The sequence below is a fragment of the Vidua chalybeata genome, chromosome 10, assembly GCF_026979565.1.
Source record: "Vidua chalybeata isolate OUT-0048 chromosome 10, bVidCha1 merged haplotype, whole genome shotgun sequence".
NCBI classification, from domain to species: Eukaryota; Metazoa; Chordata; class Aves; order Passeriformes; family Viduidae; genus Vidua; species Vidua chalybeata.
This window is the reverse complement of record NC_071539.1, coordinates 11,157,310-11,270,360: the sequence shown is the minus strand read 5'-3', so window position 1 is coordinate 11,270,360 and position 113,051 is coordinate 11,157,310. Positions and strand designations below refer to the sequence as shown.

Genomic DNA, 113,051 nt, shown 5'->3' with positions numbered 1-113,051 from the left:
AGTGCTGACAGTCTTCAATAGTCTCAGCCTGGCTGCTCTTTTCCCACTTGTGTTGCTAAACTGAACTGCAGAGTTTCTTTTCACCACTTGTTTGTAATGGCTTGGTTAACACCCGGATCTTTTCCTCATGGTCTTTTACCATGACATATTTTCAAAGACCAATTGGTTCTCTGAGCCTTGGATTTGAGGACAATATGTTGTATAGTCTTGCTTTACAAAAAAAGCACATACATAAATCCATATTCCCTTTGGGTTCCCTCTTAATTATTTAAACTGTTCAGTAGACAAAGATGGGGATTGTCTAAACATATAGTTGTATTTGTTTATAGAGTCTGCTTTACTCAGTAACTATTTTAGAATACTATTAGGATGTTGAAACCCAATCAGATTAGGCCTGTCTTTTGTATATGTTTATACAGACATCAGTCTTCAACTGAAATTTTTACCCACTAGTGCCACTGCTTTTCTGGATAAGTAATTGTAGCCAAGCTCCATAAAATAAATTCTTGTTGTAAGAGAAGCCTGCAGCAGTTCCTTCATGAGTACTTCCAGGAAAGGTACCCAGATTTGTTTGAAAGCAACTCCACCTTCCAAGTGGATGATTGATGCCATTATTACTTGTTAAAGCATTCAAATCACATCTTGGCCATCATTATAATATGCTTTTTCACATAGCAAAAGCTGGGTTGCTTTGAATAAAAAATTTAGACCTTGAATCACTTGCAGTAGAAAAAGGGAACAGATTATATCACTTGAATGCTCCTTTTATAAGCTGTACAGCCTGTGAGGCCTGGAAGGCAATAAACAGTGATAAGGAACATATCTGAAGAGAGCAAGTAGCAGTGAGAGACCCAGCCAAGAGTTATGGTTTTTCTTATTCTCTGAGCAAATGTAATACTTTTTTCTTGTCCAACTCTGCCAACTAGCTGAGCTAGTTTATGGATCATTCACAGTGAAAACATAATTAGCAACAATTAATAAAGGAGAAATGGCTTGCATAACAGCCTACACAGGAGATCTTGCCAGGAGACCACTTATGAAACACCACTTATTAACACCATAATTATGACTATCTGCTGCTTGCATTGTATTTGCAGGTTTAAGCTCCACTGCATAAATTGTACAAAATAATGTTGTAGGACCAGACTCCAAGCACCTAATAAGTAGATCTAAAAGTTTTGGATCTGTCACACTAGCAACATTTTGCACCATTGGGTGCTACTACACATGCTGTGTGAAGAACATATGGAAACAAATTGCTGTGCCCTACAGCTGTGCCTGCAGTGGGTGCTGGCAAAATTGCAACAAAAACCAGTTGAGATGGTTGAGATTAATTCAGTGAAACAGCTGCAGCTTTGAGGCAATCCAGGAGGCTTCTCTGAATTTATGCAAATAAACAACATTTACAGGACAGAAAGGAATCACAACAATTTAGGGTTTCCACCATGTCTTGGCAGCTGCCTGACTCATATCTGCCATTTGTGGTTGCAGAACATTTTACACTGAGGTTGTCAAGCAGACAATTCATGGACTGTGTAGAGTCCCTGGATGCACACAGGTGGCCAGCATTAAGTGCCCATATGCTCCACAATTTCAGCTTTCAGACAGTAATAGACTTTCAAGCAAAAAATAAAGATTAGGCAGGTCGGCCAGAGGGAAAAATAAAACAGAAGTCAGAGGAAGATGAAGCAGAAGAAAATGGGGAAAGGAAGAGAGAGATAAAGCAGCAGTTCATGAAAAATGCTTTGTGAGGGAGCTTTGTGAGCTCCCTCACAAAGCAGCTCTGTCAAATGTGACAGATTGAGCTATTAGTCTGTTTGGTGCTGAATTAAAGACTGGCATCACCTGGGATGGCTGTGCAAGCCCTGCCTGAAGGAGCACACTGAAGAGTGCTTGACCCCCACATGTTGCTAGTTACCAAAGCCAGCAGGACACCCTGAACCCCAGGATTCATCCCTCTCCCTGGAGGACAACAGCCCTCAGCCTTGTTCTCTGATTTCAGACCACTTTAACCAGCTTGTCCTGAGCACTCAGACACGACAGTTTGGATTCCAGTCGAGCAGCATAAAGTGCATGGTCTGTTGCAGCTGAGGCAAGGGAGATGCTGGCAATGCAGCCCCCATTGTTTGCACAGCAAGGGCTCCGGTTTTGTTTCAAAACACAATAGGTTGATTTGAACAAATTTTCCCCCTTGAAATAACTCATTTAAATCACATGACAAAATAGATTTTGAAACAAAAACTAGTTTTTCAAACCCCACAGCTCTTTCAAGAACTAGGAACTTGGACAACGTGTCCCCTGCACTCAGCACAGGTGAGGCCACGCCTTGAGGCCTGTGTCCAGTTCTGGGCCCTTCAATTCAGGAAGGACATTGAGGGGCTGGAGCGAGTCCAGAGAAGAGCAACAGAGCTAGTGAAGGGTCTGGAGCTATGAGGAGTGGCTGTGGGGTGTTTAGCATGGAGAAAAGGAGGCTCAGAGGGGACTTTCTCTCTCTCTACAACTCCCTGAAAGGAGGGTGCAGCCAGGTGGAGGTCAGGCTCTTCTAACAGGCAACCAATGGCAGGACGAGAGGAAACAGTCTCAGGCTGCACCAGGGGAAGTTCAGGTTGGACATTAGGAGGAATTTCTTCACAAAAATGGTGATTAAACATTGGGATGGGCTGCCCAGAAAGGTGGTGGAGTCACCATCCCTGGAGATGTTTAAGGAAAGACTGGATGTGGCACTCAGTGCCATGGTCCAGTTGACATGATGGTGTTTGATCAAAGGTTGGACTTGATGATCTCAGAGATCATTTCAACCTAATGGATTATGTAAATTCAAGTATTTTCAACAAGCAGGACAGTTAAACATTTCCCAAGGTATTCACAGAAGCAATCCTAGTTATTTATTCCCAAGAGTAACCATGTCTATCTGCTAACATACCTCACCCACCTTTGCACACTGCCAGTGACAACAGCATCCCCTTTAGAGCAGGGTCTATTATTGGTAAATCCTGAATTCCAGCCCTCTCTGGTATGTGAGCTTATGAAAAGCAAAACAAAAGCAGCCGGAGCTTGGATATTACTCTAGTAAGTATTTACATTTGAGCAGCACCTGGAATCATGACCAAAACCACACAAAGGTAGGTGCTCCTTATGCACTGAAAAGATAACCCTTGACAAAAAGAGTTTACAAACTTGGCATACTATGGGGTCTTGGTAATGCCTATTCATCTACTACTGACATCTGCAAGGGTCACAGACCTGACACTCTCTGTGCCAAGGCTGGCTTCTGTGAGTGCAGGGTCCTGTCAAGGGCCAAATTCCTGCACCACACCCAGCTAAGGAGTGTGCAGAGGAGGCAGTGGCTGAAAACTGGCTGCTGCAACTCCTCCTCTCCAAAGCAAGATCTGCATGGGCTGCAGGAGCAGTATATTCCTTAATGCCCTTTTGTCAGAATAGAAAGGAAACCCTCAAAGTAAAGGCATATCTCTGATGCACTTACCCACATTGAAAGCTACCTGGACAATTCCATGGCTAAATCAATTTATTTAGAAAATTCAGCTACTGCACTGAAATCTGCATTCAAGGTGCCCAGCTCATTTGCAAGGACTGATGGGCAGCACTGGGCCCCACCAGCCAGGAGCCCATCCACAATACCCAAGCAAGGCAGGCTCAGCTGAGAATTCAGATTGCTGGAGAATCCATGGTGATGAAGTAGATTTGAAGTCAGACCACAGGTCAAGCTCAGGTGGATCCACAGCAGCAAGGCACATCCAGAGCCAGGGCAGAAGTCACTGTGTGCAGCAGAGTCTGGATCAGTGGGATTCATGGCCAGGAAAGTGCATGGCCAAAATGTAGACCACCCCAATCCTGCAGCATAGCTCAAACCAGAGCTCAGTGGCTCAGTCTGAGCCTAAATAGGATCCCTGGGTTGATGAGCAAGGGCTGTGGGTGGAGGTGAGGCTGATCAGGACAATGAATCGGTGCAGTCAGGGCCCCAGCACGTGTGTAGAAGCAGCAGCTTATGGGCTGTGATGGCACTTTTGTCAGCAGTGCCACTGGCCACTAGAAGACAAGTGATGGAATTTCTCTGGGATCCTGGGGGGTTTCTGCAGCCTGCTACTTCCTTAGTGCCCATCCATTTTAATCTATCCTAGAAAGAGGCTTCTGCAGTTGTGGCTTGAGCCATAAACAGTTGCCTCTCTAAGACAATGGAAAGCTCAAAGTAATTAATAGAAAGCTCTTTTCCTGTTATTGGAGTGGACTTTGAATCATCATGCAACAGCATATCAGCACCTATTGTGCTGGGAGCCACAGAGGCAGTGTGTGCTGAAGAAATCATTCCCACTACTCATTTGGCTGCTGAATTAGAGGTTTATTTTTGCCACTGCTCCCTCTTCAGAGTTGCCATTTCATTAGTTACACCCGTGTTGTGCATTAGCCCCATCACCAGCACTGCCCCAGCTGTATCTCAGTTGATGACATATGGGAAAACAGCTCTCAGTAATTCTTTTTCCAAATAATTTGTCCAAAATGGTATATATTGTTCTAACTGACTGCAACTGGAATTTGTTTGTACTTTTATATTCAAAATGAGATTAGAGGTAAATATTCTGACTTGCTGAGGAAGTGCCAAATGGAGATACACTGGGTATAAAGGCCTGTCTACACAACAGTTAGATATTCAGGTAAAGGCAAGACAAGTTTGGTTTGAAACAAAAAGCGCTCTTAATTCTTGAAATTAAAAGAAATGTTGCAACCTAAGGGAAGAATCTTCATGACAGAGCACTGCCAGGCCAGAATAAAGGAAAACTGACTGAATAAGACAAGAAGAAATATTCACCAACACTCTCAGCTTTTGGGGATCTGCTCTGCAGGTCTGCTTGCAGGTGTTGTAGGAGCTGTACCAGCTCAGTGCATAAAGAGACAGCAATGGCACCTTGCTGCTGTGCTGGCTCAGATATCAGTGTGTGTGTGTGCATAACAATTCAGATTTCCATTATATTCTGATTGTACTCCCTTCTCCTCTGGTGAAACACCCCCAAAAAACCTTGAGAGTGGAAAATAGAGGAAGAAATGCCCAACAAAGGAACCAAAGGCGTTTCACCTCAAAGATGCAGGGCAAATTATGGCCCTAGCTTGCCAAAGAATTCTATTGTTCAGTTTTAATTTTAATAAAAGAATCACTGTGTATTTTTATTCTGTTATTTCTTGTTTCCTCTTGATAGAAGTTTCTCTGCATTTTCAGCATACTAACATCAGTAACTTTTAAATGCTATAAAGTGTGGAATGATGACTTTCACTTCACCTCCTTTTTCACCAGCCAAAATGTCCAAGTTAGAACCCTGTTGTATTTAATGCAATATAATTAATGAATACAATCCAACAGCTCTAAAAATTATAAGAGATTAAATACATGAAACTAAAAGAAATTAATACCTGAAGAAATGGCTGATAGGAGAAGTCAAAGAGACGGTGATGTTCAGTGTATTTCTCTTGGTAGATATGAGTGTGGTGTCCAGCAGCCTGAGGGCTGGCAGCTGAACTGCTGGGAGCATTGGCTCTCAGGAAGATGGATCCTATTCAATTGTTTTCCTTTTGCTTGTTGTTTTGTCTGTATTAATCTTTCCAGGACTTCTTCATTTTGTTTTATGTATAGAGAGCTCTTAGCAGAGTGGACTGAGTTTCTAAGAGAGATTCCAGTCTGCTCTCTAACCACAGCACCCACTCACACCAGAAGTCTCCACTCGTGTCCATTAGCAAGAGAAAATGTGAGTGAGATCTGCCGTGGAGAGCCCAGGTCAGGGAAGGAAAGCAATACCAGAAGCATTTGGAGAATGAGGACATGGAAAATAGTCATGAACAATTTCCAGAAATGTCCCAGGAGATCATTGCCTTATTCAATGCCTCTCATTTCTGCCAGACTACTTTTGTCTTGGCTCTGAATGTGTCCATCTCAGTATGTGCAGCTAACTTGGTAATTTTTAACTCATGGCACTAATTGAATTGTTATTGAATGTGATTAATTAAAACTGGAACAAGCCTCTAACAAAGAACTTATCAGATCCCTCCACTGACTCACTGCTTCCCAATGGCTTTGAAACTTGCAAATTGGACATGCTCCTACAATCTTTGGCAGGTCCCAGATATCCTACCTCCACTGGAACCTGCTGCCTCATGGACATGATGCCTGTGTGAGCAGCCTGGCCCCCCTCCTCCCAAAAATGAGCCTCGGGGTGGGGGGGCAGCTTTTTTGCTTGCACATTTTCATCTCCAAGAGCATTAAGGCTGGCTCAGCAGACCTCTGCTCAGAGCTGCAGCATTCCAGCCACAGTAACTGAGCTGGAATAATGCACACTCCATAGCAGGACAACAGGAGGGTCCTTCAGCCTGTCTGGGCTCCTAGACTTCAATAGGAATTTAGATCTTTAGTACAGATTAGGGTTAAATATCCTTGTGGCACAAACAGGGTGGCAGAAGGCTTAATATTATGTGCAAATATCTTAGAATGACTTAGGATACCTCTGGAGATATGTGTGTGTGTGTGTGTCCAGGAAGAGACAGATGCACATTTATCTCAAGTGCAAGACTTTTCATGTATCTTATATTCTTGACCACAATGATGTCAAATAACACTGATTTCCCAGCCTGATTGTTCCTGTGATGGAAAATTTAGTTTTAATTAGATTAGACCTTGGCTTTTTTTATTTATTTGGCCATATTTTCTCCTATTTCCCATGGGAGAAAGCAAGGAATATTTCACTTTAGAAGTCCCTGGGCAGGAAAGCTGCTGTTCTTGTGTTAACTGGAAATCCTTTGTAACAGGTGTCAGAGAAAGGAGCACTTTGCTTCCAGGAGCTGCATCTTTCCAACCATGGACCCAGGATACAGGCTCTGCCTGGACAGATCAAGATGATGCTTTTGATGTTGTTCCTGTGCCTTCTACTGGGCATGTTTTGTACAGGAGAGGAGCATGAAGACAGCCAGAAGAGAGGTTTTAACTGAGCTACTTGTCAACTAAAATATCATTTCCATCTAAATGGAAAAGAAGTGTATAAAAGCCAAAAATAGAATGATTTTCTAAACCACTGAAGAACTTTTACATTCAACATTTAATTTATTTACAAATTGTCTTTCAAAATTAAATAATAATTGGGTTTTTTACTTCTTTCAAGGGAAGCCACATTTGTTTTTAGTCTGGAATTCAAAATATGCTGAAATACTGACTTGTCCTGGAATATTTAGTTCTGCTGTGGGACAGCTTCAGACCAAAATCAGTCAAAAACTGAATAAGTTTTTGACTGTTTGATGATGAAGGTCAAGCAATCTGTGAGAAATTATCATTCCCTGGAAATGATTTCAAGCATTGAGGTACCTCTTCTGCACGCATAAAATTGAGCTTCTTTTAGGTGGTTACATGAACTTGAGACTTCAAATAAGCTTAGGAAAAGTCTTCCAGCTTCTCTGAATGTAGATGAAAGAATTCGAGTCCTGGCTCAAGCAACTCCAAATTTATTAAGCTAACCCCAAAATATGCCCATGGAATTGCTAACTCATGGAGAATTATGGCAAATAAAATGGAAGTTAAAAAAAAAAAAAAAAAAAGGAAAACAAAACAAAACACAAAAGCATGAGAAAGCTTTTCTGTTGTTCTGTTCAGTGCCCAAGCAAGACACAAAATCCTGATGCGCTTCACCCCTGGCCCAGCCATGAACTGCTGGGTGGGTGGCAAATGGAAGCTTTGGACACCAGACCCAATTGCCCACCCTGTTCTCCTTGGCTGAGTACGTGCTGCTTAGGAATCCACAGGGAAAAGAGATGCAGCCTAGCATCAGCTCAGCTCAATTATTATTTTAAAACATGAGGTATAGCACACTTAGACAATTGGACTGAAAAACAAACAGAAGTATGTTGATAGCTATTTACACTAGATTTAGAGTTCCCTTTTCTATGATGTCTCAACTTACAAAAAATACACACATTTAATTCTAATTTTCCAAGGCCTTCGTATATTCATCGTGGCAACGTGCTTTGGCACCTGAGTCCAAAGGAAAAGAAATGAGGACAGAACAAATATATGCTAAGAAAGTTCAGTCCTGCCCACTTACTTGAGCTAATCGTCTCATCTGTACATGCTCAGCAAACAAAAGGTGATCCAAATCAGTTGTCCTCCCTGGTTTGCCTGGGGAACGTAGAGCAGGTAGACCTTATCACCTGGGGGGTGAGTTCATCATTGTTTCACCTGCCAGCTCACCAGAAGTCCTGTTTTAGAAGTTTTGGGGTTATGTGTGCATCCAAGGAAAAAAAAACAAAAAAAAAAACAAAAAAAAACAAAAATGTGAGATTTACTATCAAATTGTCAGGTTTGGAATTAAAAACCCTCTCATTCTTTCACCAGTGGTGACTTCAGTGAGTGTTATGGAACAACTTGTAACTCAAAGTGGCAGCAGTATTTGAGCAGCCTTCAGTTTTCCCTCTGGGCCCTGGGTCCCCATCTGTACACATTTTTCCAACGTTTTTCTGGCTCACAGAAGTTTAGAGACAATAAAGAGGCTTGGCTTATACATCTTAAAGGGCAGGTCTTGGACTGATGATAAGGGCAGGCAGTGAACTTTTGCTTTGGATTTTTCATCACTTCACCAGCTGCAAGCTGCCACCCCCTCTCTATCTCCTTCAAAGGTAACTAATGTAAAATCTCCCTTTCGGAGCCAGAGAAGGGATTTTCCCTGTGATATTGGACTTAAGGGAGATGGAATAGTTGTTCCCACTCATTCCCCATATAACTCTCCTGTATGGCCAGTAAAAAGTTGAATGGGAAATGGCAGTTAATTGTGGATTACAGGAAATTAAATGTCAATACAGCACCATTGACAACAGCAGTGCCTAACATGGCTGAATTGATTGTCATAACAGGAACAACCTCATCCAATTTTAGCCATCACTGATATTAAAGATGTGTTCTTTATGGCCCCACTTCAGGGAAATGACTGAGAATATTTTGCTTTTATCTGAAAGCAAAACAATTGGGAAGTTAACAGTGTCCCAGACTTCTCCATTATTCTGCTCTAGTGGCTTTATGCCAGGACAAGATGAGATATTTTCACTGCTGCTCCACTGTGGATGGAGCACTCTTCAAATCAGCTCCTGGCATCCCTGTCAGCAGCACAGATGTGCCACAGGAGCTCAGCACCCTGCCCTGGGCTGGAGACAGATGCTGAGGCAACCAGTCCTCACTGTCATCTCCACATGGGCATTGCCACCCTAACAAGGTGAGCCTACCCCTCTCTGGATGTGTGCCTCACAGGTTTTGGGGGTGTTTAATTTGCAACTCACTGTCAAGAGCTCCAACTGTCTTCTAACATCACAAGATGCAACTTCTGCCCAGCATGGCCAAGACATGTCCTTAGATTCAATGTGTTTTGAGCAGGTATTGGAGGAACATTTGCTTACTACCAACTACGTAAATTCCTTTTTTCCTTTCCACCCAACAAATATTTCTCCAAGCCAAACACAAAGAGTTATACTGTACACAGTCTTTGAAATGTACACTTAATTTTCAAGGAGCTGGCTTCAAGGAGGGCAGCATACTTGTAGGTATTTTGAAGTAGCAAAAGAAAAGAAAAAAGATAATGCAACAGCAGAGAACTGAAGCGTGACTTTTCTGATGTTTGGGGTTTTGTTTCTGTGCCAACAAAGATTCAATAGTGGAGGATTTGTCTGCAAAGTCATTCCTTGCCCTCCTTCCTTTTGTTTCCATTTCACCTCCTCCCCCTCAGCTCTAGTAATTCTTTACTCTCATGATAGTTCACAAGATACCTCATTTGCAAAATAAAGTATGACCAGCACCTGTTAGGTAAAGGAAATCATGGCCAGCAAGGTGCTGTAACCTCTTGACAGGATAAAAATAGACCAGCGAGGTGCTCAGGTGGGAAATCACCCAGGCTGCAGGAGCTGGTGGGTGTTGCAAGATGTATTTCTCCTTTCAGTCAATTATAAACCACTGTGTTTGCAGAAGTGATACATAAGCTGCAAACACAGAGGCTGTGACTATTCATATTCACTGAGTCGCTTATTTTTGCTAAGTTCAAATATGCCCTTAAATCCCAAAGCCCTACGTTGAGTTTCAAAGTCTGTGTTTGTAAGAATTTTCCACATGCAGATCTCCTGTCTGTAAGGACAGTTGGCTGATTAATTCTCTCTGTATCAGTTTTCTTTCCATGAAATCTGTGTGCACAAAGGCCTGGTAAAACAGTGGCCAAGAAGAGGACAAGGCTTTTCTACCAAGATGGTCTGGAAAAGGATAGATCCCAAAAGACAGACATTTACTAAAGGGCAACTGCCGTTACATGCATTGCCCTCTGCAGATTACACCAGAGAGGATGTAACACATTAAAAAATCCCCATAAATTAGTGTCTTGAGTGCTGATGACACAGCATTTCAGTGTATGAGGCCTCACAGAGATAAAAATTAAATAGAACAAAGTAAATTCAATAGGTTATAATTTTGTCAGAGTTGTTAATCCTTTACATTTCAATTGTTCATAATTTCCTTAACAGTCCTGCAAAAAGAATGTTTAAAGTCTTGGATTATAGAAGAAGTAACACATCTTATTAGAGAACAAACTTTCAGCCAAAGGGGTGTTTGGCAAAAGAGCAGGACTGCTGATGTTTTACATAATCCTTTCTTTTTCCAATTACAAAATATTTATAATAAAAAACGTATTGCAGTTTTAGACATCAAATCTGGTCCTGATTTACAGCATCATCATGAACCTCCTCCTAAATATTTATGGTAACTGCATTGCTTATGGGTAAGAAAATTGCAGGTAAAGTGATTGTCTCTTATTAGTTAAATGTGGGTAGCAGCAGGTGAGGGTGTTAGCACCTGTGTGCAAGTGTCTGTGAGAGACAGAAACATAAAAATCTTGCTTTCAGTAGTTTTATGGAAAGCCCCATGGAACAAACAAATAAACCTTTCCCAATCTGCCACTGCAAGCTCAGAGATCTTGTCAATAGTTGAACAAAATTGTCCAGCAGCTCACTTCTGGGGGGTGGTTAATCCTTGGGAATAGTGAAGTGGCAGAGGTAGCCTCTGCTTTTTGCCCTCCACAACCTCTGGCTCAGCTTGGAGCAGGACACCTTGCTTGACAATCACTGCCCATCCACCTGCCTGCACAGCAGCTTTGTGAGGATCAGGTGTGTGTCAGACTGCCTCACTTGCTTTCCATTCCTTCCCTCTGAAAAGAATCAATCTCAGTTGAGTTGATTTCATTTCTGTGTCACCAAAAAAAAAAAAAAAAAAAAAAAAAACAAAAACCAAAACCAAAAAAACACCCAAAGTGTGCAGTCAGGTAAGAGAGTGGGGTGCACAGACATCCCCACTCCCACCAGTGGTGCAGCCTCCCCCATGCTGCACCCTCTGCCCCTGCAACACTGCAGTTACTGCACCTTAGGAGGCTGTGATGAATGAGGGATTTAATTAAAGTCGTCTGAAGGGGCAGCAGAGAGGAATGTTGTGGGAGGTGATGGGATATGGGCATTTGCACCTGTGTGATGATCAGTGGGTTGTTGTCCCCAAGGCTGAAGAACAAACCATCATCAGTGCTGGGATACTGGTACTGTGGGTGGGCAGGATGGATACCTTGATGATAAATAGGTTTCTAGACATGTGGAAAATGTTTTGGCATGGAATTTTGTACAGTTCAGAGCTCCTCTTGAAGTCCCATAGAACATAGAGGTCCATCAGAAGAATCACAGATTTGCTCCCTTTCCAATGAGGGATTCCCAGCCCCAACAATTTACTATATTGTAGAAATAAGAATTTTATCTATATGGAAATTAAAAAAAAACCACTGATAATTAACAATTCCCATCTGTGACAACAGAAAAAGTTGCATTTCACAGAGCTTGCAGGCAGACAGGTAGCACACAACACAGCTGGACTCAATTTTGTACATTTACTTTATGGTTATACTGGAAGTGCTTAGACATGAAGCCTTCAAATTCACTGAGGATCACCTGTGGATTTTCTAAGACTACATTTGCATTAGCAAATAGGATTAACTAAGAAGAGCAGGGCCAAGGACCAGGAAGATTTTTGCTGAGGATTTGACATCCACAGTAAATGCATTTCATGGTTTTATTGATTGAGGCTTTGCTGTTTCAATTTTTGCCTCTTTTTTAATTCTAGCCATTCACAGTCTGGTTCCCAGTGGTGCCTGGAATGGATTAGGGAACCACATATTCCAGACAAGTTTCTTTCAAAGGGACAGTAATTCAAACATCCTTAAGATGGCACCACAATGCAAACCAAACTAATTTTACAGGGAGCTCCTGATCTGAACTGAAACCCGAATGCAGACACATACTCAGGGCTTCACAGCAGTCTAATCTCAATTGATATGTGGGAAGGAAAACATAGTTAGTAGTCCTCAAGTATTTCTATTCTCTGGGATTGCACTAGATGAGGCATTGTGGTTACTAAAGTTATTAATTTATGTGTTTTTTCAACACTCTGGTGACATATAAAGCTAATGTTTAAAACTTCCCATCTTGAAGGGAGTGGGGAAAAAAATAGGGGAGGGCGAGAGGACTGAGAAAATAAATAAATAAATAAACAAGAAATTAAGCATGAGATAAGATCAACACTAGTATTCATTTGTCCTAAGTGTGTAAGATAAATTAAAGAATAGAGATCTCTATCTGGGCAAAATGTGCATCCAGTACCCTCCTTCCCCTCCACTGAAGTAGGAAATAAGTAGTTTATGATCAGCTGCGACAATCTCTACTGAATGGCTTTGAGGCAATAAATCACAGAAGCTGGTTTGTCCACATTTCTTTCTTTTCTTCAGACTGTTTGGCTAAATCTCCCACGGAGAAAGTTACACCATGCAGGGGATTCAGCAAAATGCATGAAAAATGTACTCATGTCACCTACAAATTCCTCAGTTCTGGCCGAAGTCCAGTTGTGGCTTTAATACAAGACAATGCCTTACTGCTCTCCTTCCCTGAATCCTACAAGGGCAGCTGTTTAAACATTTATCATTAAATGTTTCAAAGAAGAGAGCTCACTGTAGCACAATGATGCCATTTGAGCTTTCACGTTTGTTTCCGGGACCTACGGAACACGTGCAGGTTTGGGTGGGGTCATCCCATAGCCCCACAGTTGGCTTATTTTGCTCACATTCATGCTAAATTCCTCACTAATGATTTTTTCTGTATGTTCTGATTCTTCACAAATTTGGTTTAGCAAATCCAAAGCTGTGGCAAAGACCCAGCATGTTGGGAAAAGGCTTCCTTACAGCTGCATCAAGGAGGAATTGAGCCAGAGGAAAGCTGGCTTGCTTTCTCCCACTGCTTCCAACTGCTCTTCATGTCTGTTCTCTGCAATTCAATTCTCAGATTCATTTGTTCCTGTCTAGGGATGGTGTGGATGCAATAGTCTGTGGGAGAAGGAGGAGGACAGAGAAACTTCCTGAAATAGAAATGTATAGAGCTGCTCAAGACAGACAAACTCCTTCTGGCTCTGACTCTTCCTAGACAGCAAATAGTTGCATTTGGGAGATTCATATGTCCTTGCCAAGCTCCTACATGTTTTTACATGCATCCACTAGTTGATACAGCACATTGGAAGAGCTGGATCTTTGGACCAAGCTGGTGTGGCCACCCCTGTGCTCACAGGAGACCGCTTACATGAGGTACCTCACAGGGGCATTCTCCTGTGGACAAACAGATTCCTAAAGGGACAGAGGTCAGCCCATTCCACAGCAGGATACCAAGAGTCACTGTTTGAATGACCTTCCAACTGGAACTAGTTGTGAATCAATGATCTAAAACCATAAAACTCTGATTGCCACTTTCAGAGGTCCTGTGGGGCTGTGGATCTCCTCTGTGTTCTGAAGAAAGTGTTAAATGCCAGTGTGGACTTCATGGCACCTGTTTGAAGGCTCCCAGGCTGCCTGTGCTCTTGTGGTGCAGCATGGCCAGCCAGCCTGCACCAAGCACCAATCCGAGCTTCTGTTTGCCTTGCAACAGCCCAATTTCTTCAGCCTGGGTGGCTGAAATGAGGCAGCTAATGCTATACTTAATGACCTATTTAATGGCCCATTTTCCAGAAGTGATGAGAACTTACAATTATCTCTGTGCTCAGTGTGAGCTGTAGCTGCTTTGCAAACAAAAAGTCCAGACTAGGCATTCAGCTACCCCACTTTAAACAGGCAAAAGTAAAAAAAATACCTCGAGTCTTAGGTCCTTGTCCTCCCTGCAGTAATGTCAAACATCAATACACCAAAATAAAAGACATCCTCGCACTGACTTTCACAGGACTCTCAGTGTGACCTGCGAGAATTGGTCTTTCCCACAAGCACAGTAGGTCCAGCCAGTGGCTCAGCAGCTTCTGCACACTCTGGCCCCCTCTGCATCACATGTGCTGCTCACCACTAGTTCACCAGTCTCTGCTGAGAGGACCACTTGGAGCTGGGTGCCCATGGGAGCAAATCTGGGATCCTGTTGACTGGAAAGTCCTTTGGATTGTCATAGACCTCCCTGATCATTACATCCTCTCTGCCCATTTCAGGGTAATAGAAGATCTCAGCTAAATGGCTCAGTGTAGGACACGTCCACAACTCAAAAAGCAATTATCATTTCCCAACAGCCAGGCCTGAGCACAGGCTTTGTTGATTTTGGCTCAGAATTGGGAACACTGACTCACCTGAGGTGCTGAACTTGCCATCACATCTATGGACTGAAAAGCCTTTCCTGTACAGCAAAAAAAACAGGCTGACACTCTGCAAAGGGAAACCCTGCCACTCATATGGAATCCCTTGTCAGCTCAGGGCTGGCTTTTTCCACGTGGGGCTCAATCCACCTCTGTATCACCAGGTGCCATCAGCAAAACTGTCCCTGCCATGTAGGCTGGCCCACAGCAACCACCACTCTCCACATGAGAAGGATTTAGTAATTGGCAGAGCATAGTGTGAAGGAGGCTGTGACTACAGACATGGATTTCAATTTCAGTACTCAAAAACTTCCAGCTAAATTGGTTGAAAAATGGGGATTCAGGTTAGTGAGAACAGTGGAAGGTGTTTTTAAGTGTTTCACTCAAATTTGGAACACTTTGGATTGAAGTATGTTCCAGGCAGCAAGTCTTGAAGCCCAACATTTATTTTTGAAACACCAAAACATATCTGATTTTATTTCAGAAGGCTTAATATTCACCAAGATACTGAGAATAAAGAAGTTCAGCAGCACAAGTCTCATGTTTAAAGAGTCAGGGCTTCTTGCTGCATAAACCCTCTCCAAAGGCCTTTCAGTGCACACCAACATGAAAACACTTTTGGAATATGCTTTTGGAATAATGTCAACAGATTTTACTCCTACACATGAGATACTTCAGGCTTCATTGGCATCTCTTGTTATCCTGGCTTAGCTGGGTTTTCACATGTTGAGGCTGCAGACATGTTTTTTCAAAAGAAAACTGTTTTATTGCCCTGGAGTTGTCATCTCTATGTTTTGCTCTCCCAGGGTCTTCCTATCCTCTTTCAGTCAAATTTTCTCCAGTTTGCTTCACTTCCATGGGTGGTTTCTGATCTGCCATGCAAGATGAATGACCTAATCAATGTCCAAACCACTGCATACATTAGGAACTTTCATGCCAGAAGAGAAAAATAATAGGTGAGAACATGGCACAGCTACTTTAATTCACAATGGGCTTGCTGAGGATGAAAAGGTGGCTGCAGCTTTCTGCTTCTGATATCAGCCTGGGAGGACATGGTGTGAAGCAATCAGGCAGCATGTTCAAGAGAGACCAAAGGAGGTGTTTTTTTCACACAAAGCCAAGTAAACTTCACTACTTCAGTGCAAGAGCGCTGTAAATACCTAAGGGCTACTGGGATGCAAAAAGTAATCAGAAGTTAAAGAAAGACCTACATGTTCTCTACAAAAGTCTGAGCTCTGCATCCTGAATTATCTAAGACACAGCTGGCTAGGAGGACATTCTAGGGAAAACAGCTCAATGAAGTTTAGCCTTGGCATCTCCTAGTAGCAAGATGGAAGCTGCACAGTGAGGACCTTGACCTTGAAAGATGCTTTTATATAAGCAAAACATTATCATAGGTGCCAACACTGTGTCCAAAACCAGAAACATGTAAGAACTGCAGTCTCTGGGCAAACTTGAGTATGCCCCAAACCAGGTAAGTCAGCAGTCAGGCTGGGGCTGTCCAGCTCTGTCCCTGCAGACAGAACCACACCAGAGCCTCATGAGACAAAGGCAAGAGCCAGGGAGCCTCCCTTGAGGGTTGCAGGTTTGCTTGTGGAGACCTGCTTTGCCCTCTAGTGACTGTTAAGGATAAACCAGGAAATCAAGTACCATCTATTCCTATCAATAAAATTCAAGTCCAGCTACATCAGCTGGCTGGGAGACAAGCAGTGGGGCTGTTCTGACTTTGTTTGGCCCAATTGAGAATATTTCTCTTCTGACACAGCCTGTCCATGCAGAATAGAGCAAGGGAAGGAGATGCTATTCAGAAAAGTTGAGAGCAGACACCCTAAATTGGGAAATGAATGTCCAAGGGATTGGTAAAGGAAAATCCCCCAGGGCTGATGCTATTTCTAGTCTGCACATGCCTTGGAACTGAAAAGAGACTATTTGGGGGGAAGAGAAATGGAAGAATAATGGAAGCAAAAATAGTTGCTCCAAATTCCTTTCCAAAGCCATGTTGCCTACGAACCCTTTGCAAACAACTGACAATTCATCAGAACATGAGCTCATATTTTGTGATCTATGGGGCCATAGACTCTGTAAGATACAGTCTGTGTGACTATTAAAAAAGCTCTTTTTTTGGAAAAATAACAGTACTGATCTTTGTTTAAAGAGTAGCAAGGGAAGGGAGGGATTAAAATAGATATCTAGATTTTTGCAATTGCTGTGCTATATGAAAAGCAAACTCTTGGAAAACACTGTAGAGAAAACTTTTCCTTTAAATTTAAGAATAAATTCTTATATTTTCAGTTTTGAAGATGCTTGTCTGTCTTTGCTAAATTAGAGAGACTTGCTACATGAAAGATAATCCAGAAATGCAAATGGAGTTAAATTCCTTCGTATCACAGAAATTAAAAGAAACCAAACTTCCATTTGGAGACTCTCATTCAGCCAGTTTTTGTGACCACAAATAGGATTATTATCATGTGATTGAAAAACACTTTTCCTGTGTATTTATATATAAACTATTTTACAGAAAGTCAAATTCAGTCTAGATCCTTTGATATTAGTTTTTTTGCAAATACTAAGACAAGAGAGACATTCTGTGTTCTAATGCTCACTCAATAAAAAAAGCCTGGGGAACATAAATTAATTTAACAGAAAACTTTAGCCCAGAAATAGCCTTGAGCTTTTATGCAAAGGTTTATTTACAGGAATATTTCAGGCAGGCTGGAACCATTCTCAGGCACCACTGACTACAGTGAGGGAAAAAACCAAACACACAAACCAGAACAAGGACAAAATAAAAGACAAAGTCCATCCCAGCTAACTTGTGAATGAAAGAGAAGAGGCTGCATTAGATGACTTGCTCAGTCACTGATTTCGAGACATACTTCATTAGACTATTACAATACCTACCTAAGAACTCAATCCTAAATAGGATTTTTTGCAAAGCTGTGTCATCAGCTGGGATAGTGGTGGCAGAGGAAAAATGTTAGGCTTGGGTTATTAAAATGCTCGGACATATTGCAGGACTTAGAAGAAACTGGGAAAGACTCACACAAAGTCTGTAATCATATTTGAAACCACTGCCAATCTGTCAGCTCCACGTCCATACTGGATACCCAGAGCTTCACGTTAGCATCTGTAATTTTTTAAGGATGCTCCTTTATTTGTTTTTCTACACCCACATCACTTTCACAAATGGTTTTCTGATAGGTTTTCTAGGCTACAGCTGCCCAAACTCTGCTGACCCATGTCTATGCTGGGGTCTGACATGGATTTGGTGGCTTGATTCATGCCAGTAGATGATTAAGAGTGGATTTACCTGATTTTTAACTTGATTCCTCCAAGAATAACCATTACTTGCAATGCCCGCATCCCAAAAGATGGGCTGTTGTCAGAATCCAGTGATCCTGCTGAGAGCTCTTTCCCCAGCAGCCACCAGATGGCCTGCAGAGAGGTGCTGTACCTTCGAGCAGCTCTTTCAGGTTAGTTAGAAACCAGCTTTAAAATCAGTACACCCAAAAGGTGTTTCACGGGCTGCTCTCATGTGGGCAGATTATTTATCTGCATTCACCATCATTTACAGCACGTGCAGGTGCCTATCCAGGCTTGGCTTTACCATCCCAGTGGACTAAACACTAATGCAGACAGTCCTTCCAAAGGAGGGATTCTTTCAGATCAGCTGGAATGCTGATAGTCTGAAATAGTGATTTTGGGGCTTTTAAAAACTACTTCCTGAGTTTTGACCCTTTAGATACTTAGGTGTGACTACTCCATAACCAAGTGTTCAAGATCTTGCTTCTGATAATAACCAAGTGCTTCAGAGGAAGGAAAACCACAGCAGCAGACGTTTGATAATCTCTGGCAAAGAGTTTGTTATTGCATCTTAGTTTGCTACTGATCTTAGTAGCTCATAACTGATTTAGACCTGAAAAACTAGAATGGAATAATCTGATTTTCAGGGATCAGACTTCTTAGCTCTTATTGATATCTCCAAGAGGTAGAAACAGCATCAGGAAAACAATGTGTAGGTCTTTTCAGAACAGTGAGAGCTATCCTGCAGACCAGCTCAGGAGTGTCAGGAAGCAATAGAATGGGTCAATCAGAAGTATTTATTCTCCGAGTTCCCATATTTGTACCTAAGTGAGCCAGTTTCATGCCCATTTCTTGTAGAGATGTGTCCTTTGTGGCAAAACCATGGGTATTGCCAGGCAGTTCCAGTTCTGCAGAGCCCCAGGATAGACTTCGACACAGCTGAGGCAGCACTGAGATTCCTTGGGGGGAGCTCCAAGGATGGCATTCCCCTCAGCCTGGGGAACCCAGGTAACACACAGAGACAAATTTATTCACGCTGCTGAAATCTACTCAAGGCTGATTTAGCTACACTAAAATTAGTAAATGCGTAAGAGGGCACAAACTCTCTTCAGAGTTGTCCACCTGTAGCCAAATGCTGCTGATAAGGTCTTGCAGTCCCATGAAGGTTTTCCCAAGAGTAGACAGGTGTTAACAGCATGTACATCCCACCTGATTCTCTGACTCTGAAGGTTTCTTTGTGTCCCTTTTTTTTTTTTTTTCCCTTAATAAGAGTCCTGAGAAGGCAACACTTTGGCTTGGTGATCTAAAAGGAGGGAGTTGGAGGTGCAAGGGAAAGAGGAATAGGCTGTGACAAAAGATGCTACTGACTTACTGCATTGTGGGGGAAAAGAACAAACATATGAACAAAAGCATATTAAAACTGAAGGACTCAAAATTAATCCTGTTCTATTTCCCACAAACAAGTAAATTCCAGCAGACCAAATTGTATAACAGAATAGGCTACTTTTAAGGAGCACAGTGAAAGAATGATTTCAAGAAATATCCAGACTTTAAAAAACTCCATGTATTCAAACTGGCAAGGGCTGCTGAAATTCCCCCTGGAGTGCTTATTGAAAGAATTTGCTTAATTAAACCTCTGAACCATTAGTGATTGCATTTGAGGAGGCAAAGACAGAATCAGAGGTCTCAAAGGAATGGTAAAGGGCAAGCAAAATAATTCAGAAGAGGGCAAAGAGAGGCTCTGGGATTAGCCTTTCCAAGATACAGGACATGAGAGTGGTTACAGAGCATCCCATCACTAGTACTGAATGAATAATGAAACCATAAGGATCTGGCAGCAGGGGTTTGATGAAAACAAGCATGTCAAACCAACCTGAATTCCTTGAGAAGGTTAGTGACCTGATGGAGAAGAGGGAACCAATGTGTGTGATCCTAATTGGAGATCCTGGCTTTCAATTATTTTTCCTTTCATATGTTAACTGGGGAATTGGGCTGTAATCACTTCTAACTCACAGCACCGAGCAGCTGGGCAGGGAAGTGCTGATATTTCTGTCATTCCTCTGGTACATTTGTGTCCCACCAGTTTCATTATATCAAGAACATCTCCTGCTTTCTTACCTGCAAAAGCTCATGTCTCATGTCTCCACCATAACAGATGACACTGGGAGTTTTACTACAGACCTTTAAAGATCAGCACCCATGAGGCCATTGCAGATCATAAATGTAGTCCAAAAAAACTCTATGAAGTTGGAGATAGTCCAGGACAAAAGGCTGGTTCTCCCTTGCACTGAATTTTTGAGTAATTATTTTTTAAAATTAACGGGTTTATAAACTCCCCATACCTTTATTAGGTTCTTAACCAAAACTTTGGCTAAATTCTTGCTCTAGCAGTAGAGTGCATTTGTGAACTACATTCTGTGCCCAGCCTTGTGGGTATGCACCCAATGTCAGCCCAAGGGTAAGTCTCTTTTCCCTTCTATAGGCTATTGAGATGTTTTCTAGAGCAAGCAGAGAGAGAAAAGAATTCTAATCTTGAACCAAATTCCATCTAAAGAGATCTGCTTTGCCTACCTCCAGCTTTTTGAGAAAAAGCTGTCATTCCTTGAAATGATGCAGCATTTTTCATCCCCTCTACCAGAGTCCCCTTCAAATTGGGAAGCATGAGACAGCAGCTTGGCAGAGCCTGCTTGACAAGACTTGACATCTAAATTGAACATCCAGGCCTCAAGTTCCTGATTTGATTGAAAAGCCACTGGAATTGCTTCTTGGTGACTTGTGGACTGCAAAACTGGCTGTGTGCTCCTCCAGATAAGGGCTCCTTTGTGCTGCGTTGTGTAACGGCTGCCACAGGGTTGATGTGGGCCAGGCCATAAATAACTTCTGCATAAATATTTTTAGCAAATACTTTCTGCTCTCTTGAAATACACTGGACAGCTTGAAGTGTGTGTATCTGCGTGTGAAGGAGGAGGGGGGAGCTAGCAGGGCTCCCATCAGGAGCACAGAGCAAATATCACAGCGGTCCCGATGTGCAGGATAATGTGGCCGGAGCTGACGCCTCCTCCCAGGAGTGTCCAGAGCAAGCAAGATGCCTCCAGAGAGCTGCCTTATCAGAGTGGCAAGGCATGCTGGGCTGTGGCAGAAATATCAATGAGCCCAGTGCACACAAGAGGTGGATGCCAGCACAAGTGCTCTGAGCAGGACTATCCCCAGGCAAGCCCTGAGCTGCCAGCCTGTCTGAAGGGTCCCTTTCAAGGCATCTCCTGACCTTTCTGATGTGCTTAGTGCAGAAGGAACTGCTGGTTGTGTTCCCTGTGGGCATAACCTGTCTTTTGTTCTGCACCTGAAGGGCCCTGTCTGACTCCAACTGTAGACAACACCACTAATCTCTATAGATGAATGCACATATAGGGTGAACAGGGAAGCACAGCTGCCAGAAGACTCCAGATACAAGGGAAAAACAAAATGAACCCTTCACTCTCATATATTAGTCCTTACACTAGAAACCCAAAGACCCCTGAAAATGCAGAACAGGACAAAGTAACCTACTCACATTTTCTCCCCACCCCAGAGGCACTTCAGGAAAGTGTGATACACTGGCAATGTGTAAAACAGCCCCTACTGGCTATGGCTGACAGCACAGTTGGGAAGGTGCTCTCTGGTACAGATTCCATGTCTTTAGAATTACTGATTTTCTGACTACTTCTGTACAGAACAAGTCATGAACACAGTGCCAGGCAAGATTCTCTGTGTGTCTCTTCAACATCAAACAGGTCAGGAGAGGAGTAGTAAAAAGCTGGGAGGAGGGGATCAAGAGAGGAAAAAAAAATGGTCTGGATTGATGCAGATGGGGATTGTCCACCATAGCCTGTGCACTGCAACTGCCAGTGAAGGGGAGCTTCATAAATAGGGTTAACTTCACAAAAACGTAGAGAGGGAGCAAGAACACTGAAGGCTGTTAAGCTCCCTAGTTAAAATATACACTTGGCATGCAATAGGACATGAGGATATGTGAGTGAGCAATTCTGTCTAGTGCACTCTGCAGCTCCTGGGCGTCTGCATCCCCAAAACTCAAAGGAGCTTGTTCTGAAATTGGCAGGGAAGCACCAGCACATTTTCCTTCCGTTTTTCCACAGGGACAAGACAGAAATCACATTTCAACTGAACAAACTGAGCTTAATGGCTGCAAAAATTTCTTTCTCTGTTATGAAGCCTGCATGTAACCAGGGGCAATTACCTAGACTAAGGTGTCAGGAAGTACTCAGATATCTACCTTTCAGAATCTTTTATCAAGGGAGGTAATAAGTCATACTTTACCATAGTGATCCATAGAAGTGATCTCTGGTGACCTTCTGGTAATATATCTCAATCCAGCCCCAGTTCTCAGACATTTCTGTGAGGGTTAGCTTGTCTAGCTGTATTCATCAGACACAGCTGATGTGATTAATAAATGTTGACTGATTATTTAATGGGGTGACCTGAAGAGAGTTGCTTGAGGCAGTAAAGGAGTTGTTACAGGTGGGACTTGTTGCAAAGATTTTCCTTTCCACCTGCTAGCAATGTTACTTAATTATTCAGTGCCTTCTAGCTTTCAAAAATGAAGGAAAATATTAATGTAACTAATCTAATATTAATCCAGTCTGCTCTGCTTGTGCAGACAGGAATGAGAGATAGCAAGAGCTTCAAACTTTCCCTAGTTATAACAGGAGGGAGGTTGCAGCACAAGGTATTTTGAAAAAAGGGCCAAATGCCAGCCTGAGAGGAAAGCAACAAAAAATCAAATAATGACGTAGGTCCAATTCAGTGATAAAGGTGACAATGGGAAATGCTGCTAAGGTGGCAGCCAGGCAGCCAGGAATTCTCTACAATAGCTCTAGAGCTTACTTTTGGGCATTTCTCTCCTTATTCCAGTGTTTCTGTAAAAGCATCGACTAAACAGAGAATAATAAAGGTTGCCTTTAGTCTGTGAAATGAGTGGTAACAGTTTCACTTTGTAGTAATATAATGGAGAGCTGCTATTTGCCTGCCAAGTACTGCATTTCCAAAAAAAAAAAAAAAAAAAAAAAAGAGGAAAGAAATAAAAAAAAAACCCTATCATAAATAAAAGTATAACAGTACAACTGGAAATGACAGGATGAATACAATTTTTTAATTGTAATGATATGATCTACTTTCTCTGCCACATCTTTCCTTGTCCCATATCCTTTCATAAGATCATAAGATCACCTACCAGAGACTAAATATAAGCCACTCACCCAACTGAAGCAGCCAGTGACAGGAGGTGACACCCTGCAGGCTGCTCTGATCTGGCTGCTCCAGCATTTTGTGGTAACTGGCAGACAGACGTCTGCACGCAGACGTGGGCCAGGCTTGCTGATGAAGTCAGTGCTCCAGAGCATCTGTTGTGTTGACCTCTGCACTGGAAGCAGGGCCAAACTGAACAAATTTAGTGTACCTTGAGGAAGTTTGCTGTCAGACAGCTGGGATTGCACAAAATAAGAGTAAAGTCCCTTAGTGAAGGAGTCCCCTGACATCCACATAGCACCTGGCCCACTCTTCCTTAGCCATGGAGGATGGAGAGGAAGAACATGCTGGAGACTGAATTATCTGGCTACTGATGGAGCAGAGGGGTGTAAGGGCAGGAGATAAGCTGCTGTACTTCAGAGAAGAATAAGTGAGAGAATGCAAGCAAGCAAGTTGGGATGGAGTACAGCCAGATGGTGAGCCCCAATCACCTGCTAAGTCTGTGTCTCTAATAGTCAGGGCGGTGTGCAGAGCAGCTGGAAATACTTGGATGCTGCTAGTGTGCATGGCAATGGTTACCAGGAAGCTTCAGACTAAGACAGGCAAGACAGAGGGGTAGCTAAATTAGAAAATGAGATGGGAAGCTAAATAATCTTGATCTAGTTTTACAAAGTGGTGACCTTGGGTCTCCCCTTGGCATAAAATTCATGTAAGAGGAATTGCAAGCAGTTGAGCTGGACTCGGCAAAGCATTAAGTTTGGAGTGAGCTCTGGGAATCTTCCCAATTATGTCTGTGTGTAGGAGCTTGGCAGGAGTGAGAGGCAGCATGTGGGAGAGGTCTGGCTTACTGAGAACAACAAAAAGAAACAGGGTGTCCCCAGGGAAAAGGGTAACTTAGCCTAGTCACTTAAATCTTCTTATCTAACCCCCCAGAAAGCAATAATAAATGCTTAAAATTAGTGATATGAATGGATCCTGATGACACTGTGGGCATTTATTAAACTGTAGCCTTGAAGTCCTCAGGGGAACAAGGAGCACCAAGCCAAGCCAGCAGAAAACTAGGAATCAGCACTAACAGAGCAGCCTAGCAGGGGGTCTGATGGTTATTTGAGGAGCTGGGTAGTAGCTATATGTTAACATACCCCGGATATACTCACTTTTCTTTATTCAGGTCCAGCTTGGTGCCAAATGAGCCAAAACTATTGTTTGGGTCAGATAGGACTCTGACAGTATTGTGCTGCTGGAGTAGATGAAACCTGGCAAAACAGATGAGGGTATCAGGGGGAAACACCAGATATTTGTTGGCTGGTTTGGGGTGGGTTTTCTTCATGTATGCAGATCTGAAATGGATAGTGAGTGAGTTTGAAACGCTGTTTGATGTTAAATGCAGGTAAATGAACATGTGCCAGGGAGGCTGACACTGAATGGAATCCAGCAGCTGCTCTCTCCTGCATCCCCAGTTGGAGCAGATGCTTTCGAGGCAGAGATATGAAACATAATGATAGATGTTACTCTAGCTTGCCTCCAGAAAGGAGTATGCAATTAAAATGTAAGCATGAATGGAGCAGAATTTTCTTTCAGTAGCAACAGTGTACATGGAAAGAGTGAGAGCAAAGCAGAAGGCATGGATTGCTGTCTGCACAGACATCCCCATTTGTGTTGGCAGTGTACAGAGGAGAGAGCTAGTAAGGTATTATCCACAGCCAAGTTCTTGGACCTGATGCACAAACATGAGTGTGATTTGAGGAGCTGATACAATCTGATATGCAAACATGTTGATTTTTTCCAGCAAGCTGTAAGAATATAGTTTGAGGCTTTTCAATTGCCAGAGGGCTAGTTAGGGAGCTCATGGCAGCACTGACCTAAATCTTTAATAAATCTTAGCAGACTGGGAAACTGCAAATACTGAAAATTGAGAGTGCTGGGAGAATATGCAGAAAAGGGCATTTATAACTAATGCAAATCTGATGTGTTTATAATGAAATCTGCTATCCAAAGGAAAATGCTGTTTTCATTTAAGTTGAAATGTTTTAAAAGGCACTAGTCTTAACAAAGCATGCTGTAAGCAAAGCAGAAGTGAAAAAACAGACTGATTTTGATACTCTCAGTATAGCACATTTTGAGCTTTGTTTAAAAACTTCTCAAAACATATTTATATTAAATAAAATATAATTCTAAATGGCAATCGCATGTTTTCCATTTTCATGGAAAATTTTGATGTCATCTCGTGCTGATTTTGTTCTGCTTGAGGACAGAAGAGGAGGAAAAAATAAAATCAATGAAATGGGATTTGCTATGAATGGAAAACTCAAGTTCTTTGTGATTCTCTATAGTGCACTGCAGGCTCATTCCCAGACTGATCAATATGGAACTGCCCATATGTGGAATTTCAAGGTGTCACTGTAATCAGCAGTAGCCAGTGAAAATGGCTCAATGGGATCAGATATTCCCAAATGACCTTTTTCCATCCATATTACTTCCAGCTTGGCTGGTAACTGTGGGTACTTAGATGTGGTAATGTTTTGTAAGCATCACCCTGCACACATTAATAGCAGGCTTTTGGTTCTTCATCCATTAACCTATAGATCTCAGAAGGTAAAAACTCGTTATTGAACAAGTTTCTGATGGGAGTCAGTGTCTCAGTGTTTTCATGGCTGATCTGGAGATAAATAAAACATCATTTGCTAATAACCACGGCAGATGGAACAAGGATTGCCTGTCATCGCTATTTCCCGCTTCACCAAGCATGCAACGTGATCTGCCTTGCCTGATGAACTGGCCCCAAGCAGGCACAGTGCATTGTAACAAAAAATTCATCTAAGATCAAGCCAGTGGAATGTCCAGAGACACCTCAGCCATAGCACTTCCTTGGGAAAGGTGTTGGACATGACAAGCAATCAAGTCCAGTTTCCCACTGAGATGCAGTGGGATGAAGAAGAGTGTCAGTGGGAAGCAGTGAATATCTGCAAGTCAACGACTTCACTTCCTGGTTCAGCCCAGCAACACTCTGGAGAGACACTCTGCCACCTATGGTCTGAAAATTATTAATAGCAAAGAAAAGGAAGAAAAACCTTTGGAAAACAATCCTTTCGTGGGCAATGGATTGTCGGATGATTTGGCAATAGAGTGCAAGTACTCCCACAGACAGAAAAATACCTGAAAAGTCTCTTTGCTGCAGCAGAGGAGTAGAACCACCACCCCATCTGGAAGCAAAACCCAGGTTACACAACAATGTTACACAACATTAAGGCTGAGGCTGAATATTCACTTGAACAAATACTAATGAATTGGAAAACTTGTTGGTGTTTTCAAGCCAAATGAGTTTGTGGCAGATACATTTTAGTGAAGTACAAATCATTAGCCTGATTACAGGCACATCAATGGAAATGCTGAGTCCCCTGATGTCTGGCTATTACTGTGTCTGGTGCTACTAAGAATTCGAGTCATAATCTTCTGTAAACCATTCTGCAGCATCTCTACTTGTCATTAACATCTTTGCAAAAGGAGCCTGCATGGTACGTTTATGATGCCATTTAAGAGCCACAGCCTTTTCCCAGCATGACCAGTGATTGTATCCAGTGTGAACATCGATGTGGACAGCAGTCAAACTCCAGCACCTCTTTCACATGGATTTGGGCAGGCAGCTGCAGGGTCATTCATGTTGCTTTCTGCTCGGTCCATGTTTTAAGTTGTGCATTTCCAGAACAGCACCACATTTCTTTGGATGCTAGGTGAGGCCAAATGCCTGGGTGGTGAGCAGGGAGAACATATAACCCCCTATAGACTCTGACATGGTCTGCCCTCCCCTGCTTGACATGGCTCTGGTTATACTCCTAGGCAAACACTGTCCCAGAGGTGGTGCTGCCCTTCATAGATATTGGTGGTGAAGCAACTGTGGAAGATAAAATATAAATGTGGAGCAAGGATTAAAGGTTAGAAGCATTTTTTCCCCATTTCTGGCATCTGTGGGTTCCTTCACAATCTTGTCATTGTTTGGGAAAATGTCTGCTATAAATACACTTAGATCAGATGCTCTGAGATCAGCATCTAGTGTAACAGATGAGAATAAAAATCTGTTTGATGTTAGAAAGAGAATTTCTTTTAGTTCTTGCAGGTTAGTGATTCATCTAGCATTTCAGATGTGAGGAGCATCCCATTATTGGCATGTCCAGTGGCACTTGTTAGGGAGAGACCTCCTAGGCACCAGAACTTTGCAGTCACTAAAGTGAAGACAGGTTGATGTAGAGATGGACCATGTGGCTTGTCTGTGTCCCCTAACTGTTTAGTTACCTGTCTTCAGTGTCTTCCTGACAGCACCAGCCTTCCACAGTTTAAAAACCTCTAGGAAGCAGTGGAAATATTGTACAAATGGCTCTGCACATCATAACCTGGTAGCCTTCTACCATTGCATGCCATAGGTAGGATATTCAACTTTGTATGAATGTTTTTATATTAAGATATAGTAGAACTTCTACATATATACTAACTCTGCTCCTGCTGAACTGTTCTTTTGAAAGAACCATGTAGAGTGAAGGAGGTTGGAATACTGTGCTGCCAGTTAACACTGGAAATTATTACATTTTTTATTCAACTGGCAAATGCACGTGTACCAGAGAAGAGAGCAGTGATTACAGTCCATCTGCACCAGTTGGTGTCAGATGGGACATGAACAGATTTTAACAGATTTTCAGAGAGCAGAATTCAACTCTGCAATGAGTTTGTTCTGATCCTAAAGTAGGACACTGAGATGGGATATAGGATATTTCTAACACCTTCTTTAGCATGAGAGACAAACACAATGGAAATTGGTTCTAGGGCTTCTTCCCATATCCTTGCTCAGACATCCCTCCAACATGATGTGCCTTTGGCCTCTGGGATCTTGGCCTTGGGAGGTAGGATCTCTGCACACACTGGAAATCCACCATGTCTCAGTATTTGTTATGAGAGCAAACAAGATCCTGGGTCCATTTGATGGGTCAGAAAAGAAGTGGTAAAATTGCACTGGCTCTGTTGAAGCATCAGGAAAAGCAATGGTCATTACTAGTTTGTATTTGTTCTTTCATGAAGAGATGACAGTTTGCCCCAAAAGGCTGCATTTGGCCATTTTATACATCTGTGAGGAGCTCCAGCTGTTGTTTCCTCTATCTTTGCATTTTTGTAGTCAACCGAGACAATACCACACTCAAATAAGGGCAAAGTCCGTAAATAAAAGCTGTTTAAATGCCAACAAATAACAAATATGTTGACTCTGGAGGCTGATTGATTACAAATTACTTATATTTTGTAGCTGCACTTTTCAGCAGACTACCAGACTCACTGACAGTACCATCCCACATTTAATTGTAAACAACTGGAGTAATTTCATGGCATTTTGATTACGTCTTACAACACATCCTGCAATGTGTCAGCTTGCTTTCCAAATATCTCATTCCTGTTTCTCCTCTGATCACTGAGAATAGCCACATATAGACAAAGTTCTTCTGAGTAATTTACAATGTTTCTGATAGAATTAGAGAGAAATCCACATCTGGAAACTTCTCCAGAGTCTGAATTTTTAACTCCTATGAGTTGATAGGGTTTGTTGCCCTTGTTTTATTTAGACTGACTCAGCACCAGGTTTTTTGGTTTCTATTTCTCAGTCTGTTGCAGGAAGCTATTAGGATTCATCTCACAAAGACTTCTAACAGGAGAGCTGTCAGCTGTGCTTGATCTCAGAAGGAAAGGATCAAAAAAGTCAGGGCAGTACTGAGGAAGAGGGTCTGCTGAGGGAAGGAAAGTGATATATGAATTATAACTGGACTTCAGCACTATTAAAATGGGTGAGACATGGCCTTGTCCTTCCTCACAGCTCCAGCAAGTTCACCTGAGGCCATCAGATAGGGGACCTGGGGCCACCAGACCCTGTACCCCTAGGGCTCAGATCATATTTTCAAGGCAGAAGGAAAATAATTGCTTGTCAATCTGATACACAGTTATTGGACTGACTAGAGTGGTGAAGGAGACCTTTTTTTGGTCTCAGGGAAAGAAAACAAATGCAGTGCATTAGCAGGTCTGTCATGCCAAAGCTGAAGGCAAGCAACTGACTGCCAGGATTAGCACCCTTCCTTGGTGGGGAGAGAGGTCTTCACACAATGTGAAATGAGGCAAATGAAGTTTTCAGTGCAGGAGAAGAATGGGAAACACTGCTGACAGCCACCTCAACAGACTGATGAAACAGCAGCCCCAGGGAAACTGTTCAAAGGCTCTTTTGGTTATTTTATGAAGTGTGGTTGAGTTTTGACCCCTCAGATTCAGTGCTGGAGGTCTTCTGTGAGCAGTTGAGGTCTTGCTCCTACCCCTGGGCTCATTGGCTACTCAGAGAATTTTTTTAATCATATTCCCTGTAATGGTTTTCTTTCCTGCTGCATGGAAGGCCACTCAACTGACAGAACAAATTCCTCATATGGTGAAGCAGAGATAGGGACCAAGGCCAGTAGCCCAGGGCTAGCTCAAGGAACAGGAGGGGACCTCAGCCAGCTTGGGCAAAACATATCTCCAGGCACCGCCTGGTGAACATACAGCATTTACCAGTTCCTATGGAGCTTTTTACAACAGCAGGTTAAAGAAATCAATTTTATTTAGAGAGAAAGGGCTTGTCTTGAAACTGTTGAGCAAGTTCTTTTAGACCACAGTAGATAACTCTGTGGCAGGGGCTCCCATTACCCTCATTAGCAAAGTTTTAGCCTTTGCAAAATGCAGGCTTGCTCCCCTTTCTCCAGAGGTTACTACCAGCAGGATGGCTTCTCCCTGCTTCCTCCCTCCCAGGCCCCAGCTGGGGACCTGCCCAGCACCTGACCCCAGCAGCAGCCCCGCTGCAAACACAGCCACGGTGTGGAAAAGCAATGCCAGAGAAACACATTTTCAGCTCCACTTTGTAATTTAAATTCTGGAGAAGCACCCGGGCAGGAAGCCTCCAGCCACTGCTCTGTGCATAGCTGCAGGTCCCTGGCTCAGGTCACCAGCAGTGGTATTGCTGCAGTCCTCCATGCAGGCATGGCACTGACACTTAATGGCACCGTGCCAGCCTGTGACATGGCAAAAATATCCTGAGGCTGCAATGAGTTTCTTTCACTGGCCCAGCAGCAGCAGTGCTTCGGCCTGTGGGTTAGAGCACGTAGAAGTCATTGTTGTTTGACAGGTCACTGTAATGGCAGAGGGCGAGAGCGGGGCCCTGTGCCGGCGGGGGCTCGGCTCGACCCCTGCCCTGCAGCCCCTGTGCCGGGGGCCTGCCCGAGCCCGGGTTGCAGAGATGACTGTCCCACCTGGGCTCAGCCACGGCCTGCTGCTTGTGTCTGCTGCTGCCATTGCAGTGGGTCCCACAACACCGGCACGTCAGGAAGTGCTTGGCTCGCTGTTTGGCCTTCGACTCGGAGGCCGAGGCCGTCCCCCCGTGAGTGAGAGTGACAGGAGTGGCACCCCGTGGGTCGGGCTGCCCTTTCAACCGGCTCCTTCTCCTCTGGACGGGGTCCAGGCTGATGTCGGACTGGGAGGAGCAGCTCTCGTTCCAGCCAGTGCTGGCGCTCAGGCTGCGCAGCGGCAGGGCGAGCCGCAGCGCCTTCCAGAACTGCGAGCCGGAGCGCTTGGACTTCTCCCCCTTCCAGGTGACGAAGGAGACAGATTCCTTCAGCTGGAGGATGCTGGGGTGGGTGCACTGCAGCGGCCTGTACTCCACCACAATGAGCTTGGTGGCTATGGCATTCTGGCACATGATGCCCAGCTTGAACTCCAGAAGGCTGATGCTCTTCTCTGTCAGGTAATCAGGACTCAGGACCACGATCATCCTGCGGCTCCTCTGGATGAAGTCGAACACGGCTTCAGTGGTATCTAAGAGTACAAGGGAAGAGGAATTGGGGTGCACAAAGAGAAGGGAATGGGGAGAGAAAAGCTAAGGAAGCTGTTTGGTGGCACACCTGCACAGATTCCTTTTCCCACAGAGGGAAACCTGGCACAAGCTCTGTGACTTTCAACTTGCCCACACTCCTTCCTGCTGACAGCATTTTTGCTGTGCAGTGGGCTCTTGAGAAGACTGAGGTGGTAAATGAGAAGCCAGGATATGCCATGATTGTACTCTGACTTCTGCACAGCATCAGTCATGCCCAGAGAAGTGCAGGCATTTGATAAAGGGTGGGTCTTGTTTGGGAACCACCTGCCCACAGCTTGAGCAATTCTTTGCATTAGGGGATCAGAGCAATCATGTCATCCTGCCCCAGCTCAAACTGCAGGGGCTGACCCACCTCCCCACTGTCAAGCTCTCTTATCTTTAAACCTCCACATTTAAAAAGCAAAAATGTCAGCCTTAAACCCCTCCACCAATTCCCCTAAGCATCATTGGAGGTGGGAATACTGTCCTTCAAAGCATTTCTTGGGATTAATTGCACGTTGTAAAGCTCAGGAGGAAGCTTAGCTGAAATGGTGCCAGGCAAGAGCAACATCTCTTTTATTACCTATTTTGAAAAGCAGCAAACATGAAGGATGTCCTTGGACTTCTACCTGTGGCTTGGGATGCAGAAAGTATATTGAAAGTGTAGTGGCTAAAGGGTGAGCAGTGGAAAGGCTCAAGTATATGGCTGTGGCATGCAGCAATTTAACAAAAGCTGAGTAATAAAACTATAAAATATTTTAAAAACCCATACACTTACAGTGCTGGTGCCTGAGATGAAAAGGGACCCAAGGACAAACTGGTGTTCAAGCAAGACAAGGATCATTAGAGTTAAGAGTTCTTGCACATTCAGAGAGAAAAATCTGCTTCTAGGAATGTCTTTCAAAGAGGTGCTCTGGGAAGAAGAGCTACCTCCTGCTTCCCTTCCATTTCACACTGCTAAAGCCTTCATTCCTCAGGCTGGAAACTCTCCCCTCTCCCTGACAGCGGAACACTGCTCTTTTATGTGAATAAAAATACTGTTCCTTCCCTGAAATGGCAATGCCTCTTAATTCTCCCAGCACTTGGCTGTCTCTTATCTCACAGCAGAAGGTGAACTGTGTTGCATCTGAATGCACCTTATTTTAATATGGTACAGAGCAGTACTTTTCAAAGAAGTATGACTAGCTGTAAAACTCATTGTCACTAGATCATTTGGACACCCAGATAGGAAAAATGATCATACAGTAAAATGCTAATGGAGAAAGTAGGGCACTGTTTGGTTAATAAAATACTGGAATTAAAATTAAATTATTTTGAGGGAGTCTTTTTCTTGTATAAAAAGTTTGGTGGGATTTTTACCCCCAACACGCACAGGAAAACACTGATTCATTGAAACCAAAACTGTCAGAATTGTCACTTACCACCATGACACGTTTTTACCACCCTATTTCAGAGGCATAAAGAATTGGCAGCAATCTCCTAAGTCTAGACCTCATTCAAACTTTTCTACAAGTGATTGAAATCTATTGTGAAAACAGCCAGGTTTCAACAGTTTGTGAAAGAAAAAGCTCTTTTGAAGGGCCTTTTTGAAACTGGAGTCACAGAACCACAGCAAAATGTAAGCAGGAGCAGCCCCTGGGAGGCCCTACCTGCCTGCTCAAAAAGCCCAGGTTCAATTAACATGAATGACTCTGATGCTGCTAAAATGAAATGTTTTGATTGAGGTGACAGTGCTGTTTTTCTTTTATCAATGTTGAATTCGCAACATTTTTTGAGACTTTTTTGAGACTCATGTTTTTCCACACTCTTTTTTTTTTTTTTTTTTGAGACTTTTTTTTGCAAGGAAGGAATTCAAATTTCCAAAGATATATTTGATTTTGAGAAAGGGATGCGTTTAGACTCGGCTGACCAGGTTACCTTGGGATGTTCAGTTTGCAATGTTTACCCAGCTCAGGAAAAATCCTGAGCAGACACTTCACAGTGTGCAGGTGGGATCTTCCCTCCCAATGAAACAGCACTGGATGAGACAGGCAGCAATAGCACTGCAGGGGCTTGGGGATTCAATACTTTTTGGTTATCTGCTTTTTACTAAAAAACCTTCCATCTTTACTAAATGTTTGCAAAAGGCACTGCATATTTTTATTGGTTTACTTGTGTCTCCCCAATGCACCCCAAAGATGTAACAGATTATAAGGATTATGGTCACAGATCCCATACCCATAGAACCTCAAATCCATTGATGGTCATAGGTACTCATTTTGCTAGTGGTCTGGAAGTGCTGGGCTGTCTCTCAACTTACGTGCAGGCAGGCAAACATGGGAAAGGGGCAAGAAAGTGACTTGGATGAGAAAATATGAAGCTGACTGAACCTAGAAACTGATGGGTAAAGTAGCCTGAGAGTGAGTTTGATTTCTGTCGTTTTGGCAGATGTCTAAAATTCTGATTTGATATTTAAAGCAGAGATTATGTTGCCTTCCCAACTTTCTGTCTTGTGATTGCCAAGTGAGCACTCTTCAGATCAGAGACTTTCCGTGTGTGCATGTCCACCGCTGTGAGACATCTGAATGCTGTGTGTCACTGTATTTCTGCTTGGATGGTCCTGGGAGCTCAGGTGCCTCTGCAGGCACAGCATGAAACAGCCAGGAAAATGTCACGTTCCAAGGAGGAGCCCCAGATTATCTTGATGCTTGGACTACACACAATCATCTTTCTTTAATAGCATTTCGGAGACATAATGGGAAGATGGTACTTATGAGAAATGCACAGGACTGAAATGCAAAAATGAAAATGTTTTATTGAAAAGCAAAATAAAATAATACTGACACTTCACAGACCAAATCACACAAAGGCAAAAACATACAGAAAAGGGAAAACTCTGGAATAGCTGTACAACATCAAACAGCACCGGAAGGGAAGATATTTTTTCCAATTCGTGCCACACTGTTTCCCAATGAAAAAACAATGAGGAACTTTGCATGAGCTACATATTGATAAATGTTAGGTTAGAACACAGAAACTCAAATGAATCAACTGATTCAGATGGATGCTGTGACAGAATCCCACAATGGAAACCGCGCGTGGCATAGAATGAAATGACAGGCGTATCCGAGGTGCTTGCAGATCTACTTTACAGTTGCGATTGGGCTTTACCCTTGGCCTGAAATACCCCAGCAAAGCCAGTGGTAAAGCTCCTGGGTGAGTGGAACCTGCTTCTGGACTGTTCCTTTCACACTGCTCCCTCTGACCTCTCAGGCCCATTCCAAACCATCACACCTTTCGCCTTGTGGCTGCTCTGCTGATGTCTCTCAGTAACCCTGTTCTGGGGTTGCAATGACACCAAAGGCCACTGCAGTGTATGCCTAAGAAAGTCCAGGTCTATTAATTATTTGGAAAACTCTTTCAATAAAATCAGCAAAATACATGAGGTGGATTTAACTTCCTAAAATAATCAGACTTACTAAAACATCAGCATAAAATCTCTTCATAACTCAGGCAAAAGTGAGATGTGATGTAGTGAGGTCTGGGATGTTAATTCAATTTATGAGTATTTGGGAGTCAGTCTTTTAAAAATCATATGGCAACCTAACACAGCTCTGCTTTGGCTTCAGGACCTTCCCTCTGCCTGCAGATCTGACAGCTGATTACAGAGATGCTTAAAACACACACAAAAAGGTGAAGCTGGGCACAATGACAGGGTTGCAATGGGTTCACCAAGCCGAGCACGGGTTTGGGTGCTATCTCTTATAAATGAAGTTTTCCAGAGTGTGGGAAGCAGCTCTGTCCCTCCACAGAGAACCACAGTACAAAAGCTCATAACAAAACTTTTAAGCACCTTTGAGCAGATGAGGAGATCCACTGCCTCCAGTGAAGCTGACTGCAATTTTACCTGCTTAAATCATAGCTTACTTGGGGTGGGAAAGATGAAGAGGACGGTGAGAAAGAAGCCCTGTTTGTTACACATCTGTACAGTGTCCTGGTTCCGGCCAGGACAGGGTTAGTTTTTGCAGTAGTCAGGAGGGGGCATGTCCAGGACACTGAAGTTATTCTATACCACCTTGCATTTGCAAGGGTTGGAGGGAAGGGGGTCTCTTTTGGAGATAAAGGGTCCCAGCACAGTGCAGCTGGGCCAGTGCAGGGCAGCAGAAGGAATGGTTGGATATGGTCAATTGTCAGGGTTTTTTTCCATAGGAGTTATTAATTTCTTGTACCCTCTATCACCAGTATTATTTTCTTACCTCATTGCTGTTTCCAGTAAATTTTTCTTATCCCACACCAAAATCTTTACCTTTTGTGCCTCCAATTCTCCTCTCCCACCCTCTGCAGAAGGAGGGAGAGGGGGAAAATGAGGGGCACATGGTTTCAGGGGGAGTCCTGAATTGTGAGGTACCATTCCTAAACACAACATACAGTACCTGACTAAGGGCATGGGGGACTGTAGCTCCCTGCAGCCCTGGAATAACATTATGAATCATAAAATGCTAAGGGCAGAAGATTTTCCTGACACCATTCAGTCCCACACCTTTAAGGCTGGGCTTTTTACTGGGATGCCCTCAAAGCTCCCAGCTCAGCTGGGTGAATAGTGCATAGACTCCTAATTGTAGTGCTTTTATAGTGCCATTACAAATGCTTATGCCTCACCCACTGGGCACCAACAGAATAAATGCATGAGTCAAAGGTGACTCAGGAGCAACCATCACCAATAAAAACAAGCATGCACTTGGGGTGTGTAATACTGAACTCCACAATTAAGTGGGCAGGTCCTTGCACTAAGAGCTGCAGGAGTATGGAGACACCCCCAGAGTCTGAAGTTTTATTTGAAAGTATTGTGAACCATAGCACCAGTTAATGCCAGAGCCCCACTGTGCTTTGGTTTGTCCTACAAGAGAGATTAAACTCCCCTCCTCAGCATGAAGTGTGTGATAGGGGTTAACTCACCATGTCCTCTCCTACTGAAGCAAGGACACCTACACAGCGTTTTTTTGTGCTTCTGTTTCGTGCAAATGTTGCAGAAGCTGAGATACACTCTCTGTTCTGCAGCTTTGGGCTGGAATCAAGATGGGGAGAGACTTGCTTTGTAAAGACAAAGCTAGTTTAAACCTAAACCCTGAATTAGAAATGGCAACATTGTTCAAAACCAGGCATTGAAGAGGGAGTCTTTATAAAATCATAGAATAATTTGGGTTGGGAAGAACCTTCAAAGGCCACACTCCCTGTAATAAGCAGGGACATATTCAGCTGGATCAGATTGCTCACAACCTTCTCCAACCTGGCCTTGAATGGTTCCAGGGATGGGGTATCCACGTCCCTTGGCAACTTGGGCCAGTGTTCTACCACCCTCATTGTAAAAGATGTCCTCCTTAAATGTAGTCTGAATCTACTCTCTTTTAGTTTAAAACCATTACCCCTTGTCCCTAAAGGGGTAATTGCAAAAGGACCTACTAAAAAGTCTGTCCCTACATCTCTTATAAGCTCCCTTTAAGCACTGAAAGGCCACAAAAAGATTTCCCAGGAGACTTCTCCAGGGAGAACATCCCCAGCTTTCTCAGCCTGTCCTCACAGTCTTACCTAAATGGACAGAAGTAGTAGTTTTTAGGAAGTTCAAGTAAGTTTTTGGGGTGTCGTTCTGAGTTGGACTTATATCCATGTCATTCCAAAGACCTTGGAAGCACTTTGCATGATACTTTCCCCCAGCCAGCGGCAGAGAGACTAGGCAGGTTTAGTAGTACACTGGGGTTCCTTGTAGTGCTTGTGAAGTCCCTGAGTTTACTCTACAGATAAACATCTCTCACATGCTTCACAGCCTGTACTCATGAGAGATTTCCCTGGATTACAAGCAGCTCTGAAGGATCTGGGGCACTTGTGAGACTACAGAGTCCCAGAGACTGACCACTTATTACTAGATGTGCTACAACACAAATAGCACCCAGTAGAGTTGTGGGGGTTTTTTTAATGCTTCTGTAACAGCCATTCCCATCCAAACTACCTGGATGCATCTTCTTCAAAGGAAATTTGGGCAATAAAGATGAGGAGCTTCAAAAGTCCATGCTCCTCACATTGCAGCTGGAGTCTGTGATCCCACAAGTGATTGGGACTACAGACCTGTAACATGCAGGAAAGGCTCTACACTGGAGCCACCTTGCAAATTGTTCCTCAGCCTCTGCAACAGGGACTGAGGACCAGAAAGGAGTGAAATGAAGTCACTTAGGACTGGAAAGAAGCTCTGTCCTGGATGCTAATGCAGGTCCCATAGGAACTGGCCATGCTATCACAAGGCGCTGGATGCATCCCACCTAGATAGCAAATTTAGACCTTAAGCCCAGGGTGGTGGTTAATAACAAGGACATATATTTGCAGAAAGCAGGATTTTGCATTTTCGGTCTCTCTAATGACAGAGCAATATCAAAGCTGCAGGGAAAACATGACTATCCTCTGAAATGCTTGGGACATGGTCCTTCATGGAAAAAACCCTGAGTTCCTCCCCACTCCCTGGCCTAACTTGTGGATTTTTGAGGTATGTTTTGGTTTGTTTTCTGATTGTGTCAAACATTTTTCAGGGATATGCATCAACCCATCAAGGCTTAAACTCCTGCTAATTTTTTTCACTGGCATTTCCACCTGCAGTTGCTTCCAGAACCTGCCCTTTGGGAACTTGGATTTCTCGCCTTTCCATTTAATGACATTCAAGGCCGCCTTGGCCTGCTTCAGCTCCTTCACTTTGCTCTTCTTGATGGCTTTGTACTGCACTAGAATGACTTTGATGTTGCCCTTGGAGGCCATATTCTCTAGGCCAGCCTTGAGCTCCAGCAGGGCCTGTGTCCCCTGCAAGACGTAGTTGGGGCTCAGGACAACAAGCAGACGTCGACTTTTCTGGATGAAGCTCAGGGTTTCGTCTGTGACAACTGGGAGAAAGAAACATTGAGGTCATTAGTGATGCCCAAGAACATGCTGCTGAGCTGCTGCTGTGACACCAAGTGACTCTTGAAGGGGACAAGAAATCCCTTTGAGGCCCTCTCTAGACTACACTGGTGCTCCCCAACCCTGTTAGTGACTCCCAGTGGGACTTCCCACTGGGAAGTCCTACACCAGGGCTGGTTCCCACTACCCCATACAGTGGCATATTCTCCAATAATAATTTTCCTCCCAGCTGGAGGAGAATTTCCTCCCGGCTCCCTCCTCGAGTCCAGACTACCTACAGATGCCTTTCCTCCTCCCCATGCTACACAGAGATAACCAAGAGAGCTACACCTAAAAGTCACTGTACTACACATCAGTGACACCACCCAGTGCTGTGAGGGTGCCTTGTGGCATCCTCAAGTGGGCTGCTGATCTCAGGCTGAGATTTAGCTTCCTTCTAATGAGAGGGGAAAAAGAGGCTCTCTGGAGCAAAGCAGGGAAACTGCCAGCTGCGTAACACATGAACTCAAGGGAAAGACTCACCCTGAAGAGTCTTCAGGAAGCCTGAATGTCTATGCTTACATCCTCATCTGGCAGATATCCAGAATGCCTCAGTTTCCCCACACAAAGTAAGTATTTACACCGTCCCCAAGTGTCCTCATGGGATAATTTGCTTTGGTAATGCTAATGTCCTAACTCCCGTTACTCATCCATCTGTTCCTGCTGTTGTCATCTATGAAAGTAGATTAGAGCATTTTTAGAACTGACTCTGAGGACTTTTAGTGAAGTGTCCCAAAAATGGCATCTTTTGAGCTAGAGAAATGTCATGGTAACTGTGGATCCTCTTTAATTTTCTAACATCTGCAGGTAGACTGTCCTTGGCCACCGTCTGTAATTAATGTGAAAATCCCTTGTAAGTGTGAATCCGGGTGCTTGTACTCTCTGCTGCAGGATTTCCCACACTTCCTTGACAAGGGAACACTCTTGACTGGTCAGAAATTACAATGGAGAGTAAAATAATGCTGACAGACAACTTCATTTAGCTGTCAGGCACATTTGATTAGTTCCTGTCAGCTAACTCATGGGATAATCCATCTCCCACTGTTTCTTCATCAAGGACAACATAACTCTCTGCCCATGACACAGATGCACACTCTGGAGGCATGACACCAGCTGCCAAAAGCTATTTCCTGGCCTGCCGTGCTTTCCTGAGAAGGAGATTAGTCAAATCCTGGCTAAGAAGCTCCGGGGAAGCCCCAGCAGCATCGCAGACGGCAGTGCGGTGACAAACCACTCTGGCAGCGCTCCGCAGGGCTGGCACTGGCTTGAGGCTGGCAGGGACTGAGGGGGGCACAGATGGAAACGTTTGGGGGTAAGGTGAAGGACAGAGAGCCCAGGAGAGCAGTGCTGGGAGGAAAATGACACCCTCTAAAGTGAACAGGGCAAGAAGCAGCAGAGGGAACAGGAGAGAGATGGACATCTGGTGAAAATGGCTCAGAGCAAACCTGTTCTGAGCCTGACACTGGCATCAAGCAAATTGAGCCTGGAGGGTGCCCTGCCACATCATTCAGGCTCTCTTCAAGAAGGAACAGCACCAGAATTGCAGCTGTCTCCCTGAGACACACATATTTATTTACCCTCAAAGTTTAAGGTGCTCCTAGATCCTGGCAACAATCTAGGAGGGAAAGATAACAGAACCCAGACTGATTCTGCTCCTTTTGTCAGGTAGGTGGGCTGAGAATCCAGCAGTCCTCCCTGTTCCTACTCAAAAGGGACACCCCAATGGACTTTCCCAGCACAGGTTTTGTCACCAAAAAAAAGGACTTTGGGGTCCTGAGCCAAAACCCATGAATTCAAAGCAGGGCGGTCTGCACTGGCAGAAATTCAGACTTTGAACTTTTAATAGGCATCAGGATCATACAACCAACTCAGCCTCCAAAAAACTAAAAATCGAGAGTGTTGTCTAGATTTGTGCCCTTGCTGTGGAACTTGTGTGAAAGTACATGTATCTGAATAGCTTCACAAACTTCCATTCTTGGTGATTCCCTGCCTCCCTGAAGCAGACATTATGTCCAGAACCTCATATGATTTATCTCAAAATAGTAAAAAAGGACTACATCTTACTGAAGAGATGAGTTTCACTATCTGCAACAAAGTCCTTTTAATAATAGCAGCTAAATTTATGCCATATTAGACACAAACTCCCTCATTAACAAGGATGAATGGGACGCACATTATCTTCTCATTGATTTTGACACCTTCCACTCTTTCCTGAAGTACACACTGCTGGTTTTCACAAGGATTCTCCATTACCCTCTGTGAGCTGATCCAGTACAACACTTTCCCTGCCTCTTCTAGCCATGACTTTATCCCATTTTTTAAGGCAGATCAGAGGGCTTGCATGAAGGTCACTTTTCCAGTTCCCCATTCTGACATTCCTGCACATCACTCCTGGAAAGAGCAACTGAAACAACCAACCACCATCCCCACAGCAGCCATTTTTGGTGGCCTGGAGCATCTGCAACTCTGTCATGTGAAGCAAAAACATTAGAAGACACTGAAAAGAGTTCATTAACAGTGATAGGGAAAAAAACCAAAACATAATCCGGATAGGCTTGTTGCAATCAATGATCAATACCTCAAAGAACAATAAAGAGGACGTGCACGGAGCACAGCCCCCTGTGAGATACTCACTTCCTCCAGGGAGGCTGTCTCTGTCAAAGATACACAGCTTGTACCCGAACTCGTTCTCCAGGACTCCCCGCAGCGTCAGCAGCACAAATTCCTCCTCCTCCGCGTTGCGCGCGTAGGACACGTACACATCGTACTCCTTCCCGTCTGGGCAGTGGGAGCACAGGGAGACACAAAGGGCACAAGGGACACCTGTGATACTGCCCATGCTGGGCCTTTGACTTGCAAGAGAAGCACATAGGAAGGCTCACTTGGAGCCCAGGCACTACAGGTTAAGGCACGTAGATTTCCACAGACCACCCCATTCTGTCCAGGCTTCTTTTGTCTTCTGACATCTTTGACTCTACTCCCTCTTGCTGCTGTCTATCCACACGAGCAGTCCCACCAGACAGAGACTTGCACCCTGCCTACACCCTCTGAGAGCTGCAGCACCCCCGTGGCAGGTTCACACCACAAGCTGCAAGGGCTCAAACACCCTCCTCCTCCTCCAGAGGAGGAAATCTCACCTCAGAGTCCCTAGCAATGAACTCCCAGTAACACAGGGAAGAACTGAGGACAGAATGGTGATTTCCACATCCATCCTTTTGGATGCCTTCCCACATTTTAAAGCAGATCACTCTGGATCAGATCATGAATCCTTTACATAGAGTCACCAGGGAAACAAGGGACTTATTGGAACCTGATGACGTATCTTGACAATCTAGATACAGCTGGATGATATAGCTAGATTAGCAGGGCAGGGCCCTGGGCAGCCTGGCATGTCCATGCTCCACCTCTGCAGAGAATAATGCTTCTTTCTCCTTTTCCCTGAGCCAAAAGCCTGACTCCTCTTGCTCTAATGAGCAATGACCCACACAACTGCATGTAGATAAAGAAATGGAAGGTCAAAATGTCATTATGCTGTGAAGAGGTTTAAAAATAGCTTATAGGAAAACTCCTATATGAAAATAAAGGGCCTGCAGCAGGATAAATAAAAGAAAGTATTTTTAACTCCTTACCTAGAATGGTTTCATCCGTTCCAAAATGAGCCCGATAGAAGAGGACCATTTCAAGCCAATACACGTGATAGATGACTATGAGCACCACAACGAGCAGGATGGTGGCCCCCAGGCCACAGGCCAGCTCCACAGTGTACTTGGGTGCTACAACTGAACACAAAAATAGACAGGGGGTCAGAGTTAAAGAACAGGTTGGACTTTCAGTTGGGCAGGAACAAGCCTGTGTCATGTGCAGCCAAACACCACAGAGGAACAGCCAGGAGCCAAGCTGACCCTTCAGAGTAAGGTGGCCAAGCCAAGGCTTTTCTGACAGGACATGTGATGGCTTGCCACCCTGGAGCCCCATTCTAGGTTATTAGGTCTGGTTATGCTGGCAGAGCAAGTCCATAGCACAGGCTGGACTTCTGTCTCTGAGTGAGGCCCTGGGAGCAGCCAGGTGATAGAATGACCTGTTGGTAGAAGAAACCTGCACAGTCCAAAGCCAGAACATGACCATGACCTTCTCAGCAGTATCAGCAAACTCTTGGGGGAACACAACTGCTTTGACTTCTAAAAGATCCAGATAAAGCATCTGCAGCAAAATAAAGGCAATAGTTACCATCCTCCCTCCCTATCAAACAGACACAGGTCTTGTGGCTTGTCCCAGACTGACACCTAGGATGTAACTAGCCATGGCCTGACTCTTTTCTACCATGAAAGAAAAATCAGAGTTCCTTACAGAAAAGCTGAAATGCTTGCAAACAAACAGGGCAGCCTGTGGGTATCAAGCCAGAACATCACAGGCCCCCTCCAACTCATACACTGTCTGTCACACCACTGCTGCTTCTTTGTACTAAGGACAGAAAATTTCTAACTGTATCCCTGGGCAACTCTGATGGTGGCAGCTGATGTGCAAATTGGCAAACTGCACAATAACAGAACAACAGGGAGTGGAAACACCACCAAATTCCAATATTTAATAAGTTGCTAATAAAACTGAATTACAAAATCGAAAATGGACGGAATTTATCAATGTTCATTAGGTGATGAGCAGCAGAAGTACATGAGAAGGAGAGGGAAATCATCCAAAAAGAAGCAAGAAATGTATATGACCTAATGTAATGAAAGAGTTGGAGCCAATATATAGAGCCACTTGCTAAAAGCCAGGTGCTGAGGGGTTAGGTTCTGGCATGCCTGATGCATCCTGTGGGATGTGCAGTGGGATGGGCTGCACTGAGCTTAGCATAAGGTTGCTCTGCCAGCAGCAGCTAGGGATGGTTCTTGGACTTTACTGTGGAATAGAGCAGGAAGAAGGAGTGATGGGTAACCATGTCTGCTCAGAGCAAACCCAGTCAACTAACCAAGAACAGATGTGGGGAGGAAAAGGGAGGATAGTACAGATCAGTCCACTAGAAAACAGTATTTAGGCACTGATATTTAGAAAAAGAATCTGAGTATTTCAGATTCAGTTCTGCTACATGTACAAATATTATCACCTCAGAAATATTATATATGGAGTATGAACTCACTGACAGATGGTTTCAGCCTTTCTCAGTTATGTGTCTGGTCTATTGTTCCTCCCTAACAATCCAGAAAAGGTTTGTCTCAATGCAATGAGACTAAAATAGAATGAGGACAAGTACCAAGAAGAAAAAGATTTTCCAGTAAAGACCTCCAAGAGCTTTCCCATGCTTATAATACAGACTAGAGAGAAGAAGGTGTCTGGTGTGAGCTACACAAGCCATGGCAGCATTTCCTGTGGGAGAGGGGACTTCTGGCTTACAGTAAAAGCAGGTGTTGAAGCTCTAGATGAGGCTGATAAGGAGGCAGAAAAATACACCTTAATCAGGAAGCCTCACATAGCTTTTATTACTGAGAGGTGGGACTGGGAAACAAGAACCAAATCTTTGATTAAAAAAAGATGTTGGAAAAACCCACACAGAACAGAGCTGAATCAGTCTATACCATCCATGCTGAGGTGGCTGTATCTAGACTGCAGCATCATGACAGCAAGGGGTAAAACCAGCGAGCAGCGTGGTGTGACTGTCTCACTCCCTGAGCAATGCCAGTGAGTGCAGACTGTCTTCTGGAGGATGCCAACTGGAAGCTGTTGTGTCATACAAAACCTTCACACAACCAAATAACCTGAAATAATTTCAAGCAGCCTGTGCCCTCAGCTCTGCTTCAGTTGTGGTACACGGGTGGGATGGACAACAGATCTGTCCTTTCTCTACCCACAAACTTGCCCATGGGGGGGCCCTTTGTTCCCTGCCTCCGAGAAGTGGCGCAGTATGACAGCAGTGCCTACAGAACAGACTGTGTTAGGCAGAAAGGCCTGATGGAACTCTTTGCCCCCTTACTGTGTTGCAGGGCAAGGCTGAAGGCAGCAGCAAGAGCCCCCCAAGCAGCCCCCCTGCACAGCCCTGCCCTGCAGGCACCGTACCTTTCATGCGCACCACGGCCTGGCTGCGCTCCTCGCCCTTGGCGTTCCTGGCATGGCAAGTGTAATTCCGCTTCAGCTCCTCCGCTGTGGCTTTTGCAACTGTTAGAGTCCTTACCAGAGTTTTGTCTTCAAAATCTCTAGTAATTTCACTGTAAGAGAAAAGCTAGAGCATTACACATGTGAAAGTGCAGAAAGTTTTTAGTGACAGATATTCCTTTCCCTGATATAACCTCTTCCTTTAAAAAGGCCAAAACACATAACTTGAGATTTATAAATCAGTATACACTTCAGATTGTAATACAGCTGCAGCTATTCCTGTATCTGATTTTCCTTAATATTTATTTTACCGCTCATAATTTTCTCATTGCAGCTGTGCCACATTGCCTTTTAGAGGAAATGGAAGTTCTTGCCTATAAACAAGAAGATCTCATGAACTCAAGATTCACAGCTCACGTCACATTCCCTATGCAGTCCTGGATGAGTCACTGTCTCTCTCTGCCTGAACTGACCGTCTGCAAAATGAGGATACAGTATTTCCTTTTGCCTTTCCTTTTTCTACACTGATTTGCAGATCAGCTGGGGCAGTGACTGCCTTCCACTTGTAACTCAGCATCCAGCAAATGGGACTTTGATCCTTATTTGGGTTCTTTATGTGACTGAATCTCTGTTCTTCCTAATCAATACTAATATTGATCAATAATATTACATTTTTGTTTTCAGCCTCTGTTTTTCTGAAACGATTTTATCCCTTATGCTATTTGGGAACACTCCTCTAAATAGAATTGCCAGCCCCTGTTTTATAAGTCCCATAACAACAGCAGCTGCTGGCATCACTAGCAGGACCTGAACAAATGATGATGTGAACTGGTTAACAAAGATCCCTCAAATCCATCTGTAAGATATGACACTGTCCAGGTCTGGAGGTCTCCTCCTTGGAGGTCCTGGTGCTCATCACAGCATGGTGCAGACACAGGGGCTTCTGATTAACAGAGAGACTACACACTCCATTAGGACTGTCACATGCCTGTACCCACACAGACCCAGGGGATTAGAAATGAAGGTTCACATTATATCTTACCTTTGTGTGACTTTTATCTTGGGGTCCGTGATGTCATCCGTGTTTCTCCCATCTATGGTCCACCACACCTCAGTCCGGGAGTCCTTCAGGAATGTGAAGAAAACCTCACAGGGCAAGATAAGGTCATCACCTACAAATAAAGGACCATCATCTCCTAGGAGAAAAGGTGTTGCAGTGCAGGAACAGCATCCCCCTCGCTTTAGTGCTTTCCAAAATCCTGCCAGCCTAAGCTCAGCCTCCCCTCAGGAAAGAATGAGGCTAACATCCACTTTCTGACATAAACTGTAATAACAGCTTAACATCCCTGGACATGAGGATTTGTGACAGACAGATAAATAGGAAAAGATGTCCTGCCTTCTCAAATGTGTTACAAATTCCTTGACTGCATGAACTGACCCACCCAAAGGGACACGCTCCATGCCAACCACTTCCTTGGAAACCCAGGCAGTGCTAATCAATCCCACTGCACAGGGGACAGATGCCATAAAGTGAAGGATCAAGCTCCACAAAAGCATTTTGGTTTGGAAATACTTCTTCAGGAATTTGACTTCTGCTCAAGATCAGACTTGGTGATCAGTAAGTCATTTTATCTTACAGAGGACTATGGATGAAATCTGACCTATGCCAAAAGAGCTGTTCTTTAAAGTGAAGGCTCTGGTGCTGATCATCCTCATTGCCACCACATTTATTACAGCAATGTAATGGGACAGAATCCATTTGATATAAGGAATTGCTCCAAAAAGCTATTAGGCAAAACTGACGGTGTGGGGGAAGGGGTGAGGTAAAGGGTGTGGTACCCCATTACCCAGTGCTGCGAGGTCAGCAGAAGGAGAGGTGTCATTAATTAGGAAGTTATCAGCCAAAAAAAGAGGAGATGAACAAGAATTGGCTAGAAGACTAAAGCCATTCTAGGCGTGAATGAGGGAGGATGGGAGCAAACCACTGCCAGGGCCACGGCTGAAACAAAGTCCTACAGGAATTCTTGTAAGCAGCTGAGTGTCCCCATTTCATCTGCTTCTGCAGCTGCAGTTCTGTATCATCATGCCTGAATATCTGTCCTTAGTTGTGCTTGCAAAAAATCAGCTTTTAAAGCTGTGCTCTCCATCAAAAACTAGCATCCCACACTGTCCACCAGGCAACCCGTGGCAGCTCAAGTGCTCTGTGAGGGAAAGCACCGGGGATGCAGTGGAAGGGGAGAGCTTTGTGCCTGGCTGGGTCTCCCTGTCCCACTGGCACGCTGTGAGTGTTGCACTTTACCTGCTTCCAGTTCGTACACAACTTTCTCATTTGGAGAGGTGAACTGTGGTGGCAAGGCCTTGTTTGGAGATCCTGCAGAAGACAACAGAGAGCCCCCATGGGGCCCCAGACTTCATGAAAACCTGGAATCCTTGCAGCCTCACTCCCGATGCCCTCGCACCACACTGCACATTCCCCAGTCTAACTTGTGATGCATTCCTGCTGTGGAGTTCTGTGCACACACAAATCTAATCCTAGTCCCCAAACTCGGGGCCAGGTCCAGATTTTAAGGCTCCTCCAAAGTTTAGGTAAGCTAGTTTGGGCCTCTCACATGAGAAGAGCTTCATAACCTTCTCATCTCCCACAAGGCATAACCTGCACCAGTCTCTTTTTACTGCTGCTTCTAAAAAACAAAATACAAACCTCATTTAGTGTCACAAATATCTATTTCAACCCTTAAAACAGCTGTTTCCGTGGAACTCAGAATGTATTCTACAGCTATCTAGGTTTTTAAACTCTGCAATTCCCTGGCAGGTAGGCTGAGCCTCTGTGCCTGGGACGGATGTGTCCAAGCAGTGGGTACCTGGAGCTCTGCCTGGCTGATTAGCAGTCTCAACCCCAGCACAAATGGCTTTGAGATTCCAAGATCAAGACAAGTTGGCTATGAAGTGACAATCCCACAAATAGTGATGAGCAAAGGGCACAGGAGACCACGAGCAGGAGTGCCAAGGTTATGCATTCACATGCCAGCAGAGGGTACCCCTGGCCATCTCATGCACTGAACCTCACCAGCCTGAGGCTGGCCACTCTGTGTTTGGGGCATTTGACAAGGTGGTAGGAGAGACATCTACTGCAGGATGTTCTGGACAGTCACACAAGTCTGACCCCAGCAAGAAAAAAAACGTCAGATCAGTTGGGTAACACAGATTGACTACAACCACAAAAGGATCCTTCAACAAACTCTTCCAGCTGTTTTTACCACTTCTGCAGTTACCCACATGCATTTTACACATTTTAAAGTCATTCTTACCCACCACCTTCATCTTTATGGTTCTGGTGAGATTATAGGTTCTTCCATGGTCCTTGAATGTCACAATGCAAGTGTAATTCCCTTTATAGGCACTGCGGACAATGCCAATGACAAGCCTGGGCCCTTGGGGATATCGCTCATAGAAGCCATCCACCGAGTTGCAGTTCTGGAGTCAGGCAGAAAAACACTTGAGTTTGGGACTCAAAAATACAGATATTGGTTTAAATGCTTCTACAAAGATCTGATTTAAACTATTAATATGACATTTGGGATCATGATGTAGGTCAGACCTAGAGACAATGAACTTTGAGAATGTTGGAGTATAGACTGCTATGTTCACCTTGAAAATTAAGTGATGAAGCAGATCACCCTAATAACTTTATCCCACTTTAAGCACAATTTTATAAAGGAGAGATCTCTGATCCAGAAGAGCCTTGGCAATCAAAGTGAGCACGTCAGCAGAGTGAAGAATAAAGTAAAAAGCGATAAGAAGAAAATGATGACATATTCACAAATGGATACTAAGACTAAAGGACATGTACCCCATGTTCATCTTTCAGGACTAATCAAGCTCTCCTGGCTGCCTTCAGCTGAGGATGAGGCCCCAGAATTTGCAAATAGCAAACGAGAATCTATAGTACATAAACCTTAATAACTCCTCTCTTTCTGTCAGGCGAGGCAGGAAAACTGCCAAAAAACCAAGCTGGAGATACCTTTTCAGAAAGAGGTTATGCAGATAACATCTTGATTGTCATAAAACCCAAAGATGTGCACATTTTCTGAGATTATTTTTGAATGGTACATTTCTAAATCTGATACATCCTAATGGGGCAGTTTAGGACAGGGGTCATATACCATATTTAATGATTTTTATTAGGCATGGGATGACTTGCTGCCTGAAAAATTACTTCCAAGGGGCGTTTTGTTTCATTCTGCTAATTGATTGCCGAGATGTGAATTTCAATGAATGATACAAGTAAAGCATTTAAACTACTGGAGTGAAATGGCTCCTCTTGATACAAGAGGAAGTTTTTCCTGAAGGGTTTTAGAGGTGGGGTTTTCCTTTTGGGTCTTTTAAATTTCTTTTTTAAATCAGCACATACATTTGTTGACAATTTCCCTTATAATTAAATTCATTTATACAAAATCTTCTATCTAGAAATACAAAAGCACTTTATAGGATGTTATTAAAGAATTTATTCCCATAACTCTCAGACTTTACATCCCCTGAGACTTCTTATTCTCTACTGACTAAAGGCATCCACCTAGAGAGAAAGAGTGAAATCAAATTTAATAAAATTGAGCAGTAATTCTGTAGGCAAGAGCTTGAGGATGGCTGGAGACTGTCTAATAATCAGAAAAGTATGGAGGGTAGGGTAGAGATGTATCAGTCTTCAGAAAAGAGGTTTGCTGAATTGTGTCAAACAGGACACCCATTGTCTTTGCAGAGCCTGATGTACAACTTCACTTCCTGACCTCAGAGGATTTTGGAAAGGATGCAATTTTCATTAACAGGTGGGTTTTTTTAAAGAAGAGGGAATATGAATGACCGTTTTCTTTACAGGAAAGTGAGAGGCTCACACACAGCAGGTCAGCACACTGCCCATAACTGAACTGAGCCACCTAAATCCCTCTTAGGAATATTTTTCATTTGTGTATATTCAGTGTTAGCTCTCAATTTCTTTCCAAGAGCAGTTTTACCCTTGAACTCAATGGAAGCAGAGCTCTTAAAATTAGTAAAGCATCATTAACAGTATCCTCACTGGGGAGACTCTGAAACACAGTTCCATGACTGTCATGCCAACCATTGCTTTTTTACACACACCACTGCATCCCCCTGCTGCCCAAGTAAGTTGTTCTTACCAGGTACCACTTGACAGTTGGTGTCACACTGGCAGGGTAAAACCCATCAATATCTGGACATGTGATCTTCTGATTGGCATGCTCCAAGTAGAACATCTCCTCAGTGGGTTTTATGGAATGGCTCACACAAGAATGCTGGTCTTTTGGAACAACTTCCAAGGGAAAAGCAACTTTGCTGCAGTAGGTTGTGTTCCTAAGGGTGGACAAGAACAGGGCTGATTAGCTGAAACTTGTTTACTCCTACAGCAGTGGAGTGGAATGAAATAAAAAATACATCTGCAGTAACAAGCATCATAGTACTGATGAGGTATGTACAGCCTTAGTTGACTCATTTATAAATGGGAAAAAAAACCCCACCAGAAGTGGCCACACAAGCTCACAAAAGCCTATAAAGATGACTAACAAGCAACATCCACTCCCCTGCTGCTAAAGCAGATCATAAGGTCAAAGATGCAGACAAAAGACAACGTGAGGAAGATCGAAAAGAGCTCTTATGCATAGCAGACGCTACGTTCATTTTGCACCACAGTTAGAGACACTTTTAATTTCCTAGAAGTCTGAATCTCATGAATCTTTGCCAAATTAGTGTGCAGTCAAAACATTACCCCTGCATCTGAAGCTATTTTTACTCTAGACTTGCAGATCACTTCTTAATGGTGAGTGTCTGTGGATTTTGCCATGGGCTCAGCAATAATATTTTCATGGATACTTGCAGCAAGGAGAGGCATGCTCATTAGTGTCTGCAAGACTCCAAGCATTATTGCCATGTAAATTGGCTCAGCACTGAGCAGTCCTATAATTGCAACATTCTTTTCCCATTAATGCTTTTGTAAATGGTAGTCTCCCCACAGAAAGTTCTGGTGCTAACAGCATAATTTCCCCACCTCCACAGAAGTCCTTTGATTGCACTGAAGACGTACAGAAACTGTACCACACAACCTACCTGAGCATGCAGGTGTAATTCCCCGTGTCATTGAGAAGAGCAGGCCAGAACCAAAGGGTGTCTTTATCCTTACTGATGTGATTGTCAGGGAGACGATAATTAATGGGCTCCTCCAGATCCCGGTCCTGAGCAATCCTGTACCAGATCAGGGTTAAGCCAGCAGAATGGGCTGTGCTATAGTTGTACTTCAAGAAGGTCTCAAAAAGTGGGCATTTGATCTTGGCAGGCTCCCCATCATAAATCTGGATCTGCTTCATGGTGTCCACACCCCAGTCATCGCAGCGTTCTGCAGCCAGGAAGAACAAGGTGCCTTAGGCTTGCAAGTCTGCAGGAGGAAAACAGGTCTGCCCATGCTCCCCACAGCCCTTGGTTCTGTCTCCATTAAAATCAGAGACAAAACTGCAGTGTTTTCAATGAAAGCAAACTGAGCTTTTATAAAACAGAGCAAGAACATTGTGTTCATTTCTAGAGAACCTGGAAACTTCTGTTTTCATTTGTACACCTCCTACGTTTATGCCAAGCTATTTATCTCTCATCAGGACAATAGAATAGGATATTCCTGCACAAAACTAGGCTTCTTACAGAGCTCCAAGAAAATTTACCACAAAAGTCTCATGTGGGAAGATAAAATTTGGATGACAACAATGCCAGAGGTGTGTGTGCATCCATACACAATGATAGGGAAGATGGAAACAGATGTGCTGAAATAGGAGGAAAAAAAAAAAAAGAAATCTAACATCGACCCTCCCTTAGAGCTGTGGGTCACTTTCCCTGCCAGAAGAAGCTGGACTGTGGGTTCTAGAAGTGAGGATTGTCTTTCCTGTGATGGATTGATGTGACACCTGTGCACACCAGGATAACACAATGAGCACAAGCAGTAATAAGTGGCACAGAAAGACTGTTGATAGTGAAGTTTAGAAGCGGAGCCAAGGGGGCAGAAGGGACAGTACAGAGAAGATAGCAGCAGGTTCTCTTGTATTCCCAGGCAGTGCCCTGGTGCAAACCCCAAGCACAGTTCAACAAAAGGCAGTGTCTCAGTGTGGCTCACAGCAGACTTGGACTGACATAGAAAACAGCCAGCATGAGAAAAAGCTGCATAGAGCTTTGTTTTTCTTTAATTACTTTCTTTTAAAAAGTATTCTTGTCATTGGCAAACAGTTTCACCACAAAAAGCACAGTCCAAACCCATTTCTCTTCCAAGGACTCTTCTCCACTCCATTCCTCCTACCCATCAGGATGTCCAGTCAGGCAGGGACTCGGTGCAAGCAAAGCACAGTCCCAGGGTGTCAGCAAACCTGGGAGTAACCTGTCAGAGCCAACTGAGACACACGGAGAAGCTGCTGTCACTGCACCTCCTTCCTCCCCACGCTGACAAGGCAGAGCACAGCATGGCACACTTCCCAGTGCCTCTCTTGGAGCTGCTGGGAGGCATTTGCTAGGGCAGCCTGACGTCTGAGAACCCAAAATGAGTCAAACAGGAGAGGAGTGTGCTGCCTGCAGCAGTCCTTGGGAGCAGTGTCTCAGCACATCACACACAATCTCAGCAGAGACAACATTGCAAAGCCTCTCCCATTTGCAGATATTAGGAGAACTCAGACTGAGAGGAGAAACAGAATACAATATGCTCTTTGAGCCCAATTCTTCTGAACTGACTTCACAGGCCCAAAGTAGGATTTCTGGCATTTATTCTTCCCTAAATAGACAGTGTAACGTAGCTTGCCCCCAAATTCATACTTAATTAAAAAAAGCAGAGATAAACCTTTGAGAAGATAGGCCTGCAGCACTTAAAGGCAGTGATGCTAACTCCTATGGCTCAGCATGGTTAATCATGGGCAGGAGAAATCTGGGCCAGTAAGAATAGAAATGTTTTCTGGCGGGTTTACACATAAATGTAAATGCAAGCTGCACTGCTCCTCCTGCAGTATGCCAAACACCCATTTGACAGAGTGCTACTTCTGGAGGAAGAGAATGAATAGGGCTAGGAAGAGGCAGTGAAGCTACCCAGAACATAAGCATTTGTTCAGAGGAACCCCAAACCCAAATATCTAGAGAGTGCTCATCATCTAAAAACATACAGATCTTTCAAAAGTGCACAGCATCACACACCACGGCTGCTACCACAGGCAGTACCAAGGCTCGTTTTCAAAGACCAAACCACTGTTGGAAGCCTCACACCCTGGGAAGGAGCATAACAATCCATCACCACCATGATCAGGGCAAACTGGAACCAGCAGACTGCTTTATGCTGGTGGAGCCATGAACTGGGCATGGCCAAGTGTCTTTGGAGTGGTAATGAGACAAATGAGCCTGCAGAGACTGCCTGCTAACTGCATGATAAAGCATGGACTATTACTCATGGAGAAAGGGCATTTTTTTCTGTAAATAAATGCCTCCCCTCTGAAAGGAGCAGACCTGGCTCTGTAAATCTGGATGCCCAGGTTCTCTTCCCAGCATCTGACTTGCATCTCCTCTTGGGCTGCATAAAGGCAAATCATCCTTATTACTTCAAATGGCAGGACTGGGGAGAGAAGAAACTATATAAAACATTACTGTACTGAAATTCTTGGAGTCAAGATCAATGAAATTCACAATCATGAGCAGCTCTTGCATTTTGCAATGGCCCATAAATCAGCACTGTAAAACTACTTAAGTGTTCAACCTGAATGAGTTATTGAAAATAAATACAACTATTTTCTTTTTTTTTTTTCTTCCTACATTTCTCTAAAACAATGCCCAGGCCTTGCCTTCTTGACTTGGGAAGAGAGGACTGTTATTGTTTTGTTGTAAGAGCTGTACCTGGAGATTTTGTCTCAGAGCTGGCCTGGCTTCAGGAACACTGTCACAGCAAACAGGTGGTGCTAAGGCTCCCCACGTGCCCTGCCCTGGGGTGCTGCAAGCTCTGAGCTGAACCCCAGACACAGCACGTAACTGCTGGTGATGAACAGCTACACCCAGAGCACAGGAGCAGCTGTGCAGTGGGAGATCCCAAGCTGTGCCTCCCTCCCAGGGCAAGGACTCCTCCTGGCTGCCAGGGCAAAGCCACCCAGCACGACTCGGAGGGCTCAGGAAGTACTGCCATGACCCATCACTCGGAGCAGAGATGGCAGGACCACCACAGGCTGCAGCAAAATGTCCTTAACACGTAAAACACTGAGAAAAGGTGTTTTACGTGGTGCTCTGCAGAGCTTCCCTCCTCCCTGTGCCATGCTGACAGTTCCACTGCTATTTCTACATTTTGCGGTGTTTTACTCCCAAGATAGCTGAGCTCTGCCTGATATAATGTGTGAGAACTGCAGGGCACCCCTCACACACACCTTTGTGAGCCTCCTCCTCCTCAGCTGTGATGGTTCTCTTCTCCCTGTGACAACAGCAACCTTTGCTGCGCTGGCACTTCTGCAGCAGAGCCCAGCAGATGGGGCAGCATGTCCACACGCATTATTAAGTAGAGGGGATATTCACATTATTATTATTGCTATAATTTTATTTGCGTCCAACAGCTCCCCACAACATTTTGCGCTCTTTCCACTATTTTAAGGTCTACTGGATATTCAGAGCCTACTTGCTGCTAACATCAGCATGCAACTACTTGTATGTCAGTCTAAATTGGAGATAGCCTGATTAAAATGGCATGACTGACCCTTCACTGGCATAAAGCAGTCCCACTAGGAAACAAGATATATATACACACATTGATATATCCTGATTCCAGCAACAATGTGATTTGAGGGAGCATTGCAGAAAAAGGATGCAAGGATCCAGTTCTAATTGTGAGAAACAGCACTAACTTCTATGGTGCTGTGCCATTTGTAACAACTCACACTTATTTTCACTGGCTAAGCCTCAGAAGTGAGTTTTTTCTCTCTTGAAACATTTCCTGCACAAAACACCTGCTGGAGTTAAGAGTAGCTCCTGATTAAATCAACTGAGATCAGCATTCCTGCTGTGACTCCAGAGGTTCTCTAACAAATGGAAACTAGTGAGAAGATGGAGCTATATCCAACTCCACATCTCTTCTATGCTGCAGTAAATGGAGCACTACACATATACCTGAGGGACACAGTAAAATTCTCTAAAAATACACCATCCCACAAATGCACCTTCCTAGAAATGCCTCTGCAAAACGATTTTGAAAGAAGCCACCTTGTCCTCAGTACCAATCAAAAGCACTGCAGCTCCCTTGACCCCTCTTACCACTGAATGCCCTGCAATTACACAGCGAGCCCACGACCCACAACACCTACCTGGGACAGACAACGTGGGAAAAAGGCAAGAAATGGTACTGTTTGCACAGCCCTGCTTAGGAAAAGGGGTGAGGATCATAGAGGGAGGCTGCATGGTGGAAGAAACACCCATCTCCAGAACTGGAAGACAAAGTGCAGGCAGGGCAGAAGGGTGAGGATAAGGATGCCCACCTTGATTTCATGTGCCTTGAGGGGGCCTGCCTTGCATGCAGACTGGGACCATGCAGTGGCAGCAGGACACTGCCATCAGTGCTGCCAGATTCATGATCCCTGTTTCTTACACCACTTCAGCTGCAGCCTAAGATGGAGCTGTAGGATGATCTGGTTGGAAGGAACCTTAAAAATCACCCAGTTCCAACACCCTTGCTGTGGGTGCAGGGACATCTCCCTCTAGACCACATTTCTTAAAAACCCATTTAACCTGGCATTGAACACTTCCAGGGATAGGTCATCCACAGCTTTTCTGGGTGTCCTCTTCCAGTGCCTCACCACCCTCACAGCAAAGAATTTCTTCCTAATATCAAATTTAAACCAACCTTCCCTAAGCTTAAGGTCATCCTCCCTTGTCCCATCACCACATGCCCTTGGGAGAAGTCCTTCGGCAGCTTTCTGTACTGGAAGGGGCTCTAAGGTCTCCTCAGAGCCATTTCCTTTCCAGGCTGAGCAGCCCCAGCTCTTTCAGCCTGTCTTCATAGGAGAGGTGCTCCAGCTCTCAGGTCAACTTCAGGCCCTCCTCTGGACTCACTCCAACTGATTCATGTCCTTTGCATGCTGGGGACCCCAGAGCTGAATACAGCACTGCAGGTGGGGTCTCACCAGAACAGAGTAGAGGGGCAGAATCACCTCCCTTGACCTCCTGGCCACACTTCTTTTGTTGTGACCCATGATACAGTTGGCTTTTTGGGGTTGCCAAGTCTTTTCTCAACAGCTTCCTACTTTCTTCATCTGTCCCTGCTGCATAACCTTAAAGCAAAGCTGGTATGAGGCAGCCTCTACCCGGGAGGCACACAGCAAGGCCAGCCTGTTATCATGATGCACAAATCAGCATCGATAAAGCAGAAAAAGCTGATCACACAAAGCAATTAAGCAAGAATTAATCATTACTACCTTAAAAAAATTTTTTTTCACCACCATCTTTCAAGCTCAGTGAGTGAGAAGGAAGGAGAGGAAGCCAGGCTGAATGGAGAAGCCATGCTGTGAGCACAGGAGGCACCAGCTGTGGCCAGCACCACGTGTGGGTGCATCTCCCATTTATGCCAGTGCCAGGAGCACCCACTCTCCCCACTGTGTCTGCATTCTTCCTTTTCCACCCTGCATGAGACCACCCCCTGTTCCCTGGCTGTGTTCTCTGCTCAGTAGTATTCCCATCTGACCATACAACAGGGCAGAAGAAGAGAAGCATGGAACAAAACAAATGAGAAGCTCTGTCCTTAACTGGAAGAAGAGGCACAAACCAAAACACGCTGAGATGGGTGGGAATGACACAGAAGTTGTCAAGATCAGCTGATTCTCACCGTTTGCTCTCACTACTTCTGCAGCAGTGACGGTGGCCACAGAACACCTAAAAACTGGTTGTAGCTGAATGCTGCCTTGGAGGCTCAGCCTAGAAGCTGTGCCAACTCTGCAGAAATTTATAATCTCACTTCCAGTGGAAACGCATCCAAAGAGGCCTCTCATAACCCCACTGCCTTCCTCCCACAGCCTCTCCAGTAGAGCAAGGAGGTGGAAGTGGTCCTGGCACAAACTTCCTACACAGCCCAACCCCATCCATGTAGTTCTGCTGTGATGGCATTGGTGACATGATTTTACACTTCTCCCAAGTTTCATCATATTCCTCTTGTGCTGCCACTGAGCTGTGATGCCCCCACAGAAGTCTCTCATCTGGATGCTGCACAATAGGATGGCCTCTCTCTCTCTCCCCAAGTGCTTTTATAATTTGAATAGGTAGGGCAGCTCAGAAAAGAAGAAGGAAAAGGACCTTCTGTTGCAGAATAGCTCAGTTTTGAAAAGCACCTGTACATGGCAGTTGATTAACTTTAGACCCTGAATGACTAATTTAAACAGGTGTGAAAACCTGCCTCTGCCAAAGTCATGGAAAACAAGCTGACTGCATAAACTTCTGTTGACTTCAGGGGAAGCAGCCAAAGCAAGACATCCAAAAAACTATGATTCTGTAATGGAGCCCAAAGCTTCTGACTCTGAATCGCCTTATCTCATCAAGCACAGCCTGTAACACAGGGTAGTCTTTATTTGTGTCTCTTAAAACTCCCCCACAGTGAGCTCTGTGACTTCACTCTCTATCTGTGCATAAAGCTGTTTACTGCATGTGGCAGAGTATTTTGGTTACCCCCAGCAACTGGGCCAAAAAAAAAAAAAAAAAAAAAAAAACCAAAAAAAGTTTATATTCAGATTTCTCTAGCAAGCTTGACATATTTTTCTGGAGGCTTTCTTTGAATTTGAGATCAAAACGATAAAGGTAGGGGCATGAACTGTTTCCCTGAAGGATAAGAAGAGCAAACATCTACTTTCCATCCCACTTCATTGAGAAAATTTATGTGTGAAGCAAAGCAGAGCAGCATAGGAAGAGGAGAGGGACAGGAAATGGAACACCCCATTGCAAAGTCATCTGTAGGAGAGGCAGCATGAAAATGGGGTTTATCTGATCAGCATCACTGCTGAGCTTGTTTAAACTGGCAGGGGCTCTTGCGTGCCTGGGACACCGCACTGGGACTTGACAAGGGCCAGGCTAACTCCTGGCTCTGCCAACAGGCTTGCTTAGCTAAACCCACGCAGCCCAGTTAGTGCACTTAGCCAGGTGCTTTAAAATACAGTCAGCAATTCTTCCCTGTCCATCCCACAGGGATGTCTGCATTACAAAGATGCTGCAGCAGTTGTCCTCGGACAAGGATGGAAACCAAGCAAACGCAGCAGGCAGTAAAATGCACTACAAGGGTCAAAGAGTCCAGCAGAGTCACCTGGGTGCCACAAAACCTCTGACAGTGAGAGCACAGCCCTGTGGCTGTGGCAGGGGGACATGACAGCTCCCTAATGCCCTATTTGATACACACACAAGAGCAAAAGTGACTGTTCAATACTATATCAGCAACACACCCAGAAAGGGCTGCTTTCCTCCACACGCTCCTGCACTTCCATGCAGATAGGTCACACCATGATGCCTGCACAGAGCTCACTCCTCACAACCCATTTCCTCAGCTGACAAGAAGCAGATGTGAGGTTTTATCTCCTCAGTGGGCACAGCTCTGGCTGGTTTGGAGGGAAGCTGGTGGCTGTGGGGACACATCTGCATGCAGGTCAGCTCTGCTCCACGGGTTTTATCTCCATCCACTCCAGGGCTGTGCAGCTTTCAACACCCTCAGTGTCAATGACTTCATGCACCCAAGTGCCATAAACTTCTACAACCACAGTAGCTCACAGATGGGTATGGATGGTTATAAAATCACGTCCTAAATTAGGACAGCAAGAAGCTGAGATTGGAAGAGTAGGAGGAAGTCAGGAAATCCCAGGAGATGATGGTGGGGGAGGGATTTAGTCTCTTTAGAAAACAATAATGCAGTTTAATCTGTTTTTCTTTTGACTTTACACACTAAAATAAGCTTCTCAGCTTCTGGGGCTGTCACAAATCATAAGGAAAATAAAGCAACTGGAACCCCATCAGTAGAGTAAGAGCCATATAGTAATAATCCTGAGGAGCTGCACAGGGCTTTCCATCTTCAAAGTGTTTTACAGACAGTAATTTATTAATCTGCAAATTTCCCCTGGCCAAAAGTAACTGTTCTGCCTCTCTGCTAAGCATGAGATCCACAGGGCACTTCAGCACTTGGGAGAGACAGCGCAGGCAGTGGCTCTGACCTCTGGAGCTAGACCTCTGTTTCTTTCTCACTGCAGCCAGAACTCCACTGCTCCAGCCACCACCTGAACCCAGAAGCATTGATGACGTCTGGCACTTTGGAGCCAACTTCAGAGCAGACAAAACCAAAGTAGCTGAAAGCCTCTGATATGGGGAAGTGTAAATAGACATGTTCACAATCCAACAAATAACAGCAAAGCCTGAAATAAAGCTCCCAGGAGACAAACTCCTGCCTGCCTTCCAGCCAGTACCTGCCATGCTGGGGTATCATTCTGGCCCAGTCCTGGGCTCATCCTACCACACAGGCTGTCTGATAGCCCCCAAGGGAGCTACAGAGGCATTTCCTATGCACACATGATGATTCTCCCTACCAAAGGGCTGTTTATGCACAACAGGTACCTGCTCACACTACGTGGGTCCGTTAGATAATCAGCATGAGGCTGCTCCTCCTCTCCCGGCAGTGATATTCTTCTGCTTTTGCAATTCCCTAAGATAGTACTCCCAACCACAGTCATTTCCCCAGCCTTCACACTACGAAAGCTCTTGGAAGAGAGCGGCCTGGTTAACAGAGAGGAAAAAATGGAACAAGAAGCACAATTACAGCCATATCATATTTATAAGTGGGTATCTAACATTGGCCAGCTTCATTCAGAAACCAGAAGATAACATTATTCTGTATTCATAGTGGTTGTTATGTTCTTTGTCTGACTGATTTTTCATCTCTCTTGAGCCAGTGTATATTTATATGACTTCAGTAGTGCCAAAGAAACTACTGTACAACCAGACCCAGGTCCATCGGTTTTGTTATCCTTCCCTGGCTATCAGAACATCTGGGTTCATTAAGCATCCTACAACATGAGTTCCATCTTAAGGATGGCTTAGTTAGCCAAGGAAAGCAGAAGACCTTGACTACCACTGTAAACACTGACCAAAGGTCATGAGTGATGCACTCGTGCACTCCATGCACTGCAGATCATGGATGTTCTCAAGACTAGGAAAAGATCTGCCCACGTGTTCAGCGTGAGCGAACAGAAGACTCAGGCATAAATTCAGTCTCAGGCTCTACATCTCTTACTCTACACTACTCAGATCACATTTCTTCCCTCATACAGCTTGCACCTCCCTTTCAGCAACTGATTTTGTTTCAGCACCAGCCTCCATACGCAGCAGAAACAGCAGAGCCCAGAGAGCAGATGTTTAGAGCCACAGTGCTGTAGGCAAAATCTGGAGGGGAAATAAAGTTTGTGGGTTTGTCTCTCCAGTAGGAAGCAGGGTGAAACATAATGCTAAAGCTTTCTGACACGCTGCCAGAGAGACTGACAGCCATAGTGGCTTAACTGGATGGAAAGGCCACTTGCAGCCAGAGTAATGCTGGTATTTTAGAGCTGAAATTTAGCAAGTGTTGGTTCCTCACATCCTCTGTAAGCTCACAGAACCTGGGACTCAGCAGAGCTGGCACCCTTGGCTTGGGCAGTCCCTGGTCAGTATTGCTGACCAGATTGCTCCACTGGGAAGGATGGCAGAGGCAGGAAAAGCGGCAGCAAACCACAAGATGACTCCTGTCCCTGCCTCCAGCCTTCCTCAGTCCATCCTGGGCTGGATAGAGAGGTGGTCTCAACAATACAGCATTACATGACTTAATAGTCAAAGCACAGAAAAGGACTCAGCTGAAATGACAAATGTCTACCAAGTCACACATGTTAAATATCCCAGGAACCAGGCTCCCCAGTGAGAGCTACCCATCTCCATGGCCCTGCTTGATGTTAGGTGATCACCAGGGCACCTGTAGACAGTGCACAGTCCTTCTGCATTCGCTCCAGATATGCTCAGCTCTGCTCCCTCCACCTACATACCCTGCTCCAAGAAGGAAAAGCAAGCCCAAATGCTGTGACATTTCCAGAACAAGGCCACTACCATACTGCTATGTATTTATGACTTTGCAAGGGTGAAACGAGCTCCAGTCTCCTTTTGGTGCCAGTCCCAGGAAACCCTGCAGTGAAACAGAGGGCTGCACAGACGGCTGCCCCTCCATCCAAGTACAAACAGCCATCCAAGCCCATCATGAATAACAAAAGACATTCTGACAGCCCAAACCGGTTGTCCATGGCACAAAAAGGAAGCTTTGAACTGAAGAGTGTGTCTGACATCCACAGACTTGCAGGAAATTTAATGCACACACTGCAGTGGGTTTGCAGGAGAAGTGTATTTTAACTGATCATGTGTCTCATGTATTGAGACTTGACTTACATTCTTGCAGCACTCTACAAGGGTTCTAGCCACCTTGTACAGCAAATCTCTGCTAAAGAAGAAATGTTTAAAAAGTACTAAATGCCCTACAGAAATGCATGGAGGGTTCTGGTTCTGCCAGATCAATTGGCACAAGCCTGTGTGACCCAAATGCCAGGGTGCTAATTTCTGAAACCAGCTTCTTCCCAGCCAACTGTGTTAGCTTTTAGAGCTGCTCTAACATTTCCTGGGCAATCCTGATTCAATTGCACCCACCTCTCATTTCTACAAAATCCCAAGATGACTGCACGTGGGGTGTTGTAATGCTGCCTCAGCAGGAGGAGGATGTTGCGTTGGTGGAGAGCAGAACAGCTCGTCCAGAAGCACAAGCAAAGCAGGGATTTTCCCAGCGAGCAGCTGAGATCCATGTCGCTGGGTCCCTCCTTTCCCACACACTCCCACTGCCTAGGGCTTAGTGGAGGAGACCTAGGCCATGTATTCTTTCTCCTTTGCTGTTTCCCCTTTGCTCACCACTTCCACCCAGCCCGTGTTAGTGAGGATAGGACATTCCCCAGTAAAGATCACAGCCTCCTGTGAGTGCCTGCAGCCCTTGGGCAGCCCAAGGAGAAAAACCTCCCAGGCTTCAGCCTCTGCAATGAACACTGCACTGAGATGAACCTTGCTGAAGTGCACGTTGTGAATGTGGCCCACAATAATTCAGTGTGGTCCAAGAGAGAATGACAGAAGAGCTGTTCATCTGCTCGGGGTATATTCTAACTGCTTGTTTGCCAGCATTGCAGAGGGACAAGAGTTCATGGGGGGACTCATCAAACCCCTGTACAGCCCTTATTTCTGAACATTTCCTCCCATAAAACCAGCTCCTGTTCTTTCCTCCCTCCCCCTTTCCACTTGCCTCCTGCAAATCATGCTGTCTCCTTCCACCCCCAAATAGGAAGTCCGGAGCCGAGACATGCACAATCTGCCTCTTCACAAGAGCTGGGCTGAACGAGTGCCAGAGGAGCTGCGAGCATGACAACATATTTCCTGTCAGGAAAGTGACTCAGTGAGACGGGTATCAGAGCTCCTCTTACTCTAGAAGTTCCCCTCTCCTCTTGCATTGCTAAGGCATGAGTCAGAATTGGAGAGCTGAATCTCAGTCCCCTTCAGATCCAAGCAGGGATAGCAGAGTTCAGGTTCAAGCCTGGGTCCTTCCTGCAACTCAGTGACAAGGCAGCTCCAAGGGCCAAGCCCTGGATTCACCCCTCACAGAAGGGCAATAATGATACTGCCAAAGGAAACAGCTGGAATTTGCAAAGCACTTTTGGGTCGAGGTGCTGTTGCTATTTGCTCATGCACCTGTTCACACCACACTGGTTGTCTCTACACAGAGCATTGTACAACAGCCCCCCAGAACCAACATTGTGTTCATGCATTTCACTAAAGTATTTTATACACAACCATTTAATCCAGAAATGCTGTAAATGCTCAAAACTCACTGCAGACAGTTTTCTTCTCTGCACAGTAAGTGGACGGGTCCATCACATGTCACATCCTTACCTGAGCCTCTGCCAGGGGTGACCATGGACAGCCAGAGCGAAACCAGCAGGACACTGACCATCTTCATCCTGGGAGACAAAGCACACAGACCTGGTTGTTTGACACTGTTTTACTACTGCAGGCCATTTTTTAACTCTATATGTTTATTCTTCCATTCACCCAGTGATCCTTTAATTCTGGCACATCCCTGTTTTATTTCATTAAGGTTCCTTAAGAACAGCACCCACATGGCAGCATCACTCTGCCTGCAGGCAGCTTGCCAAGCCTGGGAGGTGATGGCTCTGAAGAGGATAGTCCAGCTCATTGATTTAAGTCATCAGAATAGTCTGTATCAGGGAGCACAAGGAGTCAAACGGATGTTTGCAGGCTACAATTCCCAAGCTTTGACTCCCAAAAGAAGGTCCTTTGCCGAGACCTCTTTCTGGTCATCTCTAAGAACAAGTGCAGAGAGCGCTGGCAGTGGCTGCGGCACATCTGCACTGAATGCGTGTCCGACACCCTGACAGGACAGCCACACCAGAGCACTCCCAATTGGCAAGGGGTGCTGCCAGTGACCTGCAAAGGGGCCGGCTGCCAGAGCCTGCTTCAACCTGCTCCTGCAGGCAGTGGAGGCAAGACAGGGCCTCACCAGCTCTTCCCAGTCAAACCCTCCTTGGAACTCACAGGAGTAAACAAATGCCAGGTTTGTACACTTTTTAGAAAGGCTCTAAACAAAGGTTTATACTTTCTAAGCAGCAGTGATAAGCAAAAAACAATCCCAAACTTTTCCATTCCCACTACAGAACACAATTCCCTCTAATTTGAGATAAATGTACACTGCCAGAGTTTCACTGGCTGCCCACTCCAGTATCTGGCATTCGGCTCTCAGAGCTGCTCACTCACTGGAATTAAATATCCCTCTGTTTCTAGGTTTTTCAGGATGTAATTTATAAGCTGGTAGTCATGAAAACTGACATCTACTAGATGCTCTCTTTAAAGGGGTTAAGGTCACATTTGATATTCCTGCATGCTGTCAGATCATAAAGGGAGAAGAGATGGTTAAAAGGCTGAACTTCATCAAAGCATCTCAGCTCTGCCAGGCAGATGCAGTAATGAGCATGGTGATACTGTCAGGAATACTGTGCTCATGAGATGACAGAGAAACCTGCTCCATCAGGGTGTGTAAAAAGTGTGGGGAGAGAAGCCACAGAGCTCCCTTAAACACCTACCTCAAAAACCTGTCCAGAATATATTCAGTACACAGAAGGGCTTTGAGCATAAGCAGAGAACACCTAAAATTGCACAGATTGCAGAGATTAACAAGAATGCAACACGTGAACTGCACTACTCAAAACCCAGCAGCGGATATTGAATCTTCCTTTTCAGCGCTTACATCTGAAAAGCCTTTGTGCGATGCCTTCCCTCTGCTGGGCTCATCCGAAAGAGACAAAGGAAATCTGAAGCATGCCAGTTCTTCCCTGCACAATCCATGGAAAGGGCTGCACACTGCCTCTGAAGCCATCAGGCTTCAAACATGGTCAAGAAGCAAGGAAGAAAGTGAGGGTTTTTTTCCCCTGGGGTCCAGCTGAGAGGGCTGATCATCCCTTACCACCTTCCTCCAAACTGAAATGCCAGCTGCTTATCAAACCCTTCTCTATTGCTACCTACAACCAGCTCCCAATGTTACTTAAGACTCCATAGGGAAGAAACAATATTAAGTACTCCCACCCCTTGGAAATGCTGAAGAAAGATAAAACATTTTTATGCCATCAGATTGGACAGAGAGATCCAAATTGCTGCAGTTCTGGTAGGAATTAAGGAACTTTTGGTAACTGAGATGCTTGAAGAGAGGGGGTGTAAAGAGTGGCAGGGAATCATTCCCATAATCAAGATCCCTCATGGTTCCCTCTCCATTTGTCATTAGCTAAATGCACAGCGTGTCCTAACTCACCCTTATTTTCCAGTGACTCTCTCCTGCATTTTGCACAAATCAGACTGAATTCAACCCTGAAGCAAGCAGGAACAACTACAGACTTTGGATGAGTTTCCCTTGTATTGAGCAAGGCCATTTGTGTGGCCTGAGGCCAAAATAAACTACTACACTTCACTCGGTGATACATGAACTCTGCAGTGAGCTAATATTTACATCCATTAGCTGTGCTCACAGGAACATGCTCCTTTCAACTGTCTCACAGAGCCACCAGGTCTCTGTTCCTATGAGCAAGGTATCCAAGATTTCCATGCTCTGCCTACTAGTAGGAAAACCCTTTTTTCCTTGCTCTACCCAGCTATAAAATCAGAAGCCTTACACAGAGAGTGATTTACTTCTGGTTCATTCCAGGCTTTCCAGAGATATTATCAGTGGAGACAGACAGACACAGAGCCTGTCAGATTACAGCAATTTCTCCATTACTGAGAAGGGACACAATTGACCACAGCCCTGGCTGCTCCCACTCTACACAAAATGCAAAGGACCATGGAAGGGACAGGCACAGAGTCAAGGGCTGGTCAAGGGGAGGCATCACAACTTTCTGGATGCCCTGACCATGCCAGAATCTGCCAGCCCAGCTCCATTCCTGTGGCATACGATTACTCAAAAATACTCCAAAACCCAAATAGACCCAAACCTGTGATATAGCCCCAAATAAAAAAGTCTTCCCACAGCAGTCCAGTGGTGACACAGGAGAAGAGCATTGCATCCTGCTGCAGAGATGGGTGGGTTTTGCAATGCCCTTAAGAACCTCACACCACAGGACTACAACCCACCCTGGTGTTGCCAGGAACAGCAGAGTTTTCTCAACCTTTTCCAGCAACCTGCTTCTGTGTTTCGTGACAGGACAGAGCATGTTGCCATTTTTCCTGCCTGTGATGCAATTCCAGTGGCGTCTGATGAACTTTTTGCGCAATTCTGTAGAACTGCACCAAACACCAGCTTCTGTGGCTGCAACCGAAGGAGCTAGAGGCCAGGGAGTGCAAATCCAAGCTGCAGCAGAAGGCTTTACCCAACTGCATCCAGCCGGTGCAAATAAAAATAAAAGGAGAATAAAATCAGTGAGCAGGAGAGTTACCAGCTCAGAAATCACACTGCAGTTAGAAAGCAGGCAATCAGAGCAGCCAGAAGGCAGATGGAGAGCACTGATACATCCTCAGCACTCCAGGAACTTCTCACGAGACCAATATACTCTGAGGTGCTCTTAATGTCTCCATAAATTAACATTTTAATAATAATTCATAGAGTGGTTAGGGAAAATGATCCATCACAGCCCTTGCTAGAATTTTTTTTTTAAGGACTTAACTTGAAATGTTCATTTATTTCAAATCAGAAATTGTTCCCTTTTCCTTCCAGAGCACTTTTTTCTTCAAATTTTCACCTTCTGTCTACTGAGGAGCAAAGAAAAGTGGGGTGGGGGGAAGCACAATCATGGATGTGTCTCATGCTCTTAACATCAAAGGGGGTGGAAAGTCTAATTTTTTTCATTTGATACTGGTGGCCTTTCTGTCAGAAAAAAACATGAATATTTTTATATAAATCACCTTTTAATAAAACACCCTTGCCAAAGAGACCTCAGCAAGGCATCATTCCCTCCTGCCTTTAGCAGCATGGACTCTGCAAAGCCCACGCACTTTACCAGCAATTATAAAACCAAAGACAGATGTCAAGTAATTAACGAAGAGAACTTCACTCAAAGTAACTACTAACAAAGCACACCTATTCTCATAGACACTGTACCAATTCTACAGAACAATGCTGCATTTTCCAGGAAAAATGCCTTTGTCCCTCCTAACCAGAGGCCTCTAGGGAGAGGTGATAGGTTGTTTTGCTTTTCATGGAGAAGCCACACTACAGCCTGCAGAACGAAAGCACCCTTCAGAACCTTGCAACTAAGTGCTCTGACTGCAAGGGAGTATCAAATAAAGCAGTTTCTGAAAGAGGAAATAAATCATTTCAGCCAAAGCATGTTTTGCATAGTATTTTCTTTCTGTAATTCTCTCCCAACTCAAAAGCAGTTGAGAGCCCCAAAAAGTAGGATACAGACACAGGAAGGCTGGCAAAATCTGGAGTGGGCTAACTTAGGAAATGCTTTGGTTCTATGGCACCTTGGAGATGAAGGTTGATTGATGGGCTGCAGAGCAGAGCTGGTGCTCAGGAAAGGGGCTCAGCTCTCCTCTCCCAGTCACAGCGTGCCCACAAGCCCAGGGTCCCTGCATCATCACACAGCAGCTTTGGAGAAGGCTGCTCGATGAGTTTGCTGGGTTTTCTTATGGGGAAAAATAGATGTACAGTTCAAGTAAATTCAAAGAATCCAAAAGGCAGACAAAGGGCAGCCTGAAAAAGCAGCTGCAGAAAAGTAACAGCAAAAACACTAATGGAAAATGGGGAAAAGGCCCTTCAGCCCCCCAGGAAACACTTTTGCTTTTCAGTATGTGCAGGAGTAAGTCAGACAAAAGGAGGGATTACTGTAGCATAAACCATCTTGGTGCCACTTAGCCAGGGCCTGCACAGTGTCTCTCTGACCCTGAATCTCCTCCAGAGGCCACGTGGGCACTGCCTGGCACTGCCCTTTGCTGTGGTGCCCATGGTCCCACTCTGCCCTGCCCAAAGGGGAGCCCCTCCTGCACAGAACTGGTCGGTCCCAGGGACAGCCCTCCAGAGGAACAGAATGTGACACCTAGGCAGAAAGAGAGGCCATGGCTTTTGGAATTCCAGCCTTTACTCCCCAGGAGGAATAACCACATTCACAGCAATTTTCATCCCCAGATGACTCCCAGGAACAGAGCAGGGAGGAATCCAGCAGCAGTTTGATGATGAGCACCAAAAGCAGCTCGCAGCACTTTCCCTGCTCTCGTGCATGCTACGCCACACTCATCACTTCAAACACAGGCACATTGACCAGAGGGCTCCAGCGCTGTCCTTGGAAAAAACGTGCACATCTCTCCTGAGGGCAGGGAGCCCAATTTGTCTTGGCAGCAGCTCCCAAACAGCCAGGCACATCTCAGCAGGAATCAAGCAAAGCTGAAGCCTGCCCTGCAATCAGGGATATCACAGGAGCCGTAGGTCTGACCCAGTCACTTTGACACTGTGATACATCTAAGGCAGGGACCTGCAAAATCAGTCCCTGCTGGAGTCCCACTTGTGCCAGGGTAGCTGCACTCACCAGGCCATCGCATGCCTGACATCAGAGCAGGCTGAAAGGAATTTGTTCTGAAATATTTCTATTACAAAAGTAATTTATGTCATCAGAACTACAGGAAATGCTGAAATTTGAATGGCCTGAAAGCTTTTCACCAGCTAGAATCACAGCAGATATACACCTGCTTTTGCAGAGGGGAACAAGAATTAAACTAGTGGGAGTCACATGGAAAGTTGCCCTGGTGAGAGGTATCTCCTGTCACCAGCACAAAGGATTTTCTGCCTTGCTTGGTCAGACTTGGCCATTGGCACACAGCTTTACAGCCAGAGCTACTGACTACCCTAAAGGACAAAAATACCAAACCAAAACCAAACACACAAGAAAATCTGGAAATAGTCTTAACCAGTGGCTCAGCCAGCTCACTGCCAGCCAAGGACATGACACCAGGATCCAAGGTAGCTCCATTTGCCTGTCGCCCACCACGGCCCCTCCCTGGCTTCCTGCCTGCACATCCAGGCCAAGGGCTGCAGCCTGATGGCTTTTTAATAATGACATTTTACAAAATCCCCAACACGGGGATGAACAAGCTCAGCAGTGTGATGCTCCAGAGCCACCATGGGAGGTGATCCCAAGCTATTTCTCCTTCAATGGAGCAGCACAAATTGCAGAAGCAAGGCTGCCTGTCCAAGAGCACCAAGAGCTCCCCAGGGCAGAGATGGCAGCAGCCTCCCCTCAAGCTCAGAGACTCAGGGAAAAATGTTGGAGAGTTTCATTCACAGTGAGTCATTCCTGGGAGCCTCCTTGATAGTGCAAGTTTTGCCAGTGCCAGTGCCAATGTTTGGGACATGGAGGTGAGATTTCCAGGCAGGGAATTTGTGATTTGCTATTGGCATTTACATACCATCTCCTGGCATCCTTTTGGCTCGGCAGATTTAATGCTAACAATGAGAATTCAGAGGAAGAAGGTTTTTTTCACCCTCACAAAAGAAAGAAGTGCAATCTAGGCATGTGGAGAGAAGTGGAGGGGGGGCTTGAAAATGTACCTGAAGAAATTTGTAATCCCCTGCTTCCCTTTGCAGTTCTCCTGGGGTCCCCTCAGGACTTGGAAAAGTAGAAATGCTACAGATCTTGCACACTGCTCTGCTGGAGTCCAGGGTGCCACTGATTATACTCTGCCACCAATTTAGCAGGCAGAGCACACTACATTTCATACTTTGAAAATAAATGAGCTCTCTGTCACCTCTACAAAATGTGCACACCTGGACAAGTCAAATAAGCAGCTGGGACTATTGCCTAGAGATCTGTGGAGTGGCCTGGAGAGGGGCAAGTACAGCCACAGCTATAAAATCAAACAGCACAGATTACAAATGGATCCATGCTGGCCACTGAGCAGTTCAAACACTAAAGCTACAAGAGCACTTCTGTGTTTAAGCAAAAGGTATCCAGCTAAGTCAGTCTATTTTTTATGTGTGAATAGGCAGGGAATGAAAAGTTTCCAACCATGCTTCAAAGAGAGCGGAGATCTTACATAAAGCCAGACACAATGCTTCTATTTTGGACAGCTATGTTATAGTGAAGGGAGAGTTCTGAGAAACACACACATATTGTGCTACCACAAACTAAACTGAAAAACCAATCTTTGCACAGAAAAGAGGAAATCTGCAATCAGTGTGGCCCAAAGACCTGAGAAGACTTAAGGAATCCAAAGTGAGATCCCCCTCACTGGAGAAGTTCCAATTAACTGTCACAGAACACTTGGAGACATCTGACAACAAGCATTTAATTTATACATTCTGCCTCCTGACCTTTTTAATGGTTTTACAATGTAAGCAGCTCCACTACCCTCCCTAGGAGGTTGTTCCACTGCCCCAGTGGACACAGCAGCACATCCACACTGTGCAATGACTGCACAGCAGCAGCCCCAAGCTAGCTCAGCACAAATCTCTAAATCCAGAGAACACAATACAGATTTGAACAGGTTTTCAGATGGGTTTAATGCCTTTTTCAGGACAGGCCCAGGTCTCTCAAACCCCAGAGCAGCTTTCCCAGGAGGTGTCTCCTTGCAAGACCCGCCTGGTCCAACCAGTGCCCTGCAGCCCCATTCCACATCTGCCTTGTGGAGCCACAGGCTGTACCCAGCCCTGCTCAGCACCACCTGCAATAGGCTCTCAGTGTCAAAAACACTCCAAGAGTTTCTTTTCTTAAGTTCAAGCCCTTGCTGGCAGCTATGTACCCGCTCCTTCACTTCATCTCCTCCCCTCACAGCACTAAGTGCTTAGTGCTCCAGATTCCCAGGATGGCTGCTCCATTTTCAGACAACATCCTTCCCTTCTTGCTCCTCCAGAGAGGGACACAACAGGCAAAATTCCTCCAAGCACCACCACGCTCCAGAGCACATCACTGTCTTTCACTTCCCTTCCCAAGAATCTGCTTTCCTGTGGTGCCACAAATTCCCCAGGCAGCTGCAATGTCTCCAGCACTACCACCAGGTTTGCCCGTGCTGCTGCCAGTGGGGAAGCCCAGCTCTTCCTGAGGCATAAGAGAATGGTTTCCTCAAGTGACTCTGGGTACCCTGAGATGAGCAACATATTCAAGGGTAAAAGCAAGTCAGATGAATTTTTCTTTTTCAAGTTTGGGCCACACAGCATTTCCACACCTAGTACTTATATTAATCATGTTAATTTAATCCCATTTAACCTTACAAGTAAAAGCAAACAAGAATAAGACATCAAGATGCTTCAATCCCTGTCCTGCAGCTCAGACAGGCTGCTCCAAGTGTGCTTTATACATCAATCAATTTAAAGCAATATAAAAATAGAAAGCCCAGGAGCTACCAGCCTCCCCCAAGACAGCACCTCACTTAAAAGCAGCTCTCTGGAGGTCCTTCCAGCCATCCACATTCCCAACCCACTTGGGCCTCCTGGTGACTATCAGAGCAGCTTTCTTTGGCATACCTGTCCCTTTCTGGCCAGCATAGTATAGTTACATTCTACGAAGGGGACTAGAAAAAGCTGTGTACACACAGAAAAAAGGAGGAGAAGAGAAACAAGAGTGACACAGTCCTTCCCCCTGTGATGTGTATTCCTTTTTCTCCCCATGTCTCTAACATTTCCCTCTGCAAATATTCAGTTGCACCATCACAGGGAACTTGCTCAGGCTCCGCCTGCACTGGGCCCATCAGTACGTCTTGAAATTCAACCTTCAAAGAACAGCACCCTGAAATTTGAAGTCCAGGAGCTCCTGCTCTGTGACCCACAGCCCCTACACAGTGGGAAAGCTGAGATGGAGCTGCAGGCAGCAGTATGCTGTGACTGTCATCAATATTAATTATGTGGGGAGAATATGATTGGTCTCACAAGGGCAATGAATTCATTTCTCCAGCTGAATGACAAACAAAAGGCAATACATGCGCTGCTGACATTTCCAAAGGCTACGAGGTGCAGAGACACAAGGAAATACTGCTATGCACTAAAGCCCTGCTGCAAAGGGTCAAAAATCTGAAAAGCCTCTGAAATTTTCATTTCTGAGCACCTTCAATGCCAGGACATAGATGCCTTCATATTCTCAAATCTGCGCTGACCCCAGCCCTGGGCTGGCTCACATCTTTGCATTGAGAGGAAGCAATCACTGAGTATCTTTGGGAAGTTGGTGTCGTGGTTTGACTCTGGCCCAGTGCCAGGCACCCACAAAAGCTGCTCGCTCACCCTCCCCTCCCGTGCCACAGCTGAGCAGAGGAGAGAAGAAATTAATGAAGGGTTCATGAGTTTAGACAAGGACCAGGAAAAAACACTCCAAGGGCAAAACAGGCTCAGCTTAGAGGTACAAAGTGAACTTATTACCAGCAGAGTCACAAGAGGATAATGAGAAGTAAAAGAAAGCCCTTAAAACACCTTTTTTCCCCCAGCCTCTCTTTCCTTCCCACCAACAGCACAGGGAGACAGGGCAGGGGAGGTTTTGGGTCTGTTTGTCACTGAAATTTTCTTCTGCTGCTCCGGGAGAGGAGTCCTTCCCCTGTGAGACTGTGGGGTCCCTCCCACGGGAGACAGTTCTCCATGAACTTCTCCAGTGTGGCTCCACTCTCACAAGCAGCAGTCCTCCCAAAGCTGCTGCAATGTGAGTCCCTCCCAGGGGCAGAAAGCCCTCCCAAAACTGCTGTGGCGTGGGTCAGTCTTCCAAGGGGTGCCGTCCTGCAAGGCCAGGCTGCTCCAGCCTGGGAGCCAGGCCCCTCTCTCCACTGGGTCTTCCACTGGATCAGAGCCTCCTCCAGCATCCATCTGCTCCAGCATGGGCACCTCCTCCACGGGCTGTCGGTGGATCTCTGCATCCCCCATGGGTCCCCAGGGGCTGTGGGTGGATCTCTGCATCCCCTGTGGGTCCCCAGGGGCTGTGGGTGGATCTCTGCATCCCCCATGGACCCCCAGGGGCTGTGGGTGGATCTCTGCATCCCCCATGGACCCCCAGGGGCTGTGGGTGGATCTCTGCATCCCCTGTGGGTCCCCAGGGGCTGTGGGTGGATCTCTGCATCCCCCATGGACCCCCAGGGGCTGTGGGTGGATCTCTGCATCCCCCATGGACCCCCAGGGGCTGTGGGTGGATCTCTGCATCCTCCATGGACCCTCAGGGGCTGTGGGTGGATCTCTGCATCCCCCGTGGGTCCCCAGGGGCTGCAGGGGCTCAGCTGCTTCACCATGGTCTCACCAAGGCCTGCAGAGGATTCACGGCTCCAGCACCTGGAGCACCTCCTGCCCCTCCTTCTCCACTCACCTTGGTGTTGCCACGTTGTTTCCCTCACATGTTCTCACCTCCTCCTCTTCTCTGACTGGAAGAAAAGCTGTGCCTGCCCCACTTTGAATTGATCCTCTTCCCAAATACGTTATCACAGAGGTGCCACCAACCTGTCCAACTGGCCCAATGGCCAGCAGCATGTCCATCTTCAGAGCCACCAGGGACCAGCTCTGCTGGACATGGTGGAAGCCTCTAGAAGCTTCCCACAGAAGCCACCTCTGTGGCCCCCCATCACCACCAAAAACCAGGCCGTGCAAAACCCAACACAGTTGGGTTGAGTTTCCCTCCTGCTCTTTGACACTTCATGTCAGCAACTACAGAGTCATTGCACCTGACAAATGAGGGGGCAAAAAAAAGTTTTCTAAGGGGCAAATATTACCCTCCTGGACTATTCAACAGGGCTGCAATGCAAGGTACAGCTCCCCTGTGCAATGGGAGAAAAGGAAGACACAGCGAGCCTGGAGAAAAGCGTTTCTGTCTCTCCATGGGGTCAGGGAGTCTGTGTGTGTGAAACATCCCAAGGAGACAGAGTTAAACAGGCTCCTGAAAGTCCATACAGCAACGTGAGAGAAGACAAGGAAGGAAGAGAAAGGTAAATGCACTGGGATTATTTTTTTAAGAGAATGGATACGGGGGAAATCCCATCCAAGTCCATAGGGATGTTATTCCAGTGGAGTCTGAGTTCTGTCCTTCAGTCACCCCAACACAATGCAACCAGCACAATTTGCTAGAACAACACATTTTGGGATCCAGCAGCACATCTGTGTTCATTCAGAGAGGCTGGGTGCCCTCAAGACCTCCACAGCCTGCCAGCTGGGCAGCAACATCCTCCTCCCACTACCCAGGTCCCTTCTTAAAACAAGGGCTGGGAGGTATCTGTGCTTGAAGGAAGAGGGGCTGATTTCTCAACAGAACAAATCAAATTATTTGTATTAGAGTGAATTTGCATGGCTCTTACTGACAAATTAAGTATTTTTTTTACACATCTCAGAACTTTGACTCAACAGATTGCTAATAAATTCATGTAGGTAGGGCTCTGGATGTTACCATAGTGGGAGGGAGGTGAGGTTTTACTTTTTGCAACAGGACTAACCTGAGAAAAAATAACTAGGAATTTGGACTCCTTACACTGCCATTTACTAGGCTCCTGTAAGTCTCTAGCGTTGAAGATTTTAAAACAGTCTCTAGTTTAGGGTAGAAATATGAATTTCTAGCTAATAATCATGAAATCTGTATATAGGCATCAATCACCAAATGTAGTGCATGAAAAATTGTAGTGCCTCCCTGCTCATCAGGCATTAGAGAACTTATAAACAGCTGGCCCCTGAACTGAGTGCATTAGTAGAGGCTTCTGAAATCTGTGCCTCTGTTTCCCCAGCCACATTTAGAACAGCCTCTCCCCATCTCACACCACAGCAGTGCATCTTAATATCTCTAAAGTGCTTAGAGATGCTGAGATGAAAGATAACATAAAAGTGCAAAGTATGGATTAATTCCCTGTGCTCAATAGTCAGTGGAGCTGATGGGGCTAAAAGTAACACATACCCACCACAAAAAAATGGGGTTCTGAGCCTATCTTAAATAGTAACTACTTAAGGAACAGGTCCCTTGGAACAAGCAATTTTGGGGCTGGGAACCCAAGTAATTACACAAGTAATTTTGTGCTCCATAGCTGGGCACATGGAGCCCCAGCAGGCAGGAAACAGAGAAATGCAATACACTGCCATGAAAAATGGATGCTTTTCCAGAAGGTTTCAACCTGTTCCTATAGAATTTGGCAGTGGGATTTGAACTCATTTCAGTTAGAGCTGTTCACATGTTAGCAACCACGACATAAAGAACATGACCAAACATAATTTGAAAAGCTATTTCAATTTCTGTTTGTTTTTATAAATTATTAAAAATCCAGTTTAAATAGTGCAAAGAAAACTTTAAATTGAGCAAGATAAGTTTTGGCATACTTCCAAGTAGAAGGCAAACCCCAAAATGTTACTGCAAATCCAACAGATGGGCATTATTTTTCACACTTTAAAATTTCATTCCTTTGCACTGAGATTAACTGTAATTAGCTCTTTATTTACATCTAAAACAAAAAGTTTAATGATAAAGAAAGGCAGATATAACCACAACTCACAGGCAGAAAAAGGCCAAAAAAAAGAAAGCCAACAAAAATTCCCTCTGAGAAGAAAACATGTCTTTCTTGCCAAGCAGCATAATTGTTACAAATATACTGTTAAACAACTCCACAACATCCTGTCAGCGCTAAGGATAAACATTTAAGTCACAGTTTTGCAAACCTTTACACAGAAATTGATCAAATACCTAAGAATCTTCCTCAGAACACTGGGAAAATCTTGCATCCCTCTAAATAAACAGCATTAGGCCTAAGAGAGGCAAGATACTCCATTACACTTTTATTTCAGTAATGCGAGGGATTAAAGAAAACTGTGAGGAAAACAAACAAACAAACAAAAAAAGCAAACCCAGCATAAAGAGGGAGGTATTAAAACTTACTCTTTTTTCTTTACTTTTTTTTAAAGCCCTCTTCTAGTTCTGATAACACCTTGGCTTAGTAAAGCTGAAGCGGCTTCTTAAGTATTTGTGTAAGTGAATGATTCACGTTGTATCTTCATGTTCCAGCTGCAGCACAGCAAAGCTGTCCAGGGAGCTGCGTGGGGAGCCCAACCCCATCCTCTGACCTGGCAGTGCCAGGCTGCACCCAGGAGCTCCCACCTGCACCCAGAGAGCCCCTGACCCACGGCCACAGCCAGCGCTGCAAGGGTTAAACAGCAGAGCTTGCCCAGCCTTGCCTAAGCAAGCTGCTAGCAATGAAAAAGAGTGAGTGGGCTTGAAGGCAGCCTCAAATGCTCCTGAACCAACTGGAAGCTCTGCCATGGCAGCTCAGGGCTCTTGGTACCCGTGATGGACATGGGATGGGAGTGCTGGAGCATGCAGGGCTCCTGCCAGGCATGGCAGTGGGTCTCCTGGGGGCACCTAGGAAGAGCTGGGAAGAGCTGGTAGCTCTTGACGGCCCTACTCTGAGTGGGATTTCCAAGCTAATGGCTCTCTGGCACCTTCCTAGAGCTCCTAGGAGAAGGAGCCACCTACCACTTCCCTGACTGAGCCCAGGATTCATGGAAATGTCTTATTCTCTGCTGCAAATAGAGCGTTTAAGTTAACAGTCTCTTTTTGTTAACACATGTAAATGTAAAAAGACTCCATAAGAATCAATTTAACTTTTTCATCTAAATATCAAGTCAACACATAAGAAGACAGAGTAGAGGGAGAAGAGAAGAGGAGGGAGGAAGAGGGAGGGAGATACAAACACTAGGGACCTTGAATCCACTCACTGCAAAAGTTAAGGACTGAAATAATTCTCATTTACTCATATGAGAAAGTGAAGCTCTCACTTTCTCACTCTCTCCTTCTCTTTCTCTAACGCTCTCAGATACTTCTATCTTTAGCCAATTATCCTTGCTGTAATTTTCTTTAAATTGTAATTGGATAATCATCCAGACTCAGGGGAAACCTTTGTCAGAGGAACTCCTGGGGATATACTCCCATTTGAGGAAACTGAGAGTTGTTAGATTAACAAAGGACTAACTAAAGACATGATTCTTCACTTGTAGTGAAAATACTGTTTTACAAGCAACTATTTTTAGAGAACCCTAGAACAAAATACACACACTTGTACACTAATTTTCCTGTATTTTATTTTCTATAAAATCAGACTCCAAAATTATGAATATCATGTTCTGGGCATGTATCTTACTGGGACCTCTGAGGCTGAACACAGTAAACACAGTGGCCAAGATCGAAATTCCCTAAAGCACAAGCACCATTGAAGTAATTTCCCCAGATCAGTTCCCTTCCTGCACTCTCTCTGAGCTCATCTGGCTCAGTCGCGTGCAAAAGCCTCACACAGACCAGCGCTGTGGCTGAGAAACGTCAGATTAGCCCTCTGCCTGGCAAAAGCACTGCTGTGAGGGGGAGAAATCCTAAAATACCTCCCAAAAGAAGAAGCTGCTTTGTTCCAGTTCAGCAGTGAATCTCAGCTGCACGTTTTGCTGATGGTGGAGCAGAACAAAGCAGCTACAGACCGTGGATAGCAGAGCCCCACCTGCACACGGCCCCCGAGCCTCCTGCAGGGTGCAGGATGTGGAGAAGGGTCAGCTCAAGCATGGCACACCTGAGCCAGCTCTGCCTCCTTCTGCCTTCGCATCTGTCCCACTTTGCCCAGCCAGAGATGCTCCAGCTCACCTCCAGGTACAGAGCTGCCACCAGCCAGGCTGCATCAGCCTGGCCGCACAGAGGACACAGGCTCTGCTCATGGGGGCACCGAAATCCATGAGCTGTGTCAAGAGAAAGAGAGGGGAGGAAGGAGAAGAGCAGAGCTCCACTGTAGAACGTGTTTTAGTTCCCAGATAACGTGGCACTGTTCACAGATTTCAGCTTATATAGGCTTTTCCCTATTTCTATTTTTATTCCCAAAGCACTCCCCATTACTGTATGGTAAGGAAAAAAAAAAAAGACATGAATGCATTCACATGCTGATATAATCTTCCTAACTGTCCACCTGACTAATGCAACCTGTACTCTGAGAGCCAGGCTGGGGCACCTCCTCTCCCACACCACCAGTCACAAGGGCTTTATGGCAAGTTTTTGCAAGCCAGAGTCTTGCTGAAATGGGAGGACATTTGACAAGAGAGGGGACCCAGGACCCACAAGGGAAGAAATATGAATCATGTGCCTGCCAAAATAACCAACAGAGAAATCCAAACAGAAGTGAAAAGAAAGAATAAAAACTCAAATTTTGGACTCTTATTCTGAAGGAATATAATTCTTCCTCCCTAGAGCTGGCATCTGGTTCATGCAAGTCTTGAAGGAAGAAGGTTAGGACAAAATCTTTCTGCCTCATTCTTCCTGAATGCTTATTTTAGAGCTTAAAATTACAGCTCTGAGGCCAGCAGGGAGGCATTTCCCACACCTCCAAGCATCCAGGCTGCTACACCACTCCCCCTACCCTCTTAAGTCTCTCTTATCTGTGTGTGCTTTGTGGTGCCAGGTGTTTTTGGGTAGTGCTACCTGACCTGGGGATGAGGCTGCTGGAGCCCAGAACAGGGCAGTACTCATCTCCACTGCACGTGCTCATGCTCAAATGCAGAATACCTGCACAGACCAACAGAGTGGGGAAAGGGAGAGCCCAGAAGTGTTCATATACAAGCTTTCCTTCCACACCCTGGAGGGATCAGAGGACCTTCTGGACTCTGGGGAGGCATGGACAGACATCAGCAAGCATCATATCGAATGCAGACGCTTTGATCTCAAGCTAGAAGCAGAGTCATGGAAAGCAATCCCAGGGCTGTGTGGATGCAGCCCTGCCCTCTGCCTTGCACAGAGGCATGGAGTTAGAAACATAACCTCTCACTCCACAGCCCCTTCCTCCAGCTCCATGCAGCAGCTCCCACCTTCCCAGCTTAACACTTCCCAGTCATTGCAGTGCCCTGCAGGCTTCCACCACCCCAAGTCCTCTCAGGCTTACTCTCCATGTCCTTCATTATCCTACATCCTTAGCTGCCCCTCCAGACAAGGTGTTCCCAGCAACAACACCATGCCTACGTCCAGGGAAGAATATCTGGGGTTTAAAGTTTAATGCTCTCTGCTTGCCCCCTCCTGCTCACCACAGGCAGGCAATGGAGACAGAAAGCAGGAGCCTTTCCAGCACCAAGCCTACCCACTCGAGAGCCTGTGGGCTGGAGTGATGCTCCCCACAAAAACAAGGGATGCCTTTCCTGCAAGGAATACAAGACAGCAAGTAAATCTTCCAGAGCTGCCAAAAGCAACCTGTTATAAATGACCCTCTAAGATATGAGATGTGGACTCTCCACAGCACAGTTAATAAATAACACCTCACAATCCTTCTAGGTATGGAAGCTTACGTTGGGTGACACTTCTGCTTGCCTGAGAGGGGCACAGTTAAAAATGAAGTGTCAGGAAAATAATACTTTTTAATTACAAAGGAGATAAGTGTTTTTAAAATACAAGGAGCTTGCTGCAATCTCACAAATCCAGAAGTGAAAAGCCTTTCCTAGGACAAAAAACTGAATGCATGGAACAAAATCCATCATTTTATAAGAAAAGAAAGATCTGTAAAGCCAACCAGAATTTTATCCAAGCACTACAACTAGCTATTCACAAAGCAGAAGTCAGGATGAAAAGAGAGAGACTGCATCTGAGAGGGCATTTATAATCCAGTTTACTGTGACATCCTAAGGCCCCAAGATCAGGATTCTGTTGTGCCAAGCACTATACAGGCACACTGCAAGACACCAGCCCAGAGTGAGGAACAAGCACTGCCACCGTAACAGGGGCAAGCAACATTGGCACAGAAAAGGGACACCTGAAGTAGTGAAGCATTGATGGTTTCCTTTTTCCTCTTCTTTTTTAGGAAACCATCAATTTCCCTCCACATACACCCCCCCTCAAAAAAAAAAACAAAAAAACAAAAAAAAACCCAAACAAAAACAAAAAAAAAACAACCTGCTTCACATAGGGGGCAGCTGCCCCCAACAAACACAGCAAAGGCCATCTTGCTGCCAGCATCTAATCGCTTCCAGTCTGTTTTCTTGGACACGTCTCTTCTACTTTACTTCCATGCTACGGCTTAAGCCTGACCCCGTCCTCTCCCCACTTCCCTTTCAGAGACCCGTTTGACAGCAGAGAGCAGGTATCAGAGGCTCAAGAATTTGCAATCCGGATGAAAATTAAAGTTGCATTTCTCAGCGCGTGTAGCGCTCCAGCCAGGAATACCCAGATTTCCACGGCCCACGGGAGCGAATTGAAGCAAATCCCTCCGCGTGTCGCGGACCGGGGGCATCGCCAGCCCGGCTGCAGGAGCGGCGGAGACAAATCCGCGGTCCCGCAGCTCGGCTCGGTCCCCGCACACCGCGGGATCGCCGAGGGTCCCCCGAGGTCCGCGGGGGTCCCCGGCCCCGCGGCGGCCCCGGCAGCATCGCGCCCACCCCCGCTCCGCTCCGCTCCCCCATCCCCGGCCCCGCACGCTCGCTCCCACCGTGCCCACCTGTCCTCCCTCGTTCCTGGCCGCCGGGCGCTGCTCCTCGGGCTCTCCCGAGCGGTTCCTCTTCTTTCTTTCCTATCTCCCCCCGTGCCAGCCGAGGAGCGGGGGCCGCTGCCGCCTGCGCGCCGCCGCCGCCCGGCTCCCCCCGCGCCGGGGCTGGAATCCGCCTCCTCCGATACAAAGTTTCCCTTCGCGTGCGGGGAAGTTCACGGCCGGGGCGGGGCGGGACAGGCTCCCTTGTCCCTCGTCCCTGCTCCCGCCCACGCCTACACGAACACGGGCGTCCCCCGCGCACCCCCAGGCAGCGCGGCTCACCTGAGGACGCGGGGAGCGCACAGCTGTGCCCGGCGCGCCGCGCTCTCCTCTTCTTCCTCCTCTTCTGCCTCCTCTCCTGCCCGCTCGCCGCCGTGCCCGATCCGCGCCCCCGGGCTCCGCTCCGCCCCGCCCGCCCCTCTCCCCGCGGCCGCGCTCCGTGCGCGCTCGGGGCGGTCCCGCCGCCCGCGGCCGTCACTGCGGGGCAGCGGGGCCGGGGCCGGCGGGCGCGGGGCCGGGGCAGGGGCAGGCACAGGCACAGGCACAGGCACAGGCACAGGCACAGCTCCGTCCCTCCGCAGCTGCCGGGTCGGGCCGGGGGAGGCGGGGTGCGAGGCGGGGTGCGCGGGGCCACGGCTCCCTCTCCTGGCCGGAGCCGTCCTGCCGGCGGCAGCTGCCGGGGGCCGAGAGGCGCCCGGAGCCCTTGGAGCCGGCCCGGAGGCCTTGGACACTTTTCTGGACACTTTCTGGGTGGAGCGGGCTGGCGGACACAGCCCTGCCGCTGCCGCAGCCCCTGAGCGCTCTGCGGGCCACTTGTCCCCTGGGAAAGTAAAGTTTCCCATTCTCCTCTCTGGTGTGCTGGGATTCCTTCCTAGTAATTTCCTCCCGGGGCTCCCTGGACACTCTGATGCCACCTCGTCCCAGAGAAGTGGCACCGTTTTTGCTCTATCGCTGGCACAGATACAGCCTTGATGAGGCTGAAATTGTTGATGGATGAGGAGTGGGCAGCTGAAACAGATTGCAAGGGCAATGTCAGGGAGTCCAAGGAGTGGAATAAAAATCTGCAGAGATTTGGGCCAGCACCTGCTCCTGGAGAATGTGGCCAGCAATTTTAAGTGCAGCCCCTAGTGTAGGAGTGCCCTTGCCCAGGAAAGCTCATTGTCCTCTCAGGTTGGCCTGGAGTCTCTTCCATCCTGGCAGTGAGTCCCCTGCCCTTATTGGTACTTTTATCACATCTTGGCAGGATGACAGCAGAGAGAAATGGCTGGACACAAAGCCTGTAGTGCTAAGGAAACTCCTGTCTGCTAAAAGTGCTGCAGCACTTTTTAGCGCTGTTGGCTACAACACCTGGACTGAGTTCAACACCTCGGTTGTTATCCTCAGAAGGTGATTCCAGGATATCTAGGAGACCAAATTTCACCCCATCTCATGAAGCTCCTCTGCAACAAACCTGTCCCGGGATGTAGGGTCTGGTGAAGGCATCACAGCCATTGATAGCCCCCATCTCCCCATCCCTCTGCATGGCTGCATGAGGCAGTGCTGCACACATGGCTGTTGTGAAAGGGGGTCCCTGCCCTCAGCAGCCTCACCACCTCTCCAAGGTGGGCACACCTAAAGCTTCCCCCTACCCTGAGGGACAGGAGCTGCAGCCTGGCTGTGCCACTGGTTGGGAAGGCAGTGCTGTTCCTGCAGCTCCAGCAGGAAAACTCTTCCTCCTGTACCTCTCTCTCCTTCCCTTCCCAGGGTTCTGGCACAGCAAAATTAGGCAGAAAGTTTCTTATCTCAGCAGCTTCTGTGTCCTGGTGGTGAATGCCCTTGAAAATCTGCCTACTTGGCTTGTGCTTAGAATCAGCTCTACTCAAGCCATCTCTAACCCAATTTCATCCAAATATTAAAACAACTTGTTAAGGCAGTGCTCTGTGAAGACTAATTTACCCCACTCTAGGGGCAGGTTGGTATGTATTTTGCTCCATGAGACCTGCACTGCTCCAGGACCCCATCTTGTCTGGACCTACTTTAGGTGTCTATAAAACTTGGCTGCAGTACTGAATATAGACAAAACTGGAATAGCAAGGCACAATTTATGAGCTGTATTTTCCAGCATACTTACTGAGAAATATGTGCTTAAAATCGCCTGTTGAAATACGACAGTCCACTTTTCTCATAGAAGATGAAATGACAAAAGGGTTGCATATTTTAGTCATGATACCTAATGCAGCTGTGGGAGTAGCTCAACTGTCTGGTGATTGTTACAAGAATTTAATAATAAAAATAATAATTCCTTGTTCTATGTAGTATCTGCCATCCATAGATACTGATCTGGGCTAGGACATGTCATGATTCTTGTTTGGGAGGATCCAGGCACTGTTGCAATACTGGTATTGCAGGTTAACAGTCACCGACACACACACCCTGGGAAATTCATACTGTTCCGAACTCCAAGCCTGCCAGTGCAAATTAGGGTCTTTAGGCCAGGGTCATTAATTTTCTCTGATCTTGATGAAAAGCCAGAATTCAACTTTAGACTTCACTGAAAGGCTCATAAAATAAGATTCAAGACCAAATTTCCAGAGACTGGTTAAAAGCTACAGCTGATAGCAAAGCCCCAAACCACACCTGCTTATTGTGTTTTCATGGGAAAGGTTTCAAACCCTTTTGTTTATGGATTAAAAGAACCAACATTTCCTACTGTAAAATAAGGATAATATTTCTCACTTGGGCTCAGTGTTGTCATAAGGATATTTTTGAATTGCTATTTTTTCTCCCATCCTCTCTCCACACTTGCACATGCTATTTCTGTGCAGGTTAAAATGCAACACAGTTACACCCTAGAGTGAATTATACTATGTTTTGAAGAGCAATTCAGTAAATAGAAAACATTTTTAAGCTCAAAAAGGCAGTATTGTTCCACAATTTTTGGACAGGGAGCAAAGAGTACCATTACTAAGTGAAACCACGGGGGGGACTTAAATAGCAGAGGAATGTATTGGTGTTGAGCCAGGACACTGGAGGTTCTGGCATTGCAACTGCTGTGAAAATATTCCACAGACCTCCAGTAACAAGTGGCCAAAGGCTTTGTTTTGCTGCTGTTCTATTCCTGTTAGGCAATTTAAAGTTACAAGCACAGGAGGATCCTGGATCATAGAGCCCAGTTCTCTGCTGTGGAGGAATATTGTTGTTTATTGTCCTTTTCATGAAAGGACCATGCTCTGATTTTAAACAATTTTGTGGTTTTGCCTGTTACCCTTCTGTGAGATTCTCCTAGGCTGTCCATGTCCCTGCTGGTCAGGAACCTTTCCCCACATGTTCTGGCACCAGCACTGGCTCTCATTCCAGTAGCTGTTCTGCTCACTTCTCTTTACTCAGGTATTTTTATGGAGATGGTTCTTGTCTGCCTTTCTCGCTGAGCTATGGAAGACTGGCTTTTCAATCTTCTTTCCCAAATGACTCTCAGTTCACCACAGACCTCTTCCCTCCATCTGCTGTGTAGTCAATTAATCTCAAAGTTCATATGGATTACCAAAAGTAGTTATAGTATTAAATGGGAGGAGGTCTCACTGATGCTTCATACACTGACATTAATGTCCCCATTTCTCTCTGAAATATCTCACCTGGTAATCCCAAGATTGCACTTATCTTTCTGCAAATAAGCTGTAGTGGTGACCTCATATTTCTCCTCCATTTTTGCTTGCAATACTAAGTTCCCAGCCTCGATCAGGAACGTGTTACTATTCCCTTGTCAGTTCCCAATTCCCTTGTTTTTGTCCCAACTCTCAGCCTGCACAGAGTTTTCTGATTTGTTTGTTCTTAGCCAGCATTTCTGACACTGGGAGATCAAGGTAGTTTCATAACCTCTAAAAGACATGTTCTTGCTTGTTACTCACACCCACCTAACCCATTTTTCCTCCTTCCTAGTTCAGGAAATAAGCCCTAGACTACATATAATAATAGTCTGTGCAGTTATAAATGAACGTGCCTTCTGTGTTTGACATCTACCTTTTAACTGGCATTGAGAGGAGCACGCCTGATAACCTAAGATACAGGACACAGGGAAGATGGGAGAATGACAGATATTTCTGACATAGCAGCACATGGACCTCCCATCTGCTTCTCTCAAGGGAGCTGATGTTACCCACACATGGAGCTGAACATTTTCTGCTGAGACCATTTTGCAGTAAGGAACCTGTGCCTGGCTGAGCAGGCAGGCATGGCTTTCAGATAGGTATGGACTGCACATTCACCAAAATGCATGAGGAGTCACAATTGCATGTGTCAGGTGAGCCTGACTGGCAGAGATTGTGTATTCTCTGCTGTATTGACTATGTCCAAACCAGATCTTGGATCTCACTGCCCAGTGAGGCACTTTGTGTGAACCTCTGCAAGAGCTGCGCACAGTGAGGAGGGATTGGAAGCACAGCTTCGCTATGAGTTCGTCTGTGTTTATTCCTGAGGATGTAGCAAATAGCTTTTGTCCATGTTAATGTGCTAAATGTCATTAGTGTCTCTTCCCCTGTGTTACTACAATGGTAGGACTGCTAATACAAATGGCTCTTAAATGGAAACTTGACCTTACATGACTTGCATCCAAGTCCATTTAAATCTCTGTCACACATGTTTTGATACAGCCTAAGGCCGGAGATATTTCCAGTCCTATGAGTCTGTGTTTCATACAAACTAAAGCTGTTTCAAAGCAGTGATGGAGAGGAATATCTTCTCATCCTACTGAAGGCTTTGGCTTTTGGCTGGTATCTGACCCACAAGTACACACACGTTGGACACCATTTGTGTTTAGGATGCCTGAACATCCTCTTGCACAGTGTGTTCAAACACACCAAATTTGCGTAAATTGCCTGACTGTGGAGATTGCAGGAACACTTAAACAGGGTTGGCATTTCTGTTGGGCAAGACCAGCATCTGTCTCAGTCAGTCTTTGAAGAAAGCCTCCAGCCGGGCCATTAATTAGGCTGCAGTTTACCTTGCTCGCTCAGTGATGCCAGTGAGAAGTGGCAGGCTGTCAGCAGATTAATAAAGCTAGATAGGCTGAACACAGCCTTGGCATCGAGGCAATTCCCTACTGATGGGTATTTCTACAGGGAGTGGTCTCTGGAGATGATTTCAAACTCCTGGCTTCTCTGGCTGATGGTTTCCTGACACCATTGCAGAAGGGAAAAGGCACTGAATGAACACATTGTCTTTCCTGGGTAAATGGATCCAATTAAAAGATCTTATAAAAGCAAGAAAAGGCTTAATACAGTGTATTTTTATCCTACCTATTTGTAAGAGTTCCTCCTGTTTTGACAAAGGTTTATACAGGTGTCTTGATGCTTTAATAGTTTTTCAACAGTCTTTTTTTCTGAACAAAACCCAACTTCTCTGGATAACTGTCTGATAATAAACTGCAATGGTTAAGGAAAAAGAGAGAGCATCAAGTGTGATAAATGAAAAAAAATCCATTAGCATATTCCAAAATCTTATTATTAGAGTCAATAACAGTTTATTTTCCCCTAAAAATGCAAGATCATTCTGCAGAATGACTTTTAAAATCGTTTATTTCACTTCAACAGTGATGAAGCAACATTAACCTTTAGACTCTGAGTTTATCTGTGCATATGTTAAGGTTTTCTTAAGGAAAACAATTCTTTTGTGTAGCTCATAAAAAGATTACACAAGCAACAGAAGATTTTAGGAGCAAACTCAAGAAATGGCAGAAAACCTTACAGAGTCGCTGGAAAGGGCAGCTGCAGGTTAGCAAGACCTTGATGAAGGGATATGCTGTTACTGCCAAAATCGGGAATTCCTCTGTAACAGACTGGCATGTTTTAACCAAAGGGCAGGACCCTCTGCTCCTGTTAATCAGCACTGCTAATGGAGATGTAGCAGTTCACACTGGTGGAGGTTCTTGGCAATGCTGATTGCTCTGGTTAGGCAGAATAGTCATCTGCACAGAGAGTGATTTCTGGCATCCTTGCAGCTCTTTTCCCAGGTCAGTGTATTTCCAGGCATTTGAAAGTTCCTTTCTCATAATAGCTGATATCCATCCTTATAAAAATGAGGATAACAGATGAAGCAGGATGGCCAGTTTTGCTCTACCTCTACTGACCTTACTGGATTTACATTAGAGGGGATTCTGGAGTAATAAATTTGCATTTCCACAATTACTAGGAACATGTAATTCCTCCCACCCTGACTGCTATTGATTCCCAGGTGCCAGATCAGTGCAATGCAGCCCTGTGCCACTGCAAAGGTGCAACAAATATTGTTAGCCTCCCAGGATAAAACAAGCCTGGACAAAGATTTTTGAAGGAATGGGTGAGCCACAGGAATGTTTCATTAGTTTTGTGGATGGTGTTCAGAGAATAGCTGTAAAGGCAAGCAGAGGAAGTATTCAATTTATATGGAGAATGATGAAATGCTGCTGCCTGCATGTGTGGGTAAAAGCTCCAGCTCTCACAAGGAATGTGGGCATCTTGAGGAAAACACTTCGTTTAGGGCAGTTAATGACTGCTAAGAAACTTGACAAAAAAAGACTGAATTAAGTCAATGGAAATGGGATGGATATACAGGCAGACTTACTCCACAAGTCATGCTTATGGAAACTTCTTTCTTTTTGGAAGCAGATCTCCCACCTGCCTCTTGCTTATGAAATGAGAGATCTTAAAGATCACTGAAGAGGAGGGAATCAAGAGCAACGCATTTGTTAGCAAGTCATAAATTTGCAGGGAGAAAGCGCGGGGAGCAGAAAAAGAATGAACTCGAATTTCACAAGGGCGAGAGGCGCCCTGGAAGCCCAGCAGTTGCTCGGCTCATGGCACAGAGCCATCAGCTGGGAGATGCAAAGTCGCAGAGCAGCATCTGACAATGAAGTTCCCAAGTCGTTAACCAGCAATGTAAAGATGTTCTCGGCAGGCTGCAAGTGAAACGACCTCCCAGGTTTAACACTTAGTCTTCATAATATGCCAGAGACATTTCTGAAGAGAGTAATTGGCCAAAAGGAAATGAACAATAAACCCTATGATGGAAGTCAATGCTCCTGAGAACTTTTAGTTTTTTTCAGTTAACATTCTCTGTATTACTATTTCTCTGTATGTAGCATGGATGAAAGATCCTGAGTGAACTGGAGTCGTCTGCCCACCCTGAGAAGGCTGAACTTAGAGGACATTTCAAATCAAGGTTGTTCATCCTGGTAAACAAAATCTTCATCTGATCTGAAACAAAAGGTGTCCTTTCATGTTTGAGCCACTCAACTTTTTTTGAAACCACTTAAAATACTTCAGATTTGCATTTTTTTCTTTAAGATTTTGACTTCTATTTCAAGCACATTAAAATTCTCCCCTCCACTCCTTTTTAGTCAAAACTCTTCACTGAATTCTTCTCCAGTTTATAAATAGTTTTGGTCCCTCTAAACCATCATTTATATGACTTTCATATTTCTGGAAAAAAAGGCGCTGCTATTATTAGTTATCTACAGTCTTCATGACATTACCCAAAGTATTGTCAAACAACTTCTGTTCCACTGTTACTGGGAGAACACCCTATTAAATGGATGGGGTTTTTTCTTTGGCCAGTCACTTCAGACAGGTTTCTCAACCCACAGTTGTGAAATCAGCTAGCAAATTGAGGTTGAATACCCTTGGAGGAAATTTCCAGTTTGTTCTCATATGGCTGTGTGCTCCCAGTAGCGTTTTGCCTGAGCCCAAGACACCATGTTCAGGTTCACCAAGAACTACATCTGTTCATGTGGATGGGGAACACATGTGAGATCCCACCCTAATGGACAAGTGCATTGGATTGGTGCATTGGATTGGGCTGAATTAAGTCAGGAAAATATCATGTACTGGTGCTATAGTATAACACAGGAAATTAAGTATTTTGGATATCAACACAGGTTCTTGGGGAGGGAGCTGTTTATAAATAAGCTGTGACTCCCCATTACTTTCCAGATGCATCTGTGGGTAATGTCTGGTTGGTTCTTTCCTTCAGCTCCACTTTCCTGCTCTTGCCACAACTGAGATATAATTACAACCTGTGTTACCTGTACTTAAGTCAGGTTTAAAGTACAACTTTTAGCACATCCAATGAAATGAAACTTCTCCTTTGCAAAGGGTAATAGGAGAAAAGGTAATACAAATGTTACTTGGCAAGCCAGGTAAATAACTTCAAACTGGGAATTCCTTGTGAAGAAAAATACAGGGCTACAACTCCTCCATTCTCCGTGAGCACTCCGCTCTGCTGGTGAAAAGATATTTCCTTAAGCTTTTTATCTGGTGAAATCACCTAACCTTTCCTTTTCAGACATGGAATTTTTCTGCTCACACATGCTGTCAGTTGTTCTGTGAGGTTATTTCTCATGCAAACCAAAATAGTTCCTGGTTTAAAGTGTTCCTCAACCTGACTGTTCACATGATAAATGACATAATGGAGTCGCATTCGTTAGCACCAGAAGCAAACTCCAAAATAGAAGCAGACAATTACTAAACAAACATTCTGTAATTATCTTTTCTTTCCTGACCAGCTGAACGATGAAGAAAGCAGCAATGTGTGGAGCTCATGATTAGAGCTGGTCATTTAGGCAAGAAAAAATATCGGACTCTGGTGTATTTCATCAATCAGAACGTGGAGGAAGCTGGTTTCAGCCGATGGGACCAATATTGTGGTGGATGTTGATCATTTTCCCAGTGTTGCCTCTCACTGACTTCCCTTTTTGTATTTTTAATCTGTCTCCTAAATCACTTCATGCAGCTGTCTCTGGCTTATTTTCTTCTGTCTCGCATTAATAATTAATTCCATTGCTTTTGGTATGCCCTTGACCTTCAGCCACTTCCAACACTTTGATATAAATCTTTGGATGTATTGCATTATATATTCCATTATACATGTTTGAATTCTACGTGGAGGTGTTCACATGCTGGCCTGTCCTCATAAGAACTGCAAGAGTCTTTTACAGACCGTTTTTACTGCTTCTTTGGTGCTCATTAGTCCATTATCTGGCAAAATAAGAGTCTTATTCTGAGGCACACCACCATTTCAATTACAGAATGATCATAATTAGACTCTCTGCTCATTAGGACTTCATTGCTTCATCTACACATGGGAACCTGTATAAATCTTAATTAAAATAAGAATTGCTTGTTGTTTAAACATGAATTAAACCTTAAATAGGAATCTGCAAATTAAGGAAAAGTTTAAGTTCTCTTTTACATATAGGTAAGGTAACACTTACTGATGACTTGCCCAAATGAAATAAGTGTTCCAGATGTTCAAGGCTAATCAGCTGTGGGATTATTTGCTGGGGATTCAAGGAAGGGTCAGGGCAGTTCCTGCCTGATGTACTGTTGGGTCCCTTCCACACCCTGCCTGGCAGTAGAGGGGCAGAGAGTTGGTTTCTTTTAGATGAAATGTTAGGAAGAAATTCTTTACTGTGAGGGTGGTGAGAAGCTGGCACAGGTTGCCCAGAGAAGTTTTGGATTCCCCATACATGGAAGTGTTCAAGGCCAGGTTTGATGGGACTCTGAGCAACCTGGTCCAGTGAAGGGTGTCCCTGCCCATGGCAGAGGTGTTGGAACTGGATGATCTTTAATGTCTTTTCCAACCCAAACCATTCTAAAATTCTTAATATGCCATTCTGGCAAACATTTAATTTGTTGAATGAAGAAGCAGTTTCTTTGGATGTGAAGCAAAAATTGTCACTGGGGAATATCTTGAAGGGGAGAGTCTGAAGTGTAATAATTATTTGTTAAAAATATTCAGCATGTATTTACAAAGAACGAGGCACAACTGAAATGCAGTCTGATGGTTTGCCATTCCCAAAAGTATTTATGACAGATATTATCATTAGTTAACTCCTGATGAGCCCTAACATGGGAGTGTTTGGCACCATGAAGTTTTGTGGCTCTGTGGAATGGGGTTTCTGAAAAACCATGGCACAAGTCCTCACTGGGGAGGACAGGGTTCTGTACAGTGAAAAACCAAGCTGAGGGGATTGCTAGAGACTTGCCTACAGCAGAGCATGGACACCCAGCAGCAGAGCTAGTGAATCCCACAGCCCTTCTGCCTGCCTGCCTGCAGAAGAGGCAGCTGTTCAAGTCTCCAGGGAGCAGCTCTCCAGTTTTCCTCTCCCGCTGTAGCCAGGCATGCTTGTACCTCTGGAAGTAGCTAAGCAAGTCTTTTGCATTTTAGTTACATACCCAAAGGGCTTGTGCTTTTGTTGTTGCTGGTAGCATCTGTTAACTCTTCCTGAAACAACTCTCCAGGTGTGCAGCAGATAAAGTTTGGTCGTACTGTGGATCAAATCAACTACTTCTGCTTTCTGTAACGAAGTAAGGAACATCCCAGCCTTGTCTTCAACAAAGAAGAAGGTTTAATTTGCAAAGCAGTAATTCACAAAGCATTAGTTGTCCTCTTTCTAGTAACCTTAAGATTAGCCAAGAGAAATGTGGAAGATTAGTCCTTTTCCTCTCCAAGCAGTGTCCAGGGCTTCAACTGATACTAGTGCTTCGAGGTAAAACCAGCTCTATCTTTTGGGTTTTTTTATAACAAGGAGTGGATTAAAGATCCAAGCAGAGCTACTTCATCACCCTGGTTTAATGACATTCAGTAAATACAATTGGATCACTTAGATTCCAGAAGCAGAAGGAGCAATAATTGATTAAACCTTCAATGTTCAAGATCAGAAATAAAGTCCGGGGGATGCTGCAAAAAGCCAGGAAAAAGCAAGAAAAACTGATTGAAAGTCCAATCAAGCGTTAAGGGAGCATCTCATCCTCCCAATGTCCAGGGAAAACATTTATTTTTATAATAGCTTTTTTTTTTAAATCAGTCAGTATCACCAAACTCATTCTGGTGGTAGACACTATTCTAATCTTCCCAATTTTTATGCTCAGGAGATTATGCAATATCAGATCGAATATCATTGCTCAAGGATTCATGCCTTGTGGTTTAAAGATGCAACCTGAAGTGGAAGTGCTGGGACAGAAGTGGGACTGGCTATGCCCACCATGGCTGGTGGTGAGAGCGGGGAGTGGAAGGGACAAGCAGAGCTGCTGGCTCAGGGCTCACCTGCCCACTTTCGGACACACGAGTTTCCCTGGGAGAACTGGGAACCTTTTGGCTTTGGTAATGAATCAAAAAAGTAGAAAGATTGCTCTAAACACTCTTAAAATCAAATATATGGAGTTCTGCCTTTTTATCTGGTGAGCACTTGTCCCTGTTTCATGCTCGTGAAATAAACACTCCGATTTTTAGAAGTATCATACAAGGGTTGAATTGCTCAGGTATTGAGAACAGTATTATAAAATCAAAGCTTATGAAATGACAAATATAAAAATCAGGGGGTTTATTTCTTCTGCTGTTTTTTTAGACAAAATTATTGAGTATGGCTCACATTAATTTGTTGGGGTTTTTCCAAAAAGTATTGTCTTGGTAAGAACAGAAAATTCTGTCTCTCTGTGCAGTCTATCTCTGCATACAAATGATTATTTTTAGCTGTGATTTTCTAACTCCCGAGGGAATTCATGAGTAAAGAAGAGCTCTCCATAATGCATGTATGTATGTGTATATGCCTTATATACAGTTTATGTTGCTTATTTATTATTTATGTCACAGGAGCTTATTCAAAACATTGCTCTATCTTTTTTCTTTGAAAATATTCATCTAGGAAAATTACTGACCTGTCTCTCTGCCTTGTCCCTCTCAGTGCCAGCTCAGGTCCCTTTTTGTGATCCCACAGTGGGTCCAGTGCAATGACCCAGCCTGTGCCAGGCCTGGGCTGGGAGCTGAAGGGTCTGATTCATTCTTAGGGTTCCAGTTGCTGGTTCATCTGAGACCTCCTGTGTGACACCAGGTAAGTCCCCTGCAGAGATGGCAGTGGGGAGAGGGGCTCTGGACAATGTGGGATGCAGTACATGGCCCCATGGACCCTGTGGCCCTGAGGAAAGCCTCCACCACTCCCCAGGGAGCTGGGACCAGAGACTGCAGCATCCTGCTGGCAATGTCAGTCTTCTGAGGCAGAAAGACACAGTAGGCTCTTTTGATTAAAAATAGGTCAAGAATTAATTGAAATGAAGGAACATTTTTGGTAGTGCAGAAATTTGAACCAGAGTTGAACCTTCCTTTTTTTTTTCCCATTTGATGCTCAGTATTTGAAAGATGTGCAAAATTTCTGGATTTCTGCAGTTGGTGGTGATCCAGGAATGTAATAAAGCTCTTCCCTCACTGCCCTCTCCCCCAAAATAATTCCTGAAGATTTATTCATCATTTCACACATCACTAAGTAAACATCCCCCTTCCCATCACTGGCCTGATGGAGACTTAGTACATTACTGTGTAAAGCAGAATGATCATGATTTGAAATGCAATACACAGGCAATCTCAGTATCCTTGAGGTATCTCTGCCAGGAGCATGGAAAGCAGTTCAGTTTCAAGAGTAATGAGACTAATTTGCAAGTCTCTTCTACTGCGCCTTTTGTGATTTTGCTGTTCTCTCCTACAGTTACAAGTCTTGACTAATAAACAGTGTTATTATATATAATACAGAACATTTCCATGTCTCACTGTGCAGTGTGGCTGGAGAGGGTAGACCTCAGCTTGAATTTTGCAATATTTTCCAATTAGATGACCAGACATTAGTGTTCAAAATTCCTGTTTGGTGGAGGTTTGCAATCATTGTTCCCTAGCAACTGAAGTAATGTTAAATTAAACTGATAAATGATGCTCTAAAAAAAAAAAAATAAGAACTTAATCAGAGTGATTAATTTGTGACGCCCTTTTAGGAAAGGTTTACAGGATGTGTTGTGCATTTTCTATCTTCCAAGTGCAGTTCTTCATCAGCTGGGTACACAAGCTTTGAAAAACTGATTTCTGATGAAGTGTAGAGTAGATCTACTCACCCCTCCCAGCTGATGAGGAAAGATCTACCCCTTTGTGAAAGTTTGGTGGGTTTTTTTTTTTTTCACCCTGCCTGCAGTCCTGGGCAGTCCTGGCCAGGCTGGAAGATGTCAAAGCTGTCACTCAAGGCACAGATCAGCCCTCAGGCCTGGGACATCAGGAAATGATTTCCCAGCTCTGATGCTATGGACAAACTCACTCCAGCACCTGTTTCTACCATGCTGGGCCACTTCTTCTCATGCACAAAATACTGAACTTACAAACAAAAGAAAAGTACAACCTCCACACCCCAAACTCTGTTTTACCATTCCTCCTCTGTCTTTTCCTCCTTGGTTTAATTAAAACCAGAGTTTTAATCCAGCAGATGGAAGACTTTGAGACTAAGCCTATTCATTTCTTGGTGATGAGACAGGGCCTGCTCCATCCACTCAGGGGGACAGGCAGCCTGTCACTCCTACAAGCTCTTCCATGTTCCATGCTGGGCAGTGTGAGGCAGACTTCTGGGGGGTGGAGGCAGCAGGAGTGAGGTTTGGGGTGTGTCTCATGCACAGAAAGGTGATGCTGTGCCTACGATCCCAGGCCCACCCTGGGAGCCTGCCCTTAGGAACCTGAAGAAAAAGGGCCAATGCTCAGATCAAGGAAAGGCTGCAGGCACTTTTTCTTGACTGAGCTCCCCAACCATTTCCATCTTTCCTCTGGACTGTCCTGACATGTGCCACTGGCCTGCCATGACTTCCAGCCCCTTCACAATGAAGTCACTAGTGAAAAGCTTCTTGTTTTATGCCCTCCAGCTCCCTTTCCTTTTCCAGTGGTTGCTGTTGATTGCTGGCAATCCTTCTGACATGTGCACTTAATCAGTTCGTGACAGGAAGATGGGTCAATGGGCGAGCTCTGAATAAACAGTAAGAGCTCAAAACTGGAAACAGGGATTGCTTTGCTGAGCACAATTCTGGTGTCCTGGCTCCTACTACAGCCAGAAGAAAGTAAGAGAGTCATTATGAGTTATGTTTCTTCTGCACTTCTGTTAGTGTGAATCTAGTTTATGCATCATAACAGAAAAGCTTTCCAAAAGATATTGTTCTGCACATTTTCCATAGTGATGTCCAATTTTTCTTCTGAATTATTCTGTTTGGCTCTTGTCCTAAATAATTTCCAGCAGCCTTGGATTTCACAGGGCATTTATACACTTGCTGTAAAATCTTCTGATGAGTCTTAAAAGGTTGGATTAAAGGATTTGAAACCCATGAACTACCTGCCAGTTGGCTGACCGTGCCTTCCAGCTTCACTCCTTTCTGTTGTTGATATCAAGCAAATTCTTACACAGAGAATATTTCCAATTTGCCTTGATTATGGCAATGATTCACCAAGTATCTTCTTTGATAAAGACTGAACAATCCAAGGCTGGCCTCCATCAAATCAACAAATTACTCTCATAGGATTGCACAGTCTTGAGGTGTGACCTGATCCTTTCCTCTGAAGCCATTAGAGATGGAAGCACACCTCCAGGTTACTTATTTCATCTCCAGGTGAACTAGTTCATCCTTAGGTTGCTCCATCTGCTTTCCCAGATAAAATAAAGCTGAACTTCACCACATGTTCTCCACTTCCCTTCTTAACAGCTTTTACAGCAGGACTTATCTCTGCTTCTTATTCTGCGAGCGTCACCCTCAGACCAACAAACCAGTCACTTGCTCCTGGCACTCTCCTCTTTCATGGCAGTCCTCTGTGATCCCTCCCTGCTATGCACAATCACATTTTCCAGTGTTTGTGCAGAATAATAGCCTTCCATGGAATCTACGCAGCCCAAACCTTCTTTGTGGCTTCAAGGCAAACATGGCCTTTGTAGCATCACGTGCCCAACAGTCTGCAAACACCAGGCTATGGGCCCCCAGAGGAGTACAGGAAGCCCAGCTAACACACTGATTTCAGTGGAGTGGGTCTGTTTTAGTGCAATGCTCCTACTGTTCTGTTGGTTTTTCAGAAAATGACATAAAAATATTCCTAGACATCTTGTGAGCACCAAGAAAACAGGTGTTTTGTCATGGACCACACAAGAGCTTGTTGTTTCCTCTCACTTTTAATGTAACCACCCATGAATTCTGTTTATAAGGCTTTAGATAGACCACTGTGTTTCCCTTGCTCCATGCTGTCCTCAAGCTCTTCCGGCAGACAGCAGCTCCGTCACAATTGGATGTGATACTGGCACTTACCTTCCATCAAGGAAGATGATTTTCCATAGTGTAATTCCAGATTTATTGAATCAAGCTTTAAAGCTCAAGAGGTAAAGTGGGCTGTATTTTATACAGAAAATGGTTTTCACTGCCAGATGAAATCTTAGGGCAGAGTGTCTAATTTTATATAGCTGCTTGGACATTTCTTCTATCTTGGGATTAATGGTGATGGGGTAATTTAGATTCTGTAGCAACCTGAGATAGCTGGATTTACAGTTATCAGTCCAGCCACTTACAGGCATCTTTGCTTTAATTGAGTTTAGTGCTGTGAAAATGATGAACTTGATGAAGGAAAGCCTTTTCCACTTGCCTTGAGAATAAAGGCCCAGCTGAGGCAGGACCAGCACACTGCCTTCATTGCCAGTGCAGTACCCACAGGTGGGATGGCAGAGTGATGCTGTCTGGGAGTGCTCACAGCCTGTGCAGAGCAGGAGGGAGGTTTGCTGCACTGTGATGCCTGTCCCAGAGTTTGAGCTGAAGCAGAGCAAGGGGTGCTTCTAGACCTGGCAACTCTGTATTCGAGGTGCTTTTGTTTGAATCACCTAATTTCCTAAAGGAAGAGGGTGGTTTGGACACATGACTGATGAACTGATGTCCATCTGTCTGATTCCTCTGGCTCCATAAACTGTCGGCCATTTTTAGCCTGATTTGAATCATCCCAAACCAACTCAAACCTAATCATGACTTCCTACAAGTTAAAAAAAAAAAAAAAAAGTAGTTGACAGATAGAAAAGATAGAAAAGAGAGAACTGTTTATCCTCCCCTGAGGAGGAGGAGGAGGACACATCAAATGCAACAACACTGGAACAATATGAACCTGGAACTGTCAGACTGAGACCTCAAGTGGGAAAGGACCATCTCCCTAGCCAGGACCAGCTTCTCAGCTTTACCCAGTGCATCAGAAATGCCAATCTCCTGCTGTCTCACTCAAAGCCTGGCCACCCTCTCATTTTTCTCACTGTGTTGGCAGGAGATTTGTGAGTACATCACCATGTGCCATTTCAAGCTTCATTTGAATAAGCGTCCCATATAATAGACTTTTATAGCTCTCTTCTGTGAATTCTAAATTAACACAACTAATTAAAATGTTCCAAAGTTTTATGTAAATAACTAATTAGCATTTGAGAAGGAATAGTAAATTCACAGATGGTCATGCTCCACTCAGGGCCCACTGTGCATGGTGTTGGGCCCTTGGTGCAACATCCTGCCTTGGCGGGACTGAACTGCCCAGGGTTCACCCCAAGGATGACCCAGCACCATCCACCCTGCCTGCAGGCTCTGGGAACTCTGCATCTCATGGGATTAGGCCAAATGTCTCTGTCCCCGACATCAGGGCTTGCCGGACTAAGGAGAGCACAGGAGTGTGGATGAGAACATCAAGGAAGAAGAGGTCTGTGCACAGGAGATGAGGTGAGTGTCTGAGCTGCGATTTTCAGTGTTTGTACTGGTGTTGCTGTAAGGATGTTCCCCTAGAAAACCTTCCTCAGGGATACCTTTTAGGAGTAGAAGCTGCTATACTTCACATAACACAGCTGAACCTCAGCACTGCTGGGTTCCAGCCTCAGCACTCCCACTGAGACCCTGAAGTCCGTTCTGTCACACAAACCATGTGCCCACGGATCACAGCTGGGAGCGAAGCTAAGTATTTTCTTCCTCTCTCATAGGATTAGAGCATCTGTAGCACAGTGAAGAGGTGATGCAGGAGTAATACCTTGTAAGAATGGGGAGATTTAAAAAATAGATCTGCATCTATTCTGATTGCCATCCAGGTGGAAGTTGGAAAGTGTCCCTTCTCTGACATCTGGACTCATATGTACCAGGATCCCTACATTTATGCAGCCCATGGCACCCTGCACATCTAAGTGCCGTTGCAGCACAAAAAGGACCCCCACAAATACAAGGAAGGAGTTGGCCAGTTGGAGTTTGCTCTAGAAGATAGATTATCATTAGAGCAAACGAGGAGGGGGAATTCATTTTCCCTTCCTATTGAACAGGTCCTACAGGATTAACCTCACCTGTTCCAAGGGCAGCTCTGACTGTGCATCTTCTGCTCCCAGAGCTGCAAAGGCCTGTGGGAGATGGAGGGGTTATAAAAATCTACTTTAGAGTAAGATAAGGGGTTTTGGTATATTTGAGCAGGTCTCTAAGGAGGGGAAATGAGCTTGGGAAAATTCATGTTGCTAGGACAATTTTTCTTGGCCAGAGGGAAATCAAGAGAGCAGAAGCAGGAATCGGTGGGGAAATCAAAGGGTGAGTTAAAAGAAAGGAGTGTGAAGAGCCTGGCTGTTTGTGTTGAAATTATAAACAGGAGAGTGTTTTTCAGATATATTCTTGGGGAAGATGTAAAAGTGGGAGATTAAGTAAAACAGTAAAGCTGTTGAGGGGGAGAAAGGGCTAAGCTAAGCCTTCCTATTGCGTGGTCTTATTTGCAGTCCCTGTCTGCCCTGGAAACTTCCCCCATATCTCTCTCTGTTTATACATGCAGAAAACTTCTGCAGAGTGGGGAGGAAGATGCAAGCTCTCCATCTGGTCTTCCAGACATTGTTTCTCATCCTGGTACCAGCCTGGAGAGGAGGTGAGCTCTGAATTGGGTGGCCAGAGGGCAGCCTGGCCATGGCACAGGCCTTTGGAGGCTCATGGGGAGGGGAAGCTAACCCTGAGGAGCCTCATTGTCTCATCCTTTCCCTGATCCCAGACATGTTGCTACAACATCCTTGGGGAGCACAAGGTGGGTATGTCCACAGCATCTCACCCCAAGCATCAGCTTACTGTTCCTAGGCAGAGCATTTGGAATTTTATCTGTCTCAATAGGAAGCTGGAGAGCAGCCTGCTGATCCCATGTTTCTTGAATCCATAAGTGCTGGTATCAGCCCTCACTAATTCTGGGCACACAGGAGCATGGCTATAGCCTGTTCTGAACTGAGTCTGCCTGCAAGGATGAGGGTCTCAAACCACTGCCCTTCCCTGCTTGGAGCCCAGGTGGGCTGGGGGTGCTTGGCAGGGGACAGGCTGCACCTGAGGAGCCAACAATTCAAAATAAACCCAGAAAGGGCACCTGGGAGGAATTCAAGATGCATGGCAGGCTGGTAAGCAATCAAGTGTGGTAAAGGTATTTGGATCATCTGAGGAAGGCTTACCATCTTAGGCTGAAATGTTAGCAGGTGCCTACACTTAAGGACAAGCACAGAGTGTTCCTGTGGTGCCTGGAGCCCGGCTGTTGCAGGGGGCACAGGAGGCATGTCCCTGTCCCTGTCCCTGTCCCTGTGCCCACATGACCCCTCTTGCAGAGCAAGCCCCTGGACCACGGGGTTTCCTGCTGAAGAAGCACATGTGCCAGCTGATAATGACCAGCATTCATTTGTATTTCAGCATTCATTGCTAAACGGTTCTGCCTGGAAAATTGCCTTGAAAATGTGTTTCAGGATGTGCCAGATAGTCTCATGCTAATTTCTCAGCCAAAACCTCCCATGTGGTGTCCAATGTGATATCAGTAACTCAGAGGCAGGGGAAAATGAAGCCTCTATTTGGTTTCAAGCAATTTATTCTCTTGTTGTCTTTTTACATCCAGCAGCTAAGTAAATTACAGGGATGAAAATACTAAAGGATTTTAATTTTTTCACTGTAATTTCTTAGCCCCTGGCAACCGAATAATAACCAAAAAAAAAAAGACATATTATGAAAAAGTACTAAAGCCTAACTATAATTTTTAATTATTAAATCAATGTACAATTTTAACTGATTAAAAGTAAGAGGACCTGTTGAAGGACAAAGAAACAGCAGCAGCCTTCAGAGTTCAAGTAGTTGTGATCATCTTCAATTTCATAGTAGAAAATGAAAAGAATAAAATTTCTGCTGGTGATAGCTTTGTATTTCTGGTATACTTCATCTTTCTCTTTTTTCAAGCTGCTTTTAATTCTATCAGCTTTAACTTTAATTCTACTTTTGTGTTTCTTAACTCTTGAGGATTATCCAGCCCTTTGAACTGATTTCTGATATGCTCTGTGTGAGGTACAGTGGTATCTGGAGATTGAGATGAAAGATCTCTTAAACTCTTTTTCCAGGTGGGCTGTAACACACAGAATTTCATGGGTTTTTGGGAAGACAGTGATAAAACTCAGAATTATCTCACATCTTAATGTCCAAGCTGGAAATAAGAGAAGTCCAACTATCACTCAGGTGCAATAGATCTTAAAATGTAATTCTGAGCTCTGAATTCTCATACAACAAAACAACTGCTAGGCTTACCCAAACCCTGTTATTTTGGCACTTTTATTTTTTTAGGCTCCAATTTGAGTTTTAAAGATAAAACTCAACTTGGAAGAGGAAAGGAAATAGCCACTTCTCTAAAGTCTTTCAGCTTCACCCTGCCCCACCACAACACAGCTCTCAGGAAATCACTGCACACTGATTTCTGTGTTTAATGGTGAGAGCAGAATCAGCACCAAAGTCATCAGCACACACAAAATATTTGCTGGAAATACACATTCTCAAAGTGCAAGAATTCCAGAGCAAGAAAGCTCCTGCCTCAGTCCTTTCAGATAAGCTTAATATTTCAGTTGTTACAGTATTTATTTCAGGTGTTCATTATAAGGTTGGAACAGCAGTTTTTGGACAAATCACACTACTTTCTCACAAAACTTCAATGTTGGGACTTCAGAGAGTTTTGAAGTTTTGACTTCCCTGAATATATAAACACTTGTGTATTGAGTTCAGTTTTCTGTAGCTCTCGGCATGGGATATGCATGCACATATAGGAGAAATCTTGTATGCATAACCTAGAGGAGATTCCTTTTTCTTTGTCTTCCTGCCAGGCAGAAGCCTTCACTGACCCCATTCTCTGCTGGATTTTCCCTACTGATACACGAAGGCAAACAAAAAGGCTCTCTGGACCATCCAACAAGACGAGGTAGCTGCAGTTGCCTCAGATCTGAGGGGTGACCTCCGAAGCCTCGTTGCTGGGGAGGATGCAGCAGGACAATGCCATCCTTGTTGGCATTCATTTCAATCCGTGCGCCGAGGCTCTCCTTCCCCTGTGCAGCACATCCCCCACACAGGCTCACAAAGGGCTGCATTCATCAGGGACCAGCAACTGGGTATAATCCTTTTGAAAGACAACAGGCCGTGCCAGCTCTACCAGGCCTTGGTAAAATGTTCACCCTTCCTCGCTTACTCCAGCCCTGGGCCACCTTGGCTGACTCTTGTGCATGTGGAGGGGTTTGAGGGTCTAAGGACCCACTGAGATAGTTCCATGGGATGGGGAAAGGGCTCCCAGGGTCAGCAAGTTGGAGTGGTTACATCTCGTGTGGGAGCTCGCTGACTTGTGTCCCGGGAGCTGTTTGGTTTCATGCCCACACTCCTCCCACGGACAAGCTGCTGCTCAACCTTGCTGCTCTGGATGGGGTGAACCTTCTTTGCATTTCCAGCCTCAATTTATTCATGGTTGGTTTGCTCTCATTTGTTCCCGTGCCAGCACTGGCCATTAGCTTAAAAAGCTCTCCCCAGTGCTGGATTTAGTCATCTCAGTGTGTGTGTAGGGAACGAGCAGCTCCTTGTGGCTTCCATTTACAGAAGATGAGACCAAAGCTGCTTTAGTTCTCCCGTTGCAGAGAGGAAACACTCAGTTCTCCCCATTGCTTTGGTCTTCTCCTGGGCTAAACTGACTTTGCCTGCTGAGCCATCCCAGGCCAGGCCAGGAGGGATCAGGGATCCCAGGCCAGGCCAGGTGCAGCCTGAGGGAGCCTTGATGCCAAGGATGTAGCTGCAGAAGCAAAGACTGAGATGGTCATGGTGGTGCAGTCAAGTAGGGAGAGGAGAGATCCCAGTGGCCTGGAACTGGAGCAAGAATTGATTGTGGTGGTGATGTGAAAACACTGCAGCATAAAAAAGTGAACACATGCTTAACACTTGCCAGTTGACCTTCATGTAGAGAGTGGGACTGCCCTGATGTTCCTTGTCTCTCATCCACATCTCTGTGTATTCTCCATTCTGTACCATGTCCCACCTCTCCTGCTGCCAGTCTCTTTCTTTTCTTTCTGAGTCTTTGACAGACTAATTCTGGTCTGTTCTGGGAGGCTGATCAGAACCTAGCAAGGTGATTGCTCTTCCAAAAGTCATCCCCAGCAACCATCAAATGCTCTGAACGCAGCCTAGGAAGAGCTTGAAATAAGTTTAAGCTGCTAACTGTGCTTACAGGCTGCAAGGTGTTTTATGTGGGCTTCTGTTTGCCAGTGAATTGCCTCCCACTCTTACCAAGATCCAGAAATCACCAGGATGTTTCCTGAAATTTTGGCTTAATCTAAAAGCATGTCTGAAATTAATTGTATGATACCCAGTGAAACACAGGCTATCAGTTCTAGTGCACACAAATACAGTTTGGAGCCCGTTTCCTGAAATTCAGATCCCTGATGCAACCCTGGCCCTCTCAGACTTGACAAGGTAAATCAGCTCCTCCCAAATTCCTCCTGTCTCCCCATCTTGCGCTCCCTTTCATGCCTTTCATGAAACCCAGCAAGAGCCAGCCCCCAGTGGAGGTTTTTGTGGCAACTCTAGAAGTCACCCTCAGAGTGTTCCTAGAGCTGTACATCTTCCCACTGAAAGGACCAGGCACTTTAAGGAAAGCCATAATGGACAGTCATAAATTGCTGAATGTTTCGGTAGCTCCCGTTGCTGCCTGGGAGATGCATTTGTCACCTAGCAACGACATAAGGTGATGAGGAAATAACAGCATGTTAATCTAATGGCCATGAGTTAACATCTATCAGGGAGCAGCCTCCCAAGTCCACCAGGTGAATATAATTGAGGAGGAAAGAGATACCAAACTTTTCATCCAGTAAGTAGAGGAGGAGTCTTCGTGTGTGCGTGCAAGTGTGTGTGCATGTATCTCCTCATGGGGGGATGACAAAAAGCCTGGAGAAATCCCTCAGACTGGAGCTAGCCCTCGGACACAGAGCTGTGTGGAAGATGTGTCTCAGTTTTGCAAAACCCAAAGGCAGCAGTGCCCCAGCAGGCAGGGAGCAGCAGGAGGGTGCCAGCCCACTGTGAATTTCAGTGCAAAACCCTTCTGGGTTTTTGGTGTCGAGTCCTGACTGTCTTAGAGCAAGTGCTGAGGCTCTTTATGACATTCATGTATTCAAGCTGCTCAGCTGATCATGGACAGGGAGAGTTTTCCTGCTTTTTGTATTTCCTTTTTGTATTGGAATCACATTTGTATTTCAGTATTGGAATCACTCCTGAAGCAAAAGACTGGGCTATTCATGGACCCCTGTGGCAGCAGCTCTCTGGCCATGGAGAGAAACACACAAGTTTCTCAGGTGCCTGAGGAAAGTTGTGTGTTTCTCTCTGTGGCCAGAGAGCTACTGTCACAGACCCCCTTTTAGCCAACTCTCTCTCCTCTTGACATCATTACAGAGAGTGCAGGACAGGCTTCAGAAATTGCCATCATCCCTTGGAATCCTGTATGGGTCCAACCAGCAGAAAACATCAAAGTTTGCCTCAAGACCAGGAGCTGAGCAGTGATAGAATTCAATTCTTTCCCTTTTCTTCTGGAAATAGATCCAGAACAGATGCCACGTGTTATTTTTCAGTACCAGGAGCTCATTGAGGTACCTGGCCCCTGAAATACTGGGGTTGATCCATTTGGTGGCTCTAAATTGAAAGTACCCTGGGTGCTGACATGAGGGAAGTAATTGTGAGAGGAAGAAAACTGAAATTAGTTCAATGATGGATGACCTCATTGAAGCCTGAAATTGTCAGAGTCACATAGTTCCCAGCAAGGCTGTGCACATTTTTATACTGCAGGAGCTTTTTCTTTAAGAAAACAGCTAAGAAATTGGTTTGGCAATTTACTGTTGAGCAGCACTGAAAAGGATTGGTCTGAAGCAAGACAGCATGTTCAGACCATTTATTTTGTGTAGCACATGCACTTAGCACCATTATGAGAGATGCTTTCTCAGCGAGCATCATTTCAGGAGCTCGCCTTTCATTAGTGCTGAGCTGCAAGTAAACATTAGAGAACACCAGGGCTTGGCCTGGGTTTATGCAAAACTTGAACATTAAATAACAAACCCATGTTGTGCATGTATATCACAGCTGGTTAGATTCTTGACCTTTCAGCTGAAGCAAAGCCACAGAGGTACATCTCAAGAGCAGCTTGGCTTTGTCAATCATTACAGAAGTAATGGCATCCCAACATAATACTTAACTCGGGAGTGACAGCTAAACATATTCATGGCAACACCGTTTGTGTTAAAATCTGGAAGAACCACAGTTAATGGTGCATTTCAGCCACGGGCTGTAAACTTCAGTGACAACCTATTACTGACTGCTGAACAAACTGGGATTGTCCCTTCCAAGGGGATCAGAGCTATGGTGCAGACCATCTTCTACCCCTGTTTAACCACATCACCTGCATGGCTCTATAGGAATTGAATGTGCAGTGAAATTTTGTGTCCCTTGTAAGAAGCATTGGGGATGTATGGGTTGTTTTAAGCTGCATTTTCCTGGCAAGCCCTGACAGCTGCATAACACTGGTACTGGTGGTAGGTCTCAGGCTGGGAAGGGTTTCCTTCATCCTTGGTGCAGGTTTGAGATGGTAGGCACAGTGCACAGGACATGCTTAGAGCTAACTCTGCTTTTTCTGTAATGCCAATATTCCATCTGAAGGCAGCATGCCATGAAATGTGGCCCCACTGCATGGACACCAGTGACTCTCTATTTATAGCAGGTCCTGTTAAATGCAGCCGTGGGTTAATATGGAACTAAGCCTCAGCAGCAGGAATTTGTGAACAGCTAGGAAAATACCGAAACAACTGCAAGGTGCTGACCTTAAACCAGTGTTCCTTTAACTTCTGGTAGCTGTTTGTGTCCCCGCAAACCCAAATTCCCTCCCTGGCTAGCGGTAATTTCTGAGGCGCAGGAAGCCATTGGGTAACGTGTTCTCTGCCTGCAGGCACGATGTGCAGAGAAGTTTTAAAAGCACCAAATTACAGAGGATAAAACACTGCTGCAAACAAAGCTCTTCCAGTGTTTCTCACACTAATGATGCGGAGACGTGGAGCTTTGTGTTTAACTTCATGGATCACAGCAGGAACTGGAGTTCTGTGTTTAACCTTCTTCCAGGTAACCAAACCCTTCACTGGGATCAGGCTGATTTTAGGGATTTTGGGAGGGGGAAGGTGCCAGCTTTTATATAATTTAGTCATCAGCTTTCTTTTTTTTATTATTATTTTTTGAATTTTTTTTTTGAGGACCTAATGAATTTGGGGAAGATTTAATGCTCACAAAAATTCCAGTTAATGCAGAGAAAACACTACTGCCTTTGTCCTTTATTCTGTCTGTGGCTATTGAAATGGAAGAGCTTGAGGCTTCAGCAGCACGGGTGGGTGTTTGGCTGCTGTGATAGATTCCTGCCTCAGAGCAGATGCACTTTGCTGCAGTTCAACTACGCTAAGGTGGCTCTGCTGAGCTGGTTTGAAGGATGATAAAAGAGAGGCCAGAGGTTGTCATTCAGCCATGAAGAATACTCAGGGTACATGTAATCACAGCAATCAGCTATCTGCTTTTGACTTGTTATTTAATCATCAGTTGAAATGCAAAAAAACCCAAAATAATTAAAATATTCTGCATCGGGGTGCATGTGTGACATGGCAAATTAGCTCAGTTTCAAAAGGACACGTCTGAAAGAGCTGAAGCTTCTATCTTTTTCTCTATTCCTCATTTGAGTTTCAGCCACTCGTGAAATTTCACAGATAATGCTTTATATGAAAGATTTACTATACCCAAAGACCTCTGGTGAAACTAGGGACTGGAAGGCAGTGTTTGCACAGGATCAGACACATAGAGATCTCAGGGGGGATGTCTTGCTGTTTACAGTGGCTTGAGCTTTGCATAACAAAAAGAACCTGTTAATTAGAGATTTTAAAAGATATTTTTCAGTTATGCATATTTGATACAAATTTCTAGTTCAGAACACAGCCTTCCAGTTTGACTGAAAGTCAAAAATCTCTAAGTATTTGGGATATATGCAGAGGGAAATCCAAAGTAATTATTTACAAATTACATTCTAATAGTTTTTTTCCGAGAAACTAATCTAAATTCCTCTATCTTGTTCATTCTGATTTCCAGTGTTATCACAATTCTATACCCGATATGAATTTTTTTGTAGCAACATTGGGCAACTGTAATAACACACCTAACACCAGTCAGCCAAAAGAATCTATTGAATTGGATTCAATTATACTGATGAACTGCTCTGGTTACTTTTTGCACAGATAATATGAAACTGAGGCTATGATCAACAAGGCTTGCAAAAATAAACTGGCTTAAGCTGAGAATAGAAAATATACCTGAAAAACAAGTTTCAGGTTCACATATTTGCAATACCTGAAACCTGACTCTGGGAATGATGCACCACTGCTATCTGAAAACAGGAAAATTCTGGGTAGAGCACATTTCTGGTCAAAACAGCTCCAATTTACTGCTCCATTCACAATTAGCTCCCCAAAAAAAATGAGCCACAGAACAAGAATTTGGTTATGAGCATTTTCACCAGGTATTTCTGAATAGCAAAGCCCAGTGCAGCAAGCAGGTCTCAGACTCCAGCTGGTGTTTCCCTGCTCGTGTCTTTCCCTCTTTCACATCAAAAGGAATGCTTTCTCCTTGGCCTAGCTTTCATCTGCAAGCTATTGAATTTATTGAGCTCTTGGTGAGGTTCTCTGCTGGTTTCGATTTGGGCTGGCTCAAAGCAGAGACCCACAGAGCCAGATCCCTAAGGAGAGGTCTGCTTTCAACCCTGCAGGATCAGCACTTGTTTTGTTCTTCCCCTCCAACTTCCCACTCTAAGAACAGTAATTATACTGGTAAATTGTAAAAAAACAAAACATACCTGCCCTCTCTGATTTACATGTGTGTTTTCAGTCAGCAGACTCTGGGTCGGACTGTGAGCTTGGCGAGAGGTGAGTGTGGCTTCATTCTCTCACCCATGGCTGCCCCCACCCCAGGCTCTTTCAGGGGTGCTGTGCTCCTGCCTGGCACACCAGCACAGCAGAGGAATGAGGAATTCCAGGACAAGGTCATTTAGGGTTGGGGCTTTTTTCCAAAAGAGAAAATAGAGGCTGGGAACCCTTTGGGTTTTCAGCAAGAACGCTGGTGGCAGGTGCCAGTGTTGAAAGGCAAACAAGTGGCACTCTGCTTCTTGCATCATCTGCATTGCTCCCATCCACATAGAGAAATTTTTAATGGCTCCCTTCATGGAAGAAAACTTCTCAATCTTCTGCTTACTGATGGTGCTTGTCTTTGTGTTGGTAGGTGTGCTGGGGTGGGTACAGCCGCCCCCTCACGCTGGACTGGAAGTCCTTTTTATTCTTCCCTTTTTAGGTGCATTGGACAGAGCGATGAAAACTTTAGCAGCTGGTATGTGTGGTAAGTTTCAGATCTGCTTTAAGGGGAAAAACTGGCAAATAATATTCTTTGATGGATATATGAAGAGAAAGGCATTAAGAGAGACTGATAGCTAGAGAGTATTGCTCCTGGGCTGTCCCTGTGTTCTGTCTTTACAAACTAATGGAAATCATTTATCCATATCCTCCTCACTGTACAGTGACAACTGAGCTGGGAAAAAACGATGGATTGTGTCAGGGAAAAATGTTTGAATTTCCAGCCAGCAGTCGCTGCTGAGCACTCAGGAGTGAGACATTGGTTTCTGGGGACTTTGATCATGTCCAGTGTGCTGGTCGGGAAACCACAACATTTAACGGCTATTCGCAAAGATGTTAATGAATATGTTAATTTGAAGACATGCAGCCATCTGTCGGTGCTGCCCGCAGATGGTGACAGTACTGTTCCTCCCCTGCTGCCTCTGCCTTAGGTTCCTGGTGTTGTTTTTCCTGGCCGTGCTCCTGTCCTGCGGGATCTGCTGCTGCCTGCAGTGCTGGCTGAAGTGGCGGAGCTGCCTCCCCCGACGCACCATGGCTGTCTTTGCCCTCAGCAGCTCAGATGCCTTTTGTGGTTAGTCCTGTCCCTGCTGCAAGGTCCTGCTGGCCCTGGTGGCCTTCCTGTGGCCCATCCATAACCCAGTAAAAAGCAGTCAGGCTTGGGAGCTGGGATGCAGCCAGGGGCTGTATTGCTGGTGAACAATGGGGTGCCCAGCTCTGGCATCTTGGGGACATGTTCAGACCATGGACTGGGGGGCTGAAGCCACATCCACTTTTCACTGAGCCATACCTTGGTGCTGTCCCTGTGTGTCCATGTGTCCTAAAGGTGCCTAGCTGGGACTTGGCCAGGCAAACACTGGAGGTGTGTGGGACTTTCTCATCGGTGCCAGGCCACTCACTATAGGCTCTGGAGTCAGGCTGCCCTTTCCAGCGTGTGTCCTTCATTTCTCACAGGCAAAACTGTACTGGTCTAATTCGAGGCACCCCAGTACAGCTTGACTGGCTAACACACCCTGGTCTGTCAAAAGATTGTCGTGGTGGGTGCTGTTCATTGTGGCAGCCACCCTCAACATTTCCCCAGGAGCACCCAGATTTTGAGGACTGGGCTATAATGACTGTGTAGCAAACAGAACTGATCTGGAGTATGGCCAGCAGCATCAGCAGGCTGAGCCAGACAACATCCCTCCAAGAAAAATAAAGCTAATCCTGTCATTAGGCTAAGCCCTTCCCAGAGGACATATTACCTGCTTTCTGGGTGGTCATAGACAGTGTCTCCACAGGGAGGACCCACCCAAACCAACCCAAATTCCTCTGTCCCAACTTCTTGTATCTGGAGTTTGTGGTGAAAGACTCTATGATGCCATCCTTCAAAAATTACGTCCGTGCCTTTCTTGTTTCCAAGTGGTTTGGCAGCTGCTCCTGGGCTCGCCCCTCTCACTCCCACACTTGCCCTTCACGCCTGTCTGCTGTACAGTTGTGACTTTGCTTTTTCCCCAGCTACTGAAGCACCTCCGTGCCCATTCTCTGGATCCCTGAGCCCCTGCATGACTGCAGAGGTTTCCTCTTCTCCTGTCCCATGCTTCAGCCTTGGGGGAACTGACTTGCCTCCATCTTACGAGGATGTTATGAAGGAAAACAAGCTCTAGACACCACATGTTGGCTTTCAGTGATCCTACTTGGTTCATCAGAGATCATTCATCGTGCCAAAGGGGTGTGAGATCAAATCAGCCATTTCCACAGGTTGGCTGAGAGACTGAAAAGCAGCACATATTTAATCTGAACCTGAAAGACAAGACTAAATGCAACAGAATAAATGCCAAAAGTTTGTGTTGAATCTGTCATAGGAGTTCAGCTTGACATTTTGATATCTCTGGATTTCAAGAAGCTTCTTCAAAGGCCTGTCTGCATTTGGGGTTTCTGGCTCAGCCTCTAGATTTATCTCTCTAAGGCTGCTTGAGCTGGTGCAACCCCATGTATTTTAGGACCAAATCTTGATAAATGACTTGGTAGTTTCTTCTCAAGCTTGGGCTGCCTCCTTCACTCGGCACTGTGCCAAGAAACACCCTCTGGCAAAGTCATGTTGTTCTAATACATTGCAATGCAATCATGCCACTCTGTGATGAAAGATCATTTGCCACATTTAAAATGTTTAGCACAGCATATCAGATTTGTCTAGTGCAAAAGGCAGCAAATTTATGGCCAGGGAAGAGAAAACAAGAGACAGGCATTATGTAGGAGTAACAGTGGCAGGAGCTGGTTACAGAGCCTTAAAAAAAAAAAGTGAGTTTGCTCATTTGAGCTGTTCTTAATTTCATTATGACTGTTCTCAGCTACTCTTGCCCTAGCATTGCAGACCAGAAGGCATTGAATGGCCCAGAACCCACGTGGAAGTTCCACACAGACATGAATTAGGGTCTTAGGTACTTAGTACTTAGCTAGACAAATCTATTAAGATAAAGAATGCCATTTTCTTTGAGGTGATCACTGCAGACAGGATGGAAAAATACTTTAAGAAGCCATCCAGACTGCCTTGTGCCCAAGCAGGATCAGCTCAACCAAAGTCATTCCTTGGAAGTATTAGCCTAACTAGTTCTCAAATTACTGAAGAAAGATGCTGAATTTTCCCCTTAGCTGGATTCCAGATGAAAGCAAAGATTGCCCTTTGTTTGTCGTGGGCAGGTCACTGAAGGCTGAATTCAGCCTGTCTGACCTCTGTGCCTCTGCTCTCTCAGTGGCAAGGGCTGGGGGTGCAGCCAGACCTCTCCTGCTGCAGAAGGTAATGTCAGCCCTGGTCCCGTGCTCTGTACTCCATGGAGCCATGAGCCCAATTTGGGCAGCTGGGTCCATCTGGGATTAAAATCCCAAAAGATTAATGAGAGCCCACAGGCTGCCTCATGGAGCACCTCCCCACCTGTAGAGTGAGGTTAGCACCAGTTCCCGTGCTCAGGAAGGAAACTGGGAAGATAAATGCACTAAAGGTTATCATATTCTTATAATGATTCAATGTAAGTACATTTGTTAGATAAAGCATTACAACATATTTTGAGAAAAAAATATTTGCCAAAACCACTGCAAATTATCTCCCTAAAATCTTTTTTTAGAAGCAGCTTTAATGTTTGACTCTTGTGTGAAAGGAAATAAATGTCACTTGTAGCCAAATGAATGTTTGTGCCAGCAGGCTAAAATATTACTGGGTTTATTAATAAGGAAAATTAGCAAGTACAGACTCAGCCAGGGGAGAAATCGAGCAACTTCTGAGTGTCCTTTTGCTGGCTGATCTTGGTAAGATTGCAGGTAATCAGCACCTCTCAGGATGAGATCTTTCATGTACATAACTGCTTCCACCACTCAACCCCTTCAATTTATGCCCTGAAGCATGAGATTTGATTATGTTTGTCACTGCAGCTTGCATAGCCTGTTAGTGGGCATTAAATCAGCTGTCACTTGATTCCCACCTACACGCTGTTAGCTTCAGTGACCCCTTCATGGCAGAGAACTCCACAGGTTGTCTGCATTATGTGCTGCATAAAACATTACTGCCTCCTGTTTATTAATGGCTTGGCTCTAAATAAATTGCTGCCTTTAATTTCACTGAATGTCACCTTCTAATCAGATGGCTGGAGAGGTTAACAAGCAAGGACTGCTCAGGTTTCAATGCCTCCACTCCCTCTGCATCCCTCTTTCTCCAGGACCTGTGATTCCCGAGGTGCTAAATCCTTCCCTAGCCACCCAACAGAGGGCAAGCAAGACTTCCAGCACACAAAACATTCGAGGGAAGGGGTTTGTTCCCCTGCTGCTTGTGTGCATTCAAGTGCATTCAGTTTCATGTTTGAGGCGCTTTAATTATGCACAAAAGGAATCAAATTTTTCCATTAGAACTGTGACAAGTGGCTCACAGTAAAGTAAGCTAGTGGCTGTCACAAAATCAGGCTCCATCTGGAGTCACCAGCGTGGGAGAACCTGTGTGCTGTGGTACCTGTGCAACATGACAGGAGCCACAGGAGCTTCCAAAAACTGCTGGAAGCCAGGAGGTATCTGCAAGAAAGAGCTCATGTAGAGCTGCTGTGGGGAAGACATAAACTAATATTGCTGCTGGCTTGGGGTAAGGAAGGGAAGTACCCTGAGAAGGGGCTCAGGGCCCTGGCCCTTGGCTTCCTGATCACTGGAATGGAGAAGAGGATGGGTTTCTTTCTTCTACAAAAACATTTTGGGTGGCTCCACCAACTTATTATTCCCAATGGAAGCTGCTTCTCCCAGCTTGCCACCTCACTCCTGTGTTCTCCAGCAGAACAGACAAGGTTTCTCCAGACCTGCGTTCCCAGTCTTACACAAGCCGAGATTTTGCTGGGTAATTGATATTTTTATAAGTACTCAGCTCTTAATGAGGGCCGTTAAAGCAGTTTGGCTGATGTTTCCAGAATTGCAAAGAAAGAAGAACCATTTGCTTATAATTCATCACCTTAGGAATAGGGTTCACCTTGGAAAAGCACTTGTCCTGCTGTGACTCTCTGGCTGCCACTCATCCTCTGATTTACACTTCCTGCTGACTTTGAGAAGAAATAGCAAACAGCTCTAGAAAAAAGCAGAAAACACTAGAAGGCAGATGTGTTTCTGGGGGAACTTGGCATCAGCAAGACTTGAGGGGGAAAATGGGAGTGGTGCAGAGGAGCCAATTGCTTGGTGACCAAGCAAAAGACAAAGGGAGCGTGGTGAGGCACATGGCTGGACTCTCATGTCTGCAGATTAAGAGCTGAATTATAAAGTCATAAAGTGGCTCTCAGGCAAAATAGAGCAAAACCAGAGGTAGCTGAGCCATAACAGGGCATCAGTTTGGAATGCCAGGAGGGTTGGACATGAAAGATGGGAAAATAATTTATATGCTCATTAATTTTTTTTTAATTGTCATCCAAAATTCTGCGTTATGGGCTGAAGATTTTTGCACAGGGAGGATGAGGACAGGGCTGGGGACAGATGCCCGCTCTCTTTGGGTCACTAGATGGCACAATTCTGGCTCTTTTCTTCCTTGCTCAAAGGCATTTTACAGCAGGAACCCAGCAGCTACAGGGATAAAATAGTTCTCGCTGCCGTTAACAGCGGTTGGACAGAGTATTTCGGTCATTAATCACTTGCCCACAATATTTAACAGATGCAGAAGAGCAAACTGTAGGAGTCTGGCCCCAGCTGAGAGAGAAAACCTTCCATTCTTGGTGGAATTTTACTTTTCTCTCCTGGAAAGTTTAGGAAATGACTCTAAGTAGATGTGTCTAAGCAGAGACAAAGTCTTCAGCTGCTGAAGATGCATTGCTGCAGGTGTACACTGGGGTCTGAGCTTTAGGCAGCCTCCAAAATCAATCCCCCATGCCCAAGGGCTGGTCCTATTTGTGCTGCTGCCTTTTGTGTGTCCTTGCAGGCGAGCAGTGATTCCCTTCACAGGAGTCAAAGCAGGTCACTTGGCAAAACACCTTCTGAGCAAAACCTGGATGTGGGTTAGAGAGACGCGACACTCAAAGGCAATTGTGTTTATTCTATCCCACTGATGTTACACGTGTAAGAAAAGCACAGTTCTGCACTGCTGCTCCTGTCTACTGGAAATAATTGTTCGCATCCACTGAATTCACACCAAAATCACATGGCAATGTCTGTGAAAAGGCAGGAAATCCATATCCTGGGAAACACTGATGCAGCTGCAGTAGGAGACAGCCTAGTTCACAAGGTCACAGTAAGAGTGAGCACTAATTACAGCTGGAGATGTTAAAAGCCCTCATGAGCAAGGCTGATCTAGGCAGGGAGAGGACAAGATGCTGCAGGCAGAAAAGGACAGCTATTGCAGGTGTCATTATTTTATCTCCCTCACTTGCCTGTATCAAAATGGGAAATCAATAGTTATCTGTAAGGCATGGAATCAACTTAGCAAAGATCTTACCTAAACACTTTACTATTTTCCATAACCTGCAACCAGCCAGATCCCTGGCAGAGGGCACGGAGATGTCAGGGGAGAGGACAATGGGGAGCGTCAGTTCAAGGAAGCACCCTGGGGCAAGCACACAGGCAGGAAAGGTGATACTCCCAGCTCTCAGCTAAATCACTGACTCTCCCTATGCCCTGGAAAATGAGGACAGAGGTGCCCAAACATAGAAAAGTGCCCAAACATAGAAAAATGCCCATTGTAAGCTAGTGAAAATATGGAGAAACCTAAAAAGCTGTTGGAAGTGATGGATTAAATGTTCGGCCTCAGCTCAGCTGGAAATTGCAATTGAGCAAAAAGCCTTGGTAAACCAACAATGGCCATCAAGAGGGGAAAATCAGTCTATTGTCATTCCTAGTGAGCTGCTACTGAATGGAATGCAGGTAGGTATTAAGGAAATACTTAATAACTGAGCTTACCTGATACATCCTTAGCCTTAGGGACTGGTTGTGATTTTGAAAGAAAAAATAAGTCCTGTTTACTTTCTGGGAGGTTTCTTGCTAATGAATATACAATTAAACTAGAATAGATCTGCATTGTGACCTGATAATGAGCTAATGAGGAGTGAATCCTGCAGTCATGAAACCAGTGTCAGTATTAAATCAAACAGGAATTAACAATTAAATATTAACAGCTGATCAAAACATCAGCTAGACTGTCAGCAGAATTTGAATAATGAAGCAATGTACTACTGGACTGGTTACAAAACATTAACCCAGCAAAACTAAGAGTTGCTGTGACCTTTTCCTGGCCCTCTTGTGCAGGAGATGGGTCCTCAAAACCTACCATAGAGTTTGGCTAGAACAGAAGTATGATTAAGGCATTAACTCTTATTCTATACAGATACTGAAGAAGAGAGGCTCACAAGTGTTGATGCAAAATTCTTGATATGCAAAGAATATTTGTACATAAACTCTTTGCATGTGAAGTGTATTTGAGGAGGATGAATTAAGGCAGTATTTGTGCTCTATTTGTGTACCCCAAGGAGGAACACAGGCCTGGAGGGCCCAAAGAAACAAATCCTTGATATTCAGTGGGTGTAGACATTCAGTGCCCACTGAGCCACTGCTTGGTGTGACCCACCTGTTGCAAGTCACAAAACAGCTCCCACCACCTTAAAACAAACTGAAGGCCATTTAGGACAAAGGCCCAGAATTCTCCTCAATCACTGAACAGGAGAAATCAGTGATCTGAGATTTGTAATTACACCTACATTTCTTCTCTGCTAAACAAGAAAGAAATCTTCACAGCAAGAAATAACCTTTGTGCTCAGAAAAAGCTATGGAAAACAGCAGCAAGAGGCTGGCAGGCATCCCTGAGAGTTTGTGGGGAGGGATAATGTGCTGGC

At 45.1% G+C, this 113,051-nt stretch overlaps 2 protein-coding genes across 4 annotated transcripts; one reads left to right on the top strand and one right to left on the bottom strand.

Annotated features, from left to right (window-relative positions):
- Positions 1-30,296: 30,296 nt before the first annotated feature.
- IL1RAP (interleukin 1 receptor accessory protein) lies at positions 30,297-79,578 on the bottom strand. 3 transcript variants are annotated; one of them, XM_053951979.1, is made up of 11 exons: positions 79,479-79,578; positions 62,190-62,257; positions 50,298-50,583; positions 49,355-49,547; positions 47,492-47,657; positions 46,483-46,554; positions 45,226-45,355; positions 44,148-44,296; positions 41,726-41,875; positions 40,731-40,874; positions 30,297-31,105 (listed from the first exon to the last, which is right to left on the bottom strand). In XM_053951979.1, exons 2-11 carry the CDS (start codon positions 62,254-62,256, stop codon positions 30,387-30,389), a joined length of 2,076 nt encoding a protein of 691 aa, XP_053807954.1. In that variant the 5' UTR covers position 62,257; positions 79,479-79,578; the 3' UTR covers positions 30,297-30,386. The 3 variants fall into 3 exon arrangements, with proteins under 3 accessions (XP_053807954.1, XP_053807955.1, XP_053807956.1); XM_053951980.1 differs by lacking the exon at positions 79,479-79,578 and adding an exon at positions 79,167-79,247; XM_053951981.1 differs by lacking the exon at positions 30,297-31,105 and adding an exon at positions 33,912-38,041.
- Positions 79,579-103,324: 23,746 nt separating this feature from the next.
- TMEM207 (transmembrane protein 207) lies at positions 103,325-107,384 on the top strand. Its single transcript, XM_053952303.1, has 5 exons — positions 103,325-103,426; positions 105,224-105,261; positions 105,683-105,727; positions 106,173-106,312; positions 107,236-107,384. The coding sequence occupies exons 1-5, from the start codon at positions 103,346-103,348 to the stop codon at positions 107,382-107,384; spliced, it is 453 nt and encodes a 150-aa protein (XP_053808278.1). The 5' UTR covers positions 103,325-103,345.
- Positions 107,385-113,051: the final 5,667 nt, after the last annotated feature.

Bases quoted from the DNA above. Each gene is read 5' to 3' on its own strand.
- IL1RAP (XM_053951979.1), bottom strand. From the start codon at position 62,256: ATGAAGATGGTCAGTGTCCTGCTGGTTTCGCTCTGGCTGTCCATGGTC. The intron at 45,356-46,482 runs GTAAAGTGCAAC...CTTTATTTGTAG, and splicing joins TGTGTACGAACTGGAAGCAG to GTGATGACCTTATCTTGCCC. The intron at 41,876-44,147 runs GTACGGTGCCTG...TTTTGTGTTCAG, and splicing joins GGCCGTGGTGCGCATGAAAG to TTGTAGCACCCAAGTACACT.
- TMEM207 (XM_053952303.1), top strand. From the start codon at position 103,346: ATGATGCGGAGACGTGGAGCTTTGTGTTTAACTTCATGGATCACAGCA. The intron at 103,427-105,223 runs GTAACCAAACCC...GTGTGTTTTCAG, and splicing joins TGTGTTTAACCTTCTTCCAG to TCAGCAGACTCTGGGTCGGA. The intron at 105,728-106,172 runs GTAAGTTTCAGA...CCTCTGCCTTAG, and splicing joins TTTAGCAGCTGGTATGTGTG to GTTCCTGGTGTTGTTTTTCC.